The sequence below is a fragment of the Schistocerca gregaria genome, chromosome 10 (genome assembly GCF_023897955.1).
Source record: "Schistocerca gregaria isolate iqSchGreg1 chromosome 10, iqSchGreg1.2, whole genome shotgun sequence".
NCBI lineage: Eukaryota > Metazoa > Arthropoda > Insecta > Orthoptera > Acrididae > Schistocerca > Schistocerca gregaria.
Genome location: NC_064929.1, coordinates 64,350,845 through 64,477,530, shown reverse-complemented (window position 1 = coordinate 64,477,530; position 126,686 = coordinate 64,350,845). Strand labels below are relative to the sequence as shown.

The 126,686-nt window shown below is 40.4% G+C and overlaps 1 protein-coding gene across 3 annotated transcripts; it reads left to right on the top strand.

Moving 5' to 3' along the window:
• The first annotated feature begins 19,522 nt into the window (after positions 1-19,522).
• On the top strand, positions 19,523-120,791 carry LOC126293293 (1,5-anhydro-D-fructose reductase-like). Of its 3 annotated transcripts, none has more exons than XM_049986421.1 (8): positions 19,523-19,807; positions 22,917-23,082; positions 47,994-48,161; positions 57,736-57,936; positions 78,590-78,846; positions 94,828-94,987; positions 109,373-109,470; positions 120,579-120,791. In XM_049986421.1, the coding sequence occupies exons 2-8, from the start codon at positions 23,008-23,010 to the stop codon at positions 120,619-120,621; spliced, it is 1,002 nt and encodes a 333-aa protein (XP_049842378.1). In that variant the 5' UTR covers positions 19,523-19,807; positions 22,917-23,007; the 3' UTR covers positions 120,622-120,791. The 3 variants fall into 3 exon arrangements, with proteins under 3 accessions (XP_049842378.1, XP_049842379.1, XP_049842377.1); XM_049986422.1 differs by lacking the exon at positions 19,523-19,807 and adding an exon at positions 19,895-19,912; XM_049986420.1 differs by lacking the exon at positions 19,523-19,807 and adding an exon at positions 19,964-20,513.
• The last annotated feature ends 5,895 nt before the right edge of the window (positions 120,792-126,686 follow it).

Genomic DNA, 126,686 nt, shown 5'->3' with positions numbered 1-126,686 from the left:
CACGAATGCCACAATACTTCGTTGCCTACATGTTGGTGCTTATATATATATATATCTGCACCGGAGCTGTGCTTAATTGCATATATGCAGTGGCAATGCCCTCAAACAGAAACTATTTGATCACCCATCATTCACCGTTATTCTGATAACATAGCGGTAGGCCTTACAGCAACAAAAATGTCTGTTTCTTGCTGTTAAAAAGTCAGTATGAAGTGTAGCACCTCTAATTAAAATATATATGAAATGAGTGACAATTACCTTGAGGAAGAAGAATATCACAAATGTTAGTTCCACTGATAAACATACATGAAAGCAAAAATGATTACACAGTCGTAGCTTTTGGAACTACTTTCTCAGTCAGGAAGAGTGATACTTTGGGAAGGTTTAAAGGGAAGAGCAGAAAGCGAAAGCTGAAAGGCAGAGGGTGGGTGGGGGCAGACATCATAGAGAATATTGTGACAAAATAATACACCTACAGCCATCCTTACGATTTTATTTTTTATTTTTTGTTAAAATCAAAACACCTACAGTCGTCCTTATATTTTGTCACAATAGTAAACGGCTGTCATCCCAAAGACCTCCTGCCAAAAGAATGGATGTACAAAAATCAGAGAGAATAGGTGGTCAAAGAAGTACATCAGGTAGCATTTTGTCAACTTAAGTCCAGAGATGACGAGGAAAAAATGTATTAACACTTTTACTGCTGCTGACATAATATTTGCACTCTGTGCTGACTGCAGCTTTGTTGTCACTGTATGCCTTGGCTAATGCTGCTACCTGTTCTGAGAAATGGTATTCTGGCTGCTGCAAAACACTTATTTTAAGAAAACTGTGGTGAAAAAAATTGTTTTTTTTTCACATCTTGCCATCTGATATATTTCCTTTATAAAGGACTGAATTTCTTTTTGTTATTTGTCATAGTTACTGTGCTGCATCAAATTAAGTAGAGTATTGCATGAAATTTGAAAGAGTTTGCAAAGGTAAAAATTCACTGGGGGTAGACTTTCTATAAGGTTGATTTCAGCTCACACATTACTATGTATGAAACCTAAGTAAGGTATCAAAATTTTATTTAAAATTGAGAACAGAATCTTATCCCATTTCATTCTCGAGATCTTGATTTTCATGATTTTGTGTGGTGCACCACATCCAATCAATGTGTATCAGGAATCACGCGGTCATAACAATTATCATATCTCTTAAAAGGTTCCAGATATGACAGAGGTTTTTTTTTATACAAATGATACCATGCAAAGAGGTATGCATGTTGTATGATAAATACTCAAAACTTTATTTATTCACAGAGAGAACTCTTCTGCACCAGTGAGAGGGTCAGCAGTGCAGGATGTGTAAACGTGCCAGTAATGCTTAATGCAAACACAGAGGCCCCATTTAAACATGTCCTCAGCACCTGACAAATGGTGGAGCATAACATGGTAACTCGTCCATAGCAGTCAAAGAGATAAGATGATAAGAAATTAGTGCAATTAACAATGAGATAGAGGAGCCAAAACATTATGACAACCACTCGCCACGAGACTGAATGCTAGCTGGTGGCATTGTGGACAAATGACATGGTGAGGAAAGTATGTGAGGGGAGCAGAGACAAATTGGGTGGTTATTCTAGTGATAATAGAGGCCACAAATGGGGAATTCAACTGACACAAGCAACTGTGACAAAGGGCACATTTTTATTGCCCAGTGCCTGAGAATGAGAAGCTCAGAAACAACAAAGCTCATTAGTTGTTTGTCCTCTTCTGTAATTTAAGGGCTGTGGAGCGTAGTGACAGGGGCCCACAACCAATTATCGAGCCTCCAGTTGACACTTCAGTGATGTATATGTCTTTCAAACAACAATACACGGGCACAATGTGAACGCTTTTGTCCAGGAGGTAGAAATGCACTGAATGTGATGGCCTGTAGTATATGCCAACACAAACCCTCTGGAGCATATTTGTGACCAGTTGAAATTCTTCCCACATACTGGATCATCTCAGCAGGACTGCCATCGATACGTGGGAGAGGCCAGAAGGGGGACGTCTCAACATCCTTGTGATTGGCATGTCAAGCAGGATGTGACCATGTTGTTGGGATGAAGGAACAAGATATTGAATGTTACTCAGCAGCTGATTTTGATTTCACATATGTGCACTTTTGAACAGACTGCTTTTGTTTGTTTTGTGTTTATTTCACAGTTAAAAACACATTGTCCATTCATTCCCTGCTTTCCATTATTGGCAAAATAATGGGAACAGTATGGCAGTGAAAAATACTGAAGTAATGATTTTCAGCTATAAACCTCAAAAGGCTCTTGTAAACTGAAATAAACAACCTAGAGGCCTTCTGGCAATGGGAGATCAGGATTCCATAAATATAAACATTTAGGTCTCATCACAAGTTAACTGAAAAAGAATCAGGTGATGAGTAACTGAAAAAGAATCAGGTGATGAGCTCAGATGGAAGTGTGCAACACTACTGCAACTGATCTGTAAATAAAGACGACAAGAAAGGCATTTGTTCATTTATTCCGCCTATGAATCTAGAACTGCACAGTGCTCAAAAGTAAAATAGCCAGCATATTCATCTGAAGAGAAATGACAACAGTATTGATATATAAAATAATCATAATTTATTCTTCAGTCTCAGCTACACATTCTTAATTACATGACATGTTTCACTCACTCCAGATCATCTTCATGTCTGAAACAAAGTTAATCTAAATACATACCATATAATACTTTATATTAAGTAGACTTTATTAACAGTGTAGTTTTTAGAAAATTTGATGGCCTGTTTCCATTGTCCATCGGCTGTAGCCCACACATGACCAAGAGCTCCACTCAGGCTGGCATGCAGACTGGCTTTCGCACATAGTGCAAAACTGCGTGCCGAACGACACCACCTGTAAAGAGAAGTAAATGAAATTAATCATAGCTATCAAACCCTGTCCCTTGTAACTTTAGTTGGTGCGCATGGTTGTAACAGGAAGGTTATAAGAAGCTATAAAACTTGGAAGCCTAGAAAGAAGGCCGCAGTTAGCAAATGAGAACTTAGAGGTGAGTAACCTGATCATCTGGCTAGAATTGAAGAACTTTAGGAATATGCTACAGTCCTGTACACACTATCGCTATAGGAACAGTGAAGGTAACACTAGACTAATTACATTACACGAAGAAGCATTTACGAGGGTCGGTCAAAAAGTAATGCCTCCCATTTTTTTTCTACTTAAAAAAATTAAGTTAAGTGAAAAATTTGAATTTGGCGCCATTCCTCAAACCTTCTTCAGCAATCCACTGCAGTAGTAACTTTCTGTGTCAACAGGTGGCAGCACAGCAGAAGTTTGTAAGATGGCCGACATCGATGTTCGTTTGAGACAGCGTTGTGTGATTGAATTCTTGAATGCAGAAGGTGAAACGCCCATACGAATTCATGAAAGACTGAAGAAGGTGTATGGTGTTGTGACAGTGGATGTCAGCACTGTTAGACGATGGGTTCGTCGTTGTAAGGAAGCTGAAGGGCAAACACCGTTGACTGACGAAAAGCGGAGCGGCAGGCCAGTGAGTGCAGTGACTCCACACAACATTCAGCAAGTTAATGACATCATTCGTGGTGACCGTCGGGTGACTGCAGATGAAGTGTGTCGCATTATTTCTCTTAGTAAAGGCAGTGTGATCACGATTAGTAAACAATTGGGGTACTCAAAGGTTTGTGCACGGTGGGTTCCTAGAATGTTAACCGATCAGAATAAAGAGGCAAGGAAAACAATAGCCTCCCAACACTTGCAGCGCTTCCGTTTGGAGGGAGATGAGTTTCTGAAAAAAATTGTGACCAGGGACGAAACATGGGTGCATTTTTTTGAACCCGAATCAAAGAGGCAGTCAATGGAGTGGCGTCACACAAGCTCGCCGAGGAAGAAAAAATTCAAAACTGTGCGATCGGCAGGGAAAGTTATGGCAACAGTTTTCAGGGATACAGAGGGTGTGATTCTGGTTGATTTTTTGGAGCAGGGATGCACAATAAATTCTGTTCAATACGTCACAACCCTCAAAAAAACTTAAAGCACGTCTTCAGCGAGTTCGCCCAACAAAATCAATGGCAGATGTTCTTCTTTTGCATGACAATGCAAGACCACACACCAGTCGTCACACCTCTGACGAGATTGTCAAAATTGGATGGGAAGTTTTGCCTCATCCCCCATACAGCCCTGACCTGGCACCATCAGACTTCCATCTGTTCGGGCCACTAAAAGAAGCTCATCGTGGGATTCATTTTGAAGATGAGGAGGCCGTCAAAACATCCGTGCGTCAATGGCTTAGGAAGCAGAGCTGTGATTTTTACCGTGCTGGGATACATGCCCTTGTTCAAAGATGGACCAAAACTGTAGAGATGGGCGGAGATTACATTGAAAAATGACAAAATGATCCTCAATGTTGTGGTTTTCAACCTATGTAATTGCATTTAAATTTCCTGACAATTAAACGTAGAAAAAAAAAAGGAGGCATTACTTTTTGACTGACCCTCGTAGTATCTTAAGTTGTCATTCGTACTTCATTCAATATACAACTTGTGTGGGACAGAGACATAATGTTTGGGTTTTATTCTTTGTTGCTATTTAAAGACTTTCCCAATATTAAAAAAAAAAAAAACCTGTTTTCTCAGTATCTGTACAACATATGCAATAATACTTCTAAGTATTCCCTGGTTAGCTTTTTGTGAGAAATGCGTATGTACAGATAATGAGTTGTGTTACTTTAAATTCTGAACTTCTGCATCTTCAAATAATGTTCAAACCAACCATGCAGTTTGCATTAATGTGGACTTCCTCACAACTGCAGCTCCATGTCGAAATATCAACTTTCTACTAAATAATTAAAAGCACTTCTTGTGAATTCAGTTATATTTTTACTTTTGTTACCAGAAGACAACACTTCATATAATAGCTGTGTTCATACATTTGCTATGACATTACATATACTTTCCATAGCATTAATGAATGACAGTTCTATATGAAACTGACAGCTAACTAAACTTTGTCTGCCTTCTATGATATCAGTGCCACTGCCACAGCACATCTTTTCATTCACGGCACACTCCACTACTCCAAGCTGGGTCTCTGCACTACAGAATACTGCCAAGCCAGTTATTGTAAAGCGTAGCAAAGTAGTTATTATCGTCTCATGTTGAAGACTGCAGCATCCATTCAAACCAGTTTATACCCACAAACAATAACAAAACTACAGTTTGCAATTTTAAACTGCTTAACTAACAAGAATATTTTTAACTGCCATGATCATTATTTGTCAGTTAGGCAGACATTGGGAAACACCTCACTTTACCAAAGAGACATGTTACACCACAATTTTTACAACATATGTATTAGATATATATAAAAACAAAGATGATGTGACTTACCCAATGAAAGCGCTGGCAGGTCAATACACACAAACCTACACACAAAATTCAAGCTTTCGCAACCAACGGTTGCTTCATCAGGTAAGAGGGAAGGAGAGGGAAAGACGAAAGGATGTGGGTTTTAAGGGAGAGGGTAAGGAGTCATTCCAATCCCGGGAGTGGAAAGACTTACCTTAGGGGGAAAAAGGACAGGTATACACTCGCACACACATATCCATCTGCACATACACAGACGCAAGCAGACATTTGGCCTTTATAAATGTGTGCTTGTGTCTGTGTATGTGCAGATGGATATGTACGTGCGCGTGCGCGCACGCACACGCAAGTGTGTGTGTGTGTGTGTGTGTGTGTGTGTGTGTGTGTGTGTGTGTGTGTGAGTGCGAGTGCATACCTGTCCTTTTTCCCCATAAGGTAAGTCTTTCTGCTACCGGGATTGGAATGACTCCTTACCATCTCCCTTAAAACACACATCCTTTCGCCTTTTCCTCTCCTTCCATCTTTCCTGATGAGGCAACCGTTGGTTGCGAAAGCTTGAATTTTGTGTGTATGTGTGTGTATGTTTGTGTTTGTTTGTGTGTCTATCGACCTGCCAGTGCTTTCGTTGGGTAAGTCTCATCATCTTTGTTTTTAAATGAAATAGAAAGAAACTTCCACATGGGAAAAATATGTCTGCTTGTGTGTGTGTGTGTGTGTGTGTGTGTGTGTGTGTGTGTGTGTGTGTGTGTGTGTACACCTGTCCTTTTTCCCCCTACGGTAAGTCTTTCTGCTCCCGGGATTGGAATGGCTCTTTACCCTCTCCCTTAAAACCCACATCCTTTCGTCTTTCCTTCTCCTTCCCTCTTTCGTGAAGAAGCAACCGTTGGTTACGAAAGCTAGAAATTTTGTGTGTTATTTTATTGTGCCTGTCTACCGGCGCTTTCCCGCTTGGTAAGCCTTGGAATATACATCTTTGTTTTTAGATATATTTTTCCCACTTGGAATGTTTCCCTCTATTATATTCATATGTATTAGTTACACCAAAAGTTACTGACTTGTTATTCTGGAGTATTCGAGTTACCAGTTTAACACAGTATTCTAAGATAACTCAAGGATCACATCAATACCATACACATTCTCAAAGAAAAACATAAGTTTTTGAAACTAAGAAAATACGTTTAAAAATTACAAAATATGGTGAGAATGGTCATCCTACACTTGCATGCATTTTTGTACTCATGAAATCACATCCAAATTTACCATATGCAGACATGTAACATCAGTTGTTTAGTAATTTGGCATATGGTTTCCTTCAGTTGGCCTATTGTTTCAGGGTTATTTTCATACACTTTCTCATTTAAATAACTCCATAGTTTAAAAAGTCATAAGCCGACATGTCCAATCAACAAGGTAGCCACAAAGCTTTACTTATTGTGTGTTCTTCTGTGATGGTTTCATGAGTATGAGGCAGCAATTGGTGAGATGTATAGCATGTAGCTCCATTTTTTTTTTTTTTTTCAGAAAAAGCAACGTTGCATTTCATTAATTGTCAGTATAATGTTTTAAGAAATCAAAGATAAAAACAAGTTTTGACAGTGGCTTCAAGAAACATTGCGACTGTAATTTGACAATGGGATGATAGAAGACGTAACAGATTGGCAGTGAGCAGTGTTCAACAGATAGTAAAAGAACTTTGTATTAAGTCAGCCCTTTAATTGGTCAGTCTCCCCTTTTCTATAATTTTGGGGACACCAGCATTTATCCATTTTGTGCTATTGGACAAAACTAATATTTCGGGCATTTCAACAGTGTCGAAATATAACTTTTGTGCTTATTGTGGAGGTTGCAACTGGCTTCTTCTTTAAGCGCAACATTTCCTTGAATGTTCTTTGCAGTTATGGGTGTATTGTAATAGACTGCATCCCCAAAGAAAAACGTTCAGAGAAATTTAAGTCGGGAGACCAAACAAGCTAATGCACTGTTCCTCCACAACCAGTCCATCTGTCAGGATACCTTCAGGTCAGACCACCACGGGCACAACCCAAGTCATATGCTGGACATCCACTGTGTTGGTACCACACAAGCATTCTACTTCTTAGCGGCAATTCCTCCAGAAGTTGAGGAAGAAAGTGTGTGAGAAAATTGCCAAATGCCTTGCTGTTTAGGTTACCACTGACTAGATAAGGACTGATAATTGTAGTACCGTGCATCGTGCACCAGACATTACATCTCCGTTGACACTGATGTTCTCTTTAAGCCAATGTGACTTTCACAGGGTCAATAATGCTTGTGTTTTGTATTTACCCGTCTTTTGTTTGAAAAGGGACATTTTTTGGTAAAAAGGATCTTAGAAAGGTAGTTTTGGTGGGTGAGGATTTGCTTCTGTGGCCACTGACAGGACAGTACATAGTTCATGAAAATCATCCTCGTGCAATTCTTGGTGTAAGAGAGCATGATATGGCTGGAACTGGTGATGTTTTAGAATGTGATATACAGTGCTTTCAGAAATGGCAGTAGATTAGATTAGTTTTTCATTCCATAGATCCGTGCTGAGGAGATCCTCGTGGACAAATCACAGAAAATACCTGCTGCTTGTAATTTGTTATTTAATGAATTAAGTACATTTTACTGTAGGTGTAAATAGCCTTCTCGATATTAGAACCCATCAGAAATCCGAACTGTGTTCTTGATAATATGTTATTTGTGGTCAGATGGTTGAAAGTTGAAAAGCTGCCTGTACATTACTTTTTCTAAAATTTTGGAGAATACTGACAAAAGTGAAATTTTTCTGTAGTTTGATGGTATCTCTTTATCCCCTTTCTTTAATAGAGGCTTAACATCTGCATATTTTAGCCAGTGAGGAAATGTCCCAGTTATAATTGACTGGTTACACAAGTAACTTAGAATTGTACTAAACACCACAAGAACATGCCTTAATTAACTTTGTAGATATCTCATCGTAACCACTAGAATGCTTTGTTTTTAAAGATTTTATTATGGAACATTTCTTTTGGTGAAGTGAGTGACATATTCATGTACCTGAAGCTATTTGTAAAGGCTAGTTTCAGATATTCAAGGGCAGTATTTACTGATCCTGACAATCCCATTCTGTCAGTAATGGATATAAAGTACTTGTTAAATAAATTTGCCACACTATGCCCATCGGTTACTAATGTGTCATCTACTCTTAATGCTATTTGCTCCTGTTCCTTTCTGCTTCTACCAGTCTCCTCTTTCACCTTATCTCATACTGTTTTTATTTTGTTCCCTGACATTGCTATCTTCTCGTAGTGCATCTGTTTAGATGTCTGAATTACTTTTTTAAATATTTTACAGTATTCTTTGTATTTAGCTAAATCATCAGCATTGGAGCTAGTCTTGGTCGACAGATACATTTTCCTTTTTGTCTTACAGGAAATCTTTATTCCTTGTGTAATCCACGGTTTTATTATAGACTTCTGTTTAACTTGAGTAACTTTTAGAGTAAAACAGTTTTCAAATGTGGTACTGACATTGCAGTGTCCTGTTCAACCTGTGACACTCTTGTATAAAATATTCTCAGACATCTTGTCTTATCTGAATAAAACCTCGAGCTACCACTGACGCGTTTGTCAGGAGCAACTGACTGTCATGGCTGCAGCTGAGGCATCCTTATATAGACCTCAGATGGCTACTGTCTGGTCAGCATTATTCACACTGCTGTGCACAGTGTCAGTGTCAGTGTTTGCATCACTGGTGCCACAGTTGATGTAGTAGCATAAAAAACTTTTATTTCTTCAAACAGTATTTTGTGTTTATTTGTGAGGCTGTGCTCAGAAACCGCTGATTTATCAAATCTCCAACTTTTAATGGGCTGTAGATGTGCATAGTAGTTGAAAGTGGTATGGATGGACTGACTGAGGTACTTGCTTCTGCACTCACAGGGGGTATTATAAATCCTAGAGACACTCGGGCTCAGGCTGAGGCTGTCAACTCCTTTATCTTCTTAGATAGGTCTTATTCCTTATCTTCCCTGGACTGCCTGTTATGCTAGATGTAGCACTGCAGAAAAGAACTCAGTTGGTGGCTCATCACAAGGTTCTTCAGAAATCTCTTTTTTCTGGTTCATGAAGAGAACATACACAGCAGTCATTCTTTCGGAACATGTGCTTCATATAATTAAATTTGAAATCCATGAAGTCCTTGTCTGAAATAATCATAGCTCTGTATTTAAAGGGCTCAGTTCTGAAATGGATGGTGGATGCAGTACACAGACTGGCTGAGGTGCTCATCCAACTTTTGTTCTACCAAAACATATAGAAACAGCAACTTTCTTCTGTCAACATAACAATAAAATGAAGACCAACTCGTCTTTGAGAAGAGAGAGAAGGAAAGTTGCAATTTTTAGATGGTTTGGTACAACGAAAGTCAGAAATGCAGCTCTGTGTACTGCAAGCCAATGCACACCAATTTATATCTCAGTGTGTCAAGTTCCCACTTCTGGGCTCAGAAGAGAGGCGCATTAAATACGCTGCTATACAGAGATCCAGCTGTTCCTAAAGAGGACCACCTGGATTATGAAATTAATCATCTGAAGTATATGTTCTGAAAGAATGGCTACAGTGCCTGTCATATAAGGTCCGCACTCTTCAAGAAATGAAAACTTGAAAGTGTTGAATAATCATGTGATGAACCTTCACTTTTGCTCCTTCCTCCCTCAATTGTGGTCTTTCTGTGGTGCTATGTACAAAAAAAAAAAAAAAAAAAAAGGCAGAGTCCTGGGGAAAAGAGGAATAAGACCGAGTTTTAACCACCTAAGAAGGTAAAGGGGATGCTGCATTCAGTTCCCTTTTATCCAGCTTATAAGGCTGGACAAGTCAAACAAGAATGTTGGCCTGTTATCAAACATTCAATGGATGTGGCATACAAAAAACGAAAACATGATAAAACTGAGGAAACTCATGATCAGAGCATTACTTCAGCCATCTCCCTGCTCAAATATCACAGAAATAATAACCACCGTTTTTCTGTTCATATCTAGTAAAACATTTTGGACGAAAAGGTTATCAAAATTGAGCAACCTAAATTCTGACTGAAACTGTGGAGAATGTGGGTTAACTTTAACATCTCAAAAGAGAGAGAGAGAGAGAGAGAGAGAGATCACGAGTTGGTGTTTTATAACAACAGCTAACACAAAGCCTTGTCACACATGATTGAAACAGCAGAGCAAGATCCATCACATGTAAAATCTTGCTTTCTTCTTGTGCAAATAGCAGATTTCAAGAAATCCTTTCCCAGATGGACAGAAGATACTATAAAACAGTGTAGTGTGGGAATCAGTAACACTTAAAGCATACAAGTATACTAGAAAAAATATCTTGCAGTTGCCTTCTGTGTGATCACTGTCCCGCCATTTGGATGCACTTCAGGCGAAAAGCTACGAATCTTGTAAAAAATAGATTAACCTTAGAAGCTAAATAAGGCTCAAAGATTTTATTCCTTGATGCTGAATGAAATGGCAATATGATAGAAAGCCAAATACTTTCTTTGTTCATAAAATGACATCTTATAAAAAAGGCTATCGCAATACTCGCAATAATGCATGCGAGGTTAAGAACAACAAGAATATGAGCAAATACCAGAATTTAATTCTACAGCATTAAACAGGGGGACACTGTGACATTGCTAATAACCTTTGGTACTACAAATTTTATTGTTTATGCACTAGTTAATTACAGTGTCTCCAGTGGTATGTTACTTACAAAATGAGTACAAAATATCCTGTTTTACACCCTTTACTGACAACTGCACTGCTCATAATATTGGCAGGAACCACAAATTGATACTCACTGCAGTCATAAATTCTAGGAGGATTTAGTAATTTGGGGTTAAGCTGCAGGGAGTGAGCAGTGACTTTTATATTATTTGTTGCTACAAATACTTGACTGTTGTTCTATGAGTAGTTCACGTTTTCCAGGATTGTGGTTAGGCTGTACAAACTATGGATGAAGGGCAGATTCCATATTTATAGATTTCTGGAAAGTATTTGGCACGGTGCCCCATAACAGGCTGTTAATGAAGGTACGAGCATACGGAATAAGTTCACAGATATGTGAATGGCTTGATGACTTCTTAAATAATAGAACCCATTATGTTATTATAGACGGCAAGTGTTCATCAGAGACAAGGATATCATCAAGAGTACCCCCGGGAAGTGTGATAGGACTATTGTTCTCTAAATACATAAATGTTTAGGCGGTCAGGGTGGGCAGCAATCTGCAGTTGTATGCTGATGATGCCATGATATACGGTGAGGTGTCGAAATTGAGTGAGTATAGGAAGATACAAGACGACTTAGGCAAAATTTCCAGTTGTAATAAATGGCAGCAATCCCAAAATGTGGAAAAATGTAAGTTAATGCAGATGAATAGGAAGATCAAACCTGTAACGTTTGGATACAGTACTACAGGGTGGCGCACGAAATGTGTTACCATTTGTTTCTTTCACAATTTACGACGCACATTAGATATCCCGCTGGGATCTCTACAGTAGTACCAACAGAGTTTGGAAAAACAAATGAGTTACAAAATGACGTGTAATTCACCATACTGCCGCTAGGAGACTAGTAAGCAGCAATGGCTGACAATGGAAGACTGACGAAACAGCAATGATCGGCAATTGTGTTACTTTTCCATGAAACGAAAAGCCTTGTTGTGACTCAGAGGCGTTTTCAACAACAGTTTAACACACGATGGGTCCCTTGCAAGAAGACCATCCATAGGTTGTACTATAAATTTGTACAGGGAGGAACAGTATTGGAAGCGAAGTGACCTCGGCCTAAGCCTGTTTGTTCGCTGGAGAATATTGAAGCTGTGCAAGTTGCTGTACAGAGAAGTCCTGGGAAATCATGTAGAAAGGCAACAGTGCTACTGGGAATACCCAGACGCTCCGTTCAACGCATTCTTAAAAGTGACCTCCATATGTACCCATACAAGATGACCTGTGCACAGAAGCTCACTGAAGAACACAAGCAGCAGAGACTACTGTTTGCTCAGTGGGCGGGGGATATGGAAGAAACTCTCAACAACGTTTGGTTTTCAGACGAGGCGCATTTTCATTTAGACGGTGTGGTTAACAAACAAAATGTACGCTTTTCGGCCACTGAAAACTCACGAGTTCTTCACGAATGACAACATTATGCTCCGAGGATTACAGCGTGGGCAGCAATTTCCAGTCACAGACTTATTGGACCCTTTTTCTTTGAAGAAACTGTGAACAGCGTTATTTGAGCATGCTTCGCAATAACTTCATTCCACAGCTTCTTGCTACTGCCTTGCCCTTCAACACACAGTGGTCCATGCAAGATGGAGCAAGGATACATTCTGCAAACACTGCGTTGCAGTTTTTACATGAGCATTTCGACATGCGGATCATTTCACTCAGGTTTCGAGGTCGCTTCAAAGATGGACAAAATTGACCCCCCAATAGTCCAGACCTCAACCCATGTGACTTTTTTCTTTGGGGGGAACCTAAAGGAAAAAAAAAAAATCCCAAAACGTCCATGTGATTTGATGGAACTCAGAAGACTTATTCTTCAAGCGTACACTGGAATTACAGGAGACATGTGCCATAGGGTAATCAATAACTTCAGTGTTCGTTTGAAGGAAGTTAGGAAACGAAATGGTGGACATATTGGGCATGTGCTGAGTTAGAACAAATCTCCATGGACGGCTCTTCATTGTAGTATATGTTCCTTTCAGATTGTATTGACAATAAAGTTTATATTCAAAAACAAAATGGTAACACATTTCACGTGCCACCCTGTACTTGTGTCCTGCTTGAAACAGTCAAGTCATTTAAATATCTGGGTGTGACATTGAAAAGCGGTATCAGATGGAACGAGCATGTGAGGACTGTGGCAGGGAAGGCAAGAGGTCAACTCCAGTTTATTGGGAGAATTTTAGGAAACAGCAGTTCACTTGTAAAGGAGACCACATATGGGCGCTGGTGCAACCTATTCTTGAGTACTGCACGAGTGTTTAGGATCCGCAACAGGTAGGGTTGAAGTAAGTCATGGAAGAAATTCAGAGGCTGGCTGCTAGATTTGTTACCGGTTGATTTGAACAACGTGTAAGTGTTACAGACGTGCTTCAGGAACTCAAACCAGAACTCCTGGAAGCCTCGGGCCATCTGTTAACTGAAGATCTTACTACACTTTCGTGTCGACTCGTCTGAGATCTGGCTACGCTGGAGATGGATAGACCATCTGGAAGGTGTTCTATACGCCATGGAAGTAACTGTGAGGCTGCACACCATCTCTTGGTACTACTGTGTATTATTTCGTGCGCTGTCACTACTTCCAGCACAAACACTTAAATAAAGTTAATGTCAGAGCCGTGTGATAGGAGCGATCATCAAGGCATTGCACATATACGGTCATTCCCTTGAGTCATCGCTTTGTGTGTCAATTTAGTTTGGGCATGTTGAGCAGTACATGGTTCGTGTTTGTGCCATCTCTTATTTAACATCCTGTTTTTATCGTACTGCTGCCTCGTTATGGTAATTTTCAGTTACTGGTGTCACTGAGTTGCTGCCTTGCCTGCCCGTGCGTGGCAGCAGCAGCACTTATCGATATAGGCCCTGCCACATTATCTTTGCTGGACTGCTATTACTTCCTGGTTGTCATGTGTTGTCCAAGTTGGTCCACGCCAGCAGTGCAGTTCGGACCGGGCAAAGAAGTCAGTTGGAATGCACCAGCAGTGGAGTTCGGACCTGGCAGTGGGACAGTTAGAATGCGCCAGAAATTTGGTCAGGTTGGAGCAGCAGTAAGGTTCTGGTAGCCATGATTCGCCCGACTGTTGCTGGCACACATGGATTGAGTGGGGACGGTCTTGGTTGATCGTCATTTTGTCGTCTTACTGGACGACGTATATTTGCTTGCCGATCGCTTGTGGGTTGGTGGTGTGTGTCTCAACACGTGGTTCGTCCCTGTTATTGCAGTCACTGCTTTTAGCATTGGTCGTGTTCTTTGTCCAAGTGTTTGTGAAATTGTGTGTACCCTGTGATGTCGACTCCCAGTTATTTTAGTGCTGGTATGTAACAGTTGGTCGGTTGGCACAGTCGTGTCGTAGCACCAGTGGGGCTTGCAGCGCCAGGGGGCTGCAGATAGCCTTCACTCTCCAATGATTGCCGACACAATATTTGAGTGGGGATGACTTTGGTTGATCACCAGTCGGTTGTCTTGTCAGATGACGTGTATTTGGCCAGTGAACACTTATGGGTTGGCTGTGTGTGCCGACTCGTGTTCATGCTCGTTATTACTCAGTCACTGCCGTTAGCATCATCTAGTTCATCGTGCAAGTGTTCGTGAAACTGTGTGTAGTTTATGCGATTTTGACTGACAAGTTAATTTAAATGTTGTCGGCGTACTGGCTCTGAGTTGGTCGGCTGGCGTGGAGCAGCGAGGAAGGGCATGATAGCCATCACTCACCCAACGATTGCCGACACACACGTCTGAGTGGGAACGAGCTCGCTTGGCCGTTTGGTCGGTCATCTGATTAGACGACATGTATTTGGGTCGTCCATCGCTGATGGGTTATCTGTGGTCCATTCTTGTTGTTGTTCCACAGTCTCTGCTGTTAGCATTGTTTAAGTTTTGGTGCAAGTGTGGAGTGCAACTGATCTTGATCACTGGTCTGTTGACTGCCAGATGGTTGGATTGTTGGATCGCGAATGATTGGCCCGACTGCCTGTCTCACCTAAGCGAGCGTTAGTGTTTGAATTCCAGGACGACCCTTGAACATCTGAGTGCTCTTGGGTGTACTGCCCTTTTTTTTCAATTTGTTCTTGTTGTTTTTACCTTTATGTCTTCTAGCCTTTCTTTTAAAATTATAGTTGTTTTGCTCTTAAGGCCTTCAGCTGATTTGAATTTAAGTTGTTTACATCAGCCTAACTGAAGAACTGTTTTGAGATAAGGCTTGGCTTTTAAATTTCTCATTATGCTTGCGTTTCAAGTTATTGGCCTTCAGCTGTTTTTAAATTAAAGTGGCTTTCAGCCGGTAATTAAGTCCTAAAGATTAAAGCTGTGTGCCGGCCGCGGTGGTCTAGCGGTTCTAGGCGCTCAGTCAGGAACCGCGCGACTGCTGCGGTCTCAGCTTTGAACCCCGCCTCGGGCATGGATGTGTGTGATGTCCTTAGGTTAGTTAGGTTTAAGTAGTCCTAAGTTCTAGGGGACTTATGACCACAGATGTTGAGTCCCATAGTGCTCAGAGCCATTAAACCTGTGTGTCTAAAAAATTTTTTTGGGGTTCTTTCCACAATTTATACTATCTGTCCTGCCTTGCGGGTTAAGCAGGGCGTCTCACGGGTAGTGCAAATAGTTATCACAAGGAATTCGAGCGACTATGGAAATGACTGTCAGTTCTGACAGTTATCATATGCGCTCATAGTTCTTGTTCTCTTTCAGTTCACAAGTTACCTCAACAGATAATTTGGAAGTTGGTAACTGTGTTCATGACTCCAGTTAAAGGTCGTAGAACCTGTTGATATTTCCAGAGAGAATAGTTGGAGCGAACAAAATATTTTTCTGCTGCTGCGGAAATAACCGCTGGCCATTGGGGGTTCCGGAGAGTTGACAAATAACAGAGTACTATTTTCTCAATTTCTTGTAGTTCCGGGACATTTGTCACTTTCTTTCAGGTCTTTGGTTGTGGGTAGAATTCATTTCACGCTAGCTGAGGAGTGTCCTACGTCATAGTGACGTAGGCACGCGTCATCATGAGTTTCCCGAGTTGTCCTATTGACTGTTGTGTGCATTCTGTATATATCGACTGTTGTGTGCATCTTGAATCTGCATTGTTATTTCTTTGTATGCTTTCATTGTGCTCTTCCCATTGCAATTAGCATTCATCTCATGCTAGGTGAGGAGAGCCAGATCATAGTGACGTAGGCATGCATCATCATACTAGGGTGAGATGAATACTACCCTTTGGTTGCGTTAGAGGGTATTGATTTCTGTTCCATGTTCTTGTTTTTCTCTGTGTTGTTGGCACTAGGCTGTTAGTGCTAGCAACAGTCATATTATGTGGAAAGAATAAAATATTGTAAAGAGTCGCAACATGTTAATATTTGTAAAGGGTTTTCCCCTTACTGAAATAACTGAGTATTGTAGATGATCTAAAAATGGAAAATAATTTAGTATCTTCTCAAAGTATACCACAACCCTAATCCTTTGTTGCATCATTATGGTGAAAAAGTGCCTGTGCTGTGTCAGATCAATCTCATTAAAGTGTTGTATCTTATCAATCTGAGTACAAAAAAAACTTGTGCAATTTGCTGAAACAAAGCTTCGTGGCTTTACTAAGAGAAAATGAGTTTTCTCAATTTGTACACATCCATTACAAATGGGCTTTTTTTTATTTCATTAGCTTTTGGCCATTGAATTGAAAGATTTTCTACACAGTGTTTAACACAGTATTCCTCAGGACAGGAAATTAAGATATTGAGAAAGTTCCAAAAGTTTAATGTAAATCATATTCCCAACATGAATGCTATTAAGTCAGACTCTCACTATCTGGATGCAAAAAAAGAATTAGTTCAGCATAGTAAAAACGTATCGTAATGAGGCTTCCTGGCAGATCAAAACTGTGTGCCGGACCGAGACTCGAACTCGGTCCGGCACACAGTTTTGATCTGGCAGGAAGTTTCATATCAGCGCACTCTCCGCTGTAGAGTGAAAATTTCATTCTAGTATCGTAATGACGTTTGAGGAATTTAAATCAATTACTCTTACGAGGTCAAACAACTAATAATCCACTGGAGTTCTGGGTAGAATAATATCAAATGTAACAGATACACAACAAACTGCAGGCTTGGAGAAATGTAATTTAGTCATTATCCAACCAAACAATCTCACATAAAAATTGGATTTGCATGCTCAAATGGACTATCTCGTACAAGACTAAACGGATCTATCACATTACGTATATTTTTGTGCTATATTACAAGGCTGTACACATATTCTAGACACATCAAGAACAGTATTGCATCACCCCGGTTCCCAGAGCTTCTAAAGACAGACGTTGACTGTGGATATTGTATCACAGACACAGTCCCTTTGACTGCTCAGAGATGCCACTAAACCCGCCCAAAGATCTAAACAACCATGCATGAGCAGCACCTATTAGACAGAGGGGGCCCAACAGCCAACCAGTTCCAGTCATTCCACCAGGAAGGAGGTACACAGCTCATGTTGTCTGTATTTCAACCATACCTAGACGGCCAAAACTGCGGTTCGATCGTGTCAGCATTGTTAGTTTGTGCCAGGAAAGGCTCTCAACAAGGGAAGTGTCCAGGCGTCTTGGAGTGAACCAAAGTGATGTTGTTCAGACATGGAGTACATACAGAGAGACAGGAACCCTGACAGCAACACCACCATGTTGAATAATGCTTTACGTGCAGCCACAGGACATCGTGTTATGAATCAAACTGTGCGCAGTAGGCTGCATGATGCGCAACTTCACTCCTGATGTCCATTGCAAGGTCCATCTTTGCAACCACGACACCGTGCAGCGCAGTACAGATGGGCCCAACAACATGCCAAATGGACTGCTCAGGATTGGCATCACATTCTCTTCACTGATGAGCGTCGCATATGCCTTTAACCAGACAATCATCAGAGACGTGTTTGGATGCAACCCGGTCATACTGAACGCCTTAGACATACAGTCCAGTGAGTGCAGTAAGGTGGAGGTTCCCTGTTGTTTTGGGGTGGCATTATGTGGGGACGAAGTACGCCACTGGTAATGACTATACAATACATGAGTGCCATCCTCCAGCCGATAGTGCAACCATATTGGCAGCATATTTACAAGGCATTCATCTTCATGGGCGACAATTCACGCCTGCTTTGTGCACATCTTGTGAATGACTTCTTTCAGGATAACGACAGTCCTCTACTAGAGTGGCCAGCATGTTCTCCAGATATGAATCCTATCGAACATGCCTGGGATGGATTGAAAAGGGCTGTTTATGGACGACGTGACCCGCCAACCACTCTGAGGGATCTATGCCGAATCGCTGTTGAGCAGTGGGACAACGCAAACCAGCAGTGCCTTGATAAACATGTGGATAGTATGCCATGACGAATATAGGCATGCATCAATGCAAGAGGACGTGCTACAGGGAATTAAGAGGTACCGGTGTGTACAGCAATCTGGACCAGCATCTCTGAAGGTCTCGCTGTACGGTGGTACAATATGCAATGTGTGGTTTTCACGAGCAATAAGAAGGGCGGAAATGATGTTTAATGTTGATCTCTATCCCAATTTTCTGTACAGGTTCCGTCCGCCCCCGTTAGCTGCGTGGTCAGCGAAGCGGAATGCCACGCCAATGGGCCTGGGTTCGATTCCCGTCTGGGGCAGGAGATTTTCTCCGCTCACGGACTGAGTGTTGGGTTGTCCTCATCGTCATTTCATCCCTATCTCCGACGCGCAAGTCGCCCAATGTGGCGTCGAATGCAATCCTCAGTGGCCAAACTTCCCCGAATGAGGGACTCCCGGCCCACAATGCCGTATACTAATTTCCAGTGTATAGGTTCCGGAACCGAGGTGACGTAAAACTTTTTTATGTGTGTATTAAGTGAATACCACAATAAATTAAGCTTCGAATGCCTACAGTATTCAGTTTTCGTTTTAGTACATACTTAGAAAAGCACGTTTTTACTATTTCACTTAAACAGTGCTGTGGCGAAGTTCAGCGTACTTTCTATTGCAGCTGCGAGGTTAATATTTCTAATAGCGACCGATAACTACACACATATAATATGAAACACCAGTAACCGTCCATACTTCAACTGAAATGTACCGGACAATTAATTAGCGAAGGTTAGGGCACGATTCGTACAACATTCCTGCCACTTTGATCTACTCGCAGTTATACTGATAACTGAACTGATGGATTCCACCTACTTCGTTAGTTAACCATAACCACAAGACTGTGACGGTAACCCCGTCTGGAGTATTCGGTGCTGAAAAATATTAGTTATTCATAACCGTTAAAAATAACGGTTATAAAAATAACTTTAACCGTGATAACAGTTACTCCAAAATAATCGTTTGTCCCACGATAAGAGACCAGTGATCTCCATTATCACTGCAGGAGACGCTTGCAAGCTCCAGCGCACTGGTGGCGAATATTAGTACTAATTGTCGGAGTGGGGATGCTGAGAGATAACCAGGCAGGCATGGCTCAGCAAATCTAATTATATTAGCGCCGTCAATTTTATCTACAGACGGTCAACAATATTGCATTATATAAAATATTGCACAATATTACTGTCAGCCTATAGATCGCTTACGTTACATCTTTCACAATTGCAGATTTGTTCACAGTTCTATATACTTGTCACTTGAGTTGAGGAGCACGCGATTGTTTATACAGTGTAAGTAACCTATAAAAATGATGACTTTGCATTGTAATGACTCCGTTGCCAAACTCTTTAATATTAGGTGCAGAGGTGGCGGCAGATTGCGAAGACGCGATAATCGTTAGTAATCCTCACGTCAATGTCACCACAGTAATTGTAAGAGGCCAGAAAAATTTCGTTACCACGCTTAGATTAACATTCGTTACGTTGGTAGCTGATAGCCGCTAAGACTAAGCTCCAGGAGTATAGTGAATGGCACAATAATTTGAAAGTAAAATATCAGATATTGGGGAATAGCGCTAATCATCACTTTGAAAATGTCGGTCGTATTTCCTTCAGACTTCGTTTTGATACAACAACACACACTACTTTTCTGACATTGCTTAATTTTTGTCAAAACTACAAATATTTAGCATTTAGAGGAATTTTTCGGCAGCCTGAATGAAATCCTAATGTGACATCCCCACATGGGCGAACAGTTATGTAACTTATTTTATTTTTGAAGAAAACATGCTGTTTGACACTGAACTCTATTCTGATGATGTGTATTTGGTGGTGTACAGGTTGTGTAGTGACAAAAGAAATCTGGGAAAACAATCTGTATTTACGCAATGTCGTAGAGCATGAAGCGCTTTTAATTGTAATAGGTATAACTAGAGAAGCTAGCCACTTTTTTTATCTTTCTGTGTAAACTGCAGCAGTCACCTGATTTACTTGGCCAGTGAGTGCAACCAGTAGTTTTTATTACTTATAATATCTCCGGGCAGAAAACAAGGAATTGTCCTGGGTAATAAAACTGTTGGTACCGAGAAAGAATTTGCTGAGGAAGAGTAGAGTTTGAATAAAAGACGTATTATTGCACACTGACATGATTGCGTACCAAATTCATTCATTCATTATCTATTTACGAGCCATTTAGAATTCTGTGAAGTGCACTGTTAGTTTGTTTTGCTATCTGGTCAGTAGAAATGTTTGTGACTGGGGGGGGGGGGGGGGGGGGTAATCTACCATATAAGCAAATAATTTGCAAATTAATTCTATAGATTTCTGAAATGGCAGCTAGAACTATTAAATTATCTTAATACATTTGTTACTACAAATCTGAAAATATGAAATGGGTTACATCCTAGTTATGCATCAAAAAAATTGTGGCAAGCTAGACATCAAAGTACCAGAAATCCACTTTGAGGTGACATGTAAATTGTTTTTCCTGCCACAGTTAGACAACAACTGTCATTTGTCACCTATATAAATTACCCAAACATATTGATAATAATAAACAGAAGGAAGACATAAATTTAATGCCTGAGACCACAGTAAAAGAGGTATAAACATTGGTTGTAGGTTATATATTAATTAAAGTGTTCGCTTCACTCTTAATGAGACATGAAAGTCTTATTTTTCACTTGTTCTTTCTTTCCCAGTTGAGGAATAACTTTTGTAAATAAAACAGAACTGACGCTGCTTTGTGGAAAAAGTGGTGGCAGTGTTTGTAGCACACATTTTGTTGCAATGGAGGTTTCTGTGGTTTACTCAGAATTAGAAAAGTGTAGATTCAAATAGCAATCTGACTAGGGTATTTAAATTATAGAAGTGAGGCTGATATTAACTTTATGTAAAACATTTGCATTTAGGATTTTGTCGACTTGTTTGGTTGGATGACAGAGTACTTTATTGGGTCATTCCATGAAATTGAGTGTTACCCAACTGACTATCTGCATTTTGAGTGAAATTTTGCACAGTTTTGTTCTCTGTGGAATTGTATTGTTGTTGTTGTTGTTGTTGTGGTCTTAAGTTTGAAGACTTGTTTGATGCAGCTCTCAATGCTAATGTGGCCTCTGCAAGCCTCATCATCTCAATACAACTGCCGTTGCAAACAATAATACATCAGCTTCATCTTCTTGCTTAGAAAACCCTTGGTGTCCTGTTGTTTCTTTCACCCGCCCTCACCCCCACCATGTAACCAATCAAATGAATCCTTTTATTCAAGGTATACATTTCTCTCCAGTCGAGTTTAGTACCTCATTGTTAGTTAGCTTATATGTTCGAACCATCTAACTAAAAAAAAATGTAGCAACACAATTCAAGATCTGCTTTTCTGTTTTTATCTGCTCTGTTTATCATGCAAATTTCACTTCTGTGCATGGGTACACTCCAGAAAAATACTTTGTAACATTTAAATTTTTAAGATTCCTGTTTCTCAGAAATGCTCACTTGGCTATTGCCAGTCTGCTTTTTATATCCTTTCTGCTTTAACAATGATCATTTATTTTACTCCGCTAATAGGGGAACTTCTCTACTATGTTTAGTGCCTAATTTGCTGATGGTTGTTCCTTCAGACCATGCAGGTTAATTAGGAGTACAATCCATTACCTTTGTTTTACTTTTTTAAACGTTCATCTTTTAACCTCTTTACAATGCACTATCCATTCTTCCAACTACTATTACATGTCATTTGCTGTCTCTGACAGAATTGCAATGTTATTAGCAAGTCTTAGAATTTCTTCCAGAATTTTAATTCCTTTTCAAATTTTTTCATCTGTAATATACACAACTAACTGCTGCAGCTTGATACAACTGAAAGCTGCTAAATTCTCTGCAGAGCTGCTAATGCTACATTAGTCAAATTATTGCAGGCACCAATATTTCAAAAATTGCCACTTCGGTCTGGTGCAGCATAAAAGTAGTGAACAACATAGCCTTGAAATTTGAGTTATGTTGAGCACAAAAAGTTGTGTATATGATCAAAATATCTCCAGTAGATGACCACTAGTTTCAAATTTAAGCTGTCCTAAATTCGCCAAAACTATCACTGAGCTTGCATGAAATTTTTCAACCTGACAGTCTATCCCACACAAAACTTTGATTTATTTTATTTTTTTAATCTCAGACTCTAATTTTATCTGTTTGATTACATTTTTAGTGGGCATTATGCAAAATTTGGTTCAGATTGGAGGTAGTGTGGGGGATGGTTCCTAAAATGTGCTACTTGTGGGGTGACTCTACTTCTAAATCTGTGCAGTAACACAAGTTACTCCCTCAGTAAACATGATAAGGCTGTCAACTTGTTCTATCATATAGATTAGCAGTCGAGTGGGTCCTGCTGTAAACTGTTATCTTGCAGTGGGCTAAATTCAGTCGCTGTTCACAAGTTACAGCAGTGTGGGGTGGATTTTCCAACACTTCTTGGAGCAGCACATTTGGCGTAAGGAAAGATGGCACCAAAGCTGGAGGATGTGACATTCTTTAATGGGCATAAAATGCCTATTGTTGGACTAGGAACAGGGCAGGTGAGGGGACTGAATTTTTTTTCTTAAAAAAGAGAACCCACTAACTTATTGTTACAAGTTTTTTAATATATTGTCTTCAGCTTGTAAGCAGAAAAGTCTTTGAATGTTTGACTAAAACTGGTGTAACCTAAAATTTGTGTTCTTTGTTTTTATTCATTTATTTTCCACAGAAAATTACAAGATTCTTTTGGTTTGTGAACATATAATGTAAGTTTATAAGAACATTTACAAAAGTACATTGAATTGTGATTACTTATAAATAATATGGTACAAATTAGAAGATAATGTATGTCTCTTTTCTTCAGTACTGCAGAATCCCTTATTGTTAGAATTTTCCCACGTTTTATAAATAAAGAAAGTGATTAAATAAAAGGTGCAGTTTCTTATATTTCCTGTAGTTAATGTTGTTTGTTATGGCTGTAACTCTTGTTCGGTGTTCTTCAGATTAGTTATGGTAACTTATGTTGTTATACAACTGATATGAAGCCAGTTTCCACAGCTATTGACTGAATTCAGTTTGGAGTAAAGTTACATGTGAGGCAAAAGCTGAATGACAGAACAGTGATTGGAAAATAGTTGGCTAAAGTGCACTTACAGTGTACCACAGCTGTTCCATTGTGTGCTGCTGCTGGCTATTCATTGTGGTTGTTCGCAGCCAATCAGGTGACAGTGTGCAACAGGAGGGAGGCTCGCCCAATCTTATAATTTGGGTTCTCATAAGTTCTTTTCAATTTTTCTGAATGTATCATGATTTTTGAGGTGGCTGTTATGTTGAGTTACTAGCAAACTTCATTTACAAATCTTAGGGAATTATACACTATCAATGTGGTTTACTACCCACATCTGACTTATGGTTTGTTGTTTCCATTTCCCATCATTTGTCATGGTAATCACTAACAATGGCAGCACATAACGTAAAAGTGGTGGTACCGTAAGTGCATTTGTGTGGAATATTGAGATAGGCCTTCTTAGTTAAAGGCATTGTTTTGTCTGTTGGAGTGTTTGGTTGATAAGTTTAGCAAACATTTCGCTATTTTCTTCACTTCCATACAGAAATGACAAGTGATCTAGCTACTACAAGGTGTGGCATAAAAAGTGACCAACAGCATCACAGTAGATTTATTCACTCACGAATTTTATCAACATTTCTTTGCAATTTTAGTGTAATAGAGATATTGGCCCACATGATACTAGAAGGAAAAATGACCTGTTCTTCCTTCTAGTGAATCTAACTTGGGTACAGAAAGGAGTGCAATACTCAATCATAAAACCCTTTAATAATCTGCACACTGGAACAAAATGTCTGACAGTTAACAGCAGTGTTTTCAAATGTAGATTAAAGTTGTTTCTCCTTGCCAGTGCCTTTTATATTGTAGAGCACTCTATAAACAGGAATCATTAGCCAATTTACAAAGCTGTAAAAACACGCACGACAATAATTGTCTCTATAATCTCTTTAATTGTGTATACAGTCTTTTTTTGTCAACTACATGACTACTTTGCAGATCACACTTAAGTATTTGGCAGAGAGTTCATAGAACCACTTTCAGACTATTACTAGACCCTCCCTTTCTTGAACACTATAGAGGGGTGTAGAAAAATGTAGACATTCTTTGATAGTCTGTATTAATGGAACAAAATGACATACCATTACAATTCCTGCGCTCACTATGTTGTTTCCAACAGCTAACAGCCACACAAAAAGACCCACATTACCCATATAAAGATATTGCATTACAGGAGCTATTAGTTCACACACACAGAAAGTGCAGATGCAAGCTTTGATCCCTGTTATTACACAAACAGCAACACTTGAATGTATTTTCCTGGTAATAAAGAACTTGTCAATTGTTAGGTATCGAGTTTCTCAAACAGAAGGATGCCAAGGTTGATTTCACCGAAGGAACTTGCACTTTAAATGTAAATGGACAAGTAATCATTATTAGACTCACACTTTTTCATGTGAGTCTACATTTTTAGAATACATGAACTTATCAGAAAAAGCATACCAATACACGACGACTGAAACAGTTCTGACTGTGATATACAAGAACCAGATGAAACAGATTACTTGCCAGACAGAGACAAAATTAAAACTAAAGCGGCAGAATCCACCAATTTGACAGATGAGCAGAGACAAGAATTATTTCAAACCCTTCTAGACTTCAGATCAGTTTTCGCGGCAAGACCTGGAATAATTCGAGACTTTCAATACAGAATGGAGGTTATACCCCATCTCACTTTCTGTCGCACCACCTATTCGATACCATTTTCGAGAAGGGAGGCTGTAAAAACTGAAATCAGAAAAATGTTTCGTGGAAGGTGATTGAACCATCCAATTCACCGTATAGTAGCCCCTTGCTAACTATACCCATGACTGATAATACTGTACGATTCATTCCTGATGCTAGGAATATAAACAAAATTATTGTACCAGTCAGAACTCATCCTGAAGCCATAGCCAAACACCTACAGAAATTTTATGATGTGAGCTATCTGACCAGCATTGACCTAAAAATCTCATATTGGCAGGTTCAACTACATAAAGAATCTAGAAAATATACTGCATTCATCTTTGCAGAATGTTCTTACCAATTCCGAGTTATGCCCTTTGGACTTAACATTAGTTCAGGTGTATTCACATCTGCTTTGGATCATGTGTTAGAAGATGACTTAGATGATCAAGTTACCAGTTACGTTGATGATCTCCTCATTGCCGCAAAAACTGGGGAAGAGCATCTTCACCATATACAGAGTATATTTCAGAAATTCAGAGAATTTGGAGTGACTGCAAATCTTCAAAAGTCCCGATTGGCCCGATCAGAAACCAAATTTGCGGGTCACTTTATTTCACCCTCTGGAATAAAACCTGATTGTCAAAAGATTAGTACCATAAGAAATTTTGCAAGACGTACTACCAAAAGGTAGCTAAAAGGATTCCTTGACATGTGCTCATTTTTTCGAAAATTTTTGTGTGGACAAATTATAAATAGTACACCTTTATTATCATTGCTAAAGAAAAGTGTCCATTGGAACTGTACCGACAATTGTCAACAATGTTTTGATTCAATCAAGAATGCTTTGGTAAACAGTCCCATCATCCTGATATGAACAAGGAATTTTGTATCGCTTCAGATGCCTCTTTCCAGGGCTTCGGTTCAGTCTTGTTTCAACTTGAGGAAAGGAATGAACATAAAGAAATCTGAATGATCAGTTTTGCAAGCAGAGTCCTCATTGAAACAGAACGATCTTATTCTGTGACAAAATTGGAAGCTCTTTTTATTGTTTGGGATTTCAAGCATTTTAATTATTATATATACGGACGCAAGATAAAAGTTTTGTCTGATCATCAAGCATTAAGTTTCCTGTTGTCATGCAAACTATTTCACCCTCAGTTGGCACGTTGGTGTCTATTTCTTCGGGCGTACAACTTCGAAATTTTGCATATAAAGGGCAAAGACAATATAATAGCTGACACCTTATCAAGAAAGGCCTGAAGAGTCTTCTAATACCAATGAATTAATTGAGCAAATGTATAACTACAGAATTCTACTCATGAAGGATCCGATGCATCGCAAGTACTTTTGGGGGCTATGCAGATAAATAATCCCACTACAAGATACTAATCCTAAGTGGAAGGCACTAAAGCAACTCATAACAGTTAATGCTCAACATTTACAAATTATTTAATAATGTGCTATTTCATAGCACATCACTGCAAAAGGAGAGTTGGTTAGTTGATGTCACTGAACTGTTGACAGAACTATAGATGTCAGTTATGTCAGTGCGATAGCAGCACAGGATGCCTTGATGGTTTCTCATAGCTCATTCAGTGTAGCTGGCTTCTGTTGATAAACTTCATTTTGCAATGTCCCCCATAGAGTTCAAGAGGTGTAAGGTCTGGAGATTGTGATGAGTACTGAACAGCTCCAATATGACCTATCCATTGTCCAGATAGATTTTCATCCAAGTAGGCTCTGACGTTGTTGCGGTAGTGAGGCTGATCGCCATCATGTTGTAGGTTAAATCTTTCATTTCCAAATACCTCTTGAATGGTAGGTAAAATTAATGTTTGCAGCATTTGAAGATACACTTCACCAGGTACAATACCTTCAAAGAAGAATGGGCCAATCAAACTGCGTGATGACAGACTACACCATTATCACACTTTAACATCTGGTAGATTAACAAGTTTGTCCATGTGAACATGAGGAGTTCCAGGGTCCCAGTGCATGCAGTTGTGGCGGTTTACAGTACTGTTCAGTTCGAATTGCACCTCGTCAGACCAGATAACTGTTCGCACAAGCTGTTCATCCTCATGAAGCATGCCTCCAAATCAGTCACATTACTCCATCCTTCGATCCGGGTCGTCATCATTCATAGAATGCAGTGATCTTGGAACATACTCTTTCCACTTTGCAGCCTTCAGAATTTGTTGTACACTTGATCGGCTTGCCCCATTTTCACATGTACCCTGCTTCACAGATTTTTGAGTTGACCTAGCAAAATGGTGCAAAACGCTATTGGAAGCTGGACTACTTGATGTTTTTGATCAATCAGACTTTTCTTTTTGCACGTGCTGAACAGTACCATAGGCTTCAAATTTATCACAATTATAATAAATGTTGTACATGTTGGTGGCCGAGTTACGTTCACATTATGCCATTGCCAGTGTTCCTCCATCATTTTTTCATATTTCCAATACAACTTCAGTACAGTCTTGCATTGCTCAGATGACAGTCTTATTTCATTCATTGCTGCACTGTCATCTGCTGGAAAATTCACACCAAGATCTGTTGAGAAAACAATGGACTACACTACTGCACAAAATTTGCAACAATATGTCATTTTGTTCCAAAGATATTAAATATCAAAGAGTGTCCACACTTTTTTTGGGCACATTTGAATGTGGGAAAAATGAACAATTAAATCTTTTGATGCAAGCTCTGATTTCCCTCACTTAATCACAAGGTCATTTCTCTGTGTGTATGTGCATTCAACAAATTATTTTGATATTCGGGCGAGAAACTTAATAACTGAAATATCACGGGAGGACCTCGCCAAAATGGTGAAAGGCTTTGTTTTAATTATTGCCACCTGCAACTCATTTGTCATATCTATGAGCTAGCTTCTCTGAACTTTTTTGATGTCCTCCATCAAACCTAGCTGGTAAGTATCCCATGCTGCATTAACAACACTTGAGAAGAGGACAGATGATTGTAGTGTACGCTGCCTTTTAAGGGTTGTGACAATAAGACACAGTCTTTATTATATCTTTCCCACAACATTTTCTATGTGGTGGTTCCAATTTAAGTTGTTTGTGACTGTGATTATATCATAACATGTTAACATGAAAAATACCTAGGGAACATGGAACTAAATATCATGAAGTATCAGAACCAGATATTGTGAGACATAGTGACATAATTTATGGGACTCTTTGCTGTTACATTATGCTAACTACAGAGCTTTACTGTCTGTTAGTGTAACAGGCACATAGTGCTACTGAAATATTGTGAACTGAAATATATCCTGAAATGAAACTTCCTGGCAGATTAAAACTGTATGCCCGACCAAGACTCGAACTCGGGACCTTTGCCTTTCGCGGGCAAGTGCTCTACCATCTGAGCTACCGAAGCACGACTCACGCCCCGTCCCCACAGCTTTACTTCTGCCAGTATCTCGTCTCCTACCTTCCAAACTTAACAGAAGCTCTCCTGCGAACCTTGCAGAACTAGCACTCCTGAAAGAAAGGATACTGCGGAGACATGGCTTAGCCACAGCCTGGGGGAGGTTTCCAGAATGAGATTTTCACTGTGCACTAGAGTGTGCACTGATATGAAATATATCCTTACTGCGACTTATGGGAAACAAGAAGTGAGATACCAGGTGTACCGATATCAAGAGTAGCAAAAGATGAATTTCAAGCAAAAGCGGTTTAACTTTTTTTTGTACCATTAAAGAAGGAAGAAAAATAGTCAAATAAAAATGTATCTTCATTTTGTGAATTTGAAAGGAAAATTTAGGTATGTTACACATTCTTTTTTTTTTCAGAAATAAAGAAATATTGATATGTAATTTTTTTATTGTAGGAGCTTGGATATATTTTGTGCAATGTTTTGTCACTTACTAAATACTTAGGCACAATTTGTTAATCTCAAAAACAACATAATATTACTAATCAGTAATCAGATACAAATTATACATTTCATACTAAAATTTAAGATTTTGTTTGATTGTAGTTTGATAGGGCAAGTGTGCACACATGCCAAGCTGTATTCAATAAGAACTCCCAACACACACCACAGCACTCACATTCTTTACGAATTAACTTTCATATAGCTGCAGGCTCATTAGGAGTAGTAGTTTAAGTGATGCGTCTTTATACCTCCTTTGGTTTTGGTTTTACTTGTCCCAAAGGCCACAAAGTGGAAGGTTGGCAAATTATAGACATGAGTAGGTAATATCTGATTTTCTTTTCAGTGTTTCTATTTCTTTTCGTTCGAACATAAGACTAATTAAACCAAATGCAGCAAGCCTGTATATTTTGAATATATATATTTCCATAATGTTCTGCTTCTAAGAAGCTTGTTTTTCACAGATACTAAATTAATGAGAAATATTATTGCGTGCCGAATGATTTTCTTGGAACACCGTGACATTTATGTGAAAATGGGACTGGTTCTGGCAAAACTGGGACCTCTGGTCAGCCTAGTTATGTCGATGCAGACAGTTTCCTTTATACATACATTCTTAGTAGGCCTACAGTAACCTATTGGACGTAGTGAATTGATGTGGCAATTCGACTGTGGACCTTTACTGCTGCAGCTAATTGATACAAAGCGTTGTTTTATTAAAACAAGTACCAATCCACCAAACCAGCTGTTCACACAGAAATGATGTACTGAATTTGTCTACTGAAAGTATTAGTACAAAATTTCCTGCCTCCTAGTAATAGCAAAACCTTCCAGAAGGATTTCTGAAAAAGAGCTTGTGGCCATCTGTCGTCATCAGAAGAATTTTTTCCTTGCGAATTTCCTCTCTGTGCAGCTGTCGGCCAGTGCCTGCCCATTTGAGTGGACAAGTAGTCATGTACCCCATACCTCCTGTAGTGGAGACAGAGTCCACATGAGAGGATAGTACTCAAGGTTCCTTTGGTATTTCTGGTACACGTCCCTCAGAAGTCTTCCAAACATACCCCTCCACAGCATCTTCCTGTCATTTGATAGGAATCAGGACTGTTTCCAGCTGTTATGAATATCAGTTAACTCGTCCATTGTTCGAGAACAGCATCTGCTTTGTGGCTGATGCAGTAATGGACAGAACAGTAAACAAATAATTTTAAAATAAGTTTTTGACTCTTTTAATTTCTGAACCTGTTAAGCTGGAAGTAGTAAATGTGATTTCAATTAAGACAACAGAAAAATCTCGAATGAAAGTTACTCATTTCCTGAAATTTTTTGAGGTTATTATCACTAACAAACTCAAAAATAGCATTAATTTGTAATAAATACAGACAATACACACCTGTAGGGGGAAAAACTGAATTTAGCATGATATGTTAGTTATAACTATGTGCTGCTGTGACTATATCACAAACAGATTTGGTATGAAATATATTATGTACAACATGTGTAGCTTCTGAAAGATTCTCAAAATCTAAGTTTATTCATGCTGACATACACTGATGTTTGTGGTGAATGGCTCTTTGAATGAGGTTACTGCTGCTAAAAATGTGTAAAGCACTACAGATTTCAACTGATGCTGTAACACAGAACATGTATTTTGCTGCGCACACCGTATGAAAGTACACAATACCCCTACCATGATACATTCATGAATTTTGACATAATCAACACAGGAAACATCTTAAAATTTTACACGAGGTATTTGAACTGAAATTTTAAAGCTAAATTTTGTCTGACCATTGTGATTTTATTCGCATACAAAGGAAACACCAGAAATTGTGTTATATAGGTACGGTCTAGCAGTAAAGTGCATGCTTGGAAACTGAAAGATCATTGGATACATACTTGGTCGGACTGTGAACCTATTCAGTCTGTCTTAAACATAGCCTTCACCTGTCAGTGATGTGAAGATCCATCAGGAACACCATATGGTTTGGATTTTTCCCAGTGTGATTTTTGGGATAGGTTACAGAAATGCAATCACTAATGTGGTGTCCAGTTGAAAAACTTGCACCAGGCTGCTGAGATACCCGAAGTTATCATAATTGAGTGAGTTGTGCCTCCCGTTCCCATCTCAGATACTTCTTAATGTTCTACATCTTTATTCTTCATGTCTACATATTTACATCTCAACATTGTCACCCAGGTGATGAACACATTTCTTCCAACGAGAGACTAGTTTGTTGATACTGTCACTGGAGAATGTTAGACTTTTTTGACAAAGCTGCAACCTCACCTCTGCTTACACCGCTTCATCACTATCAAAGTGAAGCTGTCAAAGCTGTTCATTAAATTTTGGAAACGATGAAAATTGAATGGGCTCAAGTTAACATTATATAGAGGATGATTGATGACAGTGAACTGGAGGCATCAGGTTGTTGCGGATGTTGTAGCTCTCATGTAGGACGAGAGGATGTTCCGTGTGGGGACAAACTCCTCAAATTAGAAACTTGATTAGAGCATGCTGCTTCTCATGAACCAACAGAGCTACATTAGACGCCACGTTACGCCTAATAATTTGGAGTCCTCTAGCCCCAGAAGCTTTCAAATACGTGGACACGAAGAATAAAGGCATAGAATGTTAATAATGTTTGTTTTATTTAAAATGCTGTGACAGTTATCTCACAAAAATTTCAGATGAATTACTTTCCACCATGCCCTCTTGTAAACATTTATTGAGACACATTGCGAATGGTGACAAACTAGAAAGAATTTCTGTATCATGCATACTTGTAAACAACTCACCTCCAATGTCTGAGAGCCAAAGGTCTAATTTAAGCATAAGGTGGAGAGGTGATATAAGATAAAAGCAGTGTCTGGCTGCCTTAAGCAGTTACAGTGAAACTTGCATGGTAGGTAGTTTGGTTTACTAGCCAAATGAATGTCATACACCTTACAAACACAGTGATGCCCTAACTACACAGTGTTTGGTTCAGCAACTCTTGGACATGCGTCAGAATGGAAGAAGGTGATGCAAAAGTATGTCAGGTAGTTCAGAAAGACAAGAAACTACTGGATAGGCACCACACAGTTGTTAAACTTGCAGCAGTGAACTGCTTTTGGCTGAGTGATTTGTTAGTTTACACAAGCTCTCAACATACCAGACAGAAGTGTGCAACAGGTGTGACGTCTCGATATTAAGTTTCATCCCTGCAAGATGCTAGTGGTTCAACGGGTTAAGAATTTGCATGAATAATGCTGTACAACTCATTATTTTGCAGCTTTTAGGAAATTGACAAAAACTGTCAGTTCCAGAGATTTAATGCAAAATAATGATGTAATTGCAGATATGTATTGTTCGTGCATACATACTGTTGAAGAAAAATACTTGTTAGTGCTTTCTAAGTGTGCTATGCATAGTGTTTTTTAAAAAATAACCAAGTATTACGAGAGAAAAATGCTGTGTCGCAATGGATATACAACATTATTCCAGAGCACTCTGTACTCTGCTGTTATAGTAAAGTTCCTTAGAATCCAAAGGATGTAAGTAAGAAAATTATAACAAGATACAAAATAATATTTATTGTAAACTGATTATTTTGTTCTCAAAAAAAGTAATAGAACATGGCGTTGACATCAAATTGAGACACAGATCTCGTACATTAAACTCAGTTATCATACTGCAGGTTTTCATAAAAGTGCCTGTATTTTGGCTTCATATATTTCATTACACTATGTGATCAAAAGTATCTGGACACCTGGCTTAAAATGGCGCCCTGCATTGGTATGGTGTTGGTCCACCCTTAGCCTTGATTAAGCTTCCACTCTCACAGGCATATGTTCAATCAGGTGCTGGAAGGTTTCTTGGAGGACGGCAGCCCATTCTTCACGGAGCGCTGCACTGAGGAGAGGTATTGATGTCGGTCGGTGAGGCCTGGCACAAAATCGGCGTTCCAAAATATCTCAAAGGTGTTCCATAGGATTCAAGTGAGGACTGTGCAGGCCAGTCCATTAAAGGGATGTTATTGTCATGTAACCACTCCGCCACAGACCGTGCATTATGCACAGGTGCTGTATCATGTTGAAAGATGCAATTGCCATTCCTGAATTGCTCTTCAACACTGGGAGGCAAGAAGGCGCTTAAAGCATCAATGTAGGCATGTGCTGTGATAGTGCCACTCTAAACATCAAGGAATGCAAGCCCTCTCCATGAAAAACATGACCACACCATAACACCACCACTTCCGAATTTTACTGTTGACGCTACACACACTGGCAGACGATATTCACCGGGCATTCGCCATACCCCCACCCTGGCATCGGATCGCCAAATTGTGTACTGTGATTCAACACTTCACACGTTTTTCCACTGTTCAATCATCCAATGTTTACACTCCCTACACAAAGTGAGGTGTCATTTGGCATTTACCAGCATGATGTGTGGCTTATGAGCAGCAGCTCGACCACGAAATCCAAGTTTCTCACCTCTTGCCTAAATGTCACAGTACTTGCAGTTGATCCTGATGGAGTTTGGAATTTCTGTGTGATGGTGTGGATAGATGTCTGCCTATTACACATTACGACTCTCTTCAAATGTCAGTGAACAGATGAGGTTGTTCTGTACACTTTTGTGCTGTATGTGTCCCTCCGTGTTTCCACTTCAGAAACAGTGCACCTAAGGAAATCACCTAATGTGGAAATCACACTAACAGGCATATGACACAAGTGACACCCAATCACATGACCACATTCGAAGTCTCTGAATTCCACGGATCACCCCATGCTCCTCTCTCACAATGTCTAATGACTACTGAGATCGCTGATGTGGAGTAGATGGCAGCACAATGCACCTAATATGAAAAAACATGTTTTTGTGGGTGTCCGGATAATTTTGATCGCATAGTGTATGTCCAGTGGATTCCTTTCCTCCTTGTTATGAAGTTTCAGTGTCTTGCTGTAGAGCAACTGAAAACCAAAAGGCAATGCAAATTTTTTTACTTGATGTTCTCAACCATGTTCAAATCTCGATTTTTTTTTTTTCTATCTTTGCAAATCACAATGTGGGAACAACAACATAGCCACGTCACCACCACAACTCTCTTCCGAGAGCACTGATGTGGCACGTGTTTACAAGCAACAGCCCAATGAATATCACATGAACAACTCGTTGCACTAGTGCTGACCTCTTGCGGTGATTCAGAGAATTTTTCAAACCACCCTCGTTCATGGAGCTTTAAAATCAACTTCAGTTGTGTGCACAATACTTTGAGGCTCAGCAGTTGACAAAACCGTTCTCAGATCTGTATTTGCCAATTTTAGGATAGCAGCAAGTGTGTGCCTGACACATTTTGCATGATTGCATTACGTAACATTACATCACTTCTCATATAACCCAGTTTGCAAGAACATTTGAACCTGCAATGTGTTGTTAGCCCTTTGTGTTCTGCAATCCACTGTTTTAATGACTGTTCAGGATGCTTCTTAAGATGAAAAAATTTAAATCTCAGTGCTGTGACGGGAACCTTTATCTTGTGATGCTCATCGATTTTTCAAACCAGTTCCTCATAACCAACTTCTTCCAGACAAGAGTCTGGAGATAACTGTATACTCAGTCTGTAAATGTCAGCTCCGACGTTTATAGCAAAAATACACGCAATGCATGCCATACCTTCAATAGTGTATGCTGTGAACTAAGCTTCCAATTGCATGTGGTATTTGCACCAGTGATCTTTGCTGTTAAACTGGTGAAACTCGGGTGCAACAACTGACTATGGTGCTGTTTACTGCAACAGTAAGTTTGTCATCTGTTGTACGCAGACCAGCAGTTGTTCAATCTACAACAACTGAAACCTAACAACTTTGTTAAGAGACATTTCTCATGGGGACTCAGACATCATTAAACACTTTATATTAAGTGTAACAGAAATACTATTTTGTCTGTTGAGAACAGCAGGACAATAAGAAGATCCACGAAGCAGACTAGGGCACATGTACACATCATTGTTGTTGTTTTGCCTGGGGGACGAGGGGAGAATACTGCGTGGGAAAAACGACCATCAATTTTGCCCTTTCTTTGATGGACAGGAGGGAGGGAGGGAGGGGGGGGGGGGGAGAAAGAAACCACTGCAGACAATCTCATGAGCATACCTATGTATTGTAACAAGACTGGATTTACTTCAGGTGGAATTCGAGAGATTATTACAACACACATAAAAGATAAGTTAACTTCCATGAAACACTTGAATATCTAATACTTAACTTGAATGCAGTCCAGGTCCACTTGAATCACAATATATTTATTGCTGTCACCAAGTATGAGAATACTGTTTATAACTGTTTATATGTACCTAACACTGTAGGACAGTCACATATCAATTTAATTTCAAATATTGGTACACAGTTCTGACTAGTGCAAGAATCGTCCAGTAATTCATGGCAACTATGGCACACCATATTCTACAGACTGTAAGATACACCTTAGTTTTCAAGCAATTTTTTTAAAATAATATTTTTACCATTTTTATTAGTAGATTGGAAAGCTAGCCTAAAAATTCTTTGTTTATAAAACTGAACAGACCTTTAAAATACCTGAAGATTGTCATCTGAACTTTCTATTCCTGCCTCTTCTTGTCCTCTTCATATATAAGGAGGTCTTCACTGTGATTGAGAGAGTCGCTTATGCTGCACTTCTTGAAAGATTTAACAACAGTGCCTTTTCTCACTCTAAACCATGACTGTTTTATCCACTGACAGACTTGTGTAATTGTTTTAAAGCTCTCATTGGCGTGAATTCGTGTTGGGGTTTCACCCATCAAACACTTGTTCCATTTCTCTCTCATACACTACTGGCCATTAAAATTGCTACATCACAAAGATGACGTGCTACAGACATGAAATTTAACCGATAGGAAGAAGATGCTGTGATATACAAATGATTAGCCAGTGGCGACACCTACAACGTGCTGACATGAGGAAAGTTTCCGACTTTGGTAAAGGTCGGATTATTGCCTATCGCGATTGCAGTTTATCTTATCGCAACATTGCTGCTCACGTTGGTCCAGATCTGATGACTGTTAGCAGAATATGGAATCGGTGGGTTCAGGAGGGTAACACAGAATGCCGTGCTGGATCCCAATGGCCTCTTATCGCTAGCAGTAGAGATGACAAGCATCTTATCCGCATGGCTGTAACGGATCGTGCAGCCACGTCTTGATCCCTGAGTCAACAGATGGAGACGTTTGCAAGACAACACCATCTGCACCAACAGTTAGACGACGTTTGCAGTAGCATGGACTATCAGCTCGGAGACCACGGCTGCGGTTACCCTTGAGGCTGCATCACAGACAGGAGTGCCTGTGATGGTGTACTCGATGATGAAGCTGGGTGCACGAATGGCAAAATGTCATTTTTTTTCAGATGAATCCAGGTTCTGTTTACTGCATCATGATAGTCGCATCCATGTTTAGCGACATCGGGGTGAACGCACATTGGAAGCTTGTATTTGTCATCGCCATACTGGCGTATCACCCGGCGTGACGGTATGTGGTGCCATTGGTTATACGTCTCGGTCACCTCTTGTTCACATTGACGGCACTTTGAAAAGTGGTGCACGAATGGCAAAATGTCATTTTTTCGGATGAATCCAGGTTCTGTTTACTGCATCATGATGGTCGCATCCATGTTTAGCTACATCGGGGTGAACGCACATTGGAAGCTTGTATTTGTCACCGCCATACTGGCGTATCACCCGGCGTGATGGTATGTGGTGCCATTGGTTATACGTCTCGGTCACCTCTTGTTCACATTGACGGCACATTTCAGATGTGTTACGACCCATGGCTCTACCCGTTATTCGACCCCTGCGAAACCCTACATTTCAGCAGGATAATGCATGACCGCATATTGCAGGTACTGTACGGGCCTTTCTGGATACAGAAAATGTTCGACTGCTGCCCTGGTCAGCACATTCTCCATATCTCTCACCAATTTAACATCTGGTCAATGGTTGCTGAGCAACTGGCTCGTCACAATATGCCAGTCACTGCTCTTGATGAACTGTGGTATCGTGTTGAAGCTGCATGGGCAGCTGTACCTTTACACGTCATCCAAGCTGTCTTTCACTCAATGTCCAGGTGTATCAAGGCAGTTATTACGGCCATAGGTGGTTGTTCTGGGTATTGATTTCTGAGGATCTATGTACCCAAATTGCGTGAAAATGTAATCTCATGTGAGTTCTAGTATAATATGTTTGTCCAATGAATACCTGTTTATCATCTGTGTTTCTTCGTGGTGTAGCAATTTTAATGGCCAGTAGTGTATATACTTTAGATGATTTATTCACTGATACATCAAAGAGGTTGCAATTGTGAAGTAAGTCCTCCCAGAATAACAGTAAACTCTATATTTCCCTGTATCAATTCCTCTTTCAAGGATTTTTTCAAATGACTGCTAAAACTGATCTACCACAAGAAAAGAACCCTTCTTCAATAAATCACCTTTCCTTCTCTTCTTATTAATCTGTAATGTCGTGCCAGCCTCGTCCATCTGGCTATGGAATTTCAGAATGTTTTGGCATTGTTTTGCGCTTGAAAATGATCACTGGATTAAGTTTAGTAGCACCTGCACAACTTGAAGGGATAATAGTGTAGTGCTTTTTTTCATGTCCACATGTTTGATTTTATAGTTATAGTTTTGGCACCTTTCATGGCAACAATTGTTACCAGGCACACAAAATGTTAGTAGTTTCATCCATACTTTCTGTTTGGTGCCCTTCCACACTGGTATTCTTTTGATATTGAATAATAAAGTGATGGAAAGATAACATTTTCTCTTCATACTCTTGTGGCATTTTCTGAGATATTTTGGTTCACACACGACATCCATGATGCTTCATAGACCTGTAGCACCAACTATTTCCACCCTTGAAGTCTGTTAAGTTCCACTGTAATGCTAGCTTACAAATATGTATTTGAATCATTTTTCTATTAATTGCAATACCATTTTCACAGTGTCCTCGAATCCTTTTCAATACATCATATTCTAGTTTTGCATTTTGTCCTCTATTTTCACATTTATCCTTTCTCATTTTTTCAGTTTTTCTTTATTAGACCTGCAGTTGTAGATGGTTTTTTTTTCTGTTGGTGGAGGGTCAAAATGCCACTAAGCTGCACTGTTTCCATGTTGTTTTGCATATGCTATTACTTTCAATTTTTAGCCCTCATCATAAGAATACCTTTTATTTTTTCCGTTATGAAGCTAACTACTAACAAAAATATTGTACTTTTACCAATAACACAGATAACTTTCAATTCAAGTCCACTAGTAGCACAGACTGTGCAATGAATCATAGGCTATTATACAGTGTTAAGGGTTTGTAGTGGCGAGGTGGGGGGGGGGGGGGGGGGGGGGGGAAGACTTATAAGCAAGCCTGTGAATCCCCACAACTTGCGCTCGTCACATTGGTGTGCAATGAATCATAGGCTATTATACAGTGTTAAGGGTTTGTAGTGGCGAGGTGGGGGGAAAGACTTATAAGCAAGCCTGTGAATCCCCACAACTTGCGTTCGTCACATTGGTGCATTGCTGCTGCTAGTTGAATCCAATATTGCCAGATAGAGACAGGTTTCCTGCGGTATTGAATATATGGCCGTTTTCAAGACTGGCAGGAATTTTAAATCAGACACTGTGCATTTTTTATATTAATTTTGAGAATTAGATGCACCTGAATTTTGGAGGCAATTTTTCAAAGGAAAATGTTTGTCTTATAGTCTGTAAAATATGGTGTTTTGTGATAATGTGATGACGTGGGAATTCCATGATGTGCTTTGAACCAGTAAAGCAACGTGTATATGAATGCGAACATAGAATAGGGTTCCAGTACTGAAGTCACAGCGAAGGGTGAAATGAAACATGTGCATTGGAACTCTGTGTAAATGTATTGTGTACAAGTACAAAAGGAACAAAAATGAATCAAAATCAAATACTGTCCTTCAAAATAGTCCCCCAGTGCACTCAGCGTTGCTAGCGATGGAGAGGTATTGAATGCCATTGTCATTGATATCAGTGTGTGCCACTTGTTGCCAAAATGCCTTGATGGTATCTGCCCTGTTTGCAATGTGCCTCCCATGCAATGGTTTCTTCAGTTGGGGAATGAGGTCAAAGTCACACAGATTGAAGTTAAACACTGTTGTATAACAGCCACGGACATGTCAGTACAGACAGATGTGGGATGCCGACTTTTCGCAGAGCCTGTCATTGGTCCGTGTCTGCATTGGAAAGCCTCCACCCAGAGTGCAAGTGTTAGATAGGGCACTGCCCTGTCACTCACAGCTGCTCATAGTTCTGCACGACACGAGCAGCGATACTGCCTGCAAGAGAGGCCAGTTTCACTTAGGCCTTTGCTTGCTGTTCCACTCTTCTTGCCGAAACATCCTCGCATGAGGTCACAGTCTGTCAGTTGTTTTCGGCACTGTTTACTGTGGGATTTCAAGTGATGCACTGCTGAAACTTAACCATGATTATATTAGGAAATGAGACACTTAAAGTAGTAAAGGAGTTTTGCTATTTGGGGAGCAAAATAACTGATGATGGTCGAAGTAGAGAGCATATAAAATGTAGACTGACAATGGCAAGGAAAGCGTTTCTGAAGAAGAGCAATTTGTTAACATTGAGTATAGATTTAAGTGTCAGGAAGTCATTTTTGAAAGAATTTGTATGGAGTGTAGCCATGTATGGAAATGAAACGTGGACGATAACTAGTTTGGACAAGAAGAGAATAGAAGCTTTCGAAATGTGGTGCTACAGACAAATGCTGAAGATTAGATGGGTAGATTACACAACTAATGAGGAGGTATTGAATAGGATTGGGGAGAAGAGGAGTTTGTGGCACAACTTGACTAGAAGAAGGGATCAGTTGGTAGGACATGTTCTGAGGCATCGAGGGATCACCAATTTAATATTGGAGGGCAGCGTGGAGGGTAAAAATCGTAGAGGGAGACCAAGAGATGAATACACTAAGCAGATTCAGAAGAATGTAGGTTGCAGTAGGTACTGGGAGATGAATAAGCTTGCACAGTATAGAGTAGCATGGAGAGCTGCATCAAACCAGTCTCAGGACTGAAGACCACAACAACAACAACAACAATCATTTTCTCCAGACCCTTGCCAGACATCGGACCAACGCCTTTTTTCATACCCTTGAGTGTCATGAACCACTGTAGAGTTACTGGCTCACAGTCACCATTCTTGTAAAAGAACTTTACAAACAGCACGTGATCTTGCATTGAGACAGTCACATCTAAGATCTCAGATGCAAACTGAGGAGCAGTTATGTACCACACATCTTTTATTTTGCATATTCTGCCACGTAGTGATAAAAGTTTCACAATATTTTTTTTTTTTTTTTTTTGTTTCCGTAATGTCTTGCTCGTTCCTCTATAATATTCTCTTCAAATTTGATATTGTTCTGAACAGTGGTATGTGCTTTACAACATTTTGAAAATGGAACTATAATTATAATTACCCCATATTTAGTATCAACATGCAGAGTAATTGCAGTCTGAATTACACTATGTGATCAAAAGTATCCAGACACCCCCAAAAACAAACATTTCTCATATTAGGTGCATTGTGCTGTCACCTACTGCCAGGTACTCCATATCAGCAACTTCAGTAGTCATTAGACATTGTGGGAGAGCAGAATGGGGTACGTTGTGGAACTCACAGACTTTGAATGTGGTCAGGTGATTTGGTGTCACTTGTGTTATATGTCTGTACGTGAGATTTACACACATCTATTGGCTGACAGAGACTGCCGACAGTTGAAGAGGGTTGTAATGTGTAATAGGCAGATATCTATCCAGACTATCACACCAGAATTCCAAACTGCATCAGGATCCACTGCAAGTACTAAGACAGTAAGGCAGGAGGTGATAAAACTTAGATCTAGTAGTTGAGTGGCTACTCATAAGCCACACATCACGCCGGTAAATGCCAAACAATGTGTCACTTGGTGTAAGGAGCATTCACTTGGATGATTGAACAGTGGAAAAACATTGTGTGGAGTGACGAATCACGGTACACAACGTGGCGATCTGATGGCAGGGTGTGGGGATGGCGAACACCCGGTGAACGTCATCTGCCAGCGTGTGTAGTGCCAACAGTAAAATTCGGAGGTGGTGGTGTTATGGTGTGGTCGTGTGTTTCATGGAGGGGGCTTCCACCCCTTGCTGTTTTGCATGACACTATCATAGTGCAGACCTGTATTGAAGTTTTAAGCACCTTCTTGCATTCCACTGTTGAAGAGCAATTCGGGGATGGTGATTGCATCTTTCAATACAATCAAGCACCTGTTCGTAATGCACAGCCTGTGGCGGAGTGGTTGCACGACAATAACATCTGTGTAATGGACTGGCCTGCACAGAGTCCTGACCTGAATCTTAAAGAACACCTTTGGGATGTTTTGGAACACCGACTTCGTGCCAGGCCTCACCGACTGACATAGATACCTCTCCTCAGTGCAGCACTCCGTAAAGAATGGGCTGCCATTACTGAAGAAACATTCCATCCCCCGATTGAAGGTATACGTGCGAGAGTGGAATCTGTCATCAAGGTTATTGGTGGGCCAACACCATATTGAATTCCAGCATTACTGATGTAGGGCACCACAAACTCGTAAGTCATTTTCAGCCAGGTGTTCGGATACTTTTGAACACATAGTGTACCTCATCCTTCATAAATCTTCACACAATAATGGGTTTTGAATGTCTGTTGCATTGATAAATTACTCAATGTCTATATACGACATGAATATTATCAGAATGAACAGACCACATCCACAATTAACCAGCTCTTAATTGATACTAAACATTTTAATTGCATGAATTACAGGTGCAGTTAGAATGCTGTCAGTTTCAATTATTTTTAAATATTGTTCTAAGACTTAACAAGCAATTGGTTTCCATTGTATTAATTGTCATGGCAACCAGCATAGCAACCCAACAATTACGTTTGTTATTGTCTCTGTTGCATTTCGAAATCTTCTCTATCATCTTACTTTCTCTTTTTGTTTGTACAACTAGTTTCACTTTGTATTCATCTTCCCTTTTTCCGTAATCTACCATACATTTTATCCTGCCTAATTATACATATTTTACTTCCAAACCATAACTTAAAATTTTTTTAATGCTTTCAACATAACCGCTGCTATAAAATCCACTGTTCCAAGTTTACAAACATTTCGTGTAAACTCGTTAATACTACTTCACAGCTTCAGTTCCTTTCACCCATTAAACAACCATCTCAGCTATTTCGAACAACTTTCGTTTTATTTCCATTCCCGTTTTTTTCCGATGATTTTTGGCAGTTTCCCACATGTTCAAACGTTATTTCTTCTTCAAACATTTGTTAGCCTCATTCTCATAACCTGCCAGTACACAACCAGACCTTTGAATACATTTACACGCATTTTTTTTCGAGATTTTTTTCGAAAGTTTTTTTCGAGATTTTCTTCGGGAAAATTTTTTCGAATTTTTTTTCCGAGAATTATTTTTCGAAATTTTCCTAAATTTCCCCACCCTTTAACGTGTTTTGGAGACAACACAACTACCTAACCTTTGCACCCATTGTTGTTCACCAACCTAAGTTCAGCACAGGATCAACATAACTCAGCTTTAACCAACACTTTTTCGGCTTTTTTCACACCTTTATCTCTCCCTATATATATATTCCATATATATATATATTTCTATTTATTTTCACTTTAACCTCATATTACCCTGCCACCTTCTAATACCATGTCAACCTCACGTCATCCCTACAACGACCCCATTAAATTTTATTTACATTCCCTCCGCAAACATGCCTTCACCCTAGCCGGATTAGGCTCCCATATTTTATTTACTCAGGCTTGTCTGACGTTTGGCATTACCCCCAAAGGCCTCACACATTAAGTTCCCATCTCTGGCTGTTAACCCGTCTTTCCATCAGTCCCTATACCAGTTCCAAACTGCACAATCCATAGCCCTCACCCGCCTAATCCTTCACCTATACATCGACTCGGCCAATGAACACACCCGTCAACTCCTATCCCAAATCAAAGTCCTCAATCTTTCCTCTCCCACATCCACACCGGCTGTTCATAGCATCCTCCTACAGGCCAACCGCAAATTAGAACAACATGCCACACTCCACCTCAAAAAACTATCCAATCTCCTGGTTTCCCACCTCTGGAAAGGCAACCCGCTCACCCTCCACAACCTTTCCAACAAACCTCAACCTCCTCTCATTGCACATTACGTACAGAGTTTGCCAAGGTAATCCCATTCCTGATGTCCAGGCGAAGCTTCAAGGAATCCTCAGAACCTTAGGCAGCCTACAAAACCTTTCACCTGACTCCATCAAACTCCTGACCCCACCGACACCTCGCACTCCTACCTTCTACCTACTTCCTAAACTCACAAACCCAAACATCCTGGCTACCCCATTGTAGCTGGTTACCAAGCCGGCACAGAACGTGTCTCTGCCTACGTAGATCAACACCTTCAACCCGTTACATGCAGTCTCCCATCCTTCATCAAAGACACCAACCACTTTCTCGAACGTCTGGAATCCGTACCCAGTCTGTTACCCCCGGAAACCATCCTTGTAACCATTGATGTCACTTCCCTATACACAAATATCCCACACGTCCAGGGCCTCGCGGCAATGGAGCACTTCCTTTCACGCCGATCACCTGCCACCCTATCTAAAACCTCTTTCCTTGTCACCTTAGCCAGCTTCATCCTGACCCACAACTTCTTCACTTTTGAAGGCCAGACATACCAACAATTAAAGGGAACAGCCATGAGTACCAGGATGGCCCCCTCATATGCCAACCTATTTATCGGTCGCTTAGAGGAAGCCTTCTTGGTTACCCAAGACTGCCAACCCAAAGTTTGGTACAGATTTATTGATGACATCTTTACGATCTGGACTCACAGTGAAGAAAAACTCCAGAATTTCCTCTCCAACCTCAACTCCTTTGGTTCCATCAGATTCACCTGGTCCTACACCAAATCCCATGCCACTTTCCTCGACGTTGACCTCCATCTGTCCAATGGCCAGCTTCACACATCCGTCCACATCAAACCCACCAACAAGCAACAGTACCTCCATTATGACAGCTGCCACCCATTCCATATCAAACGGTCCCTTCCCTACAGCCTAGGCCTTCGTGGCAAACGAATCTGCTCCAGTCCTGAATCCCTCGACCATTACACCAACAACCTGAAAACAGCTTTCGCATTCCGCAACTACCCTCCCGACCTGGTACAGAAGCAGATAACCAGAGCCACTTCCTCATCCCCTCAAACCCAGAACCTATCACAGAAGAACCCCAAAAGTGCCCCACTTGTGACAGGATACTTCCCAGGACTGGATCAGACTCTGAATGTAGCTCTCCAGCAGGGATAAGACTTCCTAAAATCCTGCCCCGAAATGAGATCCATCCTTCATGAAATCCTCCCCACTCCACCAAGAGTGTCTTTCTGCCTTCCACCTAACCTTCGTAACCTCTTGGTTCATCCGTATGAAATCCCCAAACCACGTTCCCTACCCTCTGGCTCCTACCCTTGCAACCGCCCCCGGTGTAAAACCTGTCCTATGCACCCTCCCACCACCACCTACTCCAGTCCTGTAACCCGGAAGGTGTAGACAATCAAAGGCAGAGCCACGTGTGAAAGCACCCACGTGATTTACCAACTGACCTGCCTACACTGTGACGCTTTCTATGTGGGAATGACCAGCAACAAACTGTCCATTCGCATGAATGGACACAGGCAGACAGTGTTTGTTGGTAATGAGGATCACCCTGTGGCTAAACATGCCTTGGTGCACGGCCAGCACATCTTGGCACAATGTTACACCGTCCGAGTTATCTGGATACTTCCCACCAACACCAACCTATCCGAACTCCGGAGATGGGAACTTGCCCTTCAATATATCCTCTCTTCTCGTTATCCACCAGGCCTCAATCTCCGCTAATTTCAAGTTGCCGCCACTCATACCTCACCTGTCATTCAACATCATCTTTGCCTCCACACTTCCGCCTCGACTTACATCTCTGCCCATACTCTTTGCCTTTAAATATGTCTGCTTGTGTCTGTGTGTGTGACCGCGCGCGTGTGTATACCTGTCCTTTTTTCCCCCTGGGGTGGGTCTTTCTGCTCCCGGGATTGGGGTGGCTCCTTGCCCTCTCCCTTGGAGCCCGCATCCTTTCGTCTTTCCTTTTCCTTCCCACTTTCCTGACGGGGCGGCCGCCGGTTGCGGGGGCTTGAGGTTCTGTGCGTGTGTTCGTGCGTTTTGTTTGTTGTGCCTGTCTGCCGGCGCTTTCCCGCTTGGTGGGTCTTGGAATCTTTGTTTTTGATATATTTTTCCCATGTGGAGGTTTAAGGAAGCTTACACATGGGAGGGATGTATTAGAGACAAGGATTCCAGGCGGGGGGGGGGGGGGGGCCGTCAGTGGACGGGCGCAGTAGGTGAAACACACGGGCACACACATGAGGTTTCTGGCTTTCGCGGCCGACGGTTGCTTCTTCGGGGGGGAGGGGGGATGTGGGTTTTGGGGGAGAGGGTGGGGGGGTCGTTCCAGTGCCGGGAGTGGTGGGACTTGCCTTGGGGGGAAGAGAGGGACAGGTGTACGCTCGCTCGCACACACACACACACACACACACACACACACACACACACACGTCCATCCACGCGTGCACGGACGCAGGCAGACATTGGGAAAGGCCTTTACAAATGTCTGCTTGTGTGTGTGTGTGTGTGTGTGTGTGTGTGTGTGTGTGGGTGTGTGTGTGTGTGTGTGTGTGTGCGCGCGCACGAGTGTACACCTGTCCTTTTTTTCCCCCTAAGGTAAGTCTCTCCGCTCCCAGGATTGGAATGACTCCTTACCCTCTCCCTTAAAACCCACATCCTTTCGTCTTTCCCTTTCCTTCCCTCTTTCCTGACGAAGCAACCGCCGGTGGCGAAAGCTCGAATTTTGTGTGTGTGTTTCTGTGTCTATCGACCTGCCAGCGCTATTGTTTGGTAAGTCACATCATCTTTGTTTGTAGATATATTTTTCCCACATGGAATGTTTCCCTCTATTATAATTATATAAATATTTATACTGTAAATTCTTTGGGCAGTAATACAGAAAAAGAAAATACACATTTTCTTAGAATCATTAAAACACTACAGAAAACAGATACAGAGTACACACAGAAACAGAGCTCAGGTTAAATAACATTCTTAGTGGTATTATGTCAACTTGTATTATATAATATATAATGATGATGTACAAAAGCAAAACGAGGATAATGGAATGTAGTCGAATTAAGATGCTGAGGGAATTAGATTAGGAAGTGAGACACTTAAAGTAGTAAAGGAGTTTTGCTATTTGGGGAACAAAATAACTGATGATGGTCGAAGTAGAGAGGATATAAAATGTAGACTGGGAATGGCAAGGAAAGCGTTTCTGAAGAAGAGAAATTTGTTAACATCGAATATAGATTTATGTATCAGGAAGTTGTTTCTGAAAGTATTTGTATGGAGTGTAGCCATGTTTGGAAGTGAAACATGGACGATAAATAGTTTGGACAAGAAGAGAATAGAAGCTTTCGAAATGTGGTGCTACAGAAGAATTCTGAAGATTAGATGGGTAGATCACATAACTAATGAGGAAGTATGGAATAGGATTGGGGAGAAGAGAAGTTTGTGGCACAACTTGACCAGAGAAGGGATCGGTTGGTAGGACATGTTCTGAGGCATCAAGGTATCACCAATTTAGTATTGGAGAGCAGCGTGGAGGGTAAAAATCGTAGAGGGAGACCAAGAGATGACTACACTACGCAGATTCAGAAGGATGTAGGTTGCAGTGGGTGCTGGGAGATAAAGAGGCTTGCACAGGATAGAGTAGCATGGAGAGCTGCATCAAACCAGTCTCAGGACTGAAGACCACAACAACAACAACAATGATGATGTTTATACAATGTCTTTGTCTCATTGCAGTGTACGCTTTGACTTGTGCCACATGCCTGAAGGTTCTTCCTTCCTCATGGGATCAACAGATAATGATGAACGAATGAATGAATAAATCAATCAAATGAATGCAAAAATGGAATTACTGCATGTAAAAGTATAGGCTGTATAACTCAAACAATGGAAAATCTGGGATGAAATGTAACAATATTATGAGAAGGAAGTTGCTACTTATTATATAGCAGAGATGCTGAGTCGCAGATGGGCACAACAAAAAGATTTTTACACTTAAAGCTTTCGGCCAATGGCCTTTGTCAACAGTGGACACACATATGCATACAAAAACTCACGCAAATGCAACTCATACACGCGACTGCAGTCTCAGGTAACTGAAACCACACACACACACACACACACACACACACACACACACACACACACACACACAAACTGAAACTGCACTGGTTTGTGTTGCCTGAGACTGTTTCTGTGTGTGTCTATTGTTGACAAAGGCCATTGGCTGAAAGCTTTAATTGTGAAAATCTTTTTGTTGTGCCTGTGTCTCAGCATCTCCCCTATGCCATGAGTAGCAACTTTCCTTTTAGTAATATGGTTTTATGACTCAGATTTTGAGTCATTATATTTGTGGATACAAATTTTATGGGCAAGTAGTTTGATGTGTAGACGATATAAAATGTGTGTGTGTGGTGAGAGGGAGGGGGAAACATTAAAAAATAGAAACTTTTTTGTTGTAGTAATGTTGAATCCGATATGCTTTTACAGGCTTCTAAAGGTGAAGTTGGGCGTGCTATTGATGTTGCCTTGGAAACTGGCTACAGGCACATTGATGCAGCTTATCTGTATGGAAATGAAGCAGAAATAGGACAAGCTTTAAAAAAATGGTTTGATTCAGGGAAACTGAAACGTGAAGACCTTTTTATTGTAACCAAGGTGAGTAGTCAACATAGTACTGTAGCTTCATGTGCACAAACACCTTCAAACTCTTTATACTTTTTGCAATAACCTTGCTGTTTGCTGGTGTTGACTGTAGCATTACGTCATGCCACCATTTCATTTTCATTGTCACTGTTAGAAATTACTGATTTGTGATCATTTAGTTATTCACCAGTAGCTGACATAACATTTCATTGGTTGGGCTAGCAGTGTGCATTTTCTGTGATTCCACTGCAGAGAAGAGCAGATGGCTTGACTTGTACTTGCTAGTGGTTACACACTGAAGGTAAAGACGATTATGTTGTTAAATGTGAAAGTTGATGCCTAGTAATGTCTTCTGATACACAGAACATACGCTAGTTGAAATCTGTATAAAGGTATGGATATTTGTGCAAAAATTAGCTGTCAGGCATTCAAGAAGCAACTGCAGATACCTGCTGTAACCCCCAAACATAAACAGGGTAGATTGGAGTTTGCTGAAAGACATGTGTCATGGACTTCAGGATAGGATAAAGTTATCTTCATTGATGAGAAGAAGTGTAATTTAGATGGGCCGGTTGGGTTTCGGTATTACTGGCATGGTTTGAGAACAGAGCAACAAGTAAAAATGAGCAGGAGTTTTGATGGTGGAAGTGTTGTGATTTGGGCAGCCATCTGTGCTAAAGGTAAGTCACGCATTACTTGGGTGACCGCTAGAATGAACTCTAACATAGAGATTGAGATGTTAGAGACAGAACTGATTTGATTGTATGAGGATCTAAGGGACAAAAGTATAATGTTTCAACAAGATAATGCATCTGTTATTTTATTCATGGCAGTAATTTTCAGCAATTGTACTATTTTTTCAGGATAAATTTCAGTGATCAGTTCCAAATAAGTTACTGACTACCTGCTAAACTAAGTAAGTTTCTGTAATGTACTTTTTATACTTTTCATAAATGTATAGCCAAGGTCCAAAGATTTATAATATTCCTACATCTACATATATACTCCACAAATTACATGTAAGTGCCTGGCAGAGAGTTAATCAAACCTCCTTCACAATTCTCTATTATTTCAATCTTGTACAGCGTGCAGATAAAAAGGAACACCTGTATCTTTCTGTATGAGTTTTAATTTCCCTTATTTCATCATAGTGATCATTTCTTCCTATGTAAGTCAGCATCAACAAAATACTTTCGCATTCAAAGGAGAAAGATGGTGATTGGAATTTCATGAGAAGATTCCTCCGCAGCAAAAAACGCCTTTGTTTTAATAATGTCCATCCCAAATCCTGTACCATTTCAGTGACAGTCTCTCCCCTGTTTCACAATAATACAAAATGTGCTGCCCTTCTTTGAGCTTTCTCGATGTACTTCATCAATTCCATCTGGTAAGGATCCCTCATTACGCAGAAGTATTTTAAAAGAGGACAGACAATTATAGTGTAGGCAGTCTCTTTAGTAGATCTGTTACATTTTCTAAGTGTTCTGACAATGAATCACAGTCTTTGGTTAGCTTTCCTCACAACGTTTTCTGTGTATTCCTTCCAATTTAAGTTGTTCGTAATTGTAATTCCTAGGTATTTAGTTGAATTTATGGCCTTTAGATTTGACTGATTTGACTGATTTATCGTGCAACCGAAGTTTAAAGTATTCCTTTTAGCACTCATGTGGATGACCTCACACTTTTCATTATTTGGGGTCAATTGTCAATTTTCACACCATACAGATATCTTTTCTAAGTCATTTTCCAATTTGGTTTGATCTTCTGATGACTTTACTAGTCGATAAATGACAGTGTCATCTGCAAACAACCTAAGACGGATGCTCAAAGTGTCTCCCAAATCACTTATATAAAAGAGGAACAGCTTCAGTTTTTTTCTGGAATTTTACACTTGCAAAACACAGCTGCAGTCACCTATCCCACAGATGGTCACCTATGAGGGGCAGTCAAATCAAAACCAAACACCTGCCACAACAGCAGCATGAAAAGGTTCCATTTGAAAGTAATCCCCACATGTGTTAAGATATGTACTCGGCTGGAAGACAAGACTTGTCTGACTGAAACCAACATCCACTCGTCTTTCTTCAGGTCGGTAAAGCGGCGATAGATCTGGGCTCTGTGGAGGATATTGCACTGTTTCCTGACCAAATCGCTTAAGTGTATCATTCGTCCAATTGGCAGTGTGGTGGCACGTGTTATTGCACAACAGCATGATTCAGTCTGACCACTTTCCTGGGTGTTTTGACTTTGTAGCACATCACATTTTCTGCAAAATGTCTTTGTAGCACTGGGGAATGATTGTGCACTTGAGGAACTTGACAAGCACAGGACCCCTCAGTCAACAAAGAAGGTTCATGCAACTTTACTGGAACTTAAGTGAACAGCTGTTGATTTCTTTGTTGGGGGAGATGCGAGATGTTTCCACTGTAGACTTTTCCATGTGTTCTTGGGCTGTCAGAGGGAATCATTCTTTCGAACTTGAATGGAACCATTCTATGGCCCCTTTGTGACTAGTTTTCGGTTTTCATTTGATTGCCCCTTATAGCACCCATTGTGGTCACTTATAATCAGCTGTTGTGCATAGATTCCTCTCCATACTTTGAAGTTTGTATTCCATCTTGTAGTGATGGCTCTGTGTTTCTTCTGCTGTGACTATAGTTCCCCAGATATATAATTTGTTTTGGCTATACCCATATACCTATGATTTCCATTCTGTTGTACTGTAACAGAACTTTCAAGAGAGACTAAGTTTTACCTGCAGTTACATATCTTTCTACCATCTCAAGCATTTTTTGTATAGGATGAGCATAAGAAACAGTTTTATAGTCCTAGATTTATCTCATTTCTGTGCCAAAATCCTTTAAGGGAATTTGATGACCAGAAGGGAGTAAATGGGAAATCCAGGAATTGAGGTGAACAATACACACAAAAAGCTTTATTTGTGATACAGTCAGCAACAGCACTCCAAATGAGGTACTGAACCGCTAAAAATGTTTATTTTTGTTGTTGTGGTCTTCAGTCCTGAGACTGGTTTGATGCAGCTCTCCATGCTAATCTATCCTGTGCAAGCTTCTTCATCTCCCAGTACCTACTGCAACCTACATTTTTCTGAATCTGCTTAGTGTATTCATCTCTTGGTCTCCCTCTACGATTATTACCTTCCACGCTGCCCTCCAATACTAAATTGATCCCTTGATGCCTCAGGACATGTCCTACCAACTGAACCCTTCTTTTAGTCAAGTTGTGCCACAAGCTCCTCTTCTCCCCAATCCTCTTCAATACCTCCTCATTAGTTATGTGATATATCCACCTAATCTTCAACATTCTTCTGTAGCACCACAATTTGAAAGCTTCTATTCTCTTCTTGTCCAAACTAGTTATCGTCCATATTTCACTTCCATACATGGCTACACGCCATACAAATACTTTCAGAAATGACTTCCTGACACTTAAATCTATACTCGATGTTAACAAATTTCTCTTCTTCAGAAACGCTTTCCTTGCCATTGCCAGTCTACATTTTACATCCTCTCTACTTCGACCATCATCAGTTATTTTGCTCCCCAAATAGCAAAACTCCTTTACTACTTTAAGTGTCTCATTTCCTAATCTAATTCCCTCAGCATCACCCAACTTAGTTCGACTACATTCCATTACTCTCATTTTGCTTTTGTTGATGTTCATCTTATATTCTCCTTCCAAGTCACTGTCCATTCCGGTCAACTGCTCTTCCAAGTCCTTTGCTGTCTCTGACAGAATTACAATGACATCGCCAAACCTCAAAGTTTTTATTTCTTCTCCCTGGATTTTAATACCTACTCCAAATTTTTCTTTTGTTTCCTTTACTGCTTGTTCAATATACAGATTGAATAATATCGGGGAGATGCTACAACCCTGTCTCACTCCCTTCCCAACCACTGCTTCCCTTTCATGCCCCTTGACTCTTATAACTGCCATCTGGTATCTGTACAAATTGTAAATAGCCTTTCACTCCCTGTATTTTACCCCTGCCACCTTTAGAATTTGAAAGAGAGTATTCCAGTCAACATTGTCAAAACTTTCTCTAAGTCTACAAATGCTAGAAACGTAGGTTTGCCTTTCCTTAATCTTTCTTCTAAGATAAGTCGTAAGGTCAGTATTGCCTCATGTGTTCCAACATTTCTATGGAATCCAAACTGATCTTCCCCGAGGTCAGCTTCTACCAGTGTTTCCATTCGTCTGTAAAGAATTCGCATTAGTATTTTGCAGCTGTAACTTATTACACTGATTGTTCGGTAATTTTCACATCTGTCAACACCTGCTTTCTTCGGGATTGGAATTATTATATTCTTCTTGAAGTCTGGGGATATTTCACCTGTCTCGTGCATCTTGCTCACCAGATGGAAGAGTTTTGTCAGGACTGGCTCTCCCAAGGCAGTCAGTAGTTCTAATGGTATATTGTCTACTCCTGAGGCCTTGTTTTGACTCAGGTCTTTCAGTGCTTTGTCTAACTCTTCACGTAGAATTGTGTCTCCCATTTCTTCATATACATCCTCTTCCATTTCCATAATATTGTCGTCAAGTACATCGCCCTTGTATAGACCCTCTATATACTCCTTCCACCTTTCTGCTTTCCCCTCTTGCTTAGAACTGGGTTTCCATCTGAGCTCTTGATATTCATACAAGTGGCTCTCTTTTCTCCAAAGGTCTCTTTAATTTTCTTGTAGGCTGTATCTATCTTACCCCTAGTGAGGTAAGCCTCCACATCCTTACATTTGCCCTCTAGCCATGCCTGCTAAGCCATTTTGCACTTCCTGTCGATCTCATTTTTGAGACTTTTGTATTCCTTTTTTTCTGCTTCATTTACTGCATTTTTAAATTTTCTACTTTCATCAATTAAATTCAATATTTCTTCTGTTACCCAAGGATTTCTAATAGCCCTCGTCTTTTTACCTACTTGATCCTCTGCTACCTTCACTACTTCATCCCTCAAAGCTACCCATTCTTCTTCTACTATATTTCTTTCCCCCATTCCTGTCAATTGTTCCCTTGTGCTGTCCCTGAAACTCTGTACAACCTCTGGTTCTTTCAGTTTATCCAGGTCCCATCTCCTTAAATTCCCACCTTTTTGCAATTTCATCCATTTTAATCTACAGTTCATAACCAATAGATTGTGGTTAGAGTCCACATCTGCCCCTGGAAATGTCCTACAATTTAAAACCTGGTTCCTAAATCTCTGTCTTACCACTATATAACCTATCTGATACCTTTTAGTATCTCCAGGATTCTTCCATGTATACAACCTTCTTTTATGATTCTTGAACCAAGTGTTAGCTATGATTAAGTTATGCTCTGTGCAAAATTCTACCAGATGGCTTCCGATTCATTTCTTAGCCCCAATCCATATTCACCTACTACGTTTCCTTCTCTCCCTTTTCCTACTACCGAATTCCAGTCACCCATGACTATTAAATTTTCATCTCCCTTCACTACCTGAATAATTTCTTTTATCTCATCATACATTTGTTCAATTTCTTCATCATCTGCAGAGCTAGTTGGCATATAAACTTGTACTACTGTAGTAGGCATGGGCTTCGTGTCTATCTTGGCCACAATAATACGCTCACTATGCTGTTTGTAGTAGCTTTCCTGCACTCCTATTTTTTTTTATTCATTATTAAAGCTACTCCTGCATTACCCCTATTTGATTTTGTATTTATAACCCTGTATTCACCTGACCAAAAGTCTTGTTCCTCCTGCCACCGAACTTCACTAATTCCCACCATATCTAACTTTAACCTATCCATTTCCCTTTTTAAATTTTCTAACCTACCTGCCCGATTAAGGGATCTGACACTACACACTCCGATCCATAGGATGCCAGTTTTCTTTCTCCTGATAACGACATCCTCTTGAGTAGTTCCCACTCGGAGTTCCGAATGGAGGACTATTTTACCTCCGAAATATTTTACCAAAGAGGACGCCATCATCATGTAACCATACAGTAAAGCTGCATGCCCTGGGAAAAATTATGGCTGTAGTTTCCCCTTTCTTTCAGCCATTCGCAGTACCACAACAGCAAGGCCGTTTTGGTTAATGTTACAAGGCCAGGTCAGTCAATCATCCAGACGGTTGCCCTTGCAACTACTGAAAAGGCTGCTGCCCCTCGTCAGGAACCACACGTTTGCCTGGCCTCTCAACAGATACCCCTCAATTGTGGTTGCACCTACGGTACAGCTATCTGTATCGTTGAGGCACGCAAGCCTCCCCAACAACGGCAAGGTCCATGGTTCATGGGGGGTTTATTTTTGTTATAAATAGTAAATAGAGCATATAAAGTGTCAGTTCAGAGCAGATGACAAATCGTGATCATTTGAAAACAAATTCTGCCAGTTGACTTAGAAGGGTAGACGTGAGTAAACAGCTGTATAAGTGGGAGTAGGCATTGCTCTCTGAAGATTCTATATAAAGTTAATTATGTATATAGATAGTTTATCTAGAGGTTTTGATGAGTGAGTTTGCAAGTATCCAAATATGCAACATAAATGGCTGCACCTTTTGGCTTCATTGACTTAAAAACTTAAATTCTTTTACGCTGCCACAGGACCGTGGATCGTAGTATTTGAAATAAATTTCAACATGATACTTCTACCAGTTTTTGAGCAAAGAGTTATTAACCTACAGATGACAGATGACATGAAACGAATTTTTGTGATTGATTGCAAATTAACAACTTTATAACTGCTGAGAAACATTGTTTTTTGCCATATTTCATAACTCTAGGTGAACAGGAAGTATCCTATATGTTTTGATGCGTGAGAGATTGAATATCAAAATATTTGACATAAATGGTCACATCTATTGATTGCATTGACTTATCAGCTTAAATTTTTTACACTGCCAAGGGGTCATTTGACATGAATTTCAGTCTGATGCCTCTACCTGTTCCTGAGGAAAAGATATGTTGACAGACAACAGAGTGACCCTATAAGGGTTCCATTTTCACTGATTGATGTTCAGAACCCTAAAAATGGGGACAAAATTTATGAGGCTTTAGTAGCCACATGTTGACATATTGCCTATTGGCTTTCATCTTGGAATCTTCAGTTGAAATTTGTTTAGTGATTTTCCTGACCTTGCACCAGCAAGAGTGGCAGGTATTTGTGAAGATTGACCCTCCATTGAAGGTGATGGACCAGAGTTGAGCCCACAGCTGGAGGTTATATTTGCTGTACACACTAATGTCCCTGGGCAGGAGGGGGGAGTGGGTGGAGGGGAGGGGGGCAGGGGGGGTGAATATTTTCCTATTAACTGCCACTGTAGCTCCTCCATTGGTATTTACAACAGTCATCCACTTCTTTATTGTCGAAACTATTGTCATGTTCATAAATTTCAGCAGCTTCAGAAAAGAGGTATGAATCATATAGTATTACATGTGCAAGATGAATATGTAAACCACAGAACCTCAAATTCATGATGCGACACCTGGAGTGAGTTCTAAGGAACAATGAGTACCTCTGCACTGGCATAAAAAGTGTCACGAAACCTAACACCCAGCGAAATGAAATGTTGGGTAAGTCCTTTCTGCCATTCCTCCCCAGGGTGACAGACAAAATCTGCTGATTACTGCCCAGACACTGTAAAGACCATATAGAACTAACCAAGGTGACCAAAAAAAAGTGTATCAGATCATCAAAGGACAAAAGGGTTCCAGTTGTAATGTCAGGAGTATACTGATTGCTTTGTACACGAGGAAAAATTTTATGTTGGAGTAACTGGACAGCCTATCAATACCAGCATCATCAAACATAAGTGCTATTGCAGGTTGGGCAGGAGGAGATGTTGGCTGTGGTACAACATGCATTTGTTGTGACAGAACACCCTGTAAAAACACACAGTTGGGGAAGCCATTGAAATTCAGTCACATGACTAAACGAGAAAAGGGAAGTCGATTCATGTGCGGCTGTGAACGAACATTGCAAGTAACGCAGGGAGGACCAAAGCAATAATGACCAGGTAAAGGCTTTCAGATGTTTGCACGACAAGGGTGTACAATCTCTGGCTGTGGGTTCAAATATATTCCACCACACACAATTCAGGTGAGTCCTTAAGAGTACTAGCTGTTCGTGCTGGTGAAACAAAAATATCACTAAACAATCGTCAGCTGAAGACCCTGAGATAAAAGCCGACAAGGAATATGTCACAAAAAAGAAATGCGATGAGTAATTTCCCTACTTATGATTTTTCTTGAAATTATTATGAAGCAATCTGCCAGTACCTAAGCCTGTCAATGTACTAGATTGGTGCACTAATTCTTAGAGTTTTTCCATAAGTTTAATAAACACAACAGATACACATAACAGAGACGTAAGTAGTCAATAATATTCTCTCTTTCACTTTTTACAACAGTCTGCCAATGCTGGGATAAGTTTTTGATTCAACAACTGTAGAAATCACATGGTTTTGAGATGAAGATCTCATCAAGCCATGTTTGGGGCACATTTTCATCCGGAAAGAAAGTTCCTTGAAGGTTGCCCAATAGAGAGTGGAAAATGTGAAAATCTGAGGGCACGAGACCAGGTGATTAAGATGGGTGTGAAATGACTTCTGTTCTAGCAGAATATGAGCAGGCATTTTCGTGGAGCAGAATCACTTCTTGCAGTCTTCCTGTTTGTTCTACTTGGATTATGTCTGCAAGACACTTCAGTTGTCGACAATAATTGTCAGCAGCGATGGGTGCACCACAAGGAAGCAGTTCATAGTACTCCACACCATTGTTGTTCCATCAGATGCACAATATTATCTTTTTTGAATGCATTCTAGTCGTGGTACAGGGAGTTTCTGCTTTGTTTGGGCTCAACGATTCCTTTCTTTTCCTTGCGGTAGCATAAAGACACCATTTCTCATCATGGTAATGATACAGGATAGGAATGGTTGGGTTTGTTTATGAGCCAATTGATGCACATATGACCACCCACTGATTTTTGTGATTTTGGCTTATAGCACACAGTACCAATACAACTGATTTTTGAACCTTGCCCATTCCATGCAAATGTCACACAATGGCGCAGTGATCACAGTTCATCACATGAGCCACTTCTCAAATACACTGATGTGGTTAATGTGTTTAAATGGTCTTCATCAAACACTGAAGGTCTTCCTGAATGTGGAGAGTCACTAATATCAAAACAATCCTCATTAAGATGAGAAAAATATTTTCTTGCCATGCTCTTTCCAATGGCATTATCCTCATACATGGCATAAGATGCTTCTAGCTGCCTCTGCTGCTATCACCCCTCTATTGAACTCAAACAGAAGAATATGTCGGAAAAGTTCTGATTTCTCCACTCAGTTCTCCATTTTGTAGTGTCCACAACTCCACTCACTAACTCCAAATGACAAGATCACAATATGTAAACTCCAATAGCAACAGTGAACTAAAAATTAAAAAATGAAATCAATAAATAAACCCATAGCTACCAGAATAGCAACATGCAAACAAAACTGCTATGAACTTATCCACCAACTGAATAATTGCACATATTTTGTTCCTTATCAAAGATGTTAATGATGAGGGATTAACCATATGATCTTTGTTGTCTTTCAGCTTCCAGCTATTGCAAATCGTGCAGAGTCTGTAGAAAAGTACCTAAAAAAATCTCTGGAAGCTCTGCAGCTGAATTACGTCGACTTGTACCTGATTCACCAACCTGTGGGCTTCCAGGATGTGGGTGGTGATACTTTCCCGAGAGACAAGGATGGAAAAGTTCTCTTGGACATGAACACTGACATCATCAGCTTGTGGAAGGTAAGTTTCAATGCTGTTGCTCTTACACAATTATTGTGAATTCCATTGTATTGTGAGTCTTGAAGACATGCATTTCATGGCAGATTATTACTCCATCATATAATATAGAAAGTTATATCTAAAAACAAAGATGATGTGACTTACCAAACAAAAGCGCTGGCAGGTTGATAGATACACAAACAAACACAAACATACACACTAAATTCAAGCTTTCGCAACCAACAGTTGCTTCATCAGGAGAGAGGGAAAGACGAAAGGATGTGGGTTTTAAGGGAGAGGATAAGGAGTATGTCCAATCCCGGGAGCAGAAAGACTTACCTTAGGGGGAAAAAAGGACAAGTATACACTCGCATACACACACATATTCATCCACACATATACAGACACAAGCAGACATTTGTAAACATTCATGAAAATGGACAGTTTGTTGCTGGTTATTCCCACACAGAAAGCTTCACAGTGTTGACAGGTCAGTTGGTAAATCACGTGGGTGCTTTCACACGTGGCTCTGCCTTTGATTGTGTACACCTTCCGGGATACAGGGCTGGAGTAGGTGGTGGTGGAAGGGCGCATGGGAAAGGTTTTACACTGGGGGCAGTTACAAGGGTAGGAGCCAGAGGGTAGGGAAGGTGGTTTGGGGATTTCATAGGTATGAACCAAGGTTACGAAGGTTAGGTGAACGGCAGGTGTTTTTTATTGTGTCTATCTACCAGCACTTTCTCGTTTGTGAATTTTAGGGAGTAGGTAGAAGGTAGGAGTCGAGGTGTCGGTGGGGTCAGGAGTTTGATGGAGTCAGGTGAAAGGTATCCTGGCCGTCCCATTGTAGCTGGTTACCAAGCCCCCACAGAACGTATCTCTGCCTACGTAGATCAACACCTTCAACCCGTTACATGCAGTCTCCCATCCTTCATCAAAGACACTAACAACTTTCTCGAACGCCTGGAATCCGTACCCAGTCTGTTACCCCCGGAAACCATCCTTGTACCCATTGATGCCACTTCCCTATACACGAATATCCCGCACGTCCAGGGCCTCGCTGCAATGGAGCACTTCCTTTCACGCCGATCACCTGCCACCCTACCTAAAACCTCTTTCCTCGTCACCTTAGCCAGCTTCATCCTGACCCACAACTTCTTCACTTTTGAAGGCCAGACTTACCAACAATTAAAGGGAACAGCCATGGGTACCAGGATGGCCCCCTCGTATGCCAACCTATTTATGGGTCGCTTAGAGGAAGCCTTCTTGGTTACCCAAGCCTGCCAACCCAAAGTTTGGTACAGATTTATTGATGACATCTTCATGATCTGGACTCACAGTGAAGAACAACTCCAGAATTTCCTCTCCAACCTCAACTCGTTTGGTTCCATCAGATTCACCTGGTCCTACTCCAAATCCCATGCCACTTTCCTAGACGTTGACCTCCATCTGTCCAATGGCCAGCTTCACACATCCGTCCACATCAAACCCACCAACAAGCAACAGTACCTCCATTATGACAGCTGCCACCCATTCCATATCAAATGGTCCCTTCCGTACAGCCTAGGCCTTCGTGGCAAATGAATCTGCTCCAGTCCTGAATCCCTCGACCATTACACCAACAACCTGAAAACAGCTTTCGCATCCCGCAACTACCCTCCCGACCTGGTACAGAAGCAGATAACCAGAGCCACTTCCTCATCCCCTCAAACCCAGAACCTATCACAGAAGAACCCCAAAAGTGCCCCACTTGTGACAGAATACTTCCTGGGACTGGATCAGACCTTGAATGTGGCTCTCCAGCAGGGATACGACTTCCTAAAATCCTGCCCCGAAATGAGATCCATCCTTCATGAAATCCTCCCCACTCCACCAAGAGTGTCTTTCCGCCGTCCACCTAACCTTCGTAACCTCTTGGTTCATCCCTATGAAATCCCCAAACCACGTTCCCTACCCTCTGGCTCCTACCCTTGCAACCGCCCCCAGTGTAAAACCTGTCCTATGCACCCTCCCACCACCACCTACTCCAGTCCGGTAACCCGGAAGGTGTACACGATCAAAGGGAGAGCCACGTGTGAAAGCACCCACGTGATTTACCAACTGACCTGCCTACACTGTGTCGCTTTCTATGTGGGAATGACCTGCAACAAACTGTCCATTCACATGAATGGACACAGGCAGACAGTGTTTGTTGGTAATGAGAATCACCCTGTGGCTAAACATGCCTTGGTGCACGGCCAGCACATCTTGGCACAGTGTTACATCGTCCGAGTTATCTGGATACTTCCCACCAACACCAACCTATCCGAACTACGGAGATGGAAACTCGCCCTTCAGTATATCCTCTCTTCTCGTTATCCGCCAGGCCTCAATCTCCGCTAATTTCAAGTTGCCGCCACTCATACCTCACCTGTCATTCAACATCATCTTTGCCTCTGTACTTCCGCCTCGACTGACATCTCTGCCCTTACTCTTTGCCTAAATATGTCTGCTTGTGTCTGTGTATGTGCGGATGGATATGTGTGCGTGTGTGTGTGTGCGCGCGCGCGCGAGTGTACACCTGTCCTTTTTTCCCCCCTAAGGGAAGTCTTTCCGCACCTGGGATTGGAATGACTCCTCACCCTCTCCCTTAAAACCCACATCCTTTCATCTTTCCCTCTCCTTCCTGAAGCAGCAACCATCGGTTGCGAAAGCTAGTAATTCTGTGTGTGTGTTTTGTTCTTGTGCCTGTCTGCCGGCGTTTTCCCGCTTGGTAAGTCTTGGAATCTTAGGGAAACATTTCAATGGGAAAAATATATCTAAAAACAAAGATGATGTGACTTACCCAACGAAAGTGCTGGCAGGTCGATAGACACACAAACATACACACGAAATTCAAGCTTTCGCAACCAACGGTTGCTTCATCGGGAAAGTGGGAAGGAAAGGGAAAGACGAAAGGATATGGTTTTTAAGGGAGAGGGTAAGGAGTCATTCCAATCCCGGGAGTGGAAAGACTTACCTTAAGGGGAAAAAAGGACAGGTATACACACACGCACACGTGCGCACACACACACACACACACACACACACACACACACACACACACACACACACACACACACACAAGTAGACATTTGTAAAGGCATAGAGTTTGAAATAAATTTTAATCAAGGAGGAGATTTTTTTTAGCAAATACGCTAATAATATCATCGTACTTTATCACTGGAAGTAGCAACGTTAGAAGCAATTACTCCAGAACTTATATAATTTCTGCGATCAATAAATTGGTCATGGCTTCTTAAAGCAGAAGAAAGTGACAGAGCCTGGTTACAGTTTTCTGTTTCTTATACCAGGCAAAAAGCATCTGACCCCCGCAATAATCCAAAACATTTTATGTAACAGGCAGCTTCACTGTTAACAAAGTCAGCACTGAGACAAATAGTGAGCTTGATCACAGACATATTGAGTCAAACTGAGTCAGCAGGCCACAGTGGCCAAGTGGTTCTAAGCGCTTCAGTCCGGAATCGCGCGACTGCTACGATCGCAGGTTCAAATCCTGCCTCGGGCATGGATGTTTGTGATGTCCTTAGGTTAGTTAGGTTTAAGTAGTTCTAAGTTCTAGGGGACCGATGACCTCAGATATTAAGTCCCATAGTGCGCAGAGCCATTTGAACCATTTTTTTAAACTGAGTCACACGGCTGTAGCCGTGATAATTTATACAACTTTTTGACTGTATACACATTTTCATTCTTTGTTGTTGTGACTGTAACTACAATCAAGCGATGGAAAACCTAGGAGGGATTAACCCTTCGACTGCTGTGGACGAGTTAACACCTCACTTCCCACTACACCCAGATGCTGACAATGTGTTAAAATTCAGCCCCTGGGTTTTTGTTAAGTGCTGTTGAGGTGTTTACAAGTCTCGTTCCACTGACTTCTCAGTGCCACACATAAGTTATTTCGTTATGTCGGTGAAAAAAAAGTTTCAAGTACTTGTCACACGACATATGTCCCTCTCTACAGGCTATCATTCGCAAAGAATCTCATTTCAAAATCTTCGTCCGACCACGGTAGCTGAGTGGTCAGCATGACAGACTATCAATGCTAAGGGCTTGGGTTCGATTCCCGACTGGGTCGGAGACTTTTTCCGCTCAGGAACTGGGTGTTGTGTTGTCCTAATCATCATTATTTCATCCCCATCGACGCGCAAGTCACTGAAGTGGCGTCAAATCGAAATACTTGCAGCAGGCGAGCGTTCTACCCGACCGGAGGCCCTTGTGGCAAGCCATTATTATTATTATTATTATTATTATTATTTTCAAAATCTTGAACTGCTTATGAAATGTGACGACTGTTATGACCACACAATTGGGCATGTCACATGTGACTACCCACTGGATACAAAATCCAGTAACTCGAAAACAAAATGAGAATTGTTGCTCTCAATTTTAAACAAAATTTCGATATTTTATCTGTGTTTCATACACTGCAATGTATGATCAACTGTTAGCAAAGTTTAAACAGTTCATTTTTAAAACAAAGTGCCCGACTGAGACTCGAACTTGGGACCTTTACCTTTCGCTGGCAAGTGCTCTACCTTCTGAGCTACCGAAGCACTAATCATGCCCGGCCCTCACAGCTCTACTTCTAATCTCATTCTGAAGTTCATTTTTACCTCTGCAAGCTCTTTAACATTTTGTGCAGTGTTTTACTTAGTTTAAGGCAGTGCAGTAATTATGACAAATAAGAAAGTAAATTCAGCCCTCGATCGAGAGAAGATATCGGACTGTAAGATGTGCAAAAATGTATTTTTTTGACGTAACAGTTTTCTTAAAATTGAACAATAAGTATTTCATCGCAGCTGGAATGCCATCTCTATGCAGACGTCACAGCATTTGGTGAGGAGTACAGTGATGACAGCCTTGCTTGGCTTGGAATGCACAGAGCACATCTGGAGCAGCAAAAGAGTTAACAGAATGTCTCAGTTTAAGCTCAGAGTTTCCCTCGGTGCCCACTTGAACACAATCAAGCTCTCTGTTACTGTACTCCCTCCTGTTACCACCGACTCCAGTCCTTTCACAGGCATCTCCTACCCATCAAAGGCAGAGCCACCCCTGAAAGCTACAATGTGGTCTACCAACTTTGCTCCAATCACTGTGCTGCATTCTGAGCTGTTAGTCAACACAGATGATCACTGCCAAAAGGTGCCGGGCGGTGGCCAAACCACCTGGTTGCCGAGTGTGTCACACATGATGTGCTCGATTGTGGTAACTACTTCACAGCATGGTTCTTTTGGATTCTTGTCACTGACACAAGCTTTGCTGAACTGCACCGGTGGAAGCTGTCCCTGTGATATATCTTTTGTTCTCGTAACCACCCTGACCCAAACCTCTGCCATTCCCCGTCCTCCATCTCACTCCATCCTGCTCCCCTGCTCAGTGCACTTCTGTAGTCCCCTCCCTGCTTCTGCACCCCCCCCCCCCCTCCCCCCAGCCTCCCGATGCTGCACCTTGCAGCCTGCCACCCTGTCCCAACCCTGTCCTGCACACTCCCTCAGGCAGTACTACAGCATCTTCCCCCACCTATGCCTTGCTACCCTTCCCCCTCACCTCTTCCATACACCCACTGCCCACCCCAGTGAAGATTGCTGCTTAACCCGAGCCGGGCCTCAGTGTCTGGAGACAACAGTGGCCATATGTGTTAAGTAATGTGTGTGTGTGTGTGTGTGTGTGTGTGTGTGTGTGTGTGTGTGTGTGTGTTTTGTGCACGCATCTGTGTGCATGCACCCATGTGCATGTACGTGCATGCACATGTGCACATGGGTGCATGGACACGGGCATGGGCATGGGCATGTGCACTTGCATGTGCTCATGAGCATACGTGGTTGGGTATTCATGCACTTGTATCCATTCATCTTATGAAAGACTTATTCCGATAGCATGCTTTTAAGTGTGTCTGTTCACTTCTTAGTGCTTCCTGTATGTAACGAGTAGCAATACATTTTAAGAACAATGTAAAGAAAACATAGATTGTTACTTACCATGAAGATGACACGTTAAGCTGCAGACAGGCACTATGAAAAGACACTTACACATCATTTTTCAGCCAAAGCCTTTGTCAGAAAAAGAACAAACATGCACGCACACCCGCCACTCCTCGCCCCCCCCCCCCCCCCCCCCCCCCACACACACACAAACATTAGCAAGCAAGTGCTACCTGAGCCACCTGGATTCTCTCCTCCACCACCAGTTTTTCTGAACTGCACAGATGGAAGTTACGTTAGAACACACTTTCCACTCCTGAAATTGTCCTGGCCTCAACCTGTGGCAACCTACTGTCCCCACACCATCTGTCCTACAGTTCCCACCTCCTCTGTCCTATCACTTCCTCCCTATTCTCGTCTCCCAGCCCCTTTGTGTGCTTCATTTTGCTCCTCATTTCCCCCTCCTCACCCCCTTACCCCATAGGCTCCCAATACTGTGCCAGTTGGCAGTCTAGACCCTGCATGCTCTGCCAGACAGTACCTCTATCTCCCTCCATCTGTGCTCTGCCATCCCTTTCCCTTCCCCCTCCCTTCACATTGCTGCTTTTATTCTACACTATGTGATCAAAATTATCCTGACACCCCCAAAATCATTGTTGTTGTTGTTGTTGTTGTTGTTGTTGTTGTTGTGGTCTTCAATCCTGAGTCTGGTTTGATGCAGCTCTCCATGCTACTCTATCCTGTGCAAGCTTCTTCATCTCCCAGTACCTACTGCAACCTACATTCTTCTGAATCTGCTTAGTGTATTCAACTCTTGGTCTCCCTCTACAATTTTTACCCCCACACTGCCCTCCAGTACTAAATTGGTGATCCCTTGATGCCTCAGAACATGTCCTACCAACCGATCCCTTCTTCTAGTCAAGTTGCGCCACAAACTTCTCTTCTCTCCAATCCTGCTCAATACCTCCTCATTAGTTATGTGATCTACCCATCTAATCATCAGCATTCTTCTGTAGCACCGCATTTCGAAAGCTTCTATTCTCGTCTTGTCTAAACCATTTATAATCCACATTTCACTTCCATACAAGGCTACACTCCATAAAACACTTTCAGAAACGACTTCCTGACACTTAAATCTATACTTGATGTCAACAAATTTCTCTTCTTGAGAAACGCTTTCCTTGCCATTGCCAGTCTACATTTTATATCCTCTCTACTTCGACAATCAACAGTTATTTTGCTCCCCAAATAGCAAAACTCCTTAACTACTAAAAGTGTCTCATTTCCTAATCTAATTCCCTCAGCATCACCCGACTTAATTCAACTACATTCCACTACCTACATTTTGCTTTGGTTGATGCTCATCTATACCCTCCTTTGAAGACACTGTCCATTCCGTTCAACAGCTCTTCCAAGTCCTTTGCTGTCTCTGACAGAATTACAATGTCATTGGCGTACCTCAACATTTTTATTTCTTCTCCATGGATTTTAATACCTACTCCAAACTTTTTTTTTGTTTCCTTCACAGCTTCCTCAATATACAAATTGAATACCATCGAGGCGAGGCTACAACCCTGTCTCACTCCCTTCCCAACCACTGCTTCCCTTTCATGTAGCCATCTGGTTTCTGTACAAATTGTAAATAGCCTTTCGCTCACTGTATTTTACCCCTGCCACCTTCAGAATTTGAAAGAGAATATTCCAGTCAACATTGTCAAAAGCTTTCTCTAAGTCTACAAATGCTAGAAATGTAGCTTTGCCTTTCCTTAATTTATCTTCTAAGATAAGTCGTAGGATGAGTATTGCCTCATGTGTTCCAACATTTCTACAGAATCCAAACTGATCTTCCCCGAGGTCAGCTTCTATCAGTTTTTCCACTCGCCTGTAAAGAATTCGTATTAGTATTTTGCAGCTGTGACTTATTAAACTGATAGTTTGGTAATTTTCACATCTGACAACACCTGCTTTCTTTAGGATTGGAAATCATACATTTTTCATATTAGGTGCATTGTGCTGCCGCCTACTGCCAGGTACTCCAAATCACCGTCCTCAATAGTCATTAGACATTGTGAGAGAGCAGAATGGGGCGCTCCGCAGAACTCACGGACTTCGAATGTGGTCAGGTGATTGGGTCTCACTTGTGTCCTGCAACTGTATGTGAGATTTCTACACCCATAAATGTCCCTGTGTCCACTGTTTCTGATGTGATAGTGAAGTGGAAATGTGAAGGGACACGTACGCCACAAACGCGTACAGGCTGACCTCGTCTGTTGATTGACAGGAACTGCCGACAGTTGAAGCGGGTTGTAATGTGTAACAGGCAGACATCTATCCAGACCATCACACTGGAATTCCAAACAGCATTAGGATCTACTGCAAGTATTATTACAGTTAGGCAGAAGGTGACAAAACTTGTGTTTCATTGTCCAGTGGCTGCTGATAAGCCACACATCATGCTGGTAAATGCCAAATGGTGCCTCACTTGGTGGAAAGAGTGTAACATTGCATGATTGAACAGTGGAAAAACGTTTTGTGGAGTGACAAATCACGGTACACAATGTGACAGTCCGATGGTAGGGTGTGGGTATGGCAAATGCCCGGAGAACATCATCTGCCAGCATGGGTAGTGTCAACAGTAAAATTGGGAGGTGATGGTGTTATGGTGTGGTTGTGGTTGTGGTTATCATGGAGGGGGCTTGCACCCCTTGTTGTTTTGCATGGCACTATCACAGCACAGGCCTACATCAATGTTTTAAGCACCTCCTTGCTTCCCACTGTTGAAGAGCAATGCGGGGATGGCGACTGCATTATTTCAACTCGATCGAGCACCTTTTCATAATGCATGGGCTTTGGTGGAATGATTACATGACAATAACATCCCTGCAATGGGTTGGCGTGCACAGAGCCCTGACCTGAATCCTACAGAACACCTTTGGGATGTTTTGGAATGCCGACTTCATGCCAGGCCTCACCAACCGACATTGATACCTCTCCTCAGTGCAGGACTCTGTGAAGAAGGGGCTGTCATTCCCCAAGAAACCGTACAGCACCTGATCGAAGGTATACGTGCGAGAGTGGAATCTGTCATCAAGTTTAAGGGTGGGCCGACACCATATTGAATTCCAGCATTACCGCTGGAGGGCACCACGAACTTGTAAGTCATTTTCAGCCATGTGACCGGATATGTTTGATCAGATAGTGTATGTAACAGTTGCGTTCTGGTCTGAGCTCCCAGTAATGGTGATCGTGTGCTTGTGAGGTGTCCTAGCTTGTGTGAATAATTGTGTGTGTGTGTGTGTCCTTTTCAGACAAAAGCTTTGGCCTAAAGTTAATGTGAAAGTGTCTTTTCATTGTGCATGCCTGCAACTTAACATGTCATCTTTATGGTAACTAGCAGTCTCTTCTCATTACATTGTTGTTGTTCCAATCTGGAGCAACATACAGGGTTAATATTAATAAAACTGACAAATTGCAGGACAGATTCCTGCCTGGAAATGGACGAAGAAAATCATGTGAACACCTGTTCGGAAATGCGTCATTGCCACGGCAGATGGCGCTGATGAATAATGGTTTCTCTGAGCATATGCTGTGTATTTCGTGCATATTGCAGGCTGTGTGATTGACACAGTATGCTGTAAGCAGCAGAATGGTCTGGTACTCGTGTCGGAAATAAGCTGAGATGGTGTTTGTGTACATCCGAGCATATGAAAATGGCAGAGAGGCTGCATGGCCATACCAAAACAAGTATCTCACAGACACCAACAATATCACAGAACATTTCAAGCCCTTTTTTGGCTTTTACATGATCATGGGTCCTTTCAGATAGACAAACATGCAGAGGGGCAGTGGACTGTGTGTACAACAGATCGGGAGGACTGGTTTCTACTGAATATTGAGAGGAACTCTTAGTACAACCTCCAGACAAGCGGCAAGCAAACATGATGTAAGCCAAATAATGATTATGGGTATCCCTATCACCTGAAGTCTCATGGAGACCACTTTGAGCTTCTGTTGTGGTGTGTTCTGGGATGAACTGTTTTCATTGCAAACACATCGTCCATTTCTGGACACGTGTTCGTACGACCTTGTTTCCGCCATTTCCAGTGAGGAATCTGTTCCTGCAGTTTGTTGGTTTTATTAATGCTCACCCTGTATTTCAGTTTCAATTAGACGGATAGTATATGTCGGAGTGTTACGGGTTGGGTTTTTGGTTTATGGTGGGCTCCAATTGCAGGATCTGTCACCTTATTACATGTGTGTGCCACCTTTACCTTACAGATAATTCACAGTACAATATCTTCAACATACTGTGGCCCTGTCAGCAACTGTATAAATATTAATTTTAATTTTAATATTCAACAGCCTCAGTTGCACCGTTTTTCTAGAATTTAAGTAGGTTTCAGTCGGGATACCCCAGCCTTCTTCAGAATAACAGTAACTACCATTTGTCCATAGTGGACATCATCAAGCTAAAACTACAAATCCATAAATTACCGTCAGACTGTAAAAACTTATTCGAAACTGCCTCGGCTCCACTTCACGACTGCGATGCGGCAGCCATGAGTGCTGTACTGGAAGAGTACATGTGAGGAGCTATGCGGTTTCTAGTGAAATTGTGTTAAATAATGAAAGTGGCTTATGAAACAATATGATTCTCTCATTTGCGATATATGGATCCCAGCTCCTGTAAGTCTGGAAGGTTATTATTATTTTAATTTTGTATGGTGAATGTAGATGGAGGCAATGATTCTCACGATGGCTCAGCTCAACAATAGAGGTATGTGAATGTTTTCCCTCGTGGCCGCCATTGTCAATTTCAATATTTAGGTCAAACTTTGGTTTGAGAGTCAAATAATTATCTATACATTTATCAATTAGAAAAAATATTAAGTTTCTTTATAATAACTAATTTATACTGTAATACAGTAGTACTGCCTAAGCTCTTTTCTGCATTATACAGTGCATTATTAATTAGGTCTTAAAATTTGCATTCCATTTACACACATCCTAATTTTTACAAAAAATTAGCATATAAAAGTGTATTGAATGTGTTGAGGCAAAGTACTTGTATAGTTTGGTCAGATTTACGAATTATACATGGTTTGCTTTGGCCAAATTTTATTGTATAATTTTATTCATTTTTGTTATTATGTATGCAAATCTTATAGATTCTATAATATTTCATTATTTCTTCTTTTTGTAAAATTTATTTATTTATTTATTTATTTATTTATTGTACAGCTAATTCAACCTATACAAGATGTAGCCTTTTTAAGTTATTAAATACATTTTAAGAGGTTTTATTACTGTCTGCTGATGTCATCTGCCTGTTGAAGCCTGCAACTTTCCTGAGTGCCTTATCCCTGAGATCAAGTGGTCTCCCTGGTGGTCTTTGCTTTTCTCTGGGACTCCACTCTAAAACTGATTTTGTCCATCTTCCTTTCTTCATTCTTGCAATATGTCCTACCCACTGCCATTATAGAGTCTATAATATCTTTTACTCCTGTTATTGCTCTAATGTCCTCACTTTTCTGTCGATCTTCCTTAGTGAGATCTAACATTGACCTTTCCACAGTTCTCTGAGCAGTTCTAAGTTTCCTTTTGAAAAATTCATTTAAAGTCCAAGTTTCACACCCATTATAAAATAAAAGAACATAATCAGTGACCTAATCCTCCTAACAGTAAGTCATTTCTCACAAATATTTTGTCACTGGTGAATAAGAAAAATGTTATATTTCACAAATGGAATAAGATGTTGGTATTTTCTTACTCGAATAGAATTTTTCTGTGACAATCACAGTTGCTCAGCTAGAGCCTCCACACTGGCAGATACTACTGTGGTTATGATATCGACGTGGAACAGCATGCTGTAGAGAGTTTAGTGTGACCATTTGTGCAAAGATAGCAGTCACATTTGAAATGGATTTCATTGAAGGGAACTAATTCTCTTTCTTGCTTATTTATTTTATTTATCATATGGCAACAATAGCAAACTCTTGTGCTGTTGTTTTGAGTAGCCATGGGAGAGTGATCTAGTATGGCTGCCGGTAGGTGTAGACTTTTTGCTGTCCTGCCTTAGCATTCCTTTGCCATTTCTTGCTGTTCTAACTCAAGAACACTGTAATTAATGCTCGAACAGTACACACATGTGGAGGTCAAACTAGAATGCAATTAGCAATACACAAGTGCTGGTAGATAGACACAATAAAAAACACACGCACAAATTACAAGCTTTCACAACCCAAGAGGTTGTTCATCAGGAAAGAGGGAAGGGGAGGGAAAGACGAAAGGATGTGGGTTTTAAGGGAGAGGGTAAGGAGTCATTCTAATCCCAGGAGCAGAAAGATTTACGTACACACACACACACACACACACACACACACACACACACACACACACACACACACACAGGCAGACATATGTAAATGCAAAGAGGCTGGGAAGAGATGTCAGTCGAGGGGGAAGTACAGAGGCAAAGATGTTGTTGAATGACAAGTGATGTATGAGGGGCGGCAACTTGAAATTAGTGGAGGTTGATACCTGGTAGGTAATGGGAAGAGAGAATATATTGAAGGGCAAGTTCCCATCTCCAGAGTTCTAATAGGTTGGTGTCAGTGGGAAGTATCCAGATAACCTGGATGGTGTAACACTGTGCCAAGATGTGCTAACCATGCACCGAGGCATGTTTAGCCACAGGGTGATCTTCATTACCTACAAACACTGTCTGCCTGAGTCCATTCATGCGAATGGACAGTTTGTTTCTGGTTATTCTCACACAGAAAGCTTCACAGTGTAGGCAGGTCAGTTGGCAAATCATGTGGGTGCTTTCTCACGCGGCTCTGCCTTTGATCGTGTACACCTTCCGAGTTACAGGGCTGGAATAGGTGGTGGTGGGAGGGCGCATGGGACAGGTTTTACACCGGGGGCAGTTACAAGGGTAGGAGCCAGAGTGTAGGGAAGGTGGTTTGGGGATTTCATAGGTATGAACCAAGAGGTTACAAAGGTTAGGTGGATGGCGGGTGTTTTTTATTGTGTCTATCTACCAGCACTTTCTCGTTTGGTTATAGAGTCTCTTTACCTTGTGTCTGTGTATGTGCGGATGGATATGTGTGTGTGTGTGCGCGAGTGTATACCTGTCCTTTTTTTCCCCTTAAGGTAAGTCTCATTGCCTTGTGTCTGTGTATGTGTGGATGGATGTGTGTGTGTGTGCGCGCGAGTGTATACCTGTCCTTTTTTCCCCTTAAGGTAAGTCTTTCCGCTCTCGGGACTGGAATGACTCCTTACCCTCTCCCTTAAAACCCACATCCTTTCGTCTTTCCCTCTCCTTCCCTCTTTCCTGATGAAGCAACCGTTGGTTGCGAAAGCTTGAATTTTGTGTGTATGTTTGTGTGTCTATCGACCTGCCAGTGCTTTCATATGATAAGTCACATCATCTTTGTTTATATATATATTTCCCACTTGGAATGTTTCCATCTGTGCACACAACTGCTGTCATATTAGCAAGCTGGGTGGCCTCTAGTGGATGAATCAAGCACAAACTTCACACGTGAACTGTGAAGTGGTGCACACACAAAATTGGTTGTTACACCACTCCTCTTTCCTTGCAAAGAAGTGGGCGCTGTGCTCATGTCTACTTCTTCTGCAGTCGACAAAGGTTGTCGAGTTGTGTGATGTGCTGCCACCGGTGTTCAGAGGTGGCATGAGTGCAGAGAGGTGCAGCGTCCACCCCTTGTGAGAGGCCATACGGTAGGCCGGGTGAAATTGGCACAGCTTCCATTTCTGTGTCCAAGTCCGACCCAAAGGAAGGAGATTGTGGCAGAGGCGGCAGCAGTGGAGTCCTTGGCTGTGACAGTGTGGGAGCTGGGGTCCCGTCGTGACCCTACAACAGGTGAAAGGGCCACGTGCAGCAGAGGAGGTAATTGTAAAAATGTTGCCAGCAGTGGCAGACAATTTGAGGGCACTGGTCACATGTAAGAGACGGCCGTGCAAATGGAAGACGTGGGGGTAGCGGAGGCACACCCAGTACGCAGCTAGCTATGTGAGGTTGTAGCTGTTCAATGTGTTGCGAAGCTCTCCCCACAGCCGTGTGGGCGATGTTGAGGCATCAGCTGAGAGTAATCTCGATTACCACCAATGCTCATTTCATCTGGCATCCAAATGCACAAGCCCAAACAGCTGTGTCAGACCGTAAGCATTGCGGCACCAGTGCAGGTGGATGGCTCAGCATTGGCCAAAGCAGATGTAGCAAGAGTTCAGAGCTGATGACCTTGCGACGAATCTACCAGACTCTTATCACTGACAGGAGTGAAGCTATAAGAATTGGGGAACCGGTCGAGAGCTTCTTCTGGTGACACATCAAAAAAATATTTTTTCATCTGAGTCGTAGATGAAACTTCCTGGCAGAGTAAAACTGTGTGCCAGACTGAGACTCGAACTCGGGACCTTTGCCTTTCGCGGGCAAGTGCTCTACCATCTGAGCTACCCAAGCATGACTCACGCCCCGTACTCACAGCTGTACTTCTGTCAGTACATCGTCTCCTACCTTCCAAACTTTACAGAAGCTCTCCTGCGAACATTGCAGAACTAGCACTCCTGAAAGAAAGGATATTGTGGAGACATGGCTTAGCCACAGCCTGGGGGATATTTCCAGAATGAGATTTTCACTCTGCAGCGGAGTGTGTGCTGATATGAAACTTCCTGGCAGATTAAAACTGTGTGCCAGACCAAGAATTCTGTGTCGTAGATGTTTGTACTAGTTATTCTGCCTCCCTGTTTGGTTAAAATAATATAATAAATACCTTTGTCTTCTAGACGTGGTCACAGATGATACCTGTTCTTTCGGACATGTCTGAAAGAACAGATATCATATTAGTCAATATATAATTAAGGCTCACCGGCCACTTGAACATCTTCTTCTTCTGTGCGAATGCACAAACAGTGCCCGAACTCTTTCGGGAATTGGCAACGCGTCACGAGTAATGAGTATAATGGGCGGGGGCACTATGAATGTAGTGCGGGACAATATGTTGAGAATGTGGGTTTCAGAGGAGGTGTGTCAGAGATAAGTCCCTGCAGTCGCACTATCCTCTGTGTCTCAGATGGATAGAGCATCTGCCATGTAAGCAGGAGATCCCACGTCCGAGTCCCGGTCGAGGCACACATTTTCAGCTGTCCCCGTTGACATATGTCATTGCCTGTAAGCTACTAAGGGTGTTAATTTCATTGTAATTTCATTCTAACGAGCTGCATGGTCACCGATGGTACCTGTTCTTTCAGGCATGTCCGAAAGAACAGATACCATCTTAGTATAGAGAAAGCATTGTTTTGTAAAAATAAACACTTTCTTCTTTGTCCCTTTAATTATTGAATGACTCTCATAAAAAAGGGCAACGCTTATATAATAAACATAGTATGAGATGGACGCAGCACAATGTCCCTTTTGTGTACACACACATACTACTGTGACAAAACAAGATGCAGACACCACATTAAGTGTTGTAGGAGGTGTCCTGGTGTCTGCATGTCCCGCCAAGGCACATTTGCAAAATACAGAAAGTGCATAAACTTAATAAATTATGATACATAAAGCAAACCATTGCACCCACATGAAACCAAAAGTACATTGAGATACCCCTAAATAAAAACAGAATAATTAGGTAAAACAATGATATAAAATAGCAAGTCAAAATATGTCATTAAAACTGACATAGGGAATAAAATAGCTAAATTTCAGAGTGTGTATGCATACGAAATGTACAAACCAATCAAGGCATCAGGAACAGGGGCATTGCAAACTATTGAAAAAGATCTATTTTTAGTCATTAGAAAAGGAATATAAGTTACACAGTATAAAAAAGTAAAGTCACCTATGTTATAATAAGGTCATTAACAAGCCCCCCCTTTTGCAATATGACTCCCCTAATTTCATAAACATCAAAACAAGCAAGATAAAAATTAGGCTGTTGACACAAATGAAAGTTATCATTGTTGCAACATTCCAGACATTGGTAGCGTTGTATCACAATATACGTGGTTTCTGCTAAACAGTTGACTGTTCAGCAACTTATCTTTATTAACATAGAGTTGTTTAACAATTTCCAACCCAACAAGTATATTCAACTTTTTCCACTTCTGAGCAAGATGTAATATTCTCAAGTTTTCTAGTGTGACGCCCACTTGACAGAAGATGTTCAGCAAATGCGGAATTCTGTTTAACCTGGCCTTTCTTAGCTAGCATGAGCTTGCTGATCCTGGTCTCAAACATTCTGCCAGTCTAGCCTATATATGACATGCTACAGTCACTACACTAATTTGTGTTTTGCCAACCCTGTAACTTATCCTTGTGGAAATATTCATTCTAAACTTATTGTGTCTAGAAGTAGTTCAATTGATTTTATTGTGCATTTGAGCATTAGCACACTTTTTGTAACAACAAATTGCATGTACCTGTATTTACTCTTGTAGGCCTAATATCTGATTTAACTTTGTGCTCTTATCTTCAACCTTTATTTGAAACTCTTTTTTTCTGTTAAATGGTTGTTATGTTATCTATCTGACATTGTATCTATTACTGTATTTATAGTATGTCTTACTTAAACTATGTACAATTTGGCATTGAATTGCCCTTGTATTTATAGTAAGTTTAAATTGAAACCTGTACAATTTGACATGTTCCATATCCTTGTGATTAACTCGCTAACTGGATCTACGGAACATGAAATAAATAAATAAATAAATATGCTGAAGCTTATTAACAATAGTGAAAGCCACATAAATCCTGGTTCTTAAAAAGCTTAACCAAGTCATAAGAGCGATTCCCCACAAATGGGATCTTCACAAATTTGGACATCAAAAACAGCCATAGATTTAAAAATGCTCAACTTACACTGATGAGGGTGGCAGGAGGAAGCACGGATTATAGAATCACTAGTTGTGGGTTTTCAAAACTGATGCCATAACACCCTGTCACAGTGGAACCATTACGGTGTCATCAATATATAAACCACCAGGGGAAAGGCTTGCTTTCAGCCAACAGGTCTGTCACCCCCAGTTAATAATGGGAGACTTTAACTGTCACAATAGAGTGTGGGGCCATCAAGACACAAATGAAGATGGAGAACTACTGGAAAGCTGGGCAGAAGAACACGAGCTGAATCTCATCCATGATCAGAAACAGCCTGCGTCATTCAATAGTGCAAGATGGAAGAGAGGGTATAACACAGACCTCATATTTGTTTCCAAAACCTTGTCCGGTCATGCAACAAATTCATTCTCAACCCTATCCCAAAGACCCAACACAGACCAATCATGCTAAAGTTTAGACCAGTAATACTGCCACAAAAAGTACCATTTAAAAGACGTTTTAACTTCAAAAGGGCCAACTGGAAAAAAATTGCGGCCACCTTAGACATAGAAATCGTAAATTTACCATCAAACACTGAAAACTACGGAAAGTTCGTCCAAGCTGTTAAAAGATGAGCAAGACTCAGCATACCTAGAGGCTGCAGAACACTCTACATTCCTGGAGTTTCCAACGACACGAAACAAATATATAACGAATACCTGGAGCAGTACAGCATGGACCCTTTCAGTGAAGAAACCATAAAACTTGGGGATCAGCTACTTGAAACTATAAGCAAAGACAGACAAGAGTCATGGAAACATACGTTGGAGAGTCTTGACATGAAGCACAGTAGCAGAAGAGCTTGGAACCTCATAAAGCGATTGTCCAGCGACCCGGCAGCCCCCAAGGATCAGGTTTCCGTAACAGATAATCAAATCGCACATCAGCTCCTTTTGAATGGTAAACCAACCAGGAACAGTAAGACTGCCACCTCATATAAGAGGCCACAAGTGACTGAAATACCACGTGAGCCATACTTCACTTCAACAGAACTGGAAGCTGCTATCAGTTCCTTGAAACCCAGGAAGGCCGCGGGTCCCGATGACGTCATTAATGAATTTATACAGAACCTAGGGCCCATAGCTAAGGAATGGCTTTTAGAACTCTATAATCTCTGCTGGTCAAACAAGACGATGCCTAAGCTATGGTTGAAGGCCAAGGTAGTAGCTATCCCAAAGCCAGGTAAACCAAGAGATGATGCTAAGAACTATCGTCCAATATCGCTGCTGTGCTGCCTTTCAAGCTATATGAACGTCTTATCTTGAATAAAATAGCACCACAACTAGAAAGGCAAATCATTCCACAACAAGCAGGATTCAGACCAGGTAAATCTTGCACTGGCCAGGTCCTCTGCCTAACACAATACATAGAGGACGGTTTTGAGAAGGGAGAAAAAACTGGCATGGTGTTTGTCGACTTATCAGCAGCTTACGACACGATAAACCACAAAATCCTCCTGGGAAAAATTTTCAAAATGACGGGAAACTATCACCTTACTGAAGTTGTGAGATCACTGATCTCCAACAGAAGATACTATGTGGAATTTCAAGAACAAAGAAGTCACTGGAGGAACCAGAAGAACGGGCTCCCGCAAGGCAGTGTTTTGTCCCCCCTACTTTTTAATCTGTATACAAATGACCAACCAGTTGGACCGACAACAAGAAGCTTTATCTATGCTGATGATGTAGCCGTTGCATGCCAATCTAGATCAATCAAACAGATCAAGAGAAACCTAACATATGCCTTAGAAGTACTAACTGAATATTACAACGGGAACCAGCTTCGACCTAATCCAGCAAAGACGCAGACTTGTTTATTTCATCTAAACAACAAGGAAGCAAACAGGGAATTACAATTGAAATGGAACTCATTTAAACTTCAACACTGCCCAAACCCAGTTTATCTTGGAGTCACATTAGATTGAACATTGTCTTACAAGAAACACGTAGAAAAAACTAGAGTGAAAGTCAACACACGGAATGGCATAATCCGTAAACTTACCAACTCACACTGGGGAGCAAACCCTGAAATTCTACGTGCATCATCCCTGGCATTGTGCTTTGCTCCAGCTGAATATGCATGCCCCGTATGGAGAAGGTCGACACATGCTCAGAAGCTAGCCGCAGCACTGAATGACTCACGTCGATTAATCATGGGATGCCTGAAGCCTACAAACTGTGATCTCCTTTATATGTCTTCTGGAATAGCCCCCCCCCCCCCCCCCCCCTCCCACAGATCAGACGGCAAACATTGGCGATGGCCGAACGAAGCAGGCAGTGCGAAGATAGAAGACATCCCCTGTACACACATCAGCCGGCGGAGGCAAGTCTTAAATCTAGGAAAGACTTCATAAAAGTTGAACGTCCACTAACCGAAAGTCAGTCTACAACTAGAGAATCAATGTGGAAAGAGAAATTGGATAAAGGCAGTCTGAAAAGTTGGAACATTAAAGAAAAACTTCCTGCTGGATCACAATTGGAATGGAGAGTCTGAAAGAGCCTAAATAGACTTAGATGTCAAATGGGAAGATCACAGGATAACCTGATCAAGTGGGGATACGCCGAAGAAGAGCCCGGCCAATCTGGAGGAAAACAAACCATGACACACCTGCTGACCTGTCCATCTTTTTGCTGGCCCCATGCACTTTCCAAGACCTGTGGTTGGCCAACGACGCTGCAGTGAAGTGTGCCGAACACTGGAGAGAGATATGAACCTTGCTTTAGACAATAATGACGACTTACAATATTTAAAGATCATGAATGTATATATGAATGTATAACTATCATTTATTTGTATTTGTAATCTAGTATATATAGCATATTAATTAATTACAGTGTAGCTCAGACACGATTAAATAAATAAACAGTGGAATGGAATAATTTTTACTGAAGTACAATATTGTGAAAAGGAAAGTTGCTACTCACCATATAACAGAGATGCTGTGTGGTGTCACCACGAGACACCACAATTGCTAGGCGGTAGCCTTTAAATCGGCCACGGTCCGTTAGTATACGTCGGACCCGCATGTCGCCACTATCAGTGATTGCAGACCGAGTGCCGCCACGTGGCAGGTCTAGTCTAGAGAGACTCCCTAGCACTCGCCCCAGTTGTACAGCCGACTTTGCTAGTGGTGGTTCACTGTATAGATACGCTCTCATTTGCAGAGATGACAGTTTAGCATAGCCTTCAGCTACGTCATTTGCTACGACCTAGCAAGGCGCCATATTCAGTTACTACGTCTTCTGAACAGATAATATTGTGAATCATGTACTGCCGAGAGCGATGTTCATCATTAATGGATTAAAGTTAAGTATGAAACTAATTATGTCCGATTTCTGAATTCTGATTCCTTGTCACGTTCCAGACCTCACGTCAGTATAGTTCCTCCCGCCTCACGCCAGCCTGCGTGTGCTAAAACGTGTGCAATTCGGCCTCCTCTAGTAACACGTTGTTGGCTCTTCAGCCAACACAACATGCTGAGTCGCAGTAGGCCACACTGAGTGTGGCCTCAGTTGCCTGAGACTGCAGTCATGTGTGTGTGAGTTGCATTTTTGAGTGTGTAAGTGTGTGTTTTTTGTCTAATTTTGACAGAAGCCTTACTGGCCGAAAGCTATATTTGTGAGAATCTTTTTATTGTGCCTATCTGTGACTCAGCATCTCCACTATATGGCGAGTAGCAACTTTCCTTTTCAAAATATTGTTACATTCCATCCTGGATTTTCCATTGTTTGATTTTACTTAAGTAATGTATTTTAAAAGTGAAAGATGTTGCTTCAACACCCGTGTCTCACTAATTTTTGTCGTTTCACAGGCAATGGAAGCTCAAGTAGATGCCGGTCGAGCCCGTTCCATCGGGCTGTCGAATTTCAACTCCAGCCAGATAAAACGCATCTGGCAGGCCGCTCGCATCAGGCCAGCCAACCTCCAGGTGGAGCTGCACATCTACTTCCAGCAGCGAGAGCTGGCAGCCTTTTGCAAAGCGCTCGACGTGACGGTCTGTGCATTCGCTCCTTTGGGGTCTCCTCAGATGCCTAACCTGTTCCACGCAAGAGGTGGTGATGCTAGCAAGTAAGTTTATTGCATATATAGGCAGTATGGCCATATGGCAAGGAAAGCGTTTCTGTAGAAGAGAAATTTGTTAACATCGAGTGTCAGGAAGTCTTTTCTGAAAGTATTTATATGGAGTGTAGCCATGTATGGAACTGAAACATGGATGATAAACAGATTAGACAAAAAGAGAATAGAGCTTTCGAATTGTGGTGTTACAGAAGGATGCTGAAGATTAGATGGGTAGATCACATAACAAATGAGGAGGTATTGAATAGAATTGGGGACAAGAGGAGTTTGTGGCACAACTTGACTAGAAGAAGGGATCGGTTGGTAGGACACATTCTGAGGCATAAAGGGATCACCAGTTTAATATTGGAGGGCAGCACAGAGGATAAAAATCATAGAGGGAGACCAAGAGATGAATACACTAAACAGATTCAGAAGGATGTAGGTTGTAGTAGGCACTGGGAGATGAAGAAGCTTGCACAGGATAGAGGAGCATGGAGAGCTGCATCAAACCAGTCTCAGGACTGAAGACAACAACAACAACAGCCATTATCATATTCAGGAGTGGGATTAAAATTTATGCTGAAAATATGTCAGTGACCGTACTCGCCGATGATGTCACTAACCTCATTGGAAGGGAGGAAGACCTGCAGGATCTGTTAAACGGAGTAAACAGCCTAAGAGCACTCATTATAGACTGAGAATGAAATGGAGAGAGACATAAGTAATGAGGAGTAACAGGATTGAAATTAGCAGTAAGTGTAACATCAGAATTGAGAACAACAAAATAAACAAGATGAAGGAATTATGCTACCTTAGAAAAAAAGTAACAGATGACGGACACTGCAAGGTGGAATATAACAGAGGCAGCACAATCAAAGAGGGCATTCCTTGCTAAAAGAAGTCAGTCAGTATCAAACATCAGTCTCAAAGGGAGGAATATGTGGTGTGTGAGAAAAATAATTGTGGTATCAATAGCTACGAAGCCACAATATTGGTATGCTCTACTAGGTGGACACTACGACTGACACTGATGACAGCACCCTCTAGTCAGTGCTGTGCAGCTCTACGATGAGTGCCGGTCTAGATTCAGCCCATTTCATTCCGAGTAGACGACCAAGCAACATTGTTTCTAGAATGAGATTTTCACTCTGCAGCTGAGTGTGCACTGATATGAAACTTCCTGGCAGATGAGAACTGTGTGCTGGACCGAGACTCAAATTCGAGTCCTTTGCCTTTCCTTTCACAGGCAAGTGCTCTACCAACTGAGCTACCCAAGTACGACTCACGCCCCCTCCTCACAGCTTTACTTCTGCCAGTACCTCGTATCCTACCTTCCAAACTTTACAGAAGCTCTCCTGTGAACCTTGCAGAACTAGCACTCCTGGAAGAAAGGATATTGTGGAGACATGGCTTAGCCACAGCCTGGAGGATGTTTCCAGAGTGGGATTTTTGCTCTGCAGCAGAGTGTCTTTTCTTTCAGGAGTGCTAGTTCTGCAAGCTTCGCAGGAGAGCTTCTGTAAAGTTTGGAAGGTAGGAGACGAGGTACTGGCAGAAGTAAAGCTGTGAGCACGGGTCGTGAGTCCTGCTTGGGTGGCTCAGTTGGTAGAGCACTTGCCCGCGAAAGGCAAAGGTCCCGAGTTCGAGTCTCAGTCTGGCACACAGTTTTAATCTGCCGGGAAGTTTCATGTCTATACATTTCATGATTCCATACAGTTATTAACTGCAGGGGTTTCTTTTCCTATGGACATGTACGCATGCACGTCCGAAGAACTACTGCACTGGACTGTAGAGACACCATCAAATATAGGCACTGAACTAGTGTATGTCACTCATCAAAACCTATAGAGCGCTTGCCGTTGTCATACACACATGAAATTTGACAGGGAGCAAGGTTCCACAGTGCAAGTAAAGCGAAAAATTTGAAAATTGTTAATTTGCAATTAATTCACACTAAAAAAATATTTTCCGCAGTATTACAGAAAGTGTAGATTGTATTCACCATAGAGATGACCTGTTGAGTTGTATACAGGCACAATGAAAGACTGCAGCTCAGTGGGCTGTCTTTATGCTTTATGGTGAGTAATAACTCAGTGGGTGATCTTTATGGTGAGTGGCAATCTATTCTTTTCACAATATTGTTGGATGTTCCAACATGGACTCTAAAAATATTTTCTGTCCATTTGTTGTCCATCTCTCTGTCTGTCTATCAAGAACTCTTTCTCTCAGGAATGCGTAGGTGTATAAGTTGAAATTTTGTCAGGTACTAAGGTCTATAGTCCTATGACGGGGCAAAAAAATTTAAGCTTTTAAGCCAATTCAGTCACTTTATGTCCCATATTTTCATACTCAAATACTTACTCATCAGAACCTGTAGGATACTTCCTGTTGACCTACGATAATAAAATTTGGCAAGAAGCAAGGTTTCACAGCGCAAGTAAAGCAAAAAAAAAACCAGAAATTGCTAATTTGCAGTGATGTCACCTAAAAAATATTTATTTTGCCATTTGTTGTCCATCTGTTAAGACTCTTTTTTGTCAAAGCTTGAAATGTGTGTGTGTGTTTGTGTTTGTTATTGTTTCTATCAACGTACCAACGCTTTTGTTTGGTAAGTTACAGAATCTTTGTTTTTAGGTCTATTTTTCCCATGTGGAATGTTTCCCTCTATTATAATAATATCATTAATTTGAACCCAACAATTACATTTGTTATTGTCATTGTTGCATTCCAAAATCTTTTCTGTCATCTTACTTTCTCTTTTTGTTTGTGCAAGTAGTTTCACTTTGTATTCACCTTCTCCTTTTTACCGTAATCTACCATACAATTTTATCCTGCATATATATACTCAATAATACGTAACTTACTTCCAAACCATAAACAAAAACAATTTATTCCACTTTCAACACTACTGCTGCTATAAAATCCACCGTTCCCAGTTCACAAACAGTTCCTTTCACCTATTAAAGAACCATTTCGGCTAGTTCTAACAACTTTCGCTATATTTCCATTTCCGTGTTTCCCACATCACCGATCCTTTTTAGCCTCTTCCCACAGGTTTTAATGTCATTATTTCTTTGTCAGACAATTGGTAACCTCATTTTCATAACCTGCCACAACAAAACCACTCCTTTTAATACATGTACACGCAGTTTTTCGAAATTTTCCCGAATTTCTCCACCCTTTAATGTGTTTTGGAGGCAACACAATCGCCTAACCTTTGTGCGCATCATTGTTTACCAACATTAAGTTCACCACAGGATCAACATAACTCAGCTTTAACCAACACTTTTTCTACTTTTTTCACACCAGATCTTCAGTTGCATCCTAGTTCACCTTAATCTCTCACCATACATTTTTATTTTTATTTTCATTTGAGCTTCATGTTACACTTTCCACATTCTAATACCATGTCAACCTCACAACATCCCCACAATGACCCCATTAAGTTTTATTTACATTCCCCCCGCAAACATGCCTTCACCCTAGCCAGATTACGCTCACATATTTTATTTACTCAGGCTTGTCTGACATTTGGCATTACCCCCAAAGGCCTCACACATTAAGTTCCCATCTCTGGCTGTTAACCCGTCTTTCCATCAGTCCCTATACCAGTTCCAAACTGAACAATCCATAGCCCTCACCTACCTAATCCTTCACCTACACATCAACTCAGCCAATGAACACATCCGTCAACTCCTATCCTTAATAAAATTCCTCAATGTTTCCTCTCCCACATCCACACTGGCTGTTCAGAGCATCCTCCTACAGGCCAACCACAAATTAGAACAGCATGCCACCCTCCACCTCAAAAAACTATCCAATCTCCTGGTTTTCCACCACCGGAAAGGCAACTCACTCACCCTCCAAAACCTTTCCAGCAAACCTCAACCTCCTCTCATTGAACACAAACCCAGTCTCTCCCTTCTACTCAATCTCCCACTTCCAGCTCCACTCCCCCAAAACCTCAAAATTCTAATCAACACAATCTGGAACCACAACACCCCAATTCAGTAGTTAACCTTTCCTCCAAACCTCTCTCCCAATCTGAAACCTCTGTCCTATCCAAAGGCGTCACCTTCAGCCCCACTCCCAGATTCAACCAAACAGCCCTTGTCAAAGATTTACTGTCCGACACTCATACTCACTCTCTGCTGGAGATATCACTTTGCCACGAAGGAAAATAACCCTGATCCTACTCCTAATAATCCAACTCCCCAATACACTATCCACATTGAACCCTGCCTGGAGCAGTTCCATTCTCCGTTATAGCGGAACCCACCTCCTCTTTATCAAAATCACCCTCTCCAAACCTTGCAGGAATTTCTCACTTCCAGCCTTGCCTCTCAATCCTCCTTGAAAAACCTTAATCCTATTCCCAACATCACCACAGCTGAAGCCCTGGCTATCCGTGATCTGAAGGCTGACCAATCCACCGTCATTCTTCCGGCGGACAAGGGTTCCATGACCGTGGTACTTGATTGTCGGGAGTATGTGCCTGAGGGACTGCGTCAGCTTTCAGACAACTCTACATACAAAGTTTGCCAAGGTAATCCCATTCCTGATGTCCAGGCGGAGCTTCAAGGAATCCTCAGAACCTTAGGCCCCCTACAAAACTTTTCACCTGACTCCATCAACCTCCTGACTCCACCGACACCCCGCACCCAAAACTTCTACCTACTTCCTAAAATTCACAAACCCAGTCATCCCAGGCGCCCCATTGTAGCTGGTTACCAAGCTCCCACAGAACGTATCTCTGCCTACGTAGATCAACACCTTCAACACATTATATGCAGTCTCCCATCCTTCATCAAAGACACCAACCACTTTCTCGAACGCCTGGAATCCGTACCCAATCTGTTACCCCCGGAAACCATCCTTGTAACCATTGATGCCACTTCCTTATACACAAATATCCTGCACATCCAGGGCCTCGCTGCGATGGAGCACTTCCTTTCACGCCGATCACCTGCCACCCTACCTAAAACCTCTTTCCTCATTACCTTAGCCAGCTTCATCCTGACTCACAACTTCTTCACTTTTGAAGGCCGGACATACCAACAATTAAAGGGAACAGCCATGGGTACCAGGATGGCCCCCTCGTACACCAACCTATTCATGGGTCACTTAGAGGAAGCCTTCTTGGTTAACCAGGCCTGCCAACCCAAAGATTGGTACAGATTTATTGATGACATCTTCATGATCTGGACTCACAGTGAAGAACAACTCCAGAATTTCCTCTCCAACCTCAACTCCTTTGGTTCCATCAGATTCACCTGGTCCTACTCCAAATCCCATGCCACTTTCCTTGACGTTGACCTCCATCTGTCCAATGGCCAGCTTCACAAATCCATCCACATGAAACCCACCAACAAGCAATGGTACCTCCATTATGACAGCTGCCACCCATTCCATATCAAGTGGTCCCTTCCCTACAGCCTAGGTCTTTGTGGCAAATGAATCTTCCCCAGTCCTGAATGCCTGAACCATTACACCAACAACCTGAAAACAGCTTTTGCATCCCGCAACTACCCTCCCGACCTGATACAGAAGCAAATAACCAGAGCTACATCCTCATCCCCCCAAACCCAGAACCTCCCACAGAAGAATCCCAAAAGTGCCCCACTTGTGACAGGATACTTTCCGGGACTGGATCAGACTCTGAATGTGGTTCTCCAGCAGGAATACGACTTCCTCAAATCCTGCCCTGAAATGAAATCCATCCTTCACAAAATGCTCCCCACTCCACCAAGAGTGTCTTTCTGCCGTCCACCTAACCTTCGTAACCTTGGTTCATCCCTATGAAGTCCCCAAACCACCTTCCCTACCCTCTGGCTCCTACCCTTGTAACCGCCCCCGGTGTAAAACCTGTCCCATGCACCCTCCCACCACCACCTACGCCAGTCCTGTAACCCGGAAGGTGTACACGATCAAAGGCAGAGCTACGTGTGAAAGCACCCACGTGATTTACCAGCTGACCTGCCTACACTGTGAAGCTTTTAACGAGAAAAAAAAAAATTATTATTATGTAAAATGTGAAAATGGATGAAAATGGGGAAGAAATGGCTTTAAATATTTATGTTATTTACTCTTTCAGTATGAACTTTGTTGTAGAACCCCTTATTTACGTGTGGTAATAAAAATTCATTTACACAGAATTAAGCACATTTAAAATTACGTGAACCTTAGCAACCCTTTCATGCTGATAAATTCAAACTATCTGATAAATAACATTTATTTGAACCTTATTTAAATTAAATTTTTTTACGTATTTTGGCCTTGGCACACATTTTCTAGATGCAGTGTATTTTTAAATATTTACTGAATTCTTTCCCGGCATTAGTTATGGAACACAAGACTGTCTCTGTTAGCATAAAGTGGTTAAATATTGCCAAGCTGACCTGAACGTTTAATTATCATTGACAAAACACACTTCACTATACGTTTAAGTTATTTGCTTTAGAAATGGAAAGAACCAACAGATAAACAACTTCAACATTAATTATCTGCCTATGAATGCACAAATGTAAAACCAGTAATAGATTCAATCAGCCTCAGGATCACTGTAAAAGAAAAATATTTCGTAATTCACTGCTAATTTTACCTACTCCCGATTTATGGGTTTGGTTAATATTATAGCGGAACAATTTTTTAAATGTGCCGCAGCTGCAAATCGTTCGTCACGGCACAGCCCAGCAACACCAACGATAATCGCTAAAAGAGCTGAAAATTTTTTATAGAAATATTATAGATGACATAGGCAAGCTAATTTACATTAGTAATACATAATTTTGATAAATTATGATGTATTTAGACCATAACAATAATTAAAATTACACACCTTTATAATTTCTCCTCTAATGGCGGCTAAAGGTAGATACAGACAAACGAAGTCTACTCATTCATATATTGCTACGTCACAGGTTCCTCTCTCTCTCAGCTCTCGAGGAAGACGATGTAGAATGCATATTATGTAGTGCTTTTTATACTACTGCTGATTTTGAATATCTCTTTGTAATCTTACAACATTACTTTCCTCTGTGGCTATATTTTACATTTTTTTATCGCAGATATTAACATGTTTCGTAATTACATTATGAGTATAGAAATATTACAATCATAAATACATCGAGAATACTATTACAGAAAATATTACAATAATAACCAACATCCTTTACACAAAATAAAATAACATTTTTTGTTAAACAATTACAGTACATACGAATTGCTTCATAGCCGCATACATAGTGCAATTAAATGTCATTTCATTTTATTAATAGTGTGTGTGCTGCCAGGGAACGTTACAAGCTTTCTGCGTGAGAATGACCAGCAACAAACTGTCCATTTGCATGAATGGACACAGGCAGACAGTGTTTGTTGGTAATGAGGATCACCCTGTGGCTAAACATGCCTTGGTGCACGGCCAGCACATCTTGGCACAGTGTTACACCGTCCGGGTTATCTGGATACTTCCCACCAACACCAACCTGTCCGAACTCCAGAGATGGGAACTTGCCCTTCAATATATCCTCTCTTTTCGTTATCCACCAGGCCTCAATCTCCGCTAATTTCAAGTTGCCACCGCTTGTACCTCACCTGTCATTCAACAACATCTTTGCCTCTGTACTCCCGCCCCGACTGACATCTCTGCCCAAACTCTTTGCCTTTACATATGTCTGCTTGTGTCTGTGTGTGTGTGTGTGCGTGTGCGTGTGTGTGTGCGCGCGTGTGCCCCCACTCCCTGGGTTGGAATGATTCCTTACCCTCTCCCTTAAAACCCACTTCCTTTCGTCTTTCCCTCTCCTTCCCTCTTTCCTGATTAAGCAACCGTTGGTTGTGAAAGCTTGAATTTTGTGTGTGTGTTTGTGTTTGTTAGTGTCTCTATCAACATACCAATGCTTACGTTTGGTAAGTTACATCATCTTCATTTTAAAAAATGCACAAACACACACACAAATTTCAGCTTTTGCAACCCAAGGTTGCTTCATCAGGAAAGAGGGAATGAGAGGGAAAGATGAAGGGATGTGGGTTTTAAGGGAGAGGGTAAGGAGTCATTCCAATCCCGGGAGCGGAAAGACTTACCTTTGGGGGGGAAAAACGACAGGTATACACTCGCGCACACACACACACATATCCATCCGCACATATGCAGACACAGGCAGACATATATATATTTTTAAAGTAAGGGTGTTGCAAGATAGGCTGTGCTGATAAATAATTGCTAAGAAAAATGTGATATCTAGTACTATTTCTTATTTAATTAGCATTGAAGCTAGCCAATTAGATTGCTGCACATGCAAGTTCAAGCAGCCTGACAAGGACAGTGTCACCAAACATGTTCTTTGTTTGGTTTCCTCAAAGCAAAGAAATGTACCTGGTTTAAATTTGTGAGTTCTGAAACAGGGCACATTTTAACTCTTAATGAGCATTTCAACAAGTGGTAATGCAAGAACCTACAGATATCTGTGAATTACCGCATTTTACCATGCGCAAGTGCTCAAATTTACGTATACAATGATGTGACAGGCTAGCAGCATTGCTAATTAAATCAGAAATGGTACAACTTATAAAACTTTTTTATTAACAATTATCTCTCAGCACAATCTACCCTGCAACACCATTACAAGCTTGTCAGTCCGTTTCTGACAATTAAGTTTGTACAAAACCCCCACAGCACTAGTTTTAATTGGACTTGCCCTCTTTTTTTTTTTTCTCCGCAAGTCTTCTGGCTGGTTTCATGGAGCCAGTTGTGAATTCCTCTTCTGTGCCAACATCGTCATCTCAGAGTAGCACTGCAGTCAACTTCCTCCAAAATTTGCTGGGTGTATTCAAATCTGTCTTTCCCTTACAGTTCCATCAAGTACCATGGAAGTTATTCATTGTTGGCTGAACACATGTCTTTTCATCCCATCCTCCTTTGGATTGTACTCGGCCAGCAGTTGGCTGAGGCAAAGTCAATATTTTCATCCTCAATGCCGCCTGTGGCACTGGTGGAACTCATGCAAACACGAGCTAACATCTTTGCACCTATGGTGCCTTTGCCTTGGCCGTGTCTTGTTCAGATGACACAGCACTGGAATGTTCCCATAAACTCTCACATTGTCTGACCCATATGTTGTCATCCATGCATTCACACTTTGTCACTAAATGCTCCTCAATAGTGATGATGATGATGATGATGATGATGATTTTGGTTGGTGGGGCACTCAACGATGTGGTTATCAGCACTTGTACAAATTCCCAGTCTTTTCATCTTCCAATCTCACCAGTTCCTGAATGATGATGAAATAATGACGACAACCAGACCCTGGGTGGAGAAAATCCCAAACCGGATTTCTGTATAGGGTGATCTCAAAGATGTCAAAGGCAGGATGGTTCAAGAAAAGTATGCATATATCCCTGGTCAGCATGTCAAACCTACATGCAGGTTCAAAGACTACCAGCATGAATTTATTGTACTCTCCTGGCAACCAAACAACCCAGATTTAAACACAATCTAGAATATGCAGGGTGGTCTATTGATCATGACCAGGCCAAATATCTCATGAAATAAGTGTCAAACGAAAGAGCTACAAAGAACGAAACTCGTCTAGCTTGAAGGGGGAAACCAGATGGCACTATGGTCGGCCTAGTAGATGGCACTGCCATAGGTCAAATGGATATCAACTGCATTTTTAAAAATAGGAACCACATCTTTTATTGCATATTTGTGTAGTGCGTAAGGAAATATGAATGTTTTAGTTGGACCACATTTTTGATTTGTGATAGATAGCACTGTAATAGTCACAAACATATGGCTCACAATTTTAGATGAACAGTCGGTAACAGGCAGGTTTTTAAAAAATTAAAATACAGAACGTAGATACATTTGAACATTTTATTTCAGTTGTTCCGATGTGATACATGTACCTTTGTGAATTTGTCATTCCTGAGAATGATAAGTCTGTGTATGTATGTATGGATATATATGTGTGTGTGTGTGTGTGTGTGTGTGTGTGTGTGTGTGTGTGTGTGTGTGTGTGTGTGTGTGTGTGCGCGCGTTCGCGCGCGCGAGTATATAACTATCCTTTTTCCCCCCCTAAGGTAAGTCTTTCTGCTCCCGGGATTGGAATGACTCCTTACCCTCTCTCTTAAAACCCACATCCTTTCATCTTTCCTTTTCCTTCTCTCTTTCCTGACGAAGCAGCCGCCGGTTGCGAAAGCTCGAAATTCTGTGTGTGTGTTTTATTTATTGTGCCTATCTACCAGCGCTTTCCCGCTTGGTAAGTCTTGGAATCTTTGTTTTTAATATATTTTTCCCATGTGGAAGTTTCTTTATTTTATTTATACCATGTACTTATACGTTTGTGACTATTACAGCGCCATCTATCACAAATCGAAAAAAGTGGTCCAACTAAAACTTTCATATTTCCTTACATACTACACGGATATGTAATAAAAAATGGGGGTTCCTATTTTTTTAAAAATGCAGCTGATATCCATTTGACCATTGGCAGCACCATCTAGCGGGCCAACCATAGCGCCATCTGGTTTCTCCCCTCAAGCTGGACGAGTTTCGTTCTTTGTAGTTTTTTTTTTTGTTTTGTTTTATGCTTATTTTGTGAGATATTTGGCCCAGTCACTATCAATGGACCTCCCTGTAAGTGATTGGGCTGTTCATGCTGTGGAGCCTCAACTGAGAAATCTAGCATGGCTCCATATCTGTGTCAGTAAGTTCCAGAGCTCTCATCGATTATCATCCTGGATGTCTGTGCTGCAAAAGGTGGTTATTCAGGCTTCTGACAGTTTGTCACATTAATGCGATTGGACTGTGTATCACAACCAACAATATTTTAAAATTATCCTTTAGTTGCCCCCACCTCAGCTGCACAGTTTTAGTGGTGACTTCTAGTTTATCTAACAAGATCATCTACAGCTCTGAAAAAAAATAAAAAAAATTGTAATACCTGCTTTATGTAAGTGGACAGTAGGTAGCATATACAGGGAGAACATTAATAAAACAGAGAAACTGCAGGAGCAGATTCCTGACTGGAAATGGAAGACAAAAGGTCATATGAACATGTGTCAAGAAATGGATGGTGTGTGTGCAATGACAATGAATCGTCCCAGAACACAGTACAGAACTGCACTTCATCCATGTCACAACAGATGTTCAAAGTGGCACCCATGGGATTGCAGGTGATAGGGCTGGTAGTGGCTGTCATGCAGGATACACATAGAAGTACTTTGGCTTACACCGTGCTGAAGGGCCACTTGTCTGGAGCTTGTACTAGGGTTCGTCTCAATATCCTGTAGAACCTGGACCTTCAGATCTGGTGTATGCACAGTCCATCACCTCCCTGCATGTTCACCTGTCTGAAAGGACACATGATCACACAAACACCCAAAGAGGGCTTGAAATGTTGTGTTATTTGGTTGGAGTCTGTGAGGGTACTGGTTCTGGTATAGCTGTCCTGCCTCTCGACCATTTCCATCTGCTCAGCCTGCACAAACACCATCTTGGCTTGTTCCCAACACGAATACCGGACCATTCTACTGCTTACAGTATGCTGCGTCAATTGCACAGCCAGAAACACCCGAGGAACACATGGCACACAGTCAGAGGAACTGTTATTTGTCAGTGCCGTCTATCGTGGCAACAGTACATTTCCGGACACATGCTCGCAGGATCTTTTTCCTCCATTGCCAGGTAGGAATCCATCCCTGCAGTTTGTTGGTTTTATAGATGTTCACCCTGTTGTTGTTGTCATTGTGGTCTTCAGTCCTGAGACTGGTTTGATGCAGCTCTCCATGCTACTCTATCCTGTGCAAGCTTCTTCATCTCCCTGTACCTACTGCAACCTACATCCTTCTGAATATGCTTAATTTATTCATCTCTTGGTCTCCCTCTACGTTTTTTACCCTCCACACTGCCCTCTAATACTAAATTGGTGATCCCTTGATGCCTGAGAACATGTCCTACCAACCGATCCCTTCTTCTTGTCAAGTTGTGCCACACACTCCTCTTCTCCCCAATTCTATTCAATACCTCCTCATTACTTATGTGATCTATCCATCTAATCTTCAGCATTCTTCTGTAGCACCACATTTCGAAAGCTCCTAATCTCTTCTTGTCCAAACTATTTACCATCCATGTTTCACTTCCATACATGGCTGCACTCCATACAAATACTTTTAGAAACGACTTCGTGACACTTAAATCTATACTCGATGTTAACAAACCTCTCTTCTTCAGAAATGCTTTCCTTGCCATTGCCAGTCTACATTTTATATCCTCCCTACTTCGACCATCATCAGTTATTTTGCTCCCAAAATAGCAAACCTCCCTTACCTACTTTAAGTGTGTCATTTCCTAAACTAATTCCGTCAGCATCACCCGACTTAATTCGACTACATTCCATTATCCTCATTTTGCTTTTGTTGGTGTTCATCTTATATCCTCCTTTCAAGACACTGTCCATTCCGTTCAACTGCTCTTCCAAGTCTTTTGCTGTCTCTGTCAGAATTACAATGTCATTGGCAAACCTCAATGTTTTTATTTCTTCTACATGGATTTTAATTGGTACTCCTTGTTTCCTTTACTGCTTGCTCAATATACAGATTGAATAACATCGGGGAAAGGCTACAATCCTGTCTCACTCCCTTTCCAACCGCTCCTTCCCTTTTGTGCCCCTTGACTCATAACTCCCATCTGGTTTCTGTACAAAGTGTAAACAGCTTTTCGCTCCCTGTGTTTTACCCCTGCCACCTTCAGAATTTGAAAGAGAGTATTCCAGTCAACATTGTCGAAAGCTTTCTCTAAGTCTACAAATGCTAGAAATGTAGGTTTGCCTTTCTTTAATCTATCTTCTAATATACGCCGTAGGGTCAGTATTGCCTCACGTGTTCCAACATTTCCACGGAATCCAAACTGATCTTCCCCAAGGTCGGCTTCTAGCAGTTTTTCCATTCGTGTTAACCCTGTATAAGAGGGATAATTGCAACCTTTATGTGTGTTCCTTTCTGTCTATCTAGAAATACACACACTGCTGACACAGTAAACTCCATTAAAGTGTACATTCCAATTTAAAATCATATAGCTTGTTTATATACACAAATTTTGTTTGTCTATATGTGCAACACTGAGGTACATAATTACAACAGACAGGATGCATCCACAGAACTGGGAAGAGGGAGAGGGGAGAAAGAGGGAGGGTGGAAGAGGAGGCTGGAGGAGGAGCAGGATGATAACATGACTGAGGCACACCAGTATGTGATAAAATTTAATGGTGTGTGGAACAGATAAGACTGTGACAAAAAGTGTGAAATGTAGAAACTATGTAAAACAAGTAAGAGTAAAATATGTGGTAGTAAGGCATATTTCACTTAACCTACCACACCGTGGTTCAGGTTGAAAAAAATCGATTTTTGGTTTTCATCATATTTCGATAGATTAAGATTTTATTTAAGTACTCTGAGAAGGAGTTTGCTGAAAACATTTTTTATTGAGCATTTAAAGAGCATTTTTCTACCACATGTGTTTATGTGCCATGCCCACTTTTTTGCACTCACTTTCCTGCATATATTTTAGATCTTTATATCCCCTTCATTGCTCGTTAGGGATTTTTTTTAACAAGTTTGTTTATGTGGCCATCCTCTGCAGCAAGCATATAAATACTTGTTTTTTCAATAAAACTGCTTTTTCCTGCTGTTAGTTATTTTATTTATCCCATACGCGTCTCGCCTTATCCTGTTCTAAGGCATCATCAATGGGATCTATAATGATACAATTTTGTTAGTTATAGATTATCAAACAGTCCATTTTGTGATTTTTTGTAAAAAAAAGTAATTACTTACAATTTACTGATCTGCGGTTCTTCACATCTGGTCTGGTAGTGTGACCTCTTAATATTTTTTGTTAACAAATTTAAAAAATTATTTATTAAAAACTATAAAATGGATAAAGTATATTTTAGTGCAGTCAACTCTATTAGTATTATGTAACATACAGTAAAAATATTAAGGTCCTGCATCAAATAGTTTTCTTCAAAAATGGGTCAAATACTTGTCTAAATTAACACGCGTTAGATAGGCAGGGTGTGGCCCCCTTAAGACGATCCCATGTCCTCGCTTGTGATGCTATTTACTATTTTTTGGCATTGTTCAGCCTTTTTTGCTGTGCATTACATATTAGTACTTGTGCAGAAAGACCTGGTTAAACTCTATCCAATAATAAAAGTTATCTTTGCTTTGCTTTATGAAATATTGCACGTGACGTGCATGAGTTGGAAGTAATACTTGAATCGGACACAGTTGATCAGCAATATTTGTGAGATGCATACATGGTGATGTGTGTTTTGGTATAATGAGGATGAAATTGCACACACCTCAAGACTATGTTCAGTTTAGTCATTTGCGTGGTGTTTTGAGTCCACCTCAACATTCAGTGTGAAGAAATTAATTACGTGTTGTGGCACGCAGAATTTATCTTAATTAACACATAGCCTGAATGTTTTGGAGCCAGAACAATTGCAACAATAACTAATACATTTTGTGGTTTGTAATTAATTGAAGTCATATAAAACATGTATTGTCCATATCATAATGTGCTTCATAAGAAACACATAAATAATTATCTTAGTAGATCAATAAATTCAGTCAATCTGGTAATTATAACTGGCTGATTGGGGAATAATAATCAAGTAATGGATTTTGGGAGAAAGAGTAATCTAGCACCATCACTAATATTGCACAGAATGTTACACACTTATAGTTAATATAACAATGAAAACAATCAATTATTGACAAACTTATTTAATTGGATAGATAAAAAATATCTCCTCACCAAGTAGTGGCAGAACACACACATAAAAGACTATTGTGATTGGCAAGCTTTTGGAGCCTGTGGCTCCTTCTTCAGGCAGAAGGACTGAAGAGGAAAGAAGAAGAAGTCTTTCATTCTCATCCTATACAGTAAGTCTCCGCTGACCCGCAGTTCTGGGTGACTTTCTTGAAATCTAACCTTTTTGCCAGACCTCTCCAGTCCTTCACCCTTCACCCTTCACCCTTCACCCTTCACCCTTCTTCCTTGCCCTTCAACCCTTCTGTGTGAAGAAGAAGCAACTCGCTCTGAAAGCTTGCCAATCACAACAGTCTTTTATGTGTGTTTTCTGCCGCTACTTGGTGAGTAGATTTCTTATCTATTCAATTAAATAATTTATGAATATAATAGAGGGAAACATTCCACGTGAGAAAAATATATCTAAAAACAAAGATGATGTGACTTATCAAATGAAAGTGCTGGCTGGTTGATAGACACACAAACATACACACAAAATTCAAGCTTTTGCAACCAACGGTTGCTTCATCAGGAAAGAGGGAAGGAGAGGGAAAGACGAAAGGATGTGGGTTTTAAGGGAGAGGGTAAGGAGTTATTCCAGTCCCAGGAGTGGAAAGACCTTAGGGGGAAAAAAGGACAGGTATACGCTTGCGCTCGCGCACACACACACACACACACACACACACACACACACACACACACACACACACACACACACACACATCCATCCATCCGCACATACACAGACAGAAGCAGACATTTGTAAAGGCAAAGAGTTTGGGCAGAGATGTGAGTCGAGGCGGAGTGGTGGCGTGGGAGTGGGGTGGGAGTGGTGGTTAGGAGGAAGAATTGGGTACTAAAGCCCTTATGGGAATGCAAGCTTTCTCAGCAAATTTTAATGATAAGTCTTCTCATATTACCAGCCCAATCGAGGTGTTGTTCTGTAGCAGAGTAACATCTTGACTCAGCTGAGAACCAAAGAAGACTTCATTACTGAAGCCTTTCTGCCTTTACAATTATCTGTAGCAGCTTTTTGAACGTTGAACTACCATGTACACACCCGTTGACAATGCTTTAGTGTCACTGTTGTAACTTTACTGTAAGAAAGCAGAATATTTTAGAGTCAAGAGTTAAATGAGATTAATGGATGGATGTCCTTCCTTTGCTTCCCTTCTCAGGTTAGTAAGCTTGAGTCCCATGAGTGATCCAGTAGTGTCACGTATTGCAGAGAAGTACAAGAAGACAACTGCCCAAGTGTTACTGCGTCACACTGTACAGCGGGGCATTGTGGTCATCCCGAAAAGTGTCAACCCTGACCGCATCAAGCAGAACTTTGATGTAAGTGATCATACAATGTTTTGGTTGTTTGGCAGTTCTGAAGCTTTTTGATCACACTTTGTTTTTACTCTTTGCCTGATATTAGGGCTCATATAGAGGCATACAGACAGTTTTTCTGTCCTCTCTGCAAAAGTTTCAAAAGCTTAGAGGGGGCATAAGATATACAAAAGAAAAACTTTTTACTTATCTTCATTTTTTCTTGTTGTTGGCTGCAGTTCTCGCATCTAGGGGTAGACTCTTGAAGCTGAAATTTTAATTGTGTGGGTTCCAGATGGCTAGATGATTGACAAAGTACTTTCTGTTGCTATGACTTTCTTTTATTTTATCCCACTTTCTATATCACTGACTTCACAAACTCTATTTTCATAAAACCAACAGTTACATTGTTATTTACAAAGCTAAAAAATATGTGCGTTTCCACCAGAGGCATGCTCACTACTACCTACATTCTGTGGTACTCACAGTATTCCAAAGAGTTTACAAAGCAAAAGAGCGTACAAACTGTCTTGACAAGTTATACCATTACTTTATAAATGAGTCCAGAAATTAATTTTATAATCAGCATTAGATTGTGCAATTAATAATATGAATTTTAAGTATGCCAGATATTTTGTAGTTTCAAATATTTCTAAAAGAAGAGTAATTTTAGGTATACATATCGATTGTAACAAATTAATTTCTTTTTATACATTTTAGCCAAAATATAATACATTGTATACAAAATCATGTGAAATTCATTTAGTGAAACAGCTGAGATAATGTTAACCCATACTAGATTCGAGATTAATCCTGGTATCGGCTACTTCTATATAATAATAAAAAAAGGGGGCAATGCTAGAGGAGGGCATCCCATTACAAGTGCTACTGAGTACCCTCCACCTCGCATCGTACAATGGCTTTTGGAATATGTATGTAGATGTAGAATAAAAATAGACATTACAAGTCTTGCACTAGTGGAGGTGATTTAAAAGGAATCATTTTAATACTGCACGATAGCAGTCCTCCTTCATCTTGAAAAATCTCATCCTATATCCATTTTTTTTATTCTACCCAAGAGTCAATTATAAACAGGGTTTCATCACATCAGTAAAAAAATTTTTGTATGAGGTTGTTACAAGTTTCCTAGATTTTGACAAATAATGACGAGATTCCGCCATTTTGCTTTTCACTGATCCAGTGTTTTTTGAATCCTCAGTCCAATGGAGCCAGGACTCCTTGTAGGCATACATAGATTGTGGGCAATTTTTTTTGGATAAGGTTATAGCATATTCCACTGTAAAGTACTGGGTTACTTTGCTTATTAGCAGTATAAGAAACGTGAAAATTGAAAATAAAGCAAGCTTCCACATAGAGTACCACCCTGCGACCCACGGATTAGTGTTCTGTACTCTTTATACATTGTATTGTATTGTACTGTATTGTGTATTTATTGGTCCTGTGAATCGTACACTGTACAGGAGTACATAATGATGTAGGACAAGTCAAATAATTTGCAATAAAGTCCAACAGAAAAACTGTTGTATGGTTTTCAGTATATAGCAATGTAACTCTAACATATGGGATAACATTTCACAAATACACAAATAAATTTTACACGTGCACATTTCATACTTTTGGCCTTGATTATACAGACACACACACATATGTAGTAGACCACATATAATACACAGATAAATCTACATGTACACATTTCTTATTTTGGCCTTAATTGTATAAACTATTTATTTTTCACATATTTACATTGTAGATGAAAATTCAGCAACACTATTGTACCAATTCTGTAACAAGTAGTCACTCACTGCAGTTTTGAATTTATGCATGCCAGTTATTGCCTTCCATTTTTTTAGGTAGTTTGTTATACAGTTTTTTTCCTGCTTGCAAGGGTCCTTCTTGTTTTAGTGTTGTATGTGAAAACTGCATATGTAAATCTTCATTATTCCTTGTGTTGTATGAATGGATATTTTGGTTTTTTGGAGCAATCTTGCTATTTTCATCTACGATTTTCCTTATAAACATTATTGTTTCTAGGATATATAGGCATGGTAATGAAAGAAGATGATGCTTTTTAAATGAGGGTTTGCATGAAGGTCGAGGTTCTGAGCCTTCCATGGCTCTTATAATTATTTTTTGTGCAATAAAACAGCTTTAGCTGGGTGGTGAATTTCCCCAGCAAATTAAACCATATCTTAGTAGTGATTCTGCTTGGGCATAGTACACATTTTTATGGCTTGCATTGATGTGCATCCAGCAAGAATTTTTATACTATAACAAATGGTATTTAATTTACTACATAGGTGTTGTGTGTGTTTCTGCCATCTTAGGTCATCTTGGATCCAAACTGCCAAAAATTTGGTGCTATTTACAATTTCAAGTCTTTTGCCTAACAGTTCTACATTTGCAGTTAAAGGCTGTTTATTCTGCAGTGTTTGTAGATGCATAGTGTTTGTTTTATGTGTGTTTATTATTAAGTTGTTCATTGCAAACCATTCTGATACTTGTGAAGTGCTCTTTTTTATTTCATTTTGGAGCTCTTCTGGGATCTTTCCTTTGAAAAGTATATTTGCATCATCAGCATATTTAATGTACTTATAGTTAGGGCTGGATGGTCCCAGGTCATTTACAAATAGCAAGAACAAGATTGGTCCCAGTATGGAACCCTGCGGCACACCGTATTTAACACACTGTTTTTGTGATTGATAGGAAGTAAAATTTTTTCCTTCTTTGTACAAGACTTCAGCTATTGACTGCAGCCTGGAAACTATGCTAACCAAATGGCTCCTGCCTCACCAGACCTGTGCCACAATTCTTCCTAAACGCATGGCCATGTAGAGCTCACACTTAGTCAGTTTCATTTCTAGCCGAGGTCACCATAAATTTGGAGGAAACTGGTAGTGACAAATAGGCATGGTCTCTCTGTCAGTTTGCTCCCCACATGAACAGCACTGACAGTTTGTTTGTCAGTTTGAAAGTGCATGCAACATGTTAACAGTGACCATTATTGTATTTTATGCACAAGTATGTTTTTGCTATCAAAATGACAACATTTGTTGTTATAATTGAATACATTGATATTTGTGCTTCTACTTGCAATGGTGGATATTGGGAGACAGTATGAGGATGCCCAAATACTGTTGGTGTTTTGATACCTGTGAGTGCAAACTTACATACTGTCCTCCTTAAAAATACACTGATGATCCAAAATGTGATGAGCACTGTCCACCATGAGATAGTCCCTCCTGGTGGCATTGTGGAAATGTGATGCTGTAAGGATAGTGTACAAGCAGAGCAGACAAGCGGGGAATCATTCTACTGACAAATTGAGACGTCTGCTGATGTAAACAATGTTGACAAAGGGCACATTGTTACAGTGTGGCCCCAGGGAACAGACACCTCAGAAATGGTGAAGCTGTTAGTGTGCTACTGTTGTGGATGGAGAACAGTGAAACTGTGAGTAGGCACCAAGCTGTCGGACTTCCACATCTCGAGTCACAGGATGTGAAGGTCGGAGGTTTGCTGCTCTGGAAGGTGGCATCTAATGACAGAGTACAGTAACAGAGCAGGCACGAGTGTTTCGGAGCACACCATCCCACATACTTTATCAAATGTGGGATTTGCAGCAAGTGTGACACATCATCATCATCATCAGTTGCAGTTGCTGTGGGTACTAGATATATTGATATGTTTACGTAATGTGTATACATAAACATACAGCTATAAATGTCCCCATTTGTAGTCGGTAATTATAACAATATGTTTACTTTTGTGCTGTAACATATAGCTATAATCAGCGGTGGAAATGTATTTGCGAACGCCTACCGTGTGCGGCTGTTTCTTGTTGGATCGTCTGATCAGTCGGAAGTTGCATTGTAGAGGAGAGTAAATGCCTATTCAAAATATAATTATTTTTGGATAGCTCAACATGAATTTATTAAGGGACCATAGTTTATCATGCATTTACCAGTAGAATATGGTGCGGAGAAAATATTTCGCCGCATGCAGCTTCCGCCTGATTTCACCGAAAGAATTCGTGACTGTGAACTATCTGTTTGGCAGAAACATAAAGAATATTAAATAACTTCATGAAGGAGTGAGACAGAGATTTTATACCAAATAAATAGTCCATACACCAGTTCCATTTAAATCTGAATTTATGGCAATTAATAGATGAACTTACACTGCAATGAAGGATTTAACATGGATGCCGTTTTGACTGGCACTTCTCTTCTCGTAATGAAAATAATTCCTTGGACGTCGCACAATAAATCTACGGCTATGCAGTATTGCACTTTTAGTATTGCACTTTTACTTTACACTAAAATAATATTATTTATAACAATTATAATATGGCGGCAAGACATGCGCGTCCGACACAAGTTACAAGAGACAAGAGAAAAATGAGTAACTGAGTAACTGTTAATCGAGAATATCTTGTACATCAAAAGAATGTGTAAAAGTGGTCTTCTTCTGTCCATTTTTCGCGCCGCAGTTTTCAAAGTCAGTAACTCACTGCATCTCTGACGGCGCTTCGACAATAAACAATTTACGTCACAGGTCGTTCACCTTTTACATTCTCGCAACATTATTTGCTAACTGTAGCTGTAGCCGAGTGACTGCTCGATTAGTGAATTATTTAAAATGATAAGGCAATCACATAATGTTACATAAACCACGGAGATTGAGCCATGGATCAGTGGAAACTTTTAGCCCGATTGGAGGAATCACATTCTTTGTCACGCCAGGTCGACGGTCACGTCTAGATACACCAGTGTCCAGTGAACGGCTGCTCGAAACGTGCATAGTGCCACAGATATAGGTCAGTGGAAACAATATTACACTACATGGGATATTCAGCTTGAGTGACTGAAGACACAGTAACAGTTGTGGACTTCGTGAATAGTACTGCAGTGCGCTTGCATCCCTTTGCCCTCAATGTCTTCTCTAACGGTAATGGCTTCTTCCAGCAGGGTAACGTCTGTGCTACAGTGGTTTGAGGAGCATAACAGTGAGCTCACATTCACATCTCAGTCACCAATTTTACCCAATCTGCAACCACTGGGACACATGTGGGATGGTATCAGGTACCAGCTCTGCTTCCAGACTACCAGCCTATGAGGGACGAGTGTTGCGTGAACTGTGTGTGGCCACACCGTGGCACATACCTACTGAGGACTTGTCGAATCAGTGCTATGCAGCATTCCAAAGGTGGACCGTCATACATCTAAGCAGCTTGTCAGATTGTTTTAGCTCACCATTGTGTTTGTGTTTGTGTGTTAAGAAGCCAGACTAAATAATCAGAAGAGTGAGGTCATCCACACGAGTGCTAAAAGGAATTCATTAAACTTCGGTAACTTGATAAATTGGTCAAATCTAAAGGCCCTAAATTCAACTAAATACCCAGGAATTACAACTACGAACAACTTAAATTGGAAAGAACACTCAGAAAATATTGTGGTGAAGATGAACTGAAGACTGAGTTTTACTGGCAGAACACTTAGAAGATGTAACAGATCTACTAAGGAGACTGCCTACACTATGCTTGTCCTTCCTCTTTTAGAATACTGCTGCACAGTGTGTAATCTTTACCAGATAGGAGTAATGGACTACTTTGAGAAAATTCAAGGAAGGGCAGCACATTTTGTGTTATCGAGAAACAGGGGGGAGAGAGTCATGGATATGATACAGAATTTGGGATGGCCATCAGTAAAACAAAGGCATTTCTTGTTCTGGCAGAATCTTCTCACAAAATTTCAATCACCAACCTTCTTCTCCTGGTGAAAAAATATTTTATTGACGCCGATCTACATAGATGTAATGATAATCATAATAAAATAAGGGAAATCAAAGCTTACATAGAAAGATATAGGTGTTTATTTTTTCGGTGCACTGTTCGAGAGTGGAGTAATAGAGAATACTGTGAAGGTGATTTGACGAATGCTCTGCCAGGCACTTAATTGTGATTTGCTGAGTAGCCTTGTAGATGTTGATCTAATGCATTAGTTTAGTTTTTTTTTCCTATCGGTAACCATAATTCCTGGTAAGAATGAATTTTAAAAAGTGCAAGTGCCCCTTCAATGAACAACTGCAAAAATAACTTTCATTCGTCAATTCGTCAATTTGGACTCAAAAGCAAAAGTGAGACGCAGCATGTAGGCTTCTAGTTCCTCAGTAAGTGACAGTGGACATGAAGATATACAGGGTATTCAAGAAGTCTCTCCGCAATGCCGTATGATTGTTAGCTACACATGCCGTATGCCGCAGTGAATATACTGAAATGAAACTCAATGAAATACAAGTTATTAATTTATTGAATATTCATTTTTACTTACAAATTTTCATGTTAAATGTTGAAAGTGTCCCCCTGTTGTTGAATACACAATTAAATTCATCTAATCATGTTTCCAAACACAACCTGTAACATTTCTTCTGAAACAGAAGCAGTGAAAATGGATAGTGCAGTTTTCAGTTCATCAGTTATTGTGGCCAGTTTTTATAGACAGTTGTTTTTGGTGCATCCCAGAAGAAAAGTCAGGTGGTGTTAGGTCAGATGATGGTGGATGCCAAAGTCCCTGTGAAATTATGTGATCACCAAAAACAGCAGCAAGCAGTGACATTGAAATGTGAGCTGTATGCGCGGTTGCACCATCTTGTTCAAAATAACCGTTCAGTATTTCACTTAACGTAAGTTCTCCTATGAATGGGTACAGAATATCACTGCAGTATTGTTGTGCATTTATTATTTCATTGAAAAATATGGGACCCACAATCTGACATCAAGAACTTGCAATCCAAACTCCTATTTTCACAGAATGAAGTGGTTCCTCATGAACACACAATGAATTTGCAGTACTCCACATACAAGAGTTTTGTGAGTTCATGTACCCCAACAAATGAAACCATGCCTCGCCAGTGAAAAACGTTCCATTAAGAATATCCCTTCCATTTTGTTGAACGAAATTTTTGAACCATTGACAATAATGCAGTCTCTTGCCATGATCAGTATTTTTCAATTCTTGCACGACTGTCACTTTTTATGGGAAAAGTTCTAATTTTTTCCTTACAGCTGTGTGGGCCATTCCGACACTAACATTGATTTCCTGGGTGAGTTTTCTTACTGACTTGTTCTGACTCAACGACATTTTATCGGAAATATCGAGTAGTTTATCCTAAGACAAAACGCTAGGACGACCACTTCTCGGTACATCTATCACTGAACCCATACTTCGAAATTTGTTAGTCAAATCTCGCACAGTATCACAATGTGGGGATGTTGTCACCAACAAAACTGAATTAAATGTTTAATGAACTGAAACTGTGTATTTACTGCCAGCTTTGAATACTCATTTGACTAAAAACACAAGTTCTTCAATGGTTAGCATTTTAACAGTGACAAAAACGAAACAAACGAACAAAGGAACTAAACTTATACATTCACGTCAACACGTAACGACACACACCAACAATACTACTGACGCTGACTGAGGTAAACAAAATAATGGAATGATGGTAGAGTCCACTTGAAGGGAAGTAACCCAGGCAGGCGAACAATCATACTGCACGCACGGCTAATAATCATACGGCACTGCAGAGAGACTTTTTGAACACCCCATACAATTCCACTTAAAAAATGTTAAACATAAAAGAGCAATCTCTGCAGCAGCATCTAGTGCAACATTAAAGTCACTTTTTGAAATCTGAGAAACTTTGTGGGCAGCAGGACAGGTTAGTTGCAACTGAAGGAATCTTCATGTATTGCGCAGTCTGGTGCATCATAGCTTCAGACCCATGGGCCTGTACATCGAAGCTTCTTCAAGCAACAGTAGAGCCTAAATTTGCACATGCACTTACAAAAACTGAGGCCTAGTCGTGTATGTGTTGGTTCCTGATGCTGTAGCTATTTTGTGATGTGATATTTATTCCACTTCTCACTGGTGCATCTGACCAAAAAGACATTAACATTTCTCCTCCTCTTGTTAGATATTTTGATTGCAAAACTGGTGTGGAAGTAAGAGTATTAAAATTAAAATGTGGTGCACAGTCTTTAGTGTATTCATTAAGCAGTGGCAGGAGAATGCACACACAAAAGCTTTCAGAGCCAGTGGCTCCTTCTTCTGCCAGAAAGCTTGCAAAAGTTAACCCTTTGTGTGTGGTGTTTGTTATCCTGCCGCCACTTGGTTAGTAGATTTTTTAAATCTATCTGTTCACATTACATTATCAATAATTGATTATTTTTATCGTAACTGTCCTTAGTGTGCTGCATTTTAACTAAGTGAATTTCATATTCAAACAAGACCACGGAGGTTAGCTTACCAACTGATATGCTCTCTGTCTTAGCTGACAGTAAGAGAAAGGTGGTAAGAGCTTCAAAACTTTTAGATATGTGGGACTTGCTCCCTTATAGTGTTGAGTGCAGGGAGGTTGGATTACCCTGGATGTTTGTAAGGGATCAGCTGATCACATTATCCCGAGCTTCTTTCTTCTTTTAACCAGCCTTTGTCCTATAGCTCACTAAGAACTTTCGTAACACCTATTAACATTGTCAAAGTTTGACCTGCTCAAATAACACCACACACAGTGTGCTGGCTTGGGAAACAGGGAGGTGACCAGACCTGTATCGAATCTGTAAAATCTATTAATGCCCACGGCCAGGTACACTGGCCAACCTGAGTGTGGTTTTTGGCAGTTGTGCATGTTCATGTAGGCAAATGCTGCTCTTAAACTATATTTTCGAAATATTCCTCCAGGTGTTTCGATCTTATGTGTTCTCTTCCTCTGCGACCATTCTCCTCATTGTGTGCTGTAAATGTTGGAGCCAGGTGGTCATAGGTTGTCCTCCTCTTCTTCTTCTTCTTCTTCTTCTTCTCCCCTCTCGTTCCCAATCCAGTATCAATTTTGATATTCTGGCTTCCTCCATTCATCATACATGCCAGTAACACTGTAATTTTTTCCTATCCTTTACGTCACATATTCTTTCTTCTATTTCCATATTATTTTGGTGTTCCTTATCTTCTCTTTCCTGGAGATTCTTGCTGATCTTCTCCAGAAGTCCATTTCTAGAGCTTGTAATTTTTTAGTGTGCTTCAGATTAATTGTCCAGGTCTCTGTTCCATACAGAACCGCACTCTCTAATTTGGATTTGTATATTAACTTTTTAGCGCTGCTCCATAAGACTGAGTTAAGCATCCCAATGACCTTCCGTCTGCTACTAATTCTTTTATTGATTCCTGACTCTGACTTTCCCTCGATTTCTAAAATGGATCCCAAATAACAGGAAGTGTTTTATCTTTTCGATTTTTTTCCTTCAATGAATAGCTAATCTGAATCATTAGTCAAGCATTCTGTTTTTTGGTAATTTATCTTCAAACCCCAAGTTTTGTACGCTACTGCTGGTTGATTACACATATAGTTAGCATCCTCCCCATCTTGTGCTATGACTACTTGGCCATCAGCAAACAACAAATGATGTAGGTAAACTCCATCTCTTATTTCTAATCTCATATTGTTACATTTATGAGACCATGTTCTAAGGCTAATATCTATATAGGTTTTAAATAATGATTGTGACATAGGACAGCCCTGTAAAAGGCCTTTGCTTGTTCTAAACTTTACAGCTCTCCTGCGAACCTTCGCAAGAGAGCTTCTGTAAAGTTTAGAAGGTAGGAGACGAGGTACTGGCAGAACTAAAGCTGTGGCGACGGGGTGTGAGTCGTGCTTGGGTAGCTCAGTTGGTAGAGCACTTGCCCGTGAAAAGCAAAGATCCTGAGTTCGAGTCTCGGTCCGGCACACAGTTTTAATCTGCCAGGAAGTTTCAGTGATTAAGTACTTCATAAAGAAAGGTATGAAAGCAAAGGACATTCATGCTGATTTCCAGAATACATTGGGGGCATCTGTTCCTTCATAGTCAACTGCTGCTAAGTGGGCAAATGAATTTAAATTTGGTCAGGAGAGCTTAGATGATGATCCATGCAGTGGTCAGCCAAGACGTGTCACTACTCCAGAAATCATTGCAAAAGTGCACAAAATGGTCATGGAAGATAGCTGATTAAAAGTGCCTGAAATTACTCATGTTTGCCAGATGTTATCTGAAAGGGTATATCACATTTTAATGAAGAATTAGAAATGAAAAAATTATCTGCAAGATGGGTGCCACAACTCATGATACTGGGTCAAAAATGTAGAAAATGGACATACTGGAACAATGTTTGGCCCATTTTAGGAGAAAAAACAAGATTTTTTGTGCCAGTTGGTGACCACAGATGAAACTTGGGTGCTCTACTATACCCCAGAGACAAAACAAGAGTCAAAAAAATTGGAAACATGCCAATTCTCCACCACCAAAGGAAGTAAAGACAATTCCTTCGGCAGGAAATGTCATGGCATCAGTGTTCTGGGATGCGAAGGGGATTCTGCTTGTAGATTATCTTCCCACTGGGCAAACAATTACTGAAGAATACTATGCTAACCTCCTGGACAAATTACAACAAAAGATATGCAAAAAAAGGCGACATTTAGCAAGGAAGACAGTCATCTTCCATCAAGACTGCCATCGTGGCAAAATTACACAAACTAAGGTATGGATTGTAGCCACACCCGCCTTATTCATGTAATATGGCTCTGTCAGACTTCCATCTATTCCCCAAACTGTTAATTTTTCTTGGTGGACAAACATTCACTTCAAATGAAGAACTGGTAGCTGGAGTTAACAACTATTTTGCAGGCCTGGAGGAAACTCAATTTCGAGATGGGATCAAGGCACTGGAACATCATTGGACCAAGAACATTAATCTACAAGGAGACTACATTAGAAAACAAAATTACTTACATTACTGCACCTTTTTTATTTTTCATTCTGTTCTGAGAACTTTTCAAACCATCCTTGTATAATGATAGGTATGTAGTTTGCTCGTTTAGTTCATAGGTTGAAATTTTGATACAGTATTCTTTTGAGGATTCAGTCGAAGAGAATTATGTTTGAAGTTTCCACCCAGTCTCTTAAGGCCTGAGGTTAGCGTTGCTTGAGTGCCCTAAAGCTTGGATCCTGAGAGATCAAAGCAATACCATCAGTGTAAATAAATTTCCTGGACTTTGTTCCTGGAAGGCTCCATTGCAGCGAGGCCCTGGAAGTGTGGGATATTTGTGTATAAGGAAGTGGTACGTTCTGAGGGGCCTTGGTAACCAGCTACAATGGAGCGGCCGGGGTGTATGGGTTTGTGAATTTTAGGAAGTCCAGGGCCACACTGCGGTGGAGCACTTCCTTTCACGCTGATCACTTGCTACCCTACCTAAAACCTCTTTCCTCATTACCTTAGCCAGCTTCATCCCAACCCACAACTTCTTCACTTTTGAAGGCCAGACATACCAACGATTAAAGAGAATAGCCATGGGTGCCAGGATGCCCCCCTTGTATGCCAAACTATTTATGGGTCGCTTAGAGTAAGCCTTCTTGGTTACCCAAGACGGCCAACCCAAAGTTTGGTATAGATTTATTGATGACGTCTTCATGATCTGGACTCACAGTGAAGAATAACTTCAGAATTTCCTCTCCAACCTCAACTCCTTTGGTTCCATCAGATTCACCTGGTCCTACTCCAAATCCCATGCCACTTTCCTCGACGTTGACCACCATCTGTCCAGTGGCCACATCCGTCCACATTAAACCCACCAACAAGCAACAGTATCTCCATTATGATAGCTGCCACCCATTCCATATCAATTGGTCCCTTCCCTACAGCTTAGGTCTTCGTGGCAAACAAGTCTGCTCCAGTCCTGAATCCCTGAACCATTACACCAATAACCTGAAAACAGCTTTCGCATCTCTGGTACAGAAGCAAATAACCAGAGCCACTTCCTCATCCCCTCAAACCCAGAACCTCCCACCGAAGAAGCCCAAAGTGCCCCGCTTGTTACAGGATACTTTCTGGGACTCGATCAGACTCTGAATGTGGCTCTCCAGCAGGGATACGACTTCCTCAAATCCTTCATGAAATCCTCCCCACTCCACTAAGAGTGTCTTTCCGTCATGCACCTAACCTTCGTAACCTCTTGGTTCATCCTTATGAAATCCCCAAACCACCTTCCCTATCCCCTGACCCCTACCCTTGTAACCGTCCCTGGTGTAAAACCTGTTCCATGCACCACCTACTCCAGTCCTGTAACCCAGAAGGTGTACACAATCAAAGGCAGAGCCATGTGTGAAAGCACCCACGTGATTTACCAACTGACCTGCCTACACTATGAAGCTTTCTATGTGGGAATGACCAGCAACAAACTGTCCATTTTCATGAATGGACACAGGCAAACAGTGTTTGTTGGTAGTGAGGATCACCCTGTGGCTAAACATGCCTCGGTGCACGGCCAGCACATCTTGGCACAGTGTTACACCGTCCGGGTTATCTGGATACTTCCCACTAACACCAACCTATCAGAACTCCGGAGATGGGAACTTTCCCTTCAGTATATTCTCTCTTCCCATTACCCACCAGGCCTCAACCTCCACTAATTTCAAGTTTGCCGCCCCTCATACATCACCTGTCATTCAACAACATCTTTGCCTCTGTACTTCTGCCTCGACTGACATCTGCCCAACCTCTTTGCATTTAGATACGTCTGCCTGTGTCTGTATATGTGCAGATGGATATGTGTGTGTGTGTATGAGTGTATACCTGTCCTTTTTTGCCCCTAAGGTAAGTCTTTCCGCTCCCTCGATTGGAATGACTCCTTACCCTCTCCCTTAAAATCCACATCCTTTCGTCTTCCTCTCTCGTTCCCTCTTTCCTGATGAAACAACGTTGGGTTGCAAAAGCTTGAAATTTGTTTGTTTGTTTTTTATTGTGTCTATCTACCAGCACTCTCTTGTTTGGTACATTACAGCATCTTTGTTTTTTTGTATATATTTATTTGTTAATGTATTTTGTTTACATAGGCAGATATTAATTACATTTAACATAAATATTTGTCCAGAGCCGCAGTTTTCTTGAATGTGATTGCATTTCATTCACCATCAAATCCTTATATCATTCTGTGAATAATGATGACAGCACATAAACACATTAGTACTTCAATAATTTGTATGCTTTATCGAATAACCAAGGTTAATACTTGAAAAATACTTCTGTATGATAGAAAAATGTTTAACTCTAGAATTTTCTTTCATTTTGATGTGTGTGCTCCACAAAAGAATGAAACTTCCAAATGTGATCTGTAGCCTGATATGTTATTTAATTGTGTCTGTCTAATGCTGCACATTATTTAAAACAAAGATTCCAAGACTTACCAAGCGGGAAAGTGCCGGCAGACAGGCACATGAACAAAACACACAAACACACACACAGAATTGCTAGCTTTCGCAACCGATGGTTGCTTCTTCAGGAAGGAGAGGGAAAGACGAAAGGATGTTGGTTTTAAGGGGTCATTCCAATCCCGGGAGCGGAAAGACTTCCCTTAGGGTAAAAAAAGGACAGATGTACACTCGCGCACACACACACACACACACATATCCGTCCGCACATACACAGACACAAGCAGACATATCCTTTCGTCTTTCCCTCTCCTTCCTGAAGAAGCAACCATCGGTTGCGAAAGCTAGCAATTCTGTGTGTGTGTTTGTGTGTTTTGTTCATGTGCCTGTCTGCCGGCGCTTTCCCGCTTGGTAAGTCTTGGAATCTTTGTTTTTAATATATTTTTCCCATGTGGAAGTTTCTTTCTATTTTAGCTGCACATTATTTGTATCATATAGGCATCATAAGTGGGCAGAATATGTAATCTAGCTTTTGGCTTTACTTTTACCTCTGCTTCATTTAGTCATTGCACATGGTACATCCTTTGAATCTCTCATCTATCTGTGGTTGTTTCAGCTTGCCCAGATTCCATCTCCTTAATTTCCCATCCTTTGCACCATATTGTAATAGCTCTAATCAAATACACTATTGCCCACTCCCAGCAATTGCACTTTTACTGCAATTCCTACTAGTATACCTGTATTGTGCATATCAGTAATGTGCATATCAGTAATGCAAGGAAAAGATAACTCACCATAAAGAGGACACTTAGAGTTGCAGACAGGCAGAACAAAAAGACGCACAATAGCTTTCAGCTAATGCCGCCAGAGATGACAGCTGTGTGTACATGAGGTGTGCTTGCTTGCATAAATGCATGTGTCTGACGAAGGCTTTGGTTGCAAGCTGTTGTGGAAGTGTCTTTCCGTTGTGCATTTCTGGAACTCAGTGTGTCATCTTTACAGTCTGTAGCAATCTGTCTTTTCATTGTATCGTGGCTATTCCAACTTAGAGTTTCCCCCCTTTGCTGCACACACCTGCACACATTTTATGAGGTCTTAAAACATGCCATATACTCATGATACAATAACATTACCATTCGGGAAATTTTCAGATTTTCGATTTTGAACTGACACAAGAAGATATGGATGAACTAGATGCTCTTGACAAAGGACCAAAGGGCCGAATGTTTAATGATGCCATCGCACCAGAGTAAGTATTCTCTCCTCTCATTGCTTTATTTGTTACTATTTATTTGTTATGTGTGAGTCTGTGGCAGCCTCACAAGTATGTTTCCTACCTTTCTATAATAGTACAAGGTTTTTTAGAAACTACGCATCATTCAGTCACAAAAAGAAAAGACACAAAATCGTCTATAATTTTCATTGCAACAGGGTCTGCAGGTCCGATGAATTTCTTGAATGATTTCATGATGCCTTCTGCTGCTATGCTCTTTATTTTGTGTGTGATGTATGAGTTTGGCCTCAGACCATTTTCAAGTACTAAAATGGAAGCATTATTATGTTGGATACATTAGTGTCACTTGTGATTTTAACAAAGGAGCAATTCGTATCTCTAGATATATAGGGTGCATTATAACTTACTTCATGGATGATTCTTTAATGGTATATTGTGCCGTGTATGTCCTTGTGGGCCAGCCGGTGTGGCCAAGCGATTCTAGGCACTTCAGTCTGGAACCGTGCGACTGCTACAGTCGCAGGTTTGAATCCTGCCTTGGGCATGGATGTGTGTGATGTCCTTAGGTTAGTTAGGTTTAAGTACTTCTAAGTTCTAGGGGACTGATGACCTCAGATGTTAAGTCCCATAGTGCTCAGAGCCATTTTTGTCCTTGTGGCTATGACTGCATGTAATTGTCATTAAATAAATTAGTAAAGGTTTCTTGATACCTCCGGTTCACATTACTTTCAAACAGTTGTTGCAAAGCTCTTATATATAAGTTTGATGTTTTAATGCATTTAACATTAGCGAGATTATAATTTGTTCTCAATTACATTTAATTATTGCTCATCATTGGTATAAATATGAGGGTAAATAATTTCTTTAAAGTTGTTGTTGTTGTGGTCTTCAGTCCTCAGACTGGTTTGATGCAGCTCTCCATGCTACTCTATCCTGTGCAAGCTTCTTCATCTCCCAGTACTTACTGCAACCTACATCCTTCTGAATCTGCTTAGTGTATTCATCTCTTGGTCTCCCTCTACGATTTTTACCCTCCACGCTGCCCTCCAATGCTAAATTTGTGATCCATTGATGCCTCAAAACATGTCCTACCAACCAATCCCTTCTTTTTGTCAAGTTGTGCCACAAACTCCTCTTCTCCCCAATTCTATTCAATACTTCCTCATTAGTTATGTGATCTACCCATCTAATCTTCAGCATTCTTCTGTAGCACCACATTTTGAAAGCTTCTATTCTCTTCTTGTCCAAACTAGTTATCGTCCATGTTTCACTTCCATACATGGCTACACTCCATACAAATACTTTCAGAAACGACTTCCTGACACTTAAATCTATACTCGATGTTAACAAATTTCTCTTCTTCAGAAACGCTTTCCTTGCCGTTGCCAGTCTACATTTTATATCCTCTCTACTTCGACCATCATCAGTTATTTTACTCCATAAATAGCAAAACTCCTTTACTACTTTAAGTGTCTCATTTCCTAATCTAATTCCCTCAGCATCATCCGATTTAATTTGACTACATTCCATTATCCTCGTTTTGCTTTTGTTGATGTTCATCTTATATCCTCCTTTCAAGACACTGTCCATTCCGTTCAACAGCTCTTCCAAGTCCTTTGCTGTCTCTGACAGAATTACAATGTCATCGGCAAACCTCAAAGTTTTTATTTCTTCTCCGTGAATTTTAATACCAACTCCAAATTTTTCTTTTGTTTCCTTTACTGCTTGCTCAATATACAGATTGAGTAACATCAGGGAGAGGCTACAACCCTGTCTCACTCCCTTACCAACCACTGCTTCTCTTTCATGCCCCTCGACTCTTATAACTGCCATCTGGTTTCTGTACAAATTGTAAATAGCCTTACGCTCCCTGTGTTTTACCCCTGCCACCTTCAGAATGTGAAAGAGAGTATTCCAGTCAACATTGTCAAAAGCTTTCCTTAAGTCTACAAATGCTATAAACGTAGGTTTGCCTTTTCTTAATCTTTCTTCTAAGATAAGTCGTAAGGTTAGTATTACCTTACGTGTTCCAACATTTCTGCGGAATCCAAACTGATCTTCCCCAAGGTCCGCTACTACCAGTTTTTCCATTCGTCTGTAAAGAATTCACATTAGTATTTTGCAGCTGTGACTTATTAAACTGATAGTTCGGTAATTTTCACACCTGCTTTCTTTGGGATTGGAATTATTATATTCTTCTTGAAGTCTGAGGGTATTTTGCCTGTCTCATACATCTTGCTCACCAGATGGTAGAGTTTAGTCATGACTGGCTCTCCCAAGGCCGTCAGTAGTTTTAATGGAATGTTGTCTACTCCCGGGGCCTTGTTTCGGCTCAGGTCTTTCAGTGCTCTGTCAAACTCTTCCCGCAGTATCGTATCTCCCATTTCATTTTCATCTGCATCGTCTTCCATTTCCAGTACATCGCCCTTGTATAAACCTTCTATATACTCCTTCCACCTTTCCGCCTTCCCTTCTTTGCTTAGAACTGGGTTTCCATCTGAGCTCTTGATATTCATACAAGTGGCTCTCTTTTCTCCAAAGGTCTCTTTAATTTTCCTGTAGGCAGTATCTATTTTACCCCTAGTGAGATAAGCTTCTACATCCTTACATTTGTCCTCTAGCCATCCCTGCTTAGCCATTTTGCACTTCCTGTCAATCTCATTTTTGAGACGTTTGTATTCCTTTTTGCCTGCTTCATTTACTGCATTTTTATATTTTCTCCTTTCATCAATTAAATTCAATATTTCTTCTGTTACCCACGGATTTCTACTAGCCCTCGTCTTTTTACCTACTTTATCTTCTGCTGCCTTCTTTAAAGTAACTTGAAAATATCTTTTCTGTTCTTATAAGAGCATGTCAATTTGGAATAGTTGTTATAAAGATCATATGAAAGTAAAATCAGTCACAGTACTCTAACGAAACAGTTTTGAAAATTATGAAAATGAGCTAAAAACTGCGTTATAGTTGCATAATGTATCACATTACAGTCATATATATATTAATGAGTGTAGCAATAATTATTTTGTATTCTATGTTTCAGTAATGCTTAGTCATAGAACCAGTAAAATATTGTCTTGGAATCTTCCATTTCTTTCTTCTGAGACGGAAAGTTGCTACTCACCATATAGCGGAGATGCTGAGTCGGAAATAGGCACATCAAAAAGATTTTCACATTTAAAGCTTTTGACCAGTGGCCTTTGTCAACAATAGACACACACATAAGAGGGAGGGGGGAGGGAATTAGCAGAAAATGAGAGAAATAGAGAGAAACAAAGAAAAAAAAATTATAAAATAAATGACCAGGTGCAGTTGTGGAATGATGGCTGTGTAGTGCTGGAATGGGAGCAGGGAAGAGGCGGGATGGGTGAGGACAGCGACTAACGAAGGTTGTGGCCTATTTCTCTCCTTTTCCACTACATCCTCCACCTGTCCCCACCTCTCCCCTGCTCGTCACCCAACCTGCAGCACTTCAGTATCTGCAACCCCCACCATACTATACTCCCCTCCCCGCCCCAGCCTCCTCCTTACCTCCATCCAGTCACCACTCCCATCATGCACTGGTGCTGCTTGCCTGAGACTCCAGACGTGTTGAACCATCAATTTGATTTCAAAACCTTTTTTTTTAGCATTGCTTTATTTACTAGTGATTCATGAAGAGCGTTAACACATTTAATCACATTATGCAAGCATGGAAGTAGTTGCCAGTGGGTAACTGATGAAAGCAAATCAAATTTCTTTCAACAAATGGAAATTTGTTTTTTTAGAAATAGATTTAAAACTATGATCAGAAAGCACCCTCTAAATATCAAGTTACAATTTATTCAGAGGCAGAAAGAACAAATTTTTGACTGTATGAGCTTTCAGGCTGAGAACCTTGCTGCTCACTTTTGACACGGCCGTAGTCACGACTGCTCACAACAACCTCTGAAAGACTACACTGGTGCAAATCTGCAACACACCAGATTACTTTAAACTAAAAATTTTAACCACTCACACAAGCACATAAACTATGCACCCCATAGGAGGGATGAAAATGGTACAAAACACTAACATTAAAAGATTAACTTGCCACCGAAGGTGCACCTTGATTTATAAAAAAAAGTCTTACGCTGGAAGGTTAGCAACTTCATGTACTAAAATGACCATTTAAATAAAACCCATGAAATGCAGTCTTACATAAAATATACACGGTTCGCCAAACATGCTCTACATTACACATATACCGCCTCTCAAGATGATAGGCAAGATAAAAACATATTTCGCAAATTCGGCCATTACACTTCAAGCAATAAATTCGTTAACACCGAATCTGACAAACATGACAGAGGAGCTATTAACATACAGCAGACTGACAGACAGACACTAACTGCCTAACAAATGCGGACGAGAGACAGACGAGCAAGCTGGGGACGAGAGACTGACCAAGAAAACAAGTAGACTTTAACAAGTAAATGAAACAATGTATCATCAATCACTTAACTTATAATGACTGTGATGTCTGGTGAAGACCTGGCACAGCACCCCCAAAACACTCTGCCAAACTGTCCGCTGCCAGCCACTTCAACGTACGCAGGTAGACGCGCCGACCTCCCATCTCATGGCGTCGCAGCTCGCACCGGCGAGACCGATGTCGTAGCTGGACTCCTGTTGCTCTCGTATCGGCCATGAAGTCACTACCCTTTGCTATACGCCTTAAGGGTCGATCCGAATGACAGACATACTGGCACTCCAGACGACAGACAGACACTGACTGCCCCACAAATTCAGACAAGATACAGACTAGCAACCTGGGGACAAGAGACTGACCCAGACTCACTCTGACTGACAAACTGACCGACTGGTGAGCTTATCGCACCCCTTAAATGCACGTGAACAGGCAACCTCTCCGCTTTCCCACCAGAGGGAGACACCAAAGCTGCGATTGCCACAGCGGCGCCACCGCCAGAAACGGAGGGCGACTGCTTCACACTACGCGCTGCGGCCCACTATTCAAAACAGCAATTTTTACCACGGCTCACGTGTGTGTGAGTTGCGTTTGCATGAGTGTGTGTGTGTGTGTGTGTGTGTGTGTGTGTGTGTGTGTGTGTGTGCACGCGCGCGTGTGTACGTATGTGTGTCTATTGTTGGCAAAGGAAATTGGCCAAAAGCTTCAAGTGTGAAAATCTCTTTGTTGTGCCTACCTGCAATTTAGCATCTCTGCTATATGGTAAGTAGCAACTTTCCTTTTCAGAATACTGTTACATTCCATCCTGTATTTTCCATTGTTTGGTCCCATTTCTTTCTCCTTTATAAAAAGCTTTTTTTAATGGCTTTGATTTCTTGCATGCTTTCTTTACTATTCACTTCTGAGCATTTTATGTAATATTGCATTAAATTTTTCAACCTGTGTGCTTTAGAAGTTCTCTACATGTCAGTTGAACCAGTTAGTAATAAGTTTTGAGTTTGTCATGTTCATATAATTAACCACCAATCCATTTTTTTAAATGCAAGAAGAGGTAATAACCACCAGGTGCAGAGTCAGGACTGTAGGGTGAATCATCAGAAAGTTCCCAACACAGATAATGAATCTTTTCATCAGTACAGGCAACAGTGTGTGGACACACTTTGTCACGAAGGAATACTACTGCACATGACAATCTCCTCACACCATTAATACTGGGTGACGTGACTCAGTTTGGCATGCATTTCTCAGTACACGTCAGCTGTAATTATTGAGCAGCATTCTGTGAAATCAACCTAAAGCATGCCATTCTCATTCCAGAAAGTGGCAGCCATAATTTGCAACTCGAGTAAGAAGAGTATGCAATTATTTTTCTTTGCAAATTTAAATGCTAAAACTGCACTGACTGCTCTTTTGATACAATGTTGGTGCAGGGCATCTGAATCTAGTTGCCTGTAACAGTGTGAGAGAAATTCTCTCCATGTTGTCAATAGTGGAAATTCTTTGCTCTTTGCTGTAATGGACGGGTTTCACAATTCATCATTGGGAGGTGGGAGAACATTGCTTCGGTCTGTCAGGATGATGTAGCTGCTCTCCTGCCCAGGTACTGTGGGTCTGGTCAGCAGGCAGGGGCTAGAGATTCCGTCAGGGATGAGGTCAGCTGCAGTGAGACCGATAGGGCGCAGTAAAACTATTTATCGTTACGTCGAGCAGGAGCCAATACGGGTGCGTGGTCTCCTCTGTCGAGTGTGATCGGTGACGGTCCACGACGGGTTCCTATCTGGAGCAGAGAGGACGGTCGTGCTGTAAGGCCACGTACTCTGCTGGGAGTTGGTGTGATGACAACGCACTTGTGGTGACCGGCCGGTGCCCATGCAGTGCCCTCGTGTGAGTGACTGCACTTACTACAGCTTGTGTCAATTTGGCAAAGGTTTCATGGGCAGCCCGGCAGTGTTGAACCTCAGAACTCGCTTCATCCCAACATCAAGTTCATGATGGAGATGGAGAAAAACGGCGAACTTCCATTCCTGGATGTGTTGGTACGGAGAAAAGAAGATGGCACATTAGGTCACGTGGTGTACCGTAAACCAATGCACACGGACTTATACTTACAGGCCACCAGCTGTCACCATCCTTCGCAACGAAGTGGTGTACTGAGGACGTTGGTCCACAGAGCACGAGCCTTATCAGACTCAGACAGCTTATCCAATGAGCTACTCCATCTGCATGCCACTTTCCAATAAAATGGATACTCAGAATGGGAGATTCTCCGTGCCTTAAAACCGAAGCGGGTTACCCAATGTGAGGAAGTGGATGAAGGCGAAGAACAAAGGGGAATGGTCATCTTGCCATACATCGGCGGTGTCTCTTCAACAGTAGGAAGATCATTGAAGAGCCATAAAGTTAAATGTGTCTTTCGTCCGCCGGCAAAACTCAGAGCTCTCTTGGGCACATGTAAGGACAGCCTCGGCCTAAGAAGGCCCGATGTTTACGAGATTCCTTGGAGCTGCGGCATGTCGTACATCGGACAAACTTGTCACACTGTAGAAGAGAGATGTACTGAACACCGACGTTACACTCATTTGAAGCAACCAGAAAAGTCTGCAGTGGCCGAGCATTGTCTCAGTACAAACCATTTTATGAATTATCAACATACAAAAATTCTCGCATCGATGAGTTCGTACTGGGACTGTGTTATTAAGGAAGCAGTGGAAATACGTAGCTCGACGAATCTTGTAAACAGAGACATGAGCTTTCAGCTTAGTACAGCTTGGGATCCAGCACTGGCCATATTGAAGTCGCTTCGAGCAGAGAGGAGTACTATTGGTCATAAGACGGACGATGATTCGCCACCAACATAAATTTTCTGTTGACAATTGGAGGATAATCAAGGCGCCTACGTGGACGCGCATTTTTGCTTGTGGCTCCCGACAAAGGTCGCTGAGGCTGCTGATGACAGCACAGAGCAACAGCAGTGGCCTCCGCACGTGCGCCGAAGTCTTTGGTTCTTCATCCTGTAGGTGGCGTTGCTGTCCTTCCAGCTATTGGTTCATATCGTCGCTATTGGCCATCGAATTTGGTGCCTCCACGCATGCGCACTTCCTGCCTAAGACTGGCATAAATAGGGAGCTCTGGTCCTGCCTTAGCAGTGTGTTCATCGCACCTGAAGATGTTGGCCAGTTGCGCTGACGAAATATTGTGGAGTTTTCACTATGACAGCCAATATCTTGCCCGAGAACCATATATACAACATGACCATTGGGAAAGCCTCAAGCAACACAATGGAGCAGCTATCATGAGAAAATTCGTAAGCCATAGCACCGATGCCCATCTGTTGATCAGATCTTTGTTTTTGGCCCACTACTCCACGAGTTGCACGATTTGTGAGTTTGGATACTATGCTTGACACTAGGTTGTTCGTCAAACAGAGTTAAGTTATTACTTTTCAAGTCTTTATTTATTTATTTATTTATCATATGGAAACAACAGCAAACACTGACAAGTATATAAAGTTTAATTATACATGTATATCAAGTTAAGTATTTACAAATAGTTTAATTTTACTTTTTGGCACAAATTTTATACATATTTTTAAATTGTGAAAATTACTAACTTAGCATTACTGACTACATAACTGATATAATCGCAAGTTAAAAAAGACATATACATTTAATCATATTTCAATATCTGACTGCAGCCTACTAACAGCAGAGGGAGTAGCATTAATAAAGTCGTTATATGGTCCAGGATACTTCCTCTTAGGACAGACTCTAACATATGTTGAATAGTTTGTTCTTGGGCCCCACAACCACAGGCTGGAGAATCTCGGAGTCCCCACTTGTGCATCATAGCGTTGCACCTGGCGTGGCCAGCTCTTATTCTGTTTAGCCTTGTCTACTCACTTCTCTGCAGATGAAATCCTGGTAGGCTGACAGTTGGATCTCAGACACCTCGATGTGCTATTGTTGCAGCATTCCACGTTTTGCACCACTCTTCTTTAATGTCAAACTTATTTCCATTCCTTTCATTATACCACAGTGGATTGCAAAATTTTAAGCGGTCTGGGGGAGGGTTGTTTAAGACTGTATGAATTGAGAGGTCTTGTGGGTAGTCGATGTGGGGTAGTTTCCTCCATTCTCAGTCGATTGCTTCTTGGCATCATAATTCAGGTGGTGGAATGTTACTGATGGTCTGCAGCCTGGGGATTGGGTGGATTGTAATGTGCCTGTAATGATCCTCACTGACTCGTTCAGGTGTACATCCGGCTTCCTCGTGTGGGCACTATGTTGCCACACTGGAACACAGTATTCGGCAACTGGATACAACTGTGTAAGTACTGTGGTATGTATAGTTGATGTGTTGGCACCACATGTTCTACCAGTTAGTTTCTTTACGACATTGTTTTGGGTCTTTTGTTTTTGGCTTGTTTTTTCCCAAGTGTTCTTTATACATCAGAGACCAATCTAGTGTGACACCAAGGTATTTAGGCTGGAAATTATGTCCAACCTTCTGATGGTTTTTCAAGTTCCCTGTGACTGAATACTGTAAGCCCATAAACCAGGCACAATTCTTGATGAATCTGAATATCTGGAGATCCTTTTACACACAAACATTGAATTACAGTGCAACCTTCACATCTGGTTGAATCAACAGTTTTCAAAGGCATTCTTTTTGCTTTCACTTGCAGCCAAAGGACTGTTGTTATTGTGGTCTTCAGACCAAAGACTGGTCTGATGCAGATCTCTGTGCTAGTATGCCTCTCCATCTCTAACTACTGCCGCTTACATTTACTTGAACCTGATTCCGTATTCATCTCTAGGTCTCCCTCTACAATTTTTCCCCCTACAACTCCCTCCATTACAAAACTGGTGATTCCTTCATTATTCATGATGTATTCTGTCAACCAATCACTTCTTTTAGGAAAGTGTACCATGAATTACTTTTTCCCTCCCATTCACTTTGGTAACTCCTCTGAAGGTATTAGTATGGAGTGTAGCCATATGTGGAAGTGAAACGTGAACAATAAACAGTTCACACAAGAATGGAATGGGATCTTTTGAAACATGGTGTTACAGAGAAATGTAGAAGATTAGATGGGTAGATAGTGTAACTAATGAGATACTGAATAGAACTGGAGAGGAAAGAAATTTATGGCACAACTTGACTAATAGAAGGAGTTAGTTGATAGGGGAGATGCCAAAAGATCACCACTTTAGTATTGGAGAAAAGTGTGAGGGGTTAAAAAACGTACAGGGAGACCAAGAGCTGAATACAGTAAGCAGATGTATGTTTCAGTAGTTATTCAGAGATGAAAAGGCTTGCACAGTATAGAGTAGTGTGGGGTGCTGCTTCAAACCAGTCTTTAGACTGAAGATGACGATGACCACCTCCAGCACGACCACCACCACCACCACCACCACCACCACCACCACCACCACCACCACCTTCCTCTTCGCTATTCTTCTGTAGCACCACATTTCAAAAGCTTTCTCTTGCTTGAACTGTTTATCATCCATGTTGTTGTCTGAATTGTTTATCATCCATGTTACACTTGCATACAATGCTACGCTTTCAGACAAATGCTTTCAGAAAAGGCTTAGTAACAACTAAATTAATTTCCAGTGTTAACAAACTTCGCTTCTTCAGAAACACTTTGTCTTCTTCGTGCCACTCTACGTTTTGTATCCTCTCTACTTCTTCCATCATCAGATATTTTGCTGTTGAAATAGCAAAACTCATCTCATTTTCTAATCTTATTCCCTCAGTATCACCTGATTTTATTCAACAATATTCCATTACCCTTATTTTACTTCTGTTGATGTTCATCTAGTATCCTCCTTTCAAGACACTGTCCATTCCATTCAACTGCTCTTCCAAGTCCTTTGCTGTCCCTGACAGAATTACAACATCATTGTCAAACCTCAGAGTTTTTATTTCTTCTCCCTCAACTTTAATTCCTACTCCAAATTTTTCTTTTGTTTCCTTTAGTGCTTGCTCAATATACAGAATCAATAACATTGGGGATAGGCTACAACACTGTCTCTCTTCTTTCTCAACCACTGCTTCCCTTTCATGCCCATTAACTCTTATAACTGCCATATGGTTTCTGTACAAGTTATAACAATATTTCACTCCCTGTATTCTACCCCTACTACCTTCAGAATTTCAAAGAACGTAGTCGAGTTAACAGTATGTCAGGCTTCCTCTAAATCTACAAATGCTATAACTGTAGTGTTCCTCTTCTTCTTCTTATCTTCTAGAATAAATCAGGACCATTATTTTTTTGTGTGTTCCTTTATGTCTGCAGAACATAAAAAAGGTTTTTCTGAGCTCAGCTTCTACCAGTTTTTCCATTCTTCCACTGTTTCAAAATAATGACTTGTGTGGCTCTGTAAATAATTAATACATGGCACTGCAACATTGTTTTGAGCTGAATGCTGTTATTAAAGTATTCCAAGCTATTATGTTGCGGTCAGATAAATTTCTTGTTGAAAGCTAACAAGAAATTTATCCAACAGCAGCATAATAGCCCAGAATATTTTAATAAGTGTGACGTTTCTGGTTGTAAAAGTTTAAATTTTAGTATTAGTAAATGGCCTTTAATTTTATAATATGTCTCAAGCTTCATTTTGTAGGTGTATGTATTGTTGCTTGCTTTTTCACCTTTTTTCCCTTTTTCCAGACGAACAAAGCATCCAGAGTACCCATTCCATGAGAGATATTGATACTTCGGTACTTGCAGCATTAGGCAATGTATTGGAAGCTTTATCAGGGATGTCTGATGAAATTCTTGGCAGCATATGTGCTTGCTGCTTTTTCTGCAGACATTTGTAACAACACTTTTGTAATTATATATTCTCTAAGGAAAAAAATAAAAAGGTATGTTTTTAGTGAATTGCTATTCTTATTTGAGATGACTGAATATTTCCTACTATATCTCTTCTCAACTCGTATACCTATATACATTCTCATGTTTGACAGTGTGATGTAAGTTGTTATTCAGATAACATGGTTGTAGAGCTTAGAGCAATAAATGATAATTATTGCAAGCAGTTTCAGTGATTTTGTCATTAGACAATTGTCATTTTGAGAAATATTATACTTCACATCTTCACAAAGCTGTGTCAGCTGTTCTCACCTCCTAGTGTCATGCATAGTAAATCTGTGGAGCAGTGGATGCAATGTCATCAAGATGTGAATTAATATTTCTCTCATGATGACTGATCAAAATTGGTTTTAATATTTACTGTTCCCCTCATTGATCTGAACGTATAATACATTGTACCATAGGCAAATGAGTCTAACTGTTGTCCTCAGCAGTGCAGTTTGGCAACATGGACTTTGTTTGTTCACTCTCTGCTGCTGTGTGCGCAGTTCTCATCCCTCCACGCTTCCTTACCGCTTCACCCTTATGTGTGGATGTGCCGTCCTATGTGATATGGGCTATAGCTGTGGTGACACTTTTTTTGGACACTGGGGAGTTGCTTGAAAACCAACTTCAAGATCCCTCAGTGTGTCGCCATACATATGTTTTCACTGCTTTCACACTTGAAATGATTTTTTGAAGCCAGGTTCTTTTAACTAACAATTTTTCAAGACTGAAGTCATACACCATCAAAGACTAATCTACTTAGTTACTGTCCACATACAATTGCAAGCATTTTACTGAATTTTCATGCAAAATAGATAATACGTTCATAAAGTTCCAGTCTTCTACGGGTACAGTAATTTAGGGGTTGCCCCAGGAGTCAATTGGTGGTACATTTTTTTTATTTTGTTACATAAATGACATAACACAACCCTCAAAGCCACATCTAGTAAGATGTACTGATGACACCATAGTCAGTAGTATATAAATGAGAGTTCTGGACCAAAGAGAATATTTTTTAAAAATTCTTGATATGAAGCCAAGATTTTAGTTTTGCTGTTTCCCCCATTTAAAAATTTGTCTATATTCACAAAAAATTACCATTTAATTTAAAAATTTAAAAAAATACAAATTTAAAAAAAATTTTGAATTCAGTAACATGATCTGAACAATCTTTGTTTTGTTTTTCACCTCAATAAATAAAATTTAATCTAACAATTTTCTCTAGTTTATCATTGTGTCTGTAAATATTTAGTATAATGAACTAGAAGAGTAATTTTATATTTATCATCTAAAAGTAATGTAAGTTTATCTTCATATTTAGTTATTAAAGTTCCTGCTTTTTAAATGTTGTAAGATTTCGTCACTTTAAGTTCTTATAATTTAGTGAACACCTCCAAACAACCATTACTTAACTGTTAACTTGATTTACAAGATTTTAAACTCTACCATTTATGTTCACTTTGTTTTGATTTTATGTATATAGAAAAAACTGCTTTTAAAAAATTAAAACCGTAATTTTTTCAGCTTTTATCTTCTCTGACCTTCTGAGAACATTTCAAAAGGAAATTTAAAAATGAAGATAATACTTTCATAATTGTTTTAAAATTTTTTATTTATGTAATTAAAAATTTTCGGTTAAAATTGTATGTTGTGAATCATAAGTTAAATTCCTCTTTACCATACATAATTATATATGATACTGTATGATTAAGTATATTTTCATTAAGAAATACATATAATTTCATTGCTGTTTATTCAGTAGTTAAAACTTTCATTCTTATTTTCGTATTTATGACATAAATAGGATAATTTTGAATAAAACTGAATACTTAAATTTACATCGTTATTTAATTGTGTTATTCTTTTAAAACCTTTAAAAGCATCAAAAGCTTTTAAAAATTATTCGGAGAATCAAGAATCCATAATTCTTGAGGAAAATTATTCAATTTTTTAACATAAGTATTTGTAATTTAACATGATAGAATAAAGAAGAATTATAAAACTGATTATTTTTGTAAAAAAATAAATAAATTTAGGCATATAAAAGCCGGCAAAATTAAAATAATTAGTAATATCTGGTTCAAAATTTCTTTTCCCTGTAATACAGCAAACTTTATTGTTTGTAGCTCAAGGAAAGAAACTGGAATTTCTTTCTTGTTTCAGTTCAAGCGAATATTCTGGTTCATATTTATTAATAATTCATTATTAGTAGTCCATTGAAGAATAGAATCTTCTTGATATTTTCTTGAACCCCAGGTGAAAGTTACTGTTAAATCACCTTACCAAATTATTTCTTCAAAATCCTTAAAAATCCACCAAGTAATTCTAATGGATAAAGTACTTCATTTTGTTAGTTTTTAATTTTATCATTGTTAAGAATCAGTCCTTCGGTAGTTAATTCATTGTATAGAGATGAATTTAATGGAATAAGATTTGATGAATGAATAAATGGATGTTCTATTCTAGATAAAATATTGTTTCCTTCTTTTTAACTGTAATAACATCAAACAGTTTTAACAAATAATTATTAATTAGTTTCATATTCAAGTTACCATCATATGCTGATAACTCTGTTTCGTCTGTATGAATAACATCAAATGCCATATAAAGTTGTGAACAATTAGAATGAATACATGTATCACTAATATTAATATTAATTTCTGTTTACAGGAAATGACTAAAACTGGTAACTCTCAATTTTGTTCATGATTTATTAAGAAAAAAATTAATTAATTTTAAATTGCTGTTACATGAGCGCCATTGAGGCAATTAAATTATCGCTCTCATCAGTAATAGTAATTATTAAATTTAGATAGTGCCAAAAATTGGTTACATGTATAGGATAATTTGGTTCATATATGATTGGTCCTCCAAATTCTGAATTTGGTTTGAATGCAGAAATAATATTAGTTTCTCTACGAAAATGATCATTATGTTTAACTAACATTCCATTAGCTGGATCAAAATTTATAATTATCAATTAAAATGAGCTAATTTTAGGAACATTATTAGCAATTCTAGAATGAGATTTTCACTCTGCAGCAGAGTGTGTGCTGATTTGAAACTTCCTGGCAGATTAAAACTGTGTGCCCGACCGAGACTTGAACTCGGGACCTTTTGCCTTTCGTGGACAAGTGCTCTACTAACTGAGATACCGAAGCATGACTCACACCCGGTACTCACAGCTTTACTTCTGCCAGTACCTCGTCTCCTACCTTCCAAACTTTACAGAAGCTCTCCTGCGAACCTGCAGAACTAGCATTCCTGAAAGAAAGGATATTGCGGAGACATGGCTTAGCCACAGCCTGGGGGATGTTTCCAGAATGAGATTTTCACTTTGCAGCAGTTAGTAGAGTACTTGCCCGCGAAAGGCAAAATGTCCCGAGTTCGAGTCTCGGTCGGGCACACAGTTTTTATCTGCCAGGAAGTTTCATATCAGCGCACACTCCGCTGCAGAGTGAAAATCTCATTCTGGAAACATTCCCCAGGCTGTGGCTAAGCCATGTCTCTGCAATATCCTTTCTTTCAGGAGTGCTAGTTCTGCAGGTTCGCAGGAGAGCTTCTGTAAAGTTTGGAAGGTAGGAGATGAGGTACTGGCAGAAGTAAAGCTGTGAGTCTTGTTTCGGTAGCTCAGTTAGTAGTGCACTTGCCCGCGAAAGGCAAAAGGTCCCGAGTTCGAGTCTCGGTTGGGCACACAGTTTTAATCTGCCAGGAAGTTTCATTATTAGCAATTGTTTTTTATGTTAGGTTCAGTAATTTGATTATTAACTCGTAAAAGTTGTCCAATATGATCTTCTTTATCTATAAATAATTTAACTTTCAATAATAACTCTATTCAAAATTTTAACTTACTTAGTGTGTGTGTTATATTTTTTCCCACCATTTCAATTTTTCTTAATTTTTCGAACTGTGTTGACCAACTGGAATTTCTGTCGTTTCTTCATTAGTATATAATGTATTATTTTTTGTTGTAATATTTGTAATTAAAAAAGTTATATATAAACCAACCAGTGTAACATTTTTGTAAATTTCTTTTAATGGAACATATAATCTTTTCTTTAGAACAGATGAATTATCAATCAACTGGAATAATCTACTCATTAATATTAATAAAAAGTATGTAAATAAATTTCAGATTTGAAGCCAAAAATAAGAATTCGAGAGATAATTAAAATAATGAGCATCATAAACTTGTATCATACTCAATTCGATGATCAGTGATAGTACCAAGTGGTTGTGCAAAAACAACATTCATGATTGATAAGTATATTCTAGCTCCAGGATGGTTAAACTGAAAATAATCATTTGTAAGTTTGTTCGAAAAATTTTTCATGAGGCAAAATATCAAGAATTTATAAATAGCTGTGAAAAAAATGAAGATAAAATGAATTAAAAATTGCTGCTTGAAAATAATGATGAAATTATTGCATTAGATGAATGCAAAAAAAAAATTAGTTCTACTTTTTGACGATTTCATTCTGAAAATCAAAACGTAGTTAGAGAATGTTGTACTAGTTTAAAGGAATAGATTGTGTTTACTTAGCTCAAACTTATTCAATAATATCAAAATATAAGTTAGATAATATAACGTTTTTAACTATTTTCAGGCAACAGGACACAAACGTAAATTGTATTTATCATGAATTTGTTGCTGGCAATTTAAACATTGATATTTTTAAAGAAATGTGAAGCAAATGTTGGAATAAAGATGAATCTGGTTTATAACAATAGATGTTACAAGAAAATTTAATAAAGGTAAATATAGAAAAAGCTTAAAAACATTGAACATAATGGTGAACATAAAAACGTTGAACATAAACGATGGACACAAAATAAAGGAAGGTTATTGTGTTTTTATCCTAAATAAATGTTTCCAGAATACCATCCAGAAGCTAAACGAAATAGAAGAGTTTAGAAAATGGAACGAACAACCAAGAACAGATTGTAAAAAATTAAAAAAAGAACAACCAGTTATGGACGAATTTGAACAAGTTAAACAAGGAAAGGATGGATGATAATGTGATAAAAGCAACTGAACAAAATATATGATTTGAAAAGCAAATGTTCCATATAATCAACATTATTTAGAAGAATTCAACATTATTCCATTAATTAAACAAAGGTAGTGATAAAAGAGAGTATACAGTAAGCGAATCGGAAAAATCATGATTTATTTAATAAATATGAAGCAGAAGTTAATGATGAAAAAATCAAAAACAAAAATGTTAAAAAAATAAGTGAAAGAATGTTAAAACTTATTAATCATAGTAAATCTCTTCTTTTTGGATTACAACCTGTGAATATTCAGTTGAATTCATTTAAGATAAATTAAAAATTGATGAAAAAGAATATTTAGGGACTGATGGATAGATGAACCTTTGAACTAAAAAACAAATTACTTTAGATGATTTAGGAAAGGAATCTATTCTTTTGATTTACAAATTTCTGCTAGAATTTTAAATAACTCAATTGTTGTATGTTCTGAGAATAATCCAAATAAAATCGAATCAGTTAAAGAAAATAAGAATAATTATTTTATAAAAAAATTGTTGATAATTTGCTAAGTTTTTCCGAAAAAATGTTACTATTTCATTTCAAAATGTTGGTGAAGGTTTAATAAAAAATATTCAGAAAAACCAGTTGAATATATGTGGATAAATAATGTAAATTAATTAATTGACAAACGAACAGCAATACTCAGAGAAGAATCTGCTGGAAAGAAAAATTATCACTATGGAAAATTACGAATAACAAATTGTTTACTAATGACTTTAATGATTAACAATCCAAAAGAAATGCAATTAATAATTTACCATTTGAAATCCATATACCTGGTCATAATTGGTATGGCACTGGGACTAAAGTAAATGAAAGATTAGAATGTGGAGTTAAAGGAATAAATCCATTAGATAAAGCATG

What these genes read in the sequence shown, in the direction of transcription:
- LOC126293293 (XM_049986421.1), top strand. Translation starts at nt 23,008, where the DNA reads ATGGCACCAAAGCTGGAGGATGTGACATTCTTTAATGGGCATAAAATG. An exon ending in AGAGGTGGTGATGCTAGCAA is followed by an intron (nt 78,847 to 94,827) that starts GTAAGTTTATTG and finishes TTCCCTTCTCAG; the next exon opens with GTTAGTAAGCTTGAGTCCCA. An exon ending in AATGATGCCATCGCACCAGA is followed by an intron (nt 109,471 to 120,578) that starts GTAAGTATTCTC and finishes CCCTTTTTCCAG; the next exon opens with ACGAACAAAGCATCCAGAGT.